The sequence below is a fragment of the Megascapheus bottae genome, chromosome 31, assembly GCF_031878675.1.
Source record: "Megascapheus bottae isolate mThoBot1 chromosome 31, mThoBot2.hap1, whole genome shotgun sequence".
NCBI lineage: Eukaryota > Metazoa > Chordata > Mammalia > Rodentia > Geomyidae > Megascapheus > Megascapheus bottae.
The window spans coordinates 2,155,304-2,276,098 of record NC_143539.1 but is presented as its reverse complement, the minus strand read 5'-3'; the positions used below and the strand labels follow the sequence as shown (position 1 = coordinate 2,276,098).

Here is a 120,795-nt window from a genome sequence, read left to right as displayed (position 1 = left end):
TTCCTTTCTGATGGCTTTGTGTGTTGGCTATGTGGATATTTTATAACTATGTCCCTTTTATAGATGAGGGAAACTGAGGCACACACTGGCTTCCCTGGCCTTTGGTTGAAGAGGGCCACAGGCATGGTCTGGGGTGGGGGCTTCTGGCTCTGGGAGGAAAGGAATCAGGGAGAGGAGGGACACGAGTGGCGGCGGCTGAGAGATGGGGGTGTCATTCTTCCCCAGAATGGCCTGCTTTTGTCTGTTATTCTGTGAATCCCCCATCTCTCTCCCTCTCTTCCTCTCCTGCTTCCTCCCTCCCTCTGTCTCCACTCCCTCTCTCTCCCCCGACACCCCCTCTCACTTATTTTTTTGGTGGTACTAAGATTGGATTCGACCTCTGGCCCTGAGTTTTTTCACTTTGCTAGTGCATTGCCACAGCTCCACTTGCAGCTTTTTGGTGGTTCATTGGAAATGAGAGTCTCATAGAATTTCCTGCCCAGGCTGGCTTCGAACCTGGCTCTCCCGATCTCAGCCTCTGATCTCAACTTCCTGAGTAGCTAAGATGACAGACCAACTTCTATCTTTTAGATTGGGCGCTAGGCCCCAGGGGTGATCCATATCTTTTTCTCTGTACAGTGTATTTCCAGAATCTCTCCACATGCTCACGTGAAACTCCCTTGAACTTTGGAGGGAGAGACATACATTTTGCTCCCTACTGTTTCCCTGAGTGACTCTCCTTATCGATGGAGTCCTGCAATAAACACGTACTGAGTGTCACCAATCTGCTGCACTGTTTATGGCAGGTTTTGCAGCCTTAGCAACACCTCCACAGGCAGAGGAGGTACAGGAGGGACCCGGGAGCACAAAGGGCAGACCCTGCACCTGTGCCTCCTGGCCAGGGGGGAGCCCAGTGTGCCCCGAAAGGGTGGGGCTGCACTCAGAACAGCTGGGTAGTAAATACTTGACGGGATTAGTTTCTTTTTCTTCCTAAGAAGGAGAGCTGTATTGTCGTGGGTGGAGTTCAGCCACGTCTATTAAAATCACTGTGGTGTTGATGTTCTTTGGTCTAGCATGCCTACGGGCCATAAGGAAGTGGAAGGAGGAGTGCCATTTACGAGGGTTTAAGGCTGAGAAAAACAAGAGTTCCACCAAGTGGAGAGGTGTCAAAGGAACTACTGACAGTGGCCACGGAATATTATGCAGGCAAGAAGAGGATCATGGTGGATTTAATGTAGGGGGATTAAAAAAAAAAACCCTCTCCAAGTCACACTATTTGTTAAGTATGAAGAGCAAGTTGGAATTTTCTGTGTTGAATACCATCCGGTTTCTCTATAGCCACCAAGTCCTGAAGTATATCTATCTCTATATGTCTAGACATAGTATGTGGTGGGCTTGAACTCAAAGCCTCCTGTGCTCGTATAGCTTTTGCATTCAAGGCTAATGCTCTACCAGTTGAGCTATGCCTCTAGGTCCTCCCCCCTTTTTTGTTGGTTGTGGGGCTTGAACTCTGGGCCTAGGCACTATCCCTTAGCTCTTCAGCTCTTCAGCTAATGCTCTACTACTGAAATACACCTGGACCCCGATTTCTTTACCTGCCAGAGGAGCCTGTCTTATGTGTTCCCAGTGAATCCCCAGGTATAAAATATTTAAAACAGAGCCGGTACATAAAGTCTCCCAATAAAGGGTGGCTATAATTAGCACTCTCTTGCAAAGATAATAAATTCTTAATACCAAATGAAAAACCTAACCAAAATATTATCCAGGTTGCTGACATGAGATGGATAAAGTGGGTTTTTCCCCGTTTCTGCTGAATTTAAACCTGACTTTGTTTTGTTTATGCTTCTTAGAGATCAGATCTCACTAAGTAGCCCAGGCTGGCTTTGAATTTGCAACCCGCCCGCCTCTGACTTCAGGGGGCTGCAATTACAGGTGTATACCACTTTGCCTGGTTAAAACTCTTTTCATTAAAATATAAACCAATCAAGATGGCCATATTGGTTCTCTTCAGAGGAGCAGGGCTGAAATCAGAAGTGTTGGTGAGAGATCTGGTCTAGTATTAAAGCTCAGCTGGAGAAGTAGCCAGGGCTACAGGTATGAGCCACCAGTGCCTGCTTATTCATATGTTTACAGAAACTTTTGCCCACTCCTCGGTCTAGAAGACGAAGCATGCTGTAGGTACACAATAACCAAACATCCGGAGTCTTCCACTTATCTGTGGCCCTTGGCAGGGCTGCCAGCTTGCACTTGTCTCTAAGCCAGCCCAAGTCACGTGCACCAGAGCAGCAGCCCCAGGGCCAAAAATAAAATCTTGGAGCCATTCATGTCTTTGCCACAGAGAGAATGCCCTGGCAGTATTACAGACAGGACCACAGAGACTGGGCTCCCTCAACATCTAGACTTCCTTCCTCCTCCCTTCCAACCAGACAGGAAAACTGCTCCACAAATTTTGTCAAGTCACCCAGAAATAGTCCCCCATGGTGGGGAGCCAGACTCTGTGGGTTCCAATCCAGGCCCTGCCACTTTGGGAATGTGCAAACATGGGTCGTTGTGCCTCACTCCACCTGCCTGTAAAATGAGTAGGCCATAGGATTTGACACTGAGTTACTAGATGAGAGTGAGAAATAGGGATTTAACACATGTGAGAGGGGTAGAACTGTGTCAATGCTCAATAACTATGCACATTTATTCAAGTATATAGCATAGAGGCTGGAAATGTGACTTAGTGGTTGACTGCTTGCCTAGCATGCATGAAGCCCTGGGTTTGATTCCTCAGTATCACATAAACAAAAAAAAGCCAGAAGTGGCACTATGGCTCAAGTGGTAGAGTGCTGGCCTTGGGCAAAAAGCAGCTCACGTGCCCAGGCCCAGTTCAAGCCCCGCGACCGATAATAACAATAATAATAATCACGCCCTCAGCTTCTCCATAGTCGACGGAATAAATGACGACTTCAGTCAGGCAGCTTGGGCAGGTGGTGGAAGTGATGACATCACTGGTTGTCAGGCAGATTTAGCAGGGACTGGGCCGATGACGTCACCAGTTCCCCGGGCAGGTTCTGGCTAGGCTCTAGGTGCCTGGATGAAATTCTGTGGGCCGGGATTGAATGCGGGGCCTCCCGCAGGGGCTCCGTCCCCAGATCCACCCAACCCGGACCTCAGGCTTCAGTTGTCTTTAGAGGAGGGTCTAGTGTTTATATTGGAAGTGGGGGGTGGGGAGCCTCTTAACTCTCTGCCTCCCCTCGTGGCTGGGATGACAGGCGTGTGTGCTGCTTCTACATCCAGCCTTCTTCCGTGAAGATGGGGTCTTGGCAGACTTTCCCCAAGGCCAGCTTCAAACCACGAGCCCCCCTCTATCTCAGCCACCCGAGTGCAGACTGCAGGCGTGAGCTACCTGGTCTGTAGGTTGTCTTAATGGCCACAGATAATAGCCCTGCTATCAAGGACTACCGTTTTCTCTTCTGGCCCCCGGGCCGGGGCAGCCTTCGTTCCCACTCCCTTGGGATGTCCTTCTGTCCCTTCCCCGCAAGCCCAGGGTCCGAGTTCAGATCTGGACGCTTCCACGTCCTCCGTCTGTCATTCCTCAGCTCCGTGGCGCCCGCCGCCCGGGATGATCCCAGGCCCCGGGCGCTGGGGCGAGGGCCGAAGCTCTGCCCGGCCTGGCGTCGGTCCATGCTCCCAGTGAGCCGGCACCGCCGCCCACCCCTCCCCGAGATCGGGCTGCTTCTCCTTGCGCGTCTCCTGCCCTCCAGCTCCCGGGGGAAACAGGCATTCCGGTCTCGGCCCCCCCGCACCCCGCGCCGGCCGGCACAAAGGCCCCCATTCATGCCCGGCGTACAAAGCCGCCCATTCACCCCGGGCCCTGAGTCCTCTGGACCCCCGCCGGTCCCCGCGCCTCCCCATTGGTCACGCTTGCTGTCCATTAGAACTCAGGCCCCACCCACAAGCGCACCGCCCGCCGCGGCTCCCCCGGGACGGCTCCTTTTCCCACGGCTGGCACCCTTCGGCTAACTTCTGATTGGCCTCGTCCACTTGCCGCGTCTCTTGATTGGCTCTCGCTTGCCCTCCCCGTGGGGCGGGGCTCCGGCTTGCCGCAGCGGGCGCTGATTGGCTTCGGGCTGTGTTCGGGGGGCGGGGCTGTCCCGGTGGGCCCGCCCCTCGTTCTCCTCAGGCCGCAGCCTCCGGACGGCCCCGGTAACCGGTGAGTGCGCGGGGGTGTGGGGGGGGGCGCCGGCAGCCCGCCGGGGCGGGGGGCGGCCGACGGGGCTCGACCCAGGGTGGTGGAGCCGGGGAACTGCCGTCCGGGCCTTGGCGGCCACCGGGAAGGACAGTGACGCGGACGCTCACCTTGGGGCCCGGCGGGACGGCGGGGGGGAGAGGGCTCGGCGCCCCGCACCCGCGTTCCCACTGCGGGCCCGAGTTCCCACAGTGCGGGGCCGGGTCGGGGCCTCGCCCCCGGGACTGTTCCGCACACGGGGAAACTGAGGCTGCCTTTGGGCCCCGGTAGGGTGCATTACCTGAGTCATTGCCCCGGCCCCCGGCCCGGGCCACACGGGGTCCGGGTTCTCGGGGCGTGACCCCGGCGGGGCGGGCAGAGGGAGGGGCGACCGCGCCCACCGGGCCCCGGCGCCGCGCAGGCGGTGACCGAAGTCCCGGTGGGCTCTCTCGGAACCCGGTTTTCGGAGAGGGCAGCGCAGAGGTGGGGCCGCAGGGCCGGGCGGGGGGAGTGGCATCTTGGCGTCGAGTGCTGGGATTTGAACTCGGAGCCTTTACGATTCGGAGCGCATTTCGTGGGCTGCCCGTCGCGGGGTGGGACACAGCGGCCCCCTCCCGCGGAGGGGAGGGGGCGACCGTCCTGCAATTCACGGAGGGCAGCTTTCAGTGAGGCCGAGGGCCGAGGACGGCGGTTCAAACCCGGGAAAGTCCGTGAGACGCTTACCCGCCTGCCACCAGGGGAGCCGTGGCTCAAGTGGCAGAGCTCGGGGACAGCTCCCAGGCCCCCTAAGTTCAGGTCCCCAGGACCGGTACCCAAAAACCACAGCAACAGAACTACCGCGCACGCGGTGGCAGAAGTCCAGGCTAACAACACGCTGGGGCCCTTGTGGATTGCGTGACTTTACTTTCAGGGTGGGGGAAACTGAGGCACAGCGGGACTAAATGACGAGGCGCTGGGCCGGGCTTCTTTTCTCCAACGTGTTTTATTAATGGCACGCGCCGCAGTTCTCAGCCAGGAAAACCGAGGCCCTGAAAGCCGGAGCGGGATGCAAATCCCGGGCGTCCTGGGGCCTCTGGGTCGGGGCCTTGACCTTTGCCCCTCGGAGGGGGCCGGGGCCCCAGGCTCCTCCCTCCGCAGCCCCGCCCCGGCCCCGCCCCGGCCCCACAGGTGCGGCTGACGTCAGCGCCCCGCCCCGCCCCGCCCCGCTGGACCGCAGAGGTGGCTGCAGCTGGGCGCTTGGAAGAGGACAGGGATCCCCGCGCCCCCTCCCTGAGTCCCGCTCCGGCCGGCGCCCCCAGGTAGTCCCCAGGGCCCGGGCCGGGAGGGAGGACAGCCGCCACAGCAACGTGGTCCTGGGGAGTGGGGCTTGGGCCGTGGGGTTCCTGGATAGGGGGTCAGCGTGGCCGCCCCGGCAGCCTATGTCGGCCTGAGCTCGGAGCTGCGGCTGCGCTCTTGAATCAGGGGCTGGGGTCCACGTTTCTGGGTCTGAGGATTAGAGTCTGGACCCCAGGGTTTGAAGGAGAGCTGGGACCTGGACCCTTGTGTCTAATGGAAGAGGCTCTAAAGGGGGATCGAAAGGGGGAGGCGAAGGCCTGAACCCCTACGTCTGAGAGAGGAGGGCTGAGGCCTGGTGCCTGAGGAGGGAAGCTGGGCTCTGGAACCCCAGGGTGTGAGGTGGGAGGCTGGGATCTGGACCCCTGTGTCTGAGGGAGGAGGCTGCGGTCTGGATCCCTGCGTGTGAGGGAAGAGGGCTGCGGCCTGGGTTTGACGGAAGAGTCTAGGCAAGATGCCTGGGTGTCAGCAGAAAGCCCAGGTCAGACAGTGGGTGCCAGCAGCACCAACCCCTGCCCATGGGCGGATCCCTGGCTCCTTTTCCCTTTCACCTGGGCATCGCGCCCTTCCCAGGGCAGTGCTCTCACCTGCCTGGGGACAGTAATGAGCTTGGCACCACCTTCGGGCTAGGGTGGGGAAGCAGCGCTGAGGGCTCTGGTTTGGGCCACCCAGAACCACATACATGCTCTCCAAAAGGGCAGGGTTGCAGGGAGAGGAGGGGCCTTGCCTGGACCCCTGGATCTGAAGGAGGAGGCTGGGATCTGGGGGAAGAGGCTGGAGGGGGGGAGCAACTGCAGGGTTGGGTGATTGCAAAAATTTCTAAATGCTTCCTGGTCAAAGGCCACAGGGCTGGGGAGGAAGTGGGGGGTGGGGGTAAAGTCCTGGGGATGGGGCTCCTTCTGGGTGTATCTAGGTCACATGAGGCCAGAGTACCAGAGTGGAGGGCTGTGGCTGCAGGGAGATGGGTGCTGGGAGATGGGGGTGCAAAGGACACTGCTGGTCCACTATGAGTGGCCTGAGTGACCAGGTTGGGGTCTGATGGGAAAGCTGTGTGTTTGGGGTATGTCAGAGGGGGGGATGACAGGTGATCTTGGCACAGCCCGCAGCTCTGGGTGGGTGGGGCGTGTTCATGAGTTCTGTCTGGTGGTGGGGCAGGTGTGGGGACACTGAGGCTGTGCAGATCAGGGCTGGGTCTCTGAAGGAGAGAAGCCCCATGCAGGAACTTTCCCTGTGCCCTGGTGGCCTGGGAATTGCTAGGTTCTGTGTCTGTGGTCCCTGGAGGGTGAGGTGTGGCCCACATTGCCAGCTCAGAGCTCTCTTCAGTGATCTCAGATAAGAGGCACAGCCCCCTCTGGAGCTCCTTGGAGTTCCAAGCAAAGTGTGTCCTTTGTACCTCACCTGCCACCTCCTCCTCACCATCCTAGATCTGTAAGGTTCCCAGCGCCAGGTGCGGAGGCACATTCCTGTTTCCTGCCTCAGGGCCTTTGCACAGGGTGTCTGGAGCACTTTCCTTCTGGCACCCCCATGGCTTGCTCTCCCACTCCAGCAGGTTATGTAAAAGTGCTCCCTTCCTGGGCACCCCAATAAAACCTTAGCAACCCCAAATCCTGAAGTCTTAACATTCCCCTTCCTTGCTGTATTGATTTTATTGGCATTTCTCACCACATAGTCTGCAGTTTACTTCTTTATCTTTTTATCTGTCTCCCAGGGTTAGGACATACTCTCTAATAGAAATAGAACACAAGTCAAATGTGTATTTAAGTTTTTCTAGAAGCCACCTTAAGAAAAATCAACAAAACATTTGAATGATTTTCACAGTATGTTTTCATTGACTCTGAACATAAAAAAAAAAAGATTAACAAGCCGGCTGTCTCACACCGGTGACCCCAGCTACTCAGGAGGCTGTGATCTGAGGATTGAGGTTCAAAGCCAGTGGAGTAGAAAAGTCCAAGAGACGTTTTTGTTGTTGTTGGTTTGTCATGGGGCTTGAACGCAGTTCCGAACCGAGGACCTGGGCTGTGGGCTTTCTTTTGCTCCAGGCCAGCTCTCTACCACTTCGAGTCACGGGTTTATCTTGCCCAGGCTGGATTGCAATTGCCATCCTCACTTCTCAGCCTCCTGAGTGGCTAGGATTATACACATGAGCTACCAGTGCCTGACCGAAGTGACTCCCCCCCCCCCCAGTTGCAAGGCTAGACAGATCCACCCTTCTATCCTCAAGTCTTCAAGTAGCTAGGATTACAGGTGTAAATCGCTGTATTCTGGATTGGGCTAAGACCCTCGCTAACTTTGCCCAGGCTGGTTTGGAATTCTGTATCCTCCCCTCATGTCCTGAGGAGCTGGGGTTCTACACCAGGGAGTGGAAGGATGATTAATGGATTCATGCGGGGATGGGTGGATAGATGGAGGGTGGATGGGCAGGTGGATGCGTGGATAGATGGATGGGGGGATGGTGAGTGTGTGGTGAATGTATGATGGGTGATGCGTCCATAGGTAAGCGATGGATGGGTGCCTGGGTAGATGGGTGGCGGATGGTGGATGCTGGGTGGGTGGTTTTCTTGTTGTTTTTGTCCATCCTGGGACTTGAACTCAGCGCCTGGGCACCGTCCCTGAGCTCTTCCGCTCAAGACTATTTTGAGCCGTAGCGCCACTTCCAGTTTTCTGGGGTTCGTTGGAGAGATGAGGCTTTGACCCGCCATCCTCGGACTCGGCCTCCTGAGTCGGGGATGACAGGCCGGGCAGATGGCGGCTTTCCAGTGGGTGATGGATGGGAAGAGTGGCCGAGGGGCCTCTGAGCGCCACTTGGGAGGTCAGGGCGGGAGGCAGGGCGACAGGATGGGGGCTCCCCTCCCCTGACCCCCTTCCTTCTCCCGCAGACCATGGCAGCAGTGACCCTGTCGGTGCCCGGGCGGAAGGCGCCCCCCAGGCCAGGCCCGGTGCCCGAGGCGGCCGAGCCTTTCCTGTTCGCCCCGCGCCCCGGGGGCTCGGGGACCGGCCCGGGGGCGGCGGGGGGCGGCCCGCCGGTGGAGTGGACGGCGCGGCGCTTGGTGTGGGTGCCCTCGGAGCTGCACGGGTTCGAGGCGGCCGCGCTGCGCGACGAGGGCGAGGAGGAGGCCGAGGTGGAGCTGGCGGAGAGCGGCCGGCGGCTGCGGCTGCCCCGGGACCAGATCCAGCGCATGAACCCGCCCAAGTTCAGCAAGGCGGAGGACATGGCGGAGCTGACCTGCCTCAACGAGGCCTCCGTGCTGCACAACCTCCGCGAGCGCTACTACTCGGGCCTGATCTACGTGAGTCTCCCCGCCCGCCGCCCCGCGCCCCGCGCCCCCGGCCACGTCCTGATGGGTGCCGCAGCACCCACGTGTGAACGGCCCGGGCCACGGGCAGCCCTCGCTCACGGGAACCCATGGGCATGGAGAATGACATCTCATGACCCTTGGGCAGCGTGGAACCCGTTGTGACCTTCATTTTATGTGAAGGCCCAGAAGGGGGCAACAATAGAGCTGACATCCCCGGATGTTGGGGTTTTTTGGGGGGCCCATTTTGGGCTTGAACTCAGTGACTTATAAGTCACTGCCACTCTCCAGACTGTTGCTTGTTTGCTGGTTCACTGGAGATGGAGTCTTGTGGGTTTTCCTATCTGGGCTGGCTTTGAACCTGGGATCCTTCAAATCTCAGCCTCCTCAGTGGATGACAGGTGTGAGACCCTGGCCCCTCACTGTAATTAGAAAACATTGAGGACTGGGGTTCTGACTCAAGTGGTGGCACACCTACCCAGGTAGCACAGACCCTGAGTTCATACACTGAACAAAAAAAGTGTTTGGTGTCCACGAGACAGATCATGAAATAGTCGCCTGGGATAAGGCCGCCACTGAGAGCTGGCATAGTCAGATAGTCAGGTAAAGAAAGGTAAAATGGGAATAGCCAGGAAGGGTGGTATACGCCTGTAATCCCAGCACTTGAGAGGCCAGAAGAGCAAGAATTGCAGGCCAACCCGACCAAAAAAGTATATTTAAAAAAGAAGAAGAAAAGGAAGAGAAAAGTAAAATGGGGTCGATGATTGTGGGATCGATTGAGATGGTCTGTTCACCTCTGCACTCATCCCCTGCTGTCTGAACAGTATAAATCATTATTACCAAGAGATGGGGGTGACAGGGGCTCTCAGACTAGGCTGCGTCATCCGGGGATTCCAGACGATTCCAACACCTTACCTCAGAAACCAAGCCCTGGGGCGGGGGTTAGGGGTGGGAAGGGAGTGATGTAAGTTTTTTTACTTTAAAAAGTTAAAAAAAAAAAGTGTGGCTTTTATGGGCAAGACGCAGGCGTAGAGAGACCGGCCAGGAATGCCAGCCTTAACGCGGAGATGAGCAAAAGTGGCTGGCAAATATTTACTGAGCACTCGAGATGTGCTGGGCACAGTCTGAGAGCTGCTGGCTGCTCCATGCACCTGGAGGCTGGAGTCTGCTGGGGCCCTGACGTCGGGGAATGTTGAGTAGCTGGCCTGAGCCAGGCCCAAGCGGCCAGTCGGGTGTCGGAGTGTCTGTCCAGCTCCGACATTGCCCTGCCTTACCCAGCTCACTTAGCCCAGGTATCAGTTTGGGGTCCCTCGGCTTATGGTATCAGGAGTGGGATTTGAACTCAGGGCTTTCTGGTCCTGGATTCTGTTCACTCCCTTTCCAGGCTGTAGTGGCTACAGGGAAGGTGACTCTTGCCCAAGCCCTGTCCCTGGCCAGGAAAGACCAGAGTGGGACTCTCATCCCAACACTGGGCCACCTTTTAGGGTTGGTGGTGGTGGTTATTGTGGGGCTTCAACTCATGGCCTGGGCATTGTCCCTAGCTCAAAGCTAGCGCCCTACCCCTTGAGCCACAGCGCCACTTCTGGGGGTTTTGGTGCTTAATTGGAGATAGAGTCGCACAGACTTTCATCCTGGGCCGGCTCTGAACTTCAGTCCTCAGATCTCAGCCCCCTGAGTAGCTAGGATTACAGGCCTGAGCCACTAGCACGTGGCACCCTTTGGATTCTTAATAAACGTTTTGAATTTGTGTGGCTGCCTGGCAGGGTGTCCCTGTCATGTGTTCTGCAGGTGGAAAACTGTAGGGCTGGGAGGTTGGCATCACCACAGCCATCAGCTGCTAGAACGGCTGACACTTTCAGCATGTGCTATGTTTTGGGACCCTGGCCACTTCGTGTTTGTTGATTGACTGACTGCGGGCAGTGTGGGTAGAGCTGCCAGCTTGAGGAAACTCAGCATCAGCACCCCCATCCCTCTGCATCCCAAATTGCTGAGGACTTCTGACTATGGGGGGTCCCTCCCAGCTCCTGGCACCCCCAAGCCCTTTGCGGGAGATGGCCAAGAAAAACTCCAGATCCTAGAGCTGGAAACTGAGGCTTCAGGAAAGCAGAGCCTTTCAGCCTAAGCCCGCACAGTTGGTGAACGCCCTGTGTGGCCTCCATGCTGGGCTGGCGTGGCTTCGGTCCCGGTGGCCCACATTTCAGTGCTAGGGCCCCATCTTGGCTTGCCAGCTTTCTACCCTTTCTCTTCCTTAATCCTCCGAGCCTTTGTAATGATGGGGACTCGGCCCCCGCCTGAGCCTGGGGGGGGCATCTTCACAGCCCCCAGGGATGGGCAGCCCTTCCAGATCATTCTCCTGTGGTTACCCCAGCAACTCCGTTGTCCTCAACCTTCTCCGTGCCTTGCCCCCCTCTCTTGGCTGGCTCAAGTTTCAGCCCTGGGAATCGGGTGTGGCTGGCCTGGGGGCGCCTGCAGAGGGGGCGGCCATCCAGCCAGGAGTGGGGGCCTGGGCGCCAGCAGCCATGAGATACCCTGGCAGGGAATGCAGTCTGGGCACCCCACCCTCCCATGGAGAGCCGCAGACCGGCACCCAGAAAACCGGTCCTTCAGCTCCTGGCAGCCCCATGCCACCTGTTAGAAGCCAAAGCTGAAGCTGGGCTCCTGGAGCCCAGTGGAGCCACGCCCTGCAGGGGGAGAGGCTGGCCAGCCTGGAGTTGCCTGCCTTCCCTCCCTCCCTCCCTCCCTCCCTCCCTCTCTCTGAGCCTTGTGTTTGCTAGCCAGTGCCACCATTTGAGCCACACCCCCAGCCCTTCTTGTCCCCCCCCCATACAGGGCCGCCCCGTGTGCATGGACTGTCCTAAACTGAGATCCTCCTTCCTGCGTCTCCCAATTCCCCACATCCCAGGCCCGCCTCCTCATGCGCAGTTTATGTGCCCAGATGGAGTCTCACTAATTTTTTGCCCGCCTTGGCCTTGCCGTGACCCTCCTCACCTCTGCCTCCCTAGTGGCTGGGCTCTAGGCAGGGCTCACTGCACCTGGCTTGTCTGGAGTACACAGCAGCCCACCACCAATTAGCTAATTAGTTAACTAAGCAGATGGCTTGCTGGCTTCATAATGAATGGTTAAATACTTAACTAGCTGAGCCAAGAAGCACCTAACTTTTTGCCTTTTTGGCTAATATACCCACCCAACTCCTGCTAGCTTCTTCATTGCTAGGTGACTGCCTCCCTTGTGTGTGTGTGTGTGTGTGTGTGTGTGTGTGTGTGTGTGTGTGTGACTCTTTTTCTTTTTCTTTTTTCTTTTTTTTGCCAGTCCTGGGCTTGAGCTCAGGGCCTGAGCACTGCCCTTGGGTTTTCTCAAGGCTAGAGCTCTACCACTTGAGCCTCAGCACCACTTCCGGCTTTTTTCTGTGTATGTGGTACCGAGGAATCGAACCCGGGTCTTCGTGCATGCTAGGCAAGCACTCTACCACTAGCCAAACTCCGGGCCCCTCTTTTTCTTTTTTTTAAACTTGGTTGTGGAGCTCAGGGCCTGGGCGCTGAGCCGGAGGTTTTTGTGTTGTTTTGTTTTTTATACATTTATTTATATTTACTTGAGCTTTTTTTATTCATGGCTAGTGCTCTACCACTTGAGCCACAGCACCACTTCTGGTTTTTCAGTGGTTAATTGGAGATTAGAGTCTGCTGGGCTTTCCTGTCCAGGCTGGCTTTGAATCATGATCCTCAGAGCTCAGTCTCCTGAGTAGCTAGGGCTACAGGGTAAGTGAGCAGTGCCCAGTGTGCAACTAGTTCTTAATGGTGACGGAGTTGTGAATCTAATGCTCATAGGTGTGTGGTTCGTTGGAGATGAGAGTCTCACGGACTTGCCTGCCTAGGCTGGCACTGAGCCGTGATCCTCTGCTCTCAGCCTCCTGAGTAGCTGGGATGACAGCTTGAGCCAGAATGCCCCCGACTCTTCCTGACAGACAGTTAAATGCCCACGCCATGGTGTGGACCCCGTGCAGCGTGGACCCCATGCCGAACGTGGTCCCCACGGGGCGGAGACCCACTCCCCTGCCCTGTCGTTGGCGCAGACGTACTCCGGCCTGTTCTGCGTGGTCATTAACCCCTACAAGCAGCTCCCCATCTACACCGAGGCCATCGTGGAGATGTACCGCGGCAAGAAGCGCCACGAGGTCCCGCCCCACGTGTACGCTGTCACCGAGGGCGCCTACCGGAGCATGCTCCAAGGTGAGCGGGGACTTCAGGCCCGGGGCTCCCGTCCCTGCGCTCATGGCTTTTCTCCAGGGCAGATGACAGCCCAAGGCGGTGGCTCAGGCTGTGCCCTGCACGAGGGCCTCTCAGGAGCTGCCCCGCACCTCGCCAGTGTGCCCCCAGACCTGGCAAAGTCGCACAAGTAGAGGTGGCATCCCTGTAATCCCAGCCCCTGAGAGACTGAGCCAGGGGTCTTCCATGTGAGGCCAGCCTGAGCTCTACCGTGAGTCTGTCTCCCAAGAGCCGAGAAGAGTTGTTTAAGACCAAAAAACAAATAAAGGGCTGCAAGTTTGGCCTAGTGGTAGAGGGCTTGCCTAGCATGCACAAAGACTGGGGTTTCATTCTGTGCTACCACATACATAGAAAAAAGCTGGAAGTGGTGCTGTGGCTCAAGTGGTAGAGCTCTAGCCTTGAGAAAGCCCAAGGACAGTGCTCAGGCCCTGAGCTCAAGCCCAGGACTAGCAAAAACAAAATAAAATAAAATAAAATAAAAAGTTATGCAGCTAGACACCGGTGGTCATGTCTGTAATCCTAGTTACTCAGGAGGCTGAGATCTGAGGCTCAAAGTTTGCAGCTAGCCAGGCAGGAAAGTCCATGAGACTCTCAGTGCCAATAAACTTCTCAAAAGAAAATTAAAAAAATCTGAAAGTAGCACCGCTGTGGCTCAAGTAGGTAGAGCACCAGCCAAAAAAAAGCTCAGGGACAGGACCAGCCCAGAGGTCAAGCCCCAGAACTACCCCCCCAAAACGTTATGCACTTAACAACTATAATATTTGGAGGTTAGCTGGGGTGTTGTATTGGAATCTGGAAGTGTCATTAGCAAAATGGCCCTAGAAAGATGTCAGGGGATGCCCCAGGTGACACGGCTCCCCTCTGTCCCCCACAGATCGCGAGGACCAGTCCATCCTCTGCACGTGAGTAAATCTCGGAAGGCTTCCTGGAGGCGGAGGCTGGGCGCTGCTCTGGAATGGGAGGGCAGGGGCTTACCTGGTGTCCTGTTTCCCCATAGCGGGGAGTCTGGGGCTGGCAAGACAGAGAACACCAAGAAGGTCATCCAGTACTTGGCCCATGTGGCATCCTCACCCAAGGGGAGGAAGGAGCCAGGCGTCCCCGTAAGTCACCCAGCCCTGGGGCACGGGGCCCTGCCACCAGCAGCACCCCTTCTCCTGGGGCTCCCCCCTCATAACTGCTGCCCAGGCACAGGTTGGGGGGACCAGTGGGATGGGAACGCAGTCCTGCCCTCGTCCTGCCACCCCTCACGGTGTCCGTCCACGTTCCATGTGCCGTGTCCTGCTCCGTGTCCTGGTCCATGTTCGTGTCCTGACCTCCTCAGACCTCTGTGAGCACCATGTCTTATGTGAGTAGCAGGGAGTCATGTCCAGTCACCCACCTGTACGCCCAACAGGGCGGCTGCTGCTGGTGGTCCTACTGTGTGCACGCAGCCCCAGGGATGTGCTGCCTTCGCGTGTGGTCTTACTATGTGCACAACCACACCGGGGATGAGCTGTCATCGAGTGTGTTCCTACTATGTGCACACAGCTAGCACTGCCCTACTCTCTGTAGCAGCCCTACTGTGTGCGCACAGGGGTGGGCTGCTGTTTGGCCCTACTACGTGCACGCAGCCCAAGGACGGCCCCACTATGTGTGCGTGCCCAGGCCCTCTTTAGTCCTAGTATGCACGCAGTCCTTGGCCGCCCTGCGCTGTGCTCTAGGGAGGGCCTACTGTGCTCGCCGGGCCCAGGCCGGGACCCTCCCCGCGCCTGCGCAGTCACCCTCTCCCGGCGCAGCTGCTGCTTGAGTCCCGTGGTTTCCGTCTGGCAGGCCTTTCCCCCACGGCCCCCCACGGCCCCCCACGGCCCCCCACGGCCCCCCACGCCCGCAGTGCCCGCCCCGACTTCCCGCCCCTGTGCCCGCAGGGGGAGCTGGAGCGGCAGCTGCTTCAGGCCAACCCCGTCCTGGAGGCCTTCGGCAACGCCAAGACGGTGAAGAACGACAACTCCTCCCGCTTCGTGAGTGCCGGGTCTGCCGCTGGGGCTCGCCGGGCGTGGGGGGCGTGCGGGGGAGCACTGCGGGGGAGCACGGAGGCCCCGACCCCCGGCCTGTGGGGGAGCACTGCCGGGGGAGCACGGAGGCCCCGACCCCCGGGCCTGCGGGGGGAGCACTGCGGGGGAGCATGGAGGCCCCGACCCCCGGCCTGTGGGGGAGCACTGCGGGGGGAGCATGGAGGCCCCGACCCCCGGCCTGTGGGGGAGCACTGCGGGGGAGCACGGAGGCCCCGACCCCCGGCCTGCGGGGGGAGCACTGCGGGGGGAGCACGGAGGCCCGACCCCCGGCCTGCGGGGGGAGCACTGCGGGGGGAGCACGGAGGCCCCGACCCCCGGGCCTGCGCGGGGAGCACTGCGGGGGGAGCACGGAGGCCGCTGAGGTTGGAGTCGGGCCGTGGGGTGAGTGCCGTGTGGTCTGGGGCTCTGGGGCTCCCTAAACCCTGGCTGCTGTCTTTCAGGGCAAATTCATCCGCATCAACTTCGACGTTGCTGGGTACATCGTGGGCGCCAACATCGAGACCTGTATCCACCCCCGCCCGTAAGGGGCACCAGAAATAGCCCCCTCCCCACGGTCCGTGCCAGGCTTCTAGACGGTTCCGAGATGCGGACGCAGTCTGTCCCTGTATGGCCTCCCTCCTCCCTCCTCTGCCTCCCGCCCAGCCTGGCGTGAGCGGGGGAAACTGAGTCCCAAGCGGCATGCCCAGGGCCGCACATCTGAGCCTTGGCTGAGGCCCGGCCTCACGGGGTGGCGGGGGAGGCCCAGCCGTGCCCGGAGAGGGGGGCTCTGCGGCCTCCGCTTGGCTCCTTGACCCGTCCCCAAGACCTTCTGGAAAAGTCCCGGGCCATCCGCCAGGCCAAGGACGAGTGCAGCTTCCACATCTTCTACCAGCTGCTGGGGGGCGCCAGCGAGCAGCTCAAAGGTCAGCTTGGACCCCGCGGGCTGGGGGCAGCCGTGGCTTGCACGGCAGTTTGTGGCTGTCACTGGCGCTGCCTCTGCCTCCAGCCCCTCCTGTCCTGCCAGGCTCCGTGTCTTCCGTGGCTGCCGCTCCCGCGCCGGGTCTCCCGCCTCCTCTCCCTCGTGGCCTCTGCTCCCCCCGTGGGGGCCATAGGGTGACCCCGCTCTGCTGTGCCTCGGCTGCCTCGTGTTCTCTGACAGTCCTACTGTGTGCTGCCTCTCAGCTCTGCCCTTTGCTTCTGCCTCGACCCAAGCCCTGGTTCCTGCGGTGACTCTGGTGCCGTCCCTCCCATGCTCCTGGCTTCCATTTGTCCAACCTCCCCCCCCTTCCTGTCCAGTTCCCCAGGCCACGCTGCCCTCCCCCCCCCCCCCCCGCGCTGGCCTTTGACCTTGACCCCTTGTCCTCTACCCCAGCCGATCTCCTGCTGGAACCCTGCTCCCAGTACCGCTTCCTCACCAATGGACCCTCGTCCTCTCCTGGCCAGGAGCGGGAGCTCTTCCAGGAGACCCTGGCATCGTTGAGAGTGTTAGGCTTCACCCCCGAGGAGATCACCTGTGAGTGAACCCCACCTGCCGGGGCAGGCATGAGGGACCCCGCATCTTCCACACTCAAGAATGTATTGAGCAACTACTGTATACAGGCTCAGGGGCCATGGGCAGACAAGCAGTTGTGTGGTCGGGGGTGATGAGAGCTGAGAATCTAGAGGAGGGGAGCAGGAGGAGAGATGGAGCATCTGGGTGGTTGGGGCAGGACAGCAGGAACAGCATGTGCAAAGGTCCTGAGGCAGGAAACACTGGTCTTGTTGAAAAGAGTTCAGTCTGAATGGGTGGGGGCTGCAGGAGCCAGGTCGAAGGATGACCCAGGTCCACACTGGGCATTGCTGAGCACCCCAGGCTGGGGGGGGCAAACTGAATCATGGTTGCTACTTATTTGGCAGTACTGGGGTTTGAACCCAGTACTTGGCACCTGCTAGGCAACTGATCTACCACTTGAGTCCCTCTCCCAGCGCTTTTCGCTCTGGTTGATGTAGAATCTTCCCTTCCAATCACTACTCCACCCGGGCTGGCGGAAGCCGTGGTGCTGGCCTGCGTCACAACTTTATCATTATTCTTACTATTATTATTATTATTATTATTATTATTTGCCAGTCCTGGGCTTGAGCTCAGGGTCTGAGCACTATACTTGGGCTTTCTCAAGGCTACAGCTCTGCCACTTGAGCCACAGCACCACTTCTGGGCTTTTTCTATGTATGTGGTACCAAGGAATCGAACGTGGGTCTTCGTGCATGCTAGGCAAGCACTCTACCACTAGGCCACACTCCTGGCCCCATCATCATTATTATTATTTGTTGTTTATGTGGTACTAAAGAATCAAACCCAAGGTCTCATGCTTCCAAGGCAAAGCACTCCACCACTGTGCCACATTCCCAGCCATGAGCCATGACTTTAAAAGAAGGTTCCGCTTTAAATTTTATTTATTTATTTATTTATTTTTGCCAGTCCTGGGATTTGAACTCGAGGCCTGGCCACTGTCTCTGAGATTCTTTTTGCTAAGGCTAGTGCTCTACCACTAAGCCACATTCTCAGCCCATTTTGGATTTCTGTTTGCTCTATTGACACAAGGTATCAGCATCTGAAATCCTCTTCCCAGCCTGGACCCTGGGTCTCTCAATGTAGCCCCAGTTGGCCTGAAACTCATGAGTGCTGGGCTTACAGGCATGAGCTACTCTGCCTGGCTCTGTGGTTTGGATGGACTAGCACTTTTTGAACCAGGTCCTCCCAAGGCACCCCCTCAGGAGTCGGCAGGGTGAGCTGGGCCCGCCTTGCAGCTGATTCTCCTCTGGTCCCTGGCATAGGAGGACCGGAGCAATTGCTGGCTTCAAGGCTGCAGTGGAGTCCTGGGCTGAAGTGCCCCTTGGCTAGGTAGCAGGTGGCAGAGGCCAGGCCTCTGTGCTGTGCCTGTGTTATTGACACAGGATCTGGGGAGGGTTCCCCCCCCCTTCCTGGCCAGGTTTCCCAACCCTGCTTGTGTAATTCCTCAGCCTGCCTGTCTCCACAGCCCAGCAACGGGCAAACAAATTCAGATCATGCTGTGGCCCTGTGTGGCCTTGTGGGGCCTGCCAGCCTGGGTCCCCTCTAGCCCCACAGACACACTGCAGCTGGTCTTTGCAGCTCTTGGAGGTGGAGGCAGAATCATAAGTTCAAGGCCAACCTGAGTCCATCTCTTGACTTGGCTGGGATTGTAGGCATGCAGTACATGTACCACCATGGTACTAGCTTACATTTGCGCGCGCGCGTGTGTGTGTGTGTGTGTGTGTGTGTGTGTGTGTGTGTGTGTGTGTGTGTGTGTGTGTGTTGGTCCTAAGGCTTGAACTCAGGGCATGGAAACTGTCCTTGAATGTTTTCGCTGGAGCATGGAGCTCTACCACTTGAGCCACAGCTGCACTTCTGGCTTATATTGCGGGTTAATTATAAGATAAGAATCTCACAACTTTCCTTCCCCAGGCCTGGCTCTGAACCGTGAGCCTCCAGTCTCAGCCTCCTGAGCAGTTAGGATGACAGGCCGTAAGCCACTGGCTCTTGGCTTTTAATTTGCTGTAAATGTCTGTGTGGCTAGGACCAGCTGTGGACAGAGCAGGTCGAAAGAGCCGTGATTGTGCCCTTGTCTCAGGGGAGAACCCTGAGTCCTGGCAACAGGCTTTGTCCTTTCCATGGGCCTGGCTATCCCCCCAGCATGGCAAGCCCGGAGCTCAGCCTTGTCCCTGCCTGGCCCAGCCCCCCACCACAGCCCTCCTACCAGCAGGTCCCCGGGGCAGTACTGTCTCCCCAGGTCACCCCCGCCTTGGACACTGGAATGTGGCAGGGATGTGCCCAACCCTTCACACGCTGGCCCAGAGAGTCTGACTCCAGGACTTGGGCCCTGAGTCTGAGAAGTGGTTCTGCCTCCCGGAAACCTCTCAGCATTCCTGGGGTTCTTGTGTGTCCCCAGCTCTGAGAGGTCACAACCAGAGACCAAGCTGCCCAGCTAGGGAAACCAAGGCCCAGGTGGCCACCCAGGGGTGCCAAGGTGATGCAGCCAACCCCACCGGTCACCCAACACTGCCTGGTGCTTTTGATAACCATGCCAGGCATTCCTTAGGGCAATTCTCTGTGTAAATCAACTTGGTGGGCACAGGGCAAAACTGAGACAGAACGGGGCTGCAGCTGTCGTGTGGGTGAGCAGACCAGCAGGGGACCCATCCCTGCCCCCGCACCCCTAATCTCGGAAGAGTCAAAACTAGCTGTGAGCCGAGTGTGATGGGCATGTCTCACCCACGTCATTTTTTGTTGTACTTAGGGCTCTGTGCTTTTCAGGCAGGCCACGCCCCCAGACACGCCCTCTAAGCCACGCCCTAAACCACGCCCACAAACATGCCAACCACCCAAATCAGATCCATCTAGACCACGCCCACAGGGGTGTGCCTATCAGAAAGCCACGCCCACAGGCCGAGAGCCACGCCCATCCAGGTTGCTCCGCCTCTTGAGTAGCTGGGACTGCAGGCTTGGGCCACTGCACTTGACAGAAATTTTTTAAAGTGACACACAGATTCTTTCTCAGTCTAGGATTCCACATGTCTCCTCTCCCTGTCAGGCCTAACTTACCGTTCCTGACCTTGACGCCTTTGGAGATGACAGCATGTTTGTTTTATCTTCATCTGGGTGTGTTTCCACTAGGTCAGATTCCAGCCTGGGTGTTTTGGCAGGAGAGAGGCTGGAGGCACGTGCGCATGCACACACTTTCTAAGGCACCTCTGTGTGGTGTCTGGCACACTGGAAAGCACACAGCCTGGGGTCAATCCCAGCATGAATACTCCTGGGGTCCTTTCCCTCCCCCGCCTCCAAGTGCAATCCCGACTGGAGTCAGGTGGCCTCGGGACTTTCTCTCCAGGTGTCTACCTCGGGCCTATGTCTGTGCTTCCCCTCCCTGCTCGGGGTCCTTCCAGAGATGTTCACTTCGTCAGCATCCAGCAAGCCCTGCCTGTGGTTTGCCCGTTTCCTTTTTTCTTTCTTTTTTCTTTCTTTTTTATTTGTGGGTCATGGGGCTTGAACTCTGCCTAGGTGCTGTCCCTGAGTTCTTCAGCTCAATGCTACTACCCTACCTCTGGGCTTGGGTGCTGTCCCTGAGATCTTGAGCTCAAGGCTCTGCCTGCCCTACCCCTGAGCCAAGCCTCACTTCCCATTTTCTAGAGGTTAATTGGAGATGAGAGTCTCAGGTCCTTTTGTGCCCAGGCTGGCTTTGAACTTTGATCCTCAGATCTCAGCCTCCTGAATAGCTAGGATTATAGACAGGAGCCACTGCTCCCAGCTTGCCCATTTTCTATATATGTATATACATATATATATATTTGTTTTATATTTTAGTGGTGTTAGGATTTGAACCCAGATCCTTGGAGTTTCTAGGCAGATGTCCACCACTGGAGCCAGGCCTCTGACCCTTTTTGCTCTTTAGTTACCTTTCAGATACAGTCTTATTTTTTGTCCAGGCTGGGTTGGAGCTGAAATCTGCCTTTCTCTGCCTCTGAAGTAGCTGGGATTTCAGATACATCCCACTATGACCAGTTCAGTTGCTGAGATGAGGTCTTACTTTTTCCCTGGCTGGTTTCGAGGCTCAATCCCTGAGATCGCTACCTTCCCAGCAGTTGGGATTAAAAACATGCCCCACCACACCCTGCTTGCTTTGATGTTGAAGGTCTAACTCAGCTGGGCTCACAGCTCTGCCATTCATGAGTAGGTCATCTTGAGCACATTGGGTCTGTGCCTCAGTTTACCTGTAAAATTGAGAGTGTAGGCAGGCCCACCTGTGGGGATGTTAGGGAGTTTTGTGCAGTTGGTTAAGAATAAGCCAGGGTCTCTCCCTGGTGAACCAGTGGGAAGCATTGTGGACTTATAGTCCATGAGGGCATTGACCTGTAGCATTGCCAGGAAAGCAAGGGATAGCAAGCAGGTGGCACCACGGTGGGGGGGATTGGGCCTGACACCCCCACACCTGATGTGAGTTCTGAACAAAATCACCTTAAAAAAAACAAACACAGAGCACAGCTGCAAACAGTCTCAGAAAATGACAAACCAAGCCAGGCGCGGTGGCTCACGCCTGTGCTCGTAGTTACTCAGGAGGCTGAGATTTGTGGATTGCCATTCAAAGCCAGCCCAGGCATCCATGAGACTCTTATCTCCAATGAACCAGCAGAAAACTGGAAGTGGTGCTGCAGCTCAAGGGGTAGGGCGGTAGCCTGGAGCTGAAGACCTTGGGGACAGTGCCCAGGCCCAGAGTTCAAGCCCCACAACTGACAAGAAAGAAAATGATAAGTCATTACGTGTCCAGTGGACCACATAGTGCTGGGATTTGAACTCAGGGCCTTGCTCTTGCCAGGCATTCTACCACTTGAGCTGTGCCACCCTCCCAGCTCTTTTCACTTCTGTTATTTTTGTGTTTATGTGTGTGTCAGAGCCTCAGACCCCAATTCTCCCACCTACGCCTTCTGGGTAGCTGGGGTTACAGCCGTGACCACCACACCTGGCTTGTTAGTTGAGATGGGGGCTCACCATCGGAGCCTATGTCATCTCCGCAGTTCTGGGTACGCGACCCACTGACACGCACCTTCTGGAACTTGGCCAGGAGCAAGGAATGGAGACTATGCTCTTTATTTACAGCCTGGCATTCGCAAATTCACTTACTGCCTAGATTCTTTGATGGTCTACACCAAATGCCTTCCTGGGCGTTTGCCCAGTAGCCTGGCCACGCCCACCTGGTTCAGCCCCAGGGTTCAAATATTGAACCAGTGTTCAGGTACTCAAGCTTTTGCCTTGTTCCCGTGTGGATGGCGCCCTCTGGTGTTTGTGAAGAGTATGACCCTGTGGTGGCACCACGGGTGGGAAGTCTGGGTGGGGCCAGGCAGCTCCTGGTACAAGCATACGGTGCCCTGGACTTTGCCAGGAATTGTTTTTTATTTTGGGGATGAGCGCTGAGTTGTAGCACACTCCTGTAACCCCAGCACTGGGGAGGGTGAGGCAGAAAGATCTTGGGTTCCAGGCCTGTCTGAGTTACACAGCAAGAGTCAAACAAACAAACCAGGAGGGGACTCTGGCCTAGTGGTGGAGTGCTTGCATAGCATGCGAGAAGAACCGGGTTCGATTCCTCGGTACCACATACATAGAAAAGAGCCAGACGTGGTGCTGAGGCTCAAGTGGTAGAGCTCTAGCCTTGAGAAAGTCCAAGGACAGTGCTCAGGCCCTGAGCTCAAGCCCAGGACTGGCAAAAAACAAAACAAACAAACAAGCAAAAACCCACAAGGACTCTAGCCATGCTCAGTGGCCCCCACCCAGGAGACTGAGATGAGGAGGATCACAGTTCAGACCAGCATAGGCAAACATTCCCAAGCCCCCGGTCTCAACCAATAGGGTGGCACATGCCTGGCACCCCAGCTTTGGTAGGAAGCGTAAAAAGAAACCTCAGTTCGTGCACGCATGGGCTTAACAAGCAGACCCTATCTCAAAACGAACCAGAGCAAAGGAAAGAGTTGGAGGCATGGCCCAAGTGGTGGAGCCCCTGCCCGGCAAATGCACGGCTTGAGCTCAGGTCTCAGGACCAGGATAACAACATTCGGAATGCCCTGACCCCTTGTCCTTTAGAGCCCAGGGGGAGCCGGGCTGAGCTGAGGGGCGGGCAGGCGAGGGGCCTTGGGCGCCCGTGACCGCCTGCCGCGCCCCCCACAGCCATGCTGCGCACCGTGTCCGCCGTCCTCCAGTTCGGGAACGTGGTCCTGAAGAGAGAGCGCAACACGGACCAGGCCACCATGCCGGACAACACAGGTACCGGGGTCCCTGCACCCCACCTTCTCCCACTCGGAATCTCCCAGGCTCACCCACAGCGTGGGAGAGTCGGAGGAACTGGGGCTCCCGGGGCCCCCCCGGCGTTTGGCCGTCCCCGGCGCCGCTCAGGGTGGAAACGCCTGCGTTCCGGGCAGTCCTGGGACTCGAACTCAGGGCCTGGGAGCCGTCCCGAGCCTTCTCACCCAAGGCTGGCGCTCTACCCCCGGGCCTCAGCTTCCTGGCTGGGCTGGCTTCAGACCACGGCCTTGGCCGCAGCCTCCCGGGGAGCTGAGGTTTTCCAGTCCCGGGGCGCAGCGGTTGCTTCGTTCCCGGCTCTTTGGTGGCGGGTTTTCGTCGGGTTCCCAGGAGGACACGCACACTTGTGGGGCTGAGGGCCCCGGCCCTGGGAAAGGCAGCCCCCCACGCCGTACAGCCCACTCGGGGCGCTGATTGCACCTTGCTGCCCTCCCCTCAGCCGCACAGAAGCTCTGCCGCCTCCTGGGTCTCGGGGTGACCGACTTCTCCCGCGCCCTGCTCACGCCCCGCATCAAAGTGGGCCGGGATTTCGTGCAGAAGGCTCAGACCAAGGAGCAGGTAGGCTGGGCTGGCAGAGCGCAGGCGCCGCGCAGGGAGCACCACAGCCTTCCTGGGTGCCAGCTCCTCCGTGTCCCGGTCTTTGGGCCGGGAATAGAAGTATGAATCAAAACAAAGGCCGGGCGCGGTGGCTCACGCCTGTCACCCTAGCTACTCGGGAGGCTGAGATCAGAGAATCAAGCTTCAAAGCCAGCCTGGGCACAAAAGGACCTGAGACTCTTATCTCCAATGAACCCCTAGAAAATGGGAAGTGGGGCTTGGCTCAAAGGTAGGGTTGTAGCCTTGAGCTGAAGAGCTCAGGGACAATGCCCAGGCTCAGAGGTAGGCCCAGGCTGAGTTCAAGCCCCATGACCCCCACAAAACAAAACAAAACAAAAAATCCAAAGGCCAGACTTTCTTGGGGCTGAAGGTAACCTGGAGCGCAGGTTCTGGAAGAAGGTAAATTTCAAGGCAGAGGAAATAGCAGGTACAAAGGTCCTGGGGCTGGAGCAAGCTTGATGACCAGAGGCCATTTGGAAAGTCAGGGAGGCCAGAGAGTGAAGGAGGGTCCGTGCTGTCAGGGACAAGTCAGATCATGCAAGGTCTGTAGGTCCACAGGAAGGAGGTGAATTGTATCCTGGATGCATCCAGAGGCCAGGATCTAGGTCTGTCTGTCTGTCTGTCTGTCTGTCTATCTATCTATCTATCCATCTATCTATTTTTTGGTCAGTCATGGGGCTTGAGGCTTGAACTCTGGGCCTGGGCACTGTCCCTGAGCTCTTCAGCTCAAAGCTGCTACCCTTCCCTTGAGCCACAGCACCACATTTATATGTTTAATTGATGAGAGTCTCACGGTCTTTAGTGCCTGGGCTGGCTTTGAACCCAGATCCTCAGATCTCAGCCTCCTGAGTGGCTAGGATGGCAGGCGTGAGCCACCGCCCTGGTGTACGTAAAGACTCCTTTGGCTGTTGCAAGCATAACTAGCTCCACTGAAACCGGACAGGTGGCCTATGGCTGGGAACCCAGGCTTAGTCCGGCAGCAGTGGTGGCCCAGGTCGCAGGGGTGAAAGGAAGGCCCAGCCTCGGGCTAGCGAGTTCTCAGAGCCCAGCCTTTGGGCCCGGGTGTCTGCTGGCCGCGGACCAAGCACTGAGGTCCAGGGGGAAACAAAAGACATTACGGAAAAGTAAGGAGTCAGCCTGAGTCATCTCCCCCACTTCAGAGATGAGGAAACAGGCCCAGGTTTATCTGTGGACCTGAGGGTGACAGAGCCGAGACTGAGCCCGCTGTGGGCCGTCAGTCATGGCCGGCTGCTGAGGCAGCTTGGCCTTCGTACTTAACAAGGTCAGAGGGCCCCCAGGGGTCTGGAGACTCCCCAGAGGCCAGGCCGCCTGCCCACGCCCCGGGTCTCCCCGCAGGCGGACTTCGCGCTCGAGGCCCTGGCCAAAGCCACCTACGAGCGCCTCTTCCGCTGGCTGGTGCTGCGGCTCAACCGCGCGCTGGACCGCAGCCCCCGCCAGGGCGCCTCCTTCCTGGGCATCCTGGACATCGCCGGCTTCGAGATCTTCCAGGTCTGTCCCGCGGTCCGCCCTGCGTCGTCCGCCCCGCAGTCCTCCCCGCGGTCCTCCCACTCACGCCCTCCCTGGCCCACAGCTGAACTCCTTCGAGCAGCTGTGCATCAACTACACGAACGAGAAGCTGCAGCAGCTGTTCAACCACACCATGTTCGTGCTGGAGCAGGAGGAGTACCAGCGCGAGGGCATCGCCTGGACCTTCCTGGACTTCGGCCTGGACCTGCAGCCCTGCATCGACCTCATCGAGCGCCCGGTAAGCCCGGCCAGGCTCCGCCCACCTGGGGCCGACCCCGCCCACTACATGAGCCCGGCCCCGCCCACCCACCACGAAGCCCCTCCCCCTCCCAAGGGATCCACCTACCACAAAAACCCCGCCCACCACAACAGCCACGCCCATCAAGGGTCTGTCTACAAGAACCAGGCCCTGCCCACCGCCTGGCCCCGCCCCCCAAGAGCCCACCCACCAAGACCCTGGCTGGCACAAGAGCCCCACTCCATCCCACCTGCCATCTTACACCGCCCACCAAGAACCCGCCTACGAAAGCCCCGCCCCCTCCCGCAGCCAGGCCCTGTCCACAGCAAGGCCCTGCCCCCTGCCCCTAAGCAGTACCTAGATGCTCCGCCCATATGTCACATCTCCACTCAGTACCCTGGCCCCACACACCCATCCTGCCGGGTTCTACCCAGCTGCCAGGCCCCACCCACCCACACAGGCCCCGCCCACACAGCCCGCCCAAGTCCTGCCTACCTTCCTGCCCAGCAGAGCCCAGGCCCTGCCTCGCCCCTGTCTCACCCTGAGCCCCCTCGCCTCTCCCATCAGTGTCGATCCACCTCCTCCCTGGTGCCAATGTGCCTTCTCCCATCCACCAATTCCAATGTGCCCCCTTCCTTGCTTGCTCAAGGCCCAGTGCCCAGTTCAGTGGGGAGTCAGGGCCCTTTTCCCAGCCCTGGTCACTAGCATCCATCAGGACCCCGAATGGGGCCCAGAGCAGGCTCATGGAGTTGGATGTCACTCAGAAAAGCTCTTAGCGTCCTGAGCGTCCAGTTCCAGGGTGTGATTGTCCTTTCCACCGGTGTTCAGGCCAACCCGCCTGGGCTCCTAGCCCTGCTGGATGAAGAGTGCTGGTTCCCTAAGGCCACAGACAAGTCATTCGTGGAGAAGGTGGCCCAGGAGCAGGGAGGACACCCCAAGTTCCAGCGCCCGCGGCATCTGCGGGACCAGGCAGACTTTAGTGTCCTGCACTATGCTGGCAAGGTAGGGGGCTGGCGCCAGCCTGGGTGTGGCAGGAGTGATGTCCAGGGTTGGCTGTGGTGTGGGGAGGGAGTGTGTGGGGAGCAGAGCCTGCACAGCCAGTCACCACAGGCAGGAGCTTGGAGCCCTAGGTACAGGGGCTCCCTGCGGAAGCCGCGGAGCTGTTCTGAGGGATGCGTAGGAGTTCACGAGAGAACTCCACAGCCTTTCACTCCTTCAGCACATGTGAAGAATAGAAAACAACATAGGCTTTTTGTGTGGCCAGGAGACAGGTGTACTCGGTGCTGGAGTCATTCTTTGCTGTGCCCGGGCCTGCCTGGTGGTAGAAGGGTCTGGAGAGGCCCAGGGCAGCTGGAAGGGCCAGGCGCAGTTCCCCGTGTGGACACAAGGTGGTGTCAGCGCTCTGCTCCATGCCGAGCTCCTGCTCGGAGAAGCTGGGTGGGGGACAAATCACAAATGACACCAACCTCTGACACTCCCCCCCCTCCTTTCAGGTGGACTACAAGGCCAACGAGTGGCTGATGAAGAATATGGACCCCCTGAATGACAGCGTTGCCGCCCTGCTTCACCAGAGCACAGACCGGCTCACGGCTGAGATCTGGAAAGATGGTGAGGGCCCCCTCTCGGGGAGCCAGGGAGGGAACCCCAGGCCTGGCTCAGGCCCAGAACACCCAGCCTCACAAACAGTACTTCCAGTTAGCCATGGTAGATGGACAGGTGGCAGGATTGGTGCCCCAGAATCTTTTGAATCAGACACCAGCCAAGGATGGCTGCTAGAAGCCGTGGGGACTCACCAGTTTCTAGCATTATGATTATAATGATTTTCTTTTAAAAGAAATACTCGCCAAAGCAATCAGACCAGGAAAGTAAATAAATATGGTGTCCATGTAGGGTAGCTGCAGGATATCCCAGATCACACCACATTATCTGCCTGTGATGGATTGCAGGAGCAATTTCCTTACTTGTTTTGGTGCTGAAGGTGGATGAAGAATCCTGCAGGGGAGGTGGAGTATTTTGATTCGACACCTTCCTAGATACACATAAGCATCCAGGGGTCATTCCTCTTCCTCCATTTACACTGTGATGGGGCGGAGTGCATTATTAGACATTTTTATAGGCACCCAAAGATAATGAAATGATTCCACTGGTGAGGAATTAGCTACAAGGTTGGCCCTGAGGCACTGCGCCTTGCAGGCTTTGCTCTTCGGCACAGAACCTGGCAAGCCTGCAGGGAGGACTGGAACACCAGGCTGAAGTGCTGGGCACTGTTCCTGCCACAGCAGGGGAAGAATGTGGCCACCCACATGCTGCTGGCAGGCAGAGGCAGGAACGCCAGATGCCCCATGGCAGGGCCCTGACCTTTTCCTGGCTTTGTCTGAAGCCCCAATCTGCAAAGGGAGCATTTGCAAAATGGTCTTTTGAACAGAGTCAGCAGCATGCTTTCCCCGATCTCATGTCCTCACCATTTGTGGGCTTGTTTTCATCGTTTCTGAAACTGAAAATAGTGTCACTGGAGACACACCAGCCTTGGCAATTAGACAAGGAAAAAAATCAAATAAGCAAGATGATTTCTTTCCAAAATGAAGGCACAGAGCTAATGACTGGGATACCTTGAGCTCATGAGCAGAAGACAGCAAGGGAAAATTTGTTTTTTGTCAGTCACATCATGTATACCAGAAAATGAAACAGTAGGGTGCAAAGAATATAAAATTAATCGTTGAGTTTCCTGGTAGCCAGGGCAAAAAGGGATAGGTAATGAAGCAGAGCCAGCTTCAGTATTCAGGGAGGATGTTTTCACCTTCTGTGCTGAATCTGTTCTTGCCGTCCATAAAATGTGAACAGGAGTCGGAAAGCTCCTGGCTTAACTTCCAAGTTCCTGCTGCCTGCTACGCTCTGTACTGCAAATAACCCTCTCCTCTTTTTCTTTCTGTCACCTTCTTTCCCTCCTCTCTTCATGCATCTCTCCTCTGCCATCTCCCCTGCATCTCCCCCACCTCTCCTCTGCCCTTCTCCCCCAGAACATGGGGGCCTCCAGCAGTTTGCTTCCCTGGGTTCCTTCCCGCCTTCGTCCCCAGGATCTCCATGGAGATGCAGTTCTGCCCTGTCTCCACCAGGGGGTGGGTGTGCCCATCCACGGTGAGGCCGTCCCAACAAGGGGCTCTGTGTGTGTGTGTGTGTGTGTGTGTGTGCGCGCGCATGTGCACCTGTGGTCCAAACCCGGGCCTGATGCCTGCCCCATACCCCTGTCTGTGCAGAGGTCTCTCTTCTTCCTTGCCTCTTCTCTGGGTCCTCCATGTTTCCAGACAGAATCTTCCAGTAAAGTTTTTCTTTGAACTAAATCCAAAAGTACAAATGACCTGTCTTAAGTGATGCAGTGCTAGCTTGCCAGGTTGGAAGGCTCTGGGCTCCATCCCCAGTACTGCAGAAGAATAAAAAAAATACAAAGTGAGGGCTGGGAGTTTGGCCTAGTGGTAGAGTGCTTGCCTCGTGTGCACGAAGCCCTGAGTTTGATTCCTCAGTATTACATACTCAGAAAAAGCCAGAAGTGGTGCTGAGGCTCAAGTGGTAGAGCTCTAGCCTTGAGAAAAATCCAAGGACGGTGCTCAGGCCCTGAGCTCAAGGCCAGGAGTGACAAAAAAAAAAAAAAAGATACAACTCCTCCCTCCTGTTAAGGAGCTGGAGTCACCACAGTCAGTGAGCCACACCCCCGGGAGTCTCCTTGTGTTCCTTACCAATGTGACAGTCACTGAAGGCTTTGTGGTAGGGGGAGGAAAAGGCGCATCTGAATCCTGACCGCGTCCCGGTGGTCCAGCTGGCTACCCACAGGGGGGCGGTTTTGCAGAACACCACAATCCATCCAGCTCTGGGTTCCCTGGAAATCAGATCTTGGTGGAAAATGGCTGAGTCGAGGGCTCTTTGCTCTCCTGGGAGATGTCTTGGGGGCCATGGGTGGTGTGTCCAGAGCGGATGTGGACGGGGTCTTGGGATAAGCACGTCTGCAGTGGGCTGTGCTGCAGGAGGTGGGTGTGTTCAGAGTGGGCGTGGCTGTGACTTCTGATGGTGGGCGTGCCTATAGTCGGGTGGTGGGCGGGGCCGTGGGGAGCGGGCGTGGCCGGCGGTGTAGGGGAGGGGGCGCGTCCACAGTGCCCATGGCGGGGCTGGTGGGCAGGTGCGTCCACGTTAGGTGTGATCGGTTTGTGGGTGGGGCCTGGTGGGCTCATCAAAGGCTGCGGTGGCCCTTGAGCGTCGCTCCCCTCCACTTTCCTCCTCTAAGAAACTGCGTTGGGGCAGACATGGGAGGATCTTGTACAAATTTGAGGCCAACCCAGGCAAAGTTAGGGCAACCTTCTCTCGGGGACAACATAATACAGAAAAGCGCTGGGGATGCGCTTGGAGGCTGCTCCTCCTGACCTTGGCTGGCCCAGTCCCCTCACGCCTCTCTCTCTTTGCGTCTCCCCCCACCCAGTGGAGGGCATCGTGGGCCTGGAGCAGGTGAGCAGCCTGGGGGACGGCCCCCCCGGTGGCCGGCCCCGCCGAGGGATGTTCAGAACCGTGGGGCAGCTCTACAAGGAGTCCCTGAGCCGACTCATGGCCACGCTGAGTAACACCAACCCCAGCTTCGTCCGCTGCATCGTCCCCAACCATGAGAAGAGGGTGAGTGGTCGAGCCCCTGGGTGGCAAGATGGGGATGGAGGGGCCGCCAGACCCACAGCAGACCCCAGGACCCTGGCCTGGCTCTGGCATTGAGCAGCTGCTTCCATTCCCAGGCTTGGTGCCATCTTGGGAAAACAGCTCTGTTCACATGACCCAAGTTTACTGAGACCTTCCCACATTCCAAGTCCAGGACTTGGGAGTACAACAGGGGGAAGAGCAGGGGGGAGGGGGAGGACCTGTGCCCAGGGAGCTTAGATACTCAGCTAACCACCTAGGACTCATGTACAGGTGAATTTATAGGAACAGTACTTGATACATCGAGTTTGATCTAGTCAGGGAAATCCAAGAAGACTCCAGGAGAAGGTGACATCTGTATTGGTATTCCAAGCTTGTGCAAAGGCCCTGTGTGGTAGGTCGGAGCATGGGAGGCAAGCATTTGGAGATGGTCATGGAATGGAGGGGGTGGTTATTTCCAGGAAGGTTTTCTTATTGGGAGTGTTAGAGAATGGGACCTACAGAAAAGGGCAGGGTGAGAATTTAGACACCCATGCGCAGCCTAAATGTTGTTTTCCTGAGTGTTGGAGCTGTGGTGACTGTCTGGGTCCCTCATTCTCAGGGGTGCACAGCTAAGGTGCCCGTCGTCTTTGCATCCCAGAAGTGGGGTCAGGGTTGAACTGCAGGGGTTTTTCTTTCCGCTAGACTTCTGCCATGGGTGTCTCGCTTTCAGCGGCCCAAAAGACTCCTTGGCTCTGCTTGTTCACAGACTCACAGCGCCCAGAGCATGGGCCTTTCTGCCTGGCTCTTTTCCAGGCTCGTAGTAGGTGTGTGGTCAGCTGTAGGCTGGACCGGCCAGGTGCTGAGCACACACAGTGCCGCGGTGCCCCTGGGGGCCGCCGCTGACCACGCGTGTCCCCTGCAGGCCGGGAAGCTGGAGCCACGGCTGGTGCTGGACCAGCTGCGCTGCAACGGCGTGCTGGAGGGGATCCGCATCTGCCGCCAGGGCTTCCCCAACCGCATCCTCTTCCAGGAGTTCCGGCAGCGGTGAGCGGGAGGGGAAGGGCGGACCTGGGTTCAAGCCTCCCCCCACCCTGTGCGGCCTTAGAGCTGGGGGCACAGGGAGAAGGTGCTTGCTAAGCCTTGCGTTGCTCCACTGCAAGGCAGGAAACCCCTCCCCTCTCTCCACTCCCCCAGGGCACCTGAGCACGCTGCTGAGGCAGTTTTAGAGGGGCAGAGCCCTCAAACCACGAAGTGGAACTCACCTAAATTTTCTGCAATGTGCAAATTAAAAAGGAAACATTAGCAGGCCTGGTGGTGCACGCCTGTAACCCCAGCTCCTCGGGAAGGGGAGGCAGGAGGGTCAGGAGTTCTGGGCCATCCTGCGCCACAGAGCAGGACGCTGTGGGAAATCCAGATGCTGGTGGCTGGCACTTGGTGTCCCAGCTCCGTAGGACACTGAGATCTGAGGCTCTCAGTTCAAATCCAACCTGGACAGAAATGTTTGTGAGCCTCTTCTCACCAGCAAGAAATCAGAAGTGGAGCTGTGGCTCAAGTGGTAGGGCGCCAGCACTGAATGACATTGCTCAGGGACTGCGTCCGGGCCCCAGTTCAAGCCCCAGGCTCTGCACTGCGAACACACACCCCTAGCAGCGGGATATTCTGCATCTCCGGTTCCCTGCAAAGCTTTGGGCATCCGTGGGTACCACGGCTCACGTAACCCTCTGCCCCCTGCCCTCGCAGGTACGAGATCCTCACGCCCAACGCCATCCCCAAGGGCTTCATGGATGGAAAGCAGGCCTGCGAGAAAATGGTGAGTGGGGATGGGCCTGGGCTGCGCATGCGCAGGAGCCACAACCAGGAGCCAGGGCCTGGGGTGCGCATGCGCAGGAGTCCTAGTGATGGGGGAAGGATGGAGGGGAAAAGGAGAGAGGGAGGGAGAAAAAAGAGAGGGAGGGGGAAAGAGGTGGACTTTCCTTCTGGCCACCCCCCTATCACCATCACCTCTGACCACCTCTCCCCTACTCACCACCCCTCCCCCAAACACAGATCCAGGCCTTGGAGCTGGACCCCAACCTCTACCGCGTGGGACAGAGCAAAATCTTCTTCCGGGCAGGGGTCCTGGCTCAGCTGGAAGAGGAACGGGACCTGAAGGTCACAGACATCATCGTGTCGTTCCAGGCAGCTGCCCGAGGCTACCTGGCTCGCAGGTGTGGGGGGGGGTGCACTGGCTCGGGGGAGAGAGGTTGACCAGATGGCTCCCGGCCTACGCGATGGTAGAGGGAGCTGCAGTGTGAGCAGGGGCACAAAGGGAAGGTACTGTAGGCAGGAGAGCGGCAACTTGTGCTGGGAGACCCGGGCGGCTGACACATCCCAGGATGCAAAAAGACTGTCGCCTTCAAAATGGCTGCAGAGGTTGGCGTGGTGCGGTCCCCCTGTAGTACCAGCTACTCAGGAGGTGCAGCCAGGAGGATTTTAGGCCAGTCCAGGCCGGGCCCTGGGCTCCATCCCAGCCCCAAATCAAAGAAGTTGCCCGCTGTGCCAGGGCCCGGAGGGTGACAGACCCCGCTCGGTCCCCAGGGCCTTCCAGAGGCGCCAGCAGCAGCAGAGCGCGCTGCGGGTGATGCAGCGGAACTGCGCCGCCTACCTCAAGCTCAGGAACTGGCAGTGGTGGCGGCTCTTCATCAAGGTGAGGCCAGGGTGGGGCCCAAGCAGCGGCGGCTCCGGGACTCCGTCCACGAGGACCTGGGCCTCCCTATTATTGTGTTTAAGATGGAGCCAATAGACACAACCTTCCTTACCCAGTGTTCTTCAGCTAGAAAGTGGCACACACACGGCCTGGGAAACAGACACCGCCCGGCCTCCACGGTCAGTGTGGGGGTGCAGGCCGGGAATCCCTGCACCCAGGAGCCGCAAGGGACTTCGGGAGCCAGGGCTGAGTCCGGGCTCACAGGAGGATGTGTGTGACACTGAAGGGACAGGAGGTGGAGCAGCCAGGTGACAGGACTTGGGCAGACAGCCCCGCCCCCCACCCACCACACCCGCTTCCCCTAGGTGAAGCCCCTGCTGCAGGTGACGCGGCAGGACGAGGTGCTGCAGGCCCGCGCCCAGGAGCTGCAGAAAGTGCAGGAGCTGCAGCAGCAGAGCGCCCGCGAAGTGGGCGAGCTCCAGAGCCGCCTGACGCAGGTGAGGGGCGGGCGGTGGGTGGGGCCCATGCGGGAGCTGCCAGCCTGGCCCCTGCCAGAGGGGCGTGGTCGGGATGACTGTGGGCGTGGTCTAGGTGTGAAGGGCGTGGTCGGGGCTAGGTGGGATGGGATGGGGGCGTGGTCGCTGAAACCAAGTGAGTGGGCGTGGCTGGTGCAGGGCAGGGCTTCCGACTGAGCCCAGTCCAGCCCTGGGGTTAATTGTGAACGCAGTTGAGCTGCACAGCCAAGTTGCCCAGGCTGCTGCACTGTGCAATTTGGGGACCACCGCAGAGTAGGGTCCAGCTGGCTAGGGTTGTGTTCTGCAAGTGGTAGATTTCCAACTGTTCCCAGTATTTTATCATCTTGAAATGCCGGGGTGCCTAGTATGGTGGGTGCACCTGGGAGGTAGAGGCAGGAGGATCCTGCATTAGAAGCTAGGATGATGATGTTGATGATGATGTTGATGATGATGATGATGTCATCAAAGCAAACCCTGTTTTGAGTATTTTCCTGTTGATTTTTTTCCCCGAATTATTTGGATTAGGTTCTGGGCATCAGAGTACAGTAAATAACAAAGGAGAAAGACCCTCAGGGGTTTCTCCAGAGCAAGGGCTGAAACTGGAGAACCTGGGGGCTAGAGAAGGCTGGGCAGGGAGGAGGAGGCGGCTGGGAGAGCCAGGCTTGTAAGGATGAATAGAAAGGACTGCTCCGGTGATTTTCTGAGCTATGGGAGCCCAGGGCAGGCCCAGCCCGAGCACTGTGACCCCCTCCTCACTCCAGGCTCCCAGGAGTGAGGCCTCTCAGGGCCAAGAAAATTAGGGAACAAGGGAAGCCCTGGAGTGAGAGGGGGCACCCTGGCAGTGCCCACTGACGGGACCTCACCCCGCAGTTGGAAGAGGAGCGTGCCCGCCTGGCCGAGCAGCTGCGCGCTGAGGCAGAGCTGTGTGCAGAGGCCGAGGAAACAAGGGGCCGGCTGGCCGCACGAAAGCAGGAGCTGGAGCTGGTGGTGACAGAGCTGGAGGCCCGGGTGGGTGAGGAGGAGGAGTGCAGCCGCCAACTGCAAGCCGAGAAGAAGAGGATGCAGCAACACATTCAGGTCTGTGTGTCCCATCAGAGGGCCCAGGCGCAGGCCCCCCCCAAGCGCAGGCCCCGCCCACCAGCCCCTTCTCCCTCTGCTTCTACCACTTGTGTTCCTGGGACATGAATTCACAGAAAACTCAGATCAGAGGGGCTGAAGCCACAAGGAAATACAAGTGCTCATATATTGGTTCACATATTGGAGTCTCTCTAGAATGTGAAGCTTCAGGTACTGCTGGACTCAGGCATTCCAGTTGTCTGCCCCTGTACTGCTGTTTGCAGGCACATTTCGTTCCCCTATGACTAATGCCTACCCTGGGCATGGTGGCCCATGCCTGTAATCCCAGCTCCTCAGAAGGCAGAGGTAGGAAGATCTCAAGTTTGAAGCTAGCCTGAGCAAAGTTATGTCTAGAAAATAAAATAATGCTTCAGACCCTCAGTTCTACCCTCAGTACACTGGGGGAGGAGGGCACAGAATGTCCCTTGGAGATGGCTGCGGGGTGACCTCTGGCTGCTGGAGAGGCTGTGAGGTGACTTCCTGGTTAATAAGGAACCAATACTTGCATGTCAGCCAGAGCCACACCAGGCCCTGGGGTCAGGCAGATAAAGTGGCAGAGGCATAGCATACAGGAGACTGTTTGGCCCGGCCACTGGAGACCCCTGTGTGTACCCAGCAGGCAGCTTAATTGCCTGGTGCCTGGCATAGCTGTGGGCATCATCTGTAGATTCATTATATTATTTCTGTCCCTGCTTATTATTTCTAATCTTTGCCCCGTACACTGCACCCCAAATCTGAAGTTTCTGCAGACAGCAATTTTTATCTAGTGCACTCAATAAAAATAAATAAGTATTTGGTGAGCCAGTGCATGACTGGAAACCAGGAAGATCCGGTCCAACCGTGCCTAGTGGGGTGAACTTTCCTGGAGTCACAAGATAGGGGTGACTTTCTCCCCACTGCAGGAGCTGGAGACCCACCTGGAGGCTGAGGAGGGGGCGCGGCAAAAGCTGCAGCTGGAGAAGGTGACCACGGAGGCAAAGATGAAGAAGTTTGAGGAGGACTTGCTGGCCCTGGAGGACCAGAACGCCAAGCTGAGCAAGGTGGGGGCTGAGAGCTGAGTGAGGTGGGCGTGTCCTCAACAGGAAGCCACACCCACTTGCCGAGGGCGGGGTTGCAAGGGACAAGAGCCACATCAGTGCCAGGTGTGGTGGCACCTAGACTTTGATTCTAACTCCTTGGGAGGCAGAAGGAGGAGGATCTGAGCGTGAGGCCCATCAAGGCAAAATCAGCAAGGCCCTGTCTCCACAAGGAAATACAGCTCCGTGCGGCAGGGGGAGCCTGAGGTCCCAGCTAGTCAGACACTAGAGACAGGGAGGATCTAGGTTGGAAGCCCGCCTGGCAAAATAGTGAGACTCAGTCTCAGTTAATAAACTGGGACATGGTAGTGTGTGCCTGCCACTGTAGCTATACAGGAGGCTCACGGTCTGTGGCCAGCCCCAAGCAAAAGCAAATGCCAGGCATCTCCCGAGCCTGTTTGCTGTGTGCTGGTTGAGTGTGAGGTGTAGGATCCACAGATGACAGCTCTCAGATGCAGGTGGGTGGGGTGGTGGTGCCTGGGCCTTGTGCCCCTGGCTAGGGAGAACAGGGGGCTCCTGACCAGCTTGCCCCCTCCCCAGGAGCGGCGTCTGCTGGAAGAACGCCTGGCTGAGTCCTCGTCCCAGGCGGCCGAGGAAGAGGAGAAGATCAAGAGCCTGAATAAGCTTCGGCTCAAGTACGAGGCCACCATCACCGACATGGAAGGTGCGTGCCGCCTTGTGGGGGCTGTGGGGACCTTGCTAGCTCTGGGGAGGGAGCACTTAGGGGTTTTCGCCTGCCGGATGGCATGGGAGCCTGAGTCAGAGGGGGGAGGAAGAGGACGAGGAGGAGGAAGGGGAGGGAAGCAGGCAAAGGGCTGACAGTGCCCGCCCGGCCCTTGCCCACAGACCGGCTGCGCAAGGAGGAGAAGGGGAGGCAGGAGCTGGAGAAGCTGAAGCGGCGGCTGGACGGGGAGAGCTCAGAGCTGCAGGAGCAGATGTTGGAGCAGCAGCAGCGGGCGGAGGAGCTGCGCACGCAGCTGGGCCGAAAGGAGGAGGAGCTGCAGATGGCCATGCTCAGGTGCGGCCCTCCTGCCCCTCGCTCACCAGACCTGCCACCCGAGGCGCCGGCCTGCGGATCAGGCTGTGGGCCTTATGTCCTCTGCCAGGCACAGCAGGAAAAGGGAAGCCCATGTGGCCTAGAACCCACGGCCCTGTGTGCAGCCAGTCACCCTTGAGTCCAGCCTAGCGGGAGCCTGGGCCTCCCCTTCCAGGCGTCCCCCAGTGTCTCCTGGCTGAACTTCCTCTTCTGTAAAGTGGGGGCACTTACAGGAAGCGAGGGGTTCATGAGAGAAAGCCCTCACCCAGGACTGGATCAGGGTCTGGCCCCCGGCTAAGCGCTGGCTGTGTTCATCAGGACTATTTATTTCCCCCGTTCTTTTGTCCTTAGTTTATCAGGTAAGATCTCAAGCTTGTCTTCTAGCTAGCGTCAGACCTCGATCCTCCCACCTCCACGTCCCAAGCAGCGGGATTACAGGAGGCGCCACCACACCCAACCACCATCCCAGACGAGGAAGCTCCCTCCATCCTTTCCAGTCCCAGGAGAACCATCCTTGCCCACCCTCTGCCGCCATGCCATTGCCATGGCCCTTGTCGCCCCCTGCAGGGTGGAGGAGGAGGGTGGAGCCCGGGCCCAACTGCTCAAGTCCCTCCGGGAGGCGCAGGCTGGCCTGGCAGAGGCCCAGGAAGACCTGGAGACCGAGAGAGCAGCAAGGGCCAAGGCCGAGAAGCAGCGCCGAGACCTGAGCGAGGAGCTGGAGGCGCTGCGGGGCGAGCTAGAGGACACGCTGGACTCCACCAACGCACAGCAGGAGCTGCGGTGAGGCCCGGCCTGGGCAGGGACTGGGGGGCCCCACACCCCAGCTCCAGGACTGGCCTGAAAGGAGCTGAGGTCAGCGATGAGTCCACTCTGTGGCCAACCTAGGGGTCCTGAAGGTTTGGACGGAAAATCCCAGTCCAGAATAGTGAGAATTTTAATGGCGTGATACAGGGCATTTGTAGATAATAAGCCAAGACCTTGAAGTGGAGTCTATGGGAAAAGATCCAGTAGGGTTTTGAGTGACAAGTAGGAGTTCACACTGAACACTGTCGCGGCCCCCACCCCGATGTCCCACGTGCAGTGCAGTCTTGAGAGAGAACAAGTCCCCTTTCCTCCAGTCTGCAGTCGTGTACCCATCTTCTTTTCCCTATTAAGCTCCAAGAGGGAGCAGGAGGTGACAGAGCTGAAGAAGGCTCTGGAAGAGGAAGCACGCGTTCACGAAGTGGCCGTCCAGGATCTGCGGCAGCGGCACGGCCAGGCGCTGGGAGAGCTGGCAGAGCAGCTGGAGCAAGCCCGGAGGGTGGGTGGGCATGGATGAGGAGAGGGGGACTGGGGGGGGCAGGACCCTTGGCCAGCTCCAGGCCCTCCTCACCTTCGACAGCAGCGTTGAGTTTGTGATATGGGCCCAGATGTGCTGGGGTCCCACAGGGAAGGGGGGGCTTCTCCCTCTGGGGAGAGAGGCCTGTGGCGAAAGCGTACTGAGCTGCTGGAAGACAGGACCTGACCCTTGGCTCACCTCCCTGCCATAACAGGGCAAAGGTGCATGGGAGAAAACCCGCCTGGCCCTGGAGGCAGAGGTGTCCGAGCTACGGACAGAACTGAGCAGCCTGCAGACCTCACGGCAGGAGAGTGAGCAGAAGAGGCGCCGCCTGGAGTCCCAGCTGCAGGAGGTTCAGGGCCGTGCAGGCGATGGGGAGCGCGCCCGGGTCGAGGCCTCTGAGAAGCTGCAGCGGGCCCAGGTGAGTGGTGTGCCGGGGTTGGGGGGGGTTGTGGGGAGGCCATGCTGTGTGACCTTGGATAAGATGCTTACCCTCTCTGGACTTCTGGGGATTCAGTCCAACCCCGTGGCCCCTTCCAGCCCCTATGAGTTAATAATTTGCTGAATGGCTCTTCTGTGCTAATGTTCCCTTTGTTTGGTGACCTCTGCATCATTTGAGCCCCAACACCAACCTTTTCTTTTCTCTTTCCTTTTTGTTTTCCCCCATCCTGGGGCTTGAACTCAGGGCCTGAGCACTGTTCTTGGGTTTTCTCAAGGCTAGAGCTCTACCACTTGAGCCATAGCACCACTTCCAGCTTTTTCTATGTGTGTGGGATGGAGGAATCGAACCCAGGTCTTGGTGTATGGCAGGCAAGCCCTCTACCACTAGCCCGAACTTCCGGCCCTGCCTTTCTTTTTCTCTTTTTTTCTTTTTTTTTCTTTTTGTTTTTTTGCCAGTCCTGGGCTTGAGCTCAGGGCCTGAGCACTGTCCTTGGACTTTCTCAAGGCTAGAGCTCTACCACTTGAGCCTCAGCACCACTTCCAGCTTTTTTCTATATATGTGGTACCAAGGAATCGAACCCGGGTCTTCGTGCATGCCAGGCAAGCACTTTAACCACTGGGCCAAACTTTCTTTTTCAAGAGAAGGTTTTACTAACTGCTCAGTCTGTCCTCAAACTCACAGTACTTTCAACTCCTCCCAGGTAGCCGTGATTATTGATGTGCATTACCACACTCGGCGCTCTCTCTGTCTCTGTCTCTGTCTCTCTCTGAGCAAGCACCACTCAGTCTGATGCTTGCTAGGCAGGTGCTCTACCTCTTTAGCCACAGCACCATTTCCCACGTTTTCTGAATAGTTCCTTGGAGGTAAGAGGCCCACGGGACAGTGCTCGCCGCGTGCCGCCATCTCTGTAATTCCACGTGGGGTGGATCCTGTGCAGTGCGTGGTCAGAGCCGCCCCACGTCTGGGCAGCCTCCGTCCCCGTCCATGCCTGGGTGTGGCCGGGATCTGAGACACGGGGACCCCAGGTGGGACCCTCCATTTCATCCTCATCCCACCTCCGCAGGCTGAGCTGGAGAACGTGTCCGGCGCGCTCAGCGAGGCGGAGTCCAAGGCCATCCGACTGGCCAAGGAGCTGAGCAGCACCGAGGCCCAGCTGCACGATTCCCAGGTGACCTCGCCTGGCCCCTCCCTAGAAAGCCACGCCCCCACGGGACAGACCACGCCCCTCGGCCAATGCCCCATCTGGCAAACCCAAAACCACGCCCCTCCATGTCAAAGCTCCACCCACTGCTGTGTTCAAGCAGGTCCCATTCCCCAAGCCCCACCCTCCCGGCCCTGGCTCCACCCCTGCAATGCTACCTGCCCCGCCCACCATGCCCGCCCACCCCCTCTCTGGTCCGCTCCACCAGCCTGACCTTCCCTCCCCTCTACCCACAGGAGCTGCTGCAGGAGGAGACCAGGGCTAAACTGGCCTTGGGGTCCCGCGTGCGAGCCATGGAGGCCGAGGCGGCCGGGCTGCGGGAGCAGCTGGAAGAAGAGGCAGCGGCCCGGGAGCGGGCGGGCCGGGAGCTGCAGAGCGCCCAGGCCCAGGTGGGCAGCGAATGTACCTTCACAGAGGCGTGGCCCCTGAGGGGCCCCACGCAGGGCAGCACACCGCCTGGGGCCCCTCAGGGACGCTCCTGCCCACCCACTGTGGCACGCCCATCCTCCTGGTTGAGGCGGGCTGCTCTCCCTGCCCCGCAGTCCTCCCCAGCCCACCCCACGCACCTTGGCGGCCCATCCTCAGAGCTGACCAGGCCGTCCATGCTCACAACCCTCCCACAGCCCCTGCCTGCGGTCACCCCTCAAAGGGGAGCTCCAAAGCCAGGCGTAATGTTGCACACCGGTAATCCCACCAGTTCAAGCCCAGCCTGGGCTACATCGCAGAATCTAGTCTCCAAAAACAATTACCTAGCCCCCAGATACAAAGTGGAACTCCACTGGAGTAAGATTAGGGGTGAGTTAGGTCCCCAGCACTGCCCAGCATGGAGCCCAATGTATGGTGGACTGGCCTTCAACTAGCCAACTCCTAGGCATGCATCAGAGCCCATACCCAAATGCCTCCTCCCCGGGAGCTCTTCTGAATATTCGGAAGAGGCACTGAAACCATGTACAGATTCGCTCTACTATAGACTCCATTTCCTTGGCTCAGTGTCTCCTTTAGGCTGGGGGTGACTCTTCATGGAAGGACCCCTGTCTGAGTCATGGATGGGTCTGACGGTGATTTGAGTCTTGTGGGGGAAGTCGCCCATCCCTGTCCACTCTGAGCTGGGAAGCCCTGGGGCCCTGGGAGAGGGGGCCCTGCTGGCTCGCACCTGGATCACCTTCCCCTGACTTTTCTTCCTCTCCCCAGCTCTCAGAGTGGCGGAAACGCCAGGAAGAGGAGGCCGGGGCACTGGAGGCTGGGGAGGAGGCCAGGCGCCGGGCCGCCAGGGAGGCAGAGACCCTGGCTCAGCGCCTGACAGAGAAGACGGAGGCTGTGGAGCGCCTGGAGCGGGGCCGGCGCCGGCTGCAGCAGGAGCTGGACGACGCCACCATGGATCTGGAGCAGCAGCGGCAGCTCGTGAGCTCCCTGGAGAAGAAACAGCGCAAGTTTGACCAGGTGTGTGCCTCAGTTTACCCAGCTTGGAGCTGGCTCAGCCGATCTATCCCCTACCCCTACCACCATCCTACGAGGAGTCACTGGTGGAGAAGGCTGACTGCTCTTCCCCTGGGCCCTGGAAAGTAGGCCACCCCGTGTGCCCTGAATTGCACCTCCCTGTCACTTTGGAGGTGTCCTCCTTTGGATGGCTGCAGCCCCCCAGGGTGCCAGGAGCAGTGGAGGAAATAGCACATCTCCCTGCACCCTGACTAACCTGCTAGGTACCTCAGGGACACTCGCCTTCCCCATCCCAGCCTCACTTTACCCATCGGGGAAGCGGGTATGATGCTGAGTAATGGGCCAGCCAGCCCTGAGGACGAGCTTCCCATCGCCAAGAATCAGCAGGGTGTGTGAGTCAGCTCCCGCCTACGCTAGGCAGTGCCCCAGGGGATTGGTATACACAGGGGAGGGGAACAGGGTGTGTGCTGCACACCTGTAATCCCCGCTTCTCGCTTCTCGGGAAAGTGGAGGCAGGATTGTGACTCTGAAGCCAGGCTGAGCGGAGTATTCACAAGGTCCTGTCTCAGTCCCTGGGGGTGATGGTGGACATTTGTCCTCTGGGCTATGGAGGGAGGGGGAAGCCTATAAATAGGTGGATCGCTGTCCAGCTGGTGTGGCCAAAAGCTAAGCTCTACCTACTGGGAAAAAAGGAAGGGGATCGTGTGGTCAAGTGATAGGGTGTCTGTTTGACAAGAATAAGGCCCTGAGTTCAAATCCCAGTACCAATACATTGTGTGTGTGTGTGTGTGTGTGTACACTGAAGTGGAAGGAAGCTCTCTCAGCTGGGTAAGTGGACCAAAGGATCAGTTGGTTCCATCCGTCCAGAACCAATCTGGTTTGGGATGACACTGGAGCTGTACACGCCTGCCCGGGCCCTGTCTCTGTCCTGCCTCTCCTCAGTCTTGTGTCTGGGTTTCTGTCTCCTCCTTCCCTGCTTCCTGACACACACCTCATCTGCTCCTCACTTCTCTTCCAGCTACTGGCGGAAGAGAAGGCAGCGGTGCTGCGGGCAGTGGAGGACCGTGAGCGGGTGGAGGCCGAGGGCCGGGAGCGCGAGGCCCGGGCTCTGTCTCTGGCTCGGGCCCTGGAGGAGGAGCAGGAAGCCAGGGAGGACCTGGAGCGCCAGAATCGGGCTCTGCGGGCCGAGCTGGAGGCACTGCTGGGAAGCAAGGACGACGTGGGCAAGAACGTGAGCAGCTGGCACACTCAGGATGCCATGGCGGGAGGGGGCGTGTGCGCACGCGCGCACACACACACACACACACACACACACACACACACACACACACACACGCATGTATCCCACAGGTCGTGGGTCATCCACAAGCCCAGAGCCAGCTCAGATTGCACTCACTCTAATCCGTGTCCACACATGATTCCCACGAATGCTGCCACGGGGAAGTGAGCGCACACGGGGACTCAAGAAACTCCAAGGAAGGAAGCCACCATGCGCTGGACTCAGCCCTGATGCAGCGCATGCTCAGACTGGACTTGCCAACTTTAGACCATGAATTTATGGTTGCAAAGCTGGTATCTAGCCGGCGCAGTGGCGCACACCTGCAGTCCTAGCTATTCAGGAAGTTGAGATGTGGAAATCATGGCTCCAAGCCAGCCTGGGCAAGAGTCACCGTGAGACGCTGCTCTCCAATTAACCTTTTTTTTTGGCCAGAGTGTAGCTGTGGTGCAGAACACCAACCTTAAGTGAAGAGCTAAGGGCTAATGCCCAGGCCCTGGGTTCAAGACCCGATATGGGCACAAAATAATAATAATAAAAGAAAGACCCTCTCTGTGTCCCTGAGATCAGAATACTTCACTTCTATGATTTCTGGAGAGGTGGCTCAGGTAGCAAAGGGGAAAAAAAAAGTCATCTTGGATTTTCTGAAAGTTTTTTCTTAATTATACATTGCCCTGTACGATGCAGACTTTTGTGATTTTTTTTTGTCGGTCATGGGGCTTGAACTCGGGGCCTGGACAGTCTCTGAGCAGTCCAGCTCAAGGCTACCACTCTACCCTGGAGTCACAGTGCCACTTCCCATTTTCTAGTGATTAATCGGGGAGAAGAGTTTCATGGACTTTTAGTGCCCGGGCTGGCTTTGAACCCTGATCCTCAGATCTCAGCTAGGATTACCAGTGTGAGCCACTGCCCCCAGCTCTCATAAAATGTTTTAGGGTGACTTAGAATAAGACACGCTTCAGGCTAGGCACACACACTTGCTGTCTCCGCATCCTTCACTGGACCCCTGCCCCTTCCCTTGGGTACTCAGGTGCCACCCCTCCACCCCTGCTCACTGTTCCTGCCCCTCCCCGCCAGGTGCACGAGCTGGAGCGCACGTGCAGGGTCGCAGAGCAGGCGGCCAGTGAGCTGCGCACGCAGGTGACAGAGCTGGAGGATGAGCTGACGGCTGCCGAGGACGCCAAGCTGCGCCTGGAGGTGACCGTGCAGGCCTTGAGAGCCCAGCACGAGCGTGACCTGCAGGGCCGGGACGAGGCCAGCGAGGAGCGGCGAAGACACCTGGCCAAGCAGGTACAGTCGGGAGGCCAGCTGCACAGGTACCAAGGGACACAGGTGGCAATGGGTCCTACACCCGTCCCCCCACGGACAGCCATGCTCCTGGCGTAGAGCCATCTTCCTCACAGCCCGCTCTCCAGCCACAGAGCTCGTCCTGGGTTTGCCCGGCCCCTGCACACCTCAGGAAGACAGTCCCCACACACTGCCACCCCTGCTCCTCCCTCAGCCACGCCCCCTGCACCTGGCACCCTGAAGCGCGAGGGTGCACGCCCTCAGGCAGGTAGAGGCCGGAGGATAGAGAACTTGAGGCCAGCTCTGGCAAATTTAAACAAGACTGTCTGGAACATAAAATAAGCTGGGTGCCCAGGGCTCAGGCTTATAATCCAGCTACCCGGGAAGCTGAAGGCTGCAGCACCTCCATTCAGGAAGCAGCCCGGCAGGAAACTCCAGGATAACCAGCAAAGAGCAGGGCTGGAGGCATGATTCAAGTGGTAGGGCAGATCCTGAATTAAACCTGGTATCAGCAAATAGGCAAATCCATAAAATCCAAAGAGCCGGGGATGTGAAAGGTTAGGACTTATCTGGGTTCCGTCCCCAACACAGCAAAAGTAAAGCTGTCTGCCTTGTGTCAGCAGCACCTGCACCCCCAGTCTCTCCTATTTTCACACTGGCACCCCAGACCAACCTCTGTCCCACTGTCACTGGTACCAGATAGATCCCTCTGGGGCCTGGGGGTTGGGATGCAGGACCTCGGGAGGGCAGGGAGACGAGGTGACCAGGTACCCAAAGCCAGGGGTCTCAGGGTGTGCTTGTCTCTGCTGGACCCCTTGGCCTAGACCCAGCTGGATTACTGGGAGCTGGAGTTGCATGCCAGCGGGCTGCGGTGAGGTGGGAGGCCCGGAAGGAGGCTCCAGGAACGGAGGGTGTGGGGTGTGGAGGAGGTGAGAGGCAGGGGCTTGCGGTGGGCACCGGGGGGTCTGACCCCCATCCTGTGACCTGATCCTCCTGCAGCTGCGGGATGTGGAGGTGGAGCGGGATGAGGAACGGAAGCAGCGGGCCCTGGCCGTGGCCGCTCGCAAGAAGCTGGAGGCTGAGCTGGAGGAGCTGAAGGCGCAGACCGTGACTGCGGGGCAGGGCAAGGAGGAAGCGGTCAAGCAGCTGCGAAAGATACAGGCGAGGAAGGGGCTCCGTGGGGAGGGGGCTCCGTGGGGGGAGGGGTTCTGTGGGGAGGGGGCTCCGTGGGGGAAGGGGCTCCGTGGGGAGGGGGTTCCGTGGGGGGAGGGGCTCTGTGGGGAGGGGCTCCGTGGGGGGAGGGGCTCTGTGGGGAGGGGGCTTCGTGGGGGGGAGGGGTTCTGTGGGGAGGGGGCTCCGTGGGGGGGAGGGGTTCTGTGGGGAGGGGGCTTCGTGGGGGGGAGGGGTTCTGTGGGGAGGGGGCTCCGTGGGGGGAGGGGCTCCGTGGGGAGGGACCGCATCTCTCCACTCAGAGCTGCTCTGAGGCCTCCTCCACTTATCAGATTTAGCCAGCACCTTGGTCAGCTCCAGATCCCAACTCAGCCCTGGGTTCTCTTGCACTTTCCATCTGCTTGTTTCAATGTTGCAGTCTGAAGTCCTGGCACATGACATTTGTCATCAGGGGTCAGTGGGGTGGGGTGGGGGGGCCAGGCTGTCCCAGGAGAGACCGGGCCTTGGCTCTCAACACCACAGGCCTCCTGACATAAGAAGGAATCCCAGGCCGGGGCACCAGGCAGGGTGCAGGCTGGTAGAGTTTTATTCAGCAAGTGAGCGGAAATCAAAGACACTGCTGGGCTGCTGGCCGAGGCCCAGTGAGTGTGGCCTTTTGTGGGCGTGGTCACAGGCTGGGCGTGGCCTCCGGGGGGCATGGCCTCCAGTGGAGCTTAGCAAGCCTGAGTCGGAGTTCAAACCCCAGTGCCACTTGGTTCTCCGCAGGCCCAGATGAAGGAGCTGTGGCGGGAGGTGGAGGAGTCCCGCAGCTCCAGGGAGGAGATCTTTGCCCAGAACAGGGAAAGTGATAAGCGCCTCAAGGGGCTGGAAGCGGAAGTGCTGCGCCTGCAGGAGGTGAGGCCGGGGGCTGGCCCTGCGGTCCTGGGTGGGAGGTGAGGCCGGGGGGCTGGCCCTGCGGTCCTGGGTGGGAGGTGGGCGGAGCTGGCCCTGCGGTCCTGGGTGGGAGGTGGGCGGAGCTGGCCCTGCGGTCCTGGGTGGGAGGTGGGCGGAGCTGGCCCTGCGGTCCTGGGTGGGAGGTGAGGCTGGGGGGCTGGCCCTGCGGTCCTGGGTGGGAGGTGGGCGGAGCTGGCCCTGCGGTCCTGGGTGGGAGGTGGGCAGACCAAACCTAACAGGAAAGCTGAGAAACTTGAGAGTGAGGGGCAGGTTGGAGTGCAGCCAGTATGCAGCCCACTGCTGACCATGGCTGACCACTGACCCTGTCACCGCAGGAACTGGCGGCCTCGGACCGTGCCAGGCGACAGGCCCAGCAGGACCGGGATGAGATGGCAGATGAGGTGGCCAATGGCAACCTCAGCAAGTGAGTGGCCACCAGGACAGCAGCTAGGCACCTACCCTGCCCTCCCCCTCCCCACTCCCCTCCCCTCCCCCCTCCTCCTTCTCTTCTTTTTTTGTGGGTCATGGGGCTTGAACTAGGCCTGGACGCTGTCCCTGAGCTCTTCAGCTCAAGGCTATTGCCCTGCCCTTGAGCCAGGCCCCACTTTCCATTTTCTAGAGGTTCAGTGGAGATGAATCTCAGGTCCTTTTGTGCCGGGGCTGGTTTGAACCTTGATCCTCAGATCTCAGCCTCCTGAGTAGCTGGGATTCCAGGCGTGAGCCACCGCTCCTGCTTCACCCCGCCCCTTTTGCTCTGTCTAGGGCAGCCATTCTGGAGGAAAAGCGTCAGCTCGAGGGGCGCCTGGGGCAGATGGAGGAAGAGCTGGAGGAGGAGCAGAGCAACGCCGAGCTCCTGGGTGACCGCTACCGCAAGCTGCTCCTGCAGGTACCCAAGGCCACCGAGGCCGCCACCCCTGCCACCACCTCCCCACACAACATGATGATCCCTGGAATAGCCGCCTTCACAGTCAGAGACAAAAGCTACCGCATGTGATCATCTTGTGAGCTTATTAAAATAGCAGTCACACTGTAAAAGGGTAAAACCCACGCCTGGTGCATTGTCCAGTGACGTCAGACCCCAAGCCAATGTCACCTGTCTTCTGGTCCTGTGATCCACGTGCTGACTCCCAGCCTACTTGCTGCTGGGGTCCTGGCTTTGCCACCTTCTTCCTTCCAAGTCTGTCCGTCCCGCCCGCTCCAGGTGGAGTCCCTCACCACAGAGCTGTCTGCCGAGCGCAGCTTCTCAGCCAAAGCAGAGAGCGGGCGACAGCAGCTGGAGCGGCAGATCCAGGAGCTCCGGGGACGCCTAGGGGAGGAGGATGCCGGGGCCCGGGCCCGCCAAAAGATGGTGATCGCTGCCCTCGAGTCCAAGCTGGCCCAAGCGGAGGAGCAGCTAGAACAGGAGAGCAGGTTGGTGGAGGAGTGCGAGCTCTGGGCTGCATGTAGCTGTAGTCTCACTGACATTACCAGCTATGTAAGAATGAATGTAGCAGTTAGCCAGAGCTGTGTAACAAACAGTACCCTATGCTTCAGTGACTTAAAGCAACAGCTACTTATTACTGCTGTTGAGGTTGGGCTGACTGGTAGGCTCTCTTGAGCTGGGCTCAGGAACAGGTAAATGACAACTTCTTCCAGAACAACTAAGCTAACTCGTGGCTCTCATCCCCAGCACGCTAGCTCGGGAGTGGTTGTGTGGCAAACTCAAGGTCCAACAAATGAGGGAATGAGGGAAAGCTTTCTTGAAGCCTAGAAAGAATTACTTGTGCCCTAGCCTGTTTGAACTGAGCAAGTTATATGAGGAGCCAGGAAAAGCCATCACCCCTTATAGGAGCCAAATGTACAAGCACACGGGAGCATGTGAGATTTCAGACATTTTTTTCCCACTTTCAATTTGGAGCCACACAACCTAAAGAGGTTAAGGCTCTGAGACAGTTATTTCCTCATGGCTTCAAAATGGCTGCACTTGCATCAAGCATCACATCCCCATTCAGAGCCAGGAAGTAGCACACTATAGAGCTGAGTCTTCAACTTCAGTCAGTGTGGTAATTCAGCGCATTCCCATGGCATGTGCAATGGAGAGGCACTGTAATACAGCGAACAGTATATCCATCTCTAAACCTACCTGTCTCTCCCCTATTCTGGGTACTAATCAGTCATCATAGTTACCATAGCAGGAGCAGTTCTCATTTGCTGAGGACTTGCAGTGTCAGAGGCTGGGTTACCAAGGCATATGGCAATGGTATCTCATGGGTAGGAGAAGGGCATTATTTTGTGCCTGTGTTCTATATAGGAAGACCGAATACACATTTATTCCAAAGGTCATATCCTAGGAGGAGCAGGGGATGTAGAGCCCCCGTGCCAGTGTCTGACAGCCAAGGGATGGAGAATGGGGCACAGGCTGGGGATCGTACTCGCAGACACCCCCCTGAGACAACCCTCCCCCCGTCCTCCATAGAGAGCGGATCCTCTCGGGCAAGCTGGTCCGTCGGGCCGAGAAGCGGCTAAAGGAGGTGGTTCTCCAGGTGGAGGAGGAGAGGAGGACAGCCGACCAGCTCCGGGACCAGGTAAGCTGCCATGGCCACTGGCCGGAGACGTACAGCAGCCGTCGCAGGAAGCAGCAAGAGGGGCCCCGCGCAGGAGAAAGAAGTGAAAATTGGGGAGCACATACTATGTGTTTAGCAGGGCCGTGGTGGAGGTGGAAGGTCTGTGCAGCTCACATCCCTGTACCCTTAAAAGCTCAGCTTTGCTTTGTTAACTATTCGATCCCAAAATATGGAGCTCTCGACCTGGGCCTTAGCATGAAGCCGTGAAGGAGACAGAGGTCCTGACACGTCCAGCTCAGAGTGCCGGAAAGGATTCAGCAAACCTTCAGGGCTGCAAGTGTGGCCTCTTGGTAGAGTGTTAGCCTAGCAGGTGTGAAGTTCGATTCCTCAGTACTGCATAACAGAAAAAGCTAGCACTGTGGCACTGTGACTCAAGTGGTAGAGCCTTGAGCAAAAAGAGGCCCGGGGACAGTGCACAGGCCCTGAGTTCAAGCCCCAGGGTTGGCAAACAAGCAAAGACCACATAAGCAAAGACAAGTCTAGATCACGCATATAAAGAGTGAAGAATGAGAGCAGGGAAAGAGGACTGGAGCACAAGTGGAGGGTGCTCTCTAGATCGAGGGTGGGCAAGTGCAAAGGCCCTGGGGAGTCAAAATGAGTGTGATCGTTTCAGGGCTTTTCAAAAGCAAACCTGTGTGGCTGGAGTTATTAAATAGTGGGGTGGGGCGTGATGGGAGTCCAGGTAGCTCCTGTGTTCCCTGGAGAGGGATGGAAGGGTCTGGAAGGGAATCTTGCTGAGGCTGATTTGGCCAGAGGGCTTACGAGGTAAGCAAGAGTCTTCGAGTGCCAAGCTGAGGACTGGGATCTTACCCCTATGGCGCTGGGGTACAGGGGGAGAGAGCAGCTCGATGAGGGGGGCCCTCCCAGACCACAGGCAGGAGAGGAGGCAGAGGGACTGGAGGCAGCTGCCAAGAGCGGCAGAGACCACAGGGCCCAGCGTGAGGGGCGCAGGGAGGGGAGGGGACGCCCCCGCCCCCCGCATGTGAACCGCGCCTCCTGCCCGCCAAGCTGGAGAAGGGGAACCTCCGGCTGAAGCAGCTGAAGCGGCAGCTGGAGGAGGCGGAGGAGGAGGCCTCGCGGGCCCAGGCCGGCCGCCGGCGGCTGCAGCGGGAGCTGGAGGACGTCACCGAGTCCGCCGAGTCCATGAACCGCGAGGTGACCACGCTCAGGAACCGGCTCCGGTGCGTGCGCGCGCGCCCACGGCGGCGGGGGCCGGGAGGGGGGCGGGGCTCGGGGGGGCCGGCTCCCGGGCCTCCTCCACCTGCGCGCACCCCACAACTCCTCTCCGCCCATCCGCTCCCCCTGCAGGCGAGGCCCGCTCACCTTCACCACCCGCACCGTGCGGCAGGTCTTCCGCCTGGAGGAGGGCGTGGCTTCCGACGAGGAGGCGGAGGGGGCGGAGCCGGGCCAGGAGGCCCCGCCCCCGGCGCCGGAGGCCCCGCCCCCAGCCCCGGCCCAGTGACCCGCGCCGCCCCAGCGCCCGCCCCTCGCAGCCCCTCCGCCCAGCACGGTGCAGGTGGCCCCCCGCACCTCTTGGCCTTGGTAGGCCCACCTCCAGGCTCCCCACCCCCGACCCACCCGGCCGGCTGAGGGAAGTGGTGTGGGTGGCCCGGGCTCAGCCCTTTGACCTTTCTCAGCTACCCGGGACCCCCTCGAGGGTCCCCGGCTCTTCAGAAGCCCTCTCGCCCCTCTCAGGTGGTCTTGGGGTCGCAGGCCGGGTGTCTCCTGCTCCCAGCCTGGTGGAGGCGCACAGCAGAAATAAACTGCTCTTTCCGAAGAGAGGAGGCTGTGACCCTTCCTGCAGGGGGCGAGAGGCGTGGCCTCAGCGGGCGGGGCGGACGGATTCCAGCGGGGACACTCCACGAGAGAGGGCGCTGGTGCTCACCGCAGTCCCAGCTACTCAGGAAGCTGACAGAGGACAGGCGGTTCGAAGCCAGCCCTGGAAGGAAGGAACGTCCATAGGCTTTTCTTCTCCCCGCCCTGGGACTTGAACTCAGGACCTGGGCCCCGTCCCTGAGCTTTCTTTGTTCAAGGCCGGCGCTCTACCCTTCCAGCCACGACTCCACCTCTGCCGCTGTGGAGGTTTATTGGAGATTTAATGGAGATAAGCGTCTCGCAGACTTGTCTCCCTGGGTTGATTCGAGTCTTGGTCCCCCGGTCTCACTCTCCTGAGTGGCTGGGGTGACAGGCACGAGCCCGGCTCCAGCCTTGAGCAAAACAAAGCCAGGTGGGAAGCAAGGCCCGGAGCTCAGGCCTGACCCCCGGCGCGCACGCACCCCAGAGGGACACACGCACTTGTACTGGCTCGCAGCGGCCTTCAGCACCCGGGACAGCTCCAGCCAGCCGCGGGGCGGGTCTGGAGTGAAGGCCCCGGGTCTCTTGGGGGACGTGGGTAGAGCAGACCGCAGGCTGCGGGTGGATCATCCCCAGGGCACCGCTCCCCCCTCCAGTCGCTGTCACCCCTGCCTCGGCCCTGGGAGAGTTTCCGTTCGAGGAAATGGAGGCAGACAGACACTGGCCCTGCACAGAGCGGCCTCGCGATCAGGGGCCCCGTGGAACCCCAGGCGGACCCCCGGCTCTGCAGACACGCGAGGGAGGCGATTCTTAAATGAAAAGGAAACGTTTATTTGGACGGGGCGAGGAGGGGTGGGAGGGCGGAGGCATGACACTTTTTCTCTGGGGGGTGACATGCGGCGGCAGCGTCTGCAGTCGGCGGTTCATGCACCCTGGGGAGGCGTGGGGGAGGCGCGGGGGGGCCTGCCGACCCCTCCCTCCCGGCCCTACGGGTGGGCTCCGAAGACCCGCCGTTAGCACCAGAGTTGGACGATTTGGAGACCTCCCCTCCCCACACTGACTCCGGACCCCGCCCCCGTCCCTGAGAGCGCCCCGCCCCCTCCCCCGCGGGCCAGGCCCGCCCGCCCGCCCCCGTCGAGTGCGGAGGGTCTTATTGCTGTGTGTGTGTGTGTGTGTGTGTGTGTGTGTTGGGGAGGGGGAGCCGCTGAGCTCAGGAAGACCCCCTGCCAATCTCTCCTCCCCCGTCGCCCCGCTCCCTGCCCCGTGTCCGTGCGCTCCCGGAGCGCAGGAGGGGCGCGGCATGCGTGGGGGGGGGCGCGGCATGCAGCGCATGCGTGCAGTTGCAGGCACCCTGGCGGCCGGGGAGAAAAGGGGGAGCCGGGACTTGGAAGGAGTCCCTTTAGCTCGTTCTCCCTCCCCGCATCCCACACGGTGTTGACTTGGGGGACAAGAGAATGACTGGGGTCCGTTGTTTCTGTGTGTGTGTTTAAAGCTGAACTAAAGAGCTGGGTACGTGGCGGACTGGCGAGCGGGGGAGGCGGGGAGAAGTCAGCCCCTCTGGAGAAGACGACCCCCCCGCCCCCCGCGGCTTCCGGGAGGGCGGGAGGGGGAGGGGCCGTGTAAAGAAGGGGAACCCTTTGGCAATGTAAGCTCGTCCCCCCACCCCTGGTGTCGAGAGCCCCTAGCCCTTTGCCCCGGCCCTCCGGGTCCCCCACCCCGCACCCCCGCTCACCAGGGTCTCGGGTCCCAGGGAAGGATGGGGCGGGACTCAAAATGCCCCTTGCATAGGAATCGTTGCCTGGAGGACCGCGCCCTCCCGCGGGGGGCCGGGAGGGGAGGCTGCTCACCGGGGTGGGGCCGTGCGGACCGGGCCGGGAGGTAGCGCGCCCGGGGGAGCGGGCCGGGGCGGGAGAGGGGCGAGGGGCGCCGGGCGGGCCCCGCGGAGGGCGGGGGGCGTCCCGGAAACGTCACGAGTGGGGAGGAACGGGAGCATCCCAAAGGCTGAAACTGAGCTGAGAGCTGGGTCGCGTCTGGAGGTGTGCGGGGCCGGGGTGCGGCCCCGGGGAGGGGGCCCTGGGGAGGGCGGGGTGCGGGTGCCAGGGTCGTCTCGGGAGCTCTGGGCCTGGAGTCCTGGGAACGGCGGGAGGGGCAGGGGCGGGGCGGGGGAGGGCCCGGCTGGAGGACGGGGCGGGGCGGCCCCCCTCGCCCCCCTCCGCCCCCCGCCCCGCCCTGGAACTCGCAGGCATGCAGCCCCGGCGGCTTATTGCTGAGGAGGAGCGGGGGTCCAGGGGTGGGGGACATGCGGAGTGGGGGGCCCCAAGATGGAATCGGCTTATTTACAGGAGGTGATGGGGTGCCCTATGGCTGGTGGAGACCTGAGAAGGCGTCTGGGGGGAGGGAGGCGTGGGGGGCGACGCCCCGCTCCCTCCGGGGGCCAGGCGGGGCGCGAGGCCGGCGTCGCCGGCGGCGGCGTCTGAGTCCTGACTTCAGGCTGTTTCTAGGAGAAGCCGAGCCGCCGCCCGCCTCCTCCCGCCGCCCCGCCCGCCCCGCCCGCCCCGCCCCGGGAGCTACAGGATGGAGGGCAGGGGCGGGGGCGCGCGGCGCGCGGCGCGCGGGGAGCCGGGCGGCGTGGCCAGCGGCGCCAGGCGCAGGGACACCCCGCTCAGGCCCGCGATACTGCTCAGGCTGCGGGATTTCTCGTAACCTGGGGGGGGGGGCAGAGACCCCAACCGGGGGGGGGCGGGGCGGGAGGGAGGGCGGGAGGGCCCGGGGGGGGGCGGGAGGGAGGGCGGGAGGGCCCGGGGGGGGGGGAGGACGGGGAGACAGCGAGAGAGAGCAGAGAACGGGAGTCAGTCCTCCAGAGGGGTGCGGACGCGGGGAGGGCGCTCCGAGGAGGGGCGCCCGCCCCCCGCCCGCCCCCACCCAGGTCCCCCGTCCGAGGCCAGAGGGGGGCAGCGAGGCGGGATGGCGGGCGGGGGGCGGGCGGGGCGGGATGCATGTGGGGAGCAGCCGGTGGAGGGGGGTGCGGGCTGGGGACCTAGAAAGGGGCCCGGGGCCCCGGCTCGGGGTCACCGCGCGGGTTCCCCAGTGTCGGGGGCCGTCTGGAAGTGGGGTGCTGCCTGGAGGAGGGAAGCCCGGGGTCTGGTGACACCCCACCCAGCCGAGCCCAGTTGCTAACCTGGGGGGAAGGGACAGGGGGGACCCGAGGGTCTCGCGAGGTCTCAGGCGGTGACAAGAGCTGGGGACAGAAATACAGAGAGTCACGGCGGGGGAGGGGGGCGGAGGGGGGACCCCCAACACAGCCTCACTGTTGGGGGGACGGAGAAACGCCGGGGCCTCTTCTTCCTCTCTGGTGTTTTCCGGGGGGGTCGGGAGAGCAGTGAAATGGGGGCGGCCAGAGACGTCAAATATGGAAGGAGCTTCCGGGGTGGCTGGGGCGGGTGGGGGGAGTCGAGGGGGAGTCGAGGGAGAACCAGGAAGGAAGGGGGCAGGTCTGGGGAAGGAGGGTCGTGGGGAAGAAGTGGGGCAAGGAGGGGGGACTGGGAGGACTCAGTCAGCCCTTCAGCTCCAGCCATGATTTGAGTTCAATGAATGGATTTTGGCATTATAGGCAAGAGAAGCAAGGGCCTCCCCCAAACCCATCCCCAGACCCACCTCTCCTCCCCAGCCTTCCCCACTCACCCCCCCTCCATTCCAACCCGGGCCCCTCCGAACCTGGGGTGGGGGAGAAAGGTTGGTAAAGGTTGGGAGCAAGCAGGGAGAAGGGGGGTGGTGAAAATGAAGATGGAGGATGATGGGAGAGGACGGGCGCTGGAACAGAACCCTGGCTGGCACTGGGAGCAGGAGCCTGGCTCTCATTCCTGTCAAGCCCTCGCTGAACCTGAACATGGCGGGAGGGGGTTGTCATGCCATCCCCAGAGGCAGCCCACGTTTCCCTATGGCGTCACCATGGCTTGATGCGTCTTTGCCTTCCTAAGGCGTAGTGCCCAGGTGTTGGTTAAATGAGGGGGGGGCAGAAGTGAGTGAGGTGGCTTCCGTCATGTTGACGACATGCCTGAGGCCAGGCCAGTGGGTTCTGCCTGTAATCCTAGCTATTAGGAGGCGGCAGAGATTCTGAGAGATTCGTGGTTTGAGGCCAGCTTGGGTTCACCCTTCAGATCTTCGGTCACGTTTTCAAAAAGACCCTTAGATGAAATGACCAAAATATAGTGATTGTTTTTTGTTTCCTGTTTATTTCCTGCTCCCTCCAAACAGGAGCTGGCAGACCTGTCCAGCAAAGGGCCAGATAAGAGAGCTATAGAGGCCAGATGGCCTGGGGTTCCCATTATTCTCTTCTGCTATTGTGGTGTGACAGTGGCTGTGTCCCGAGAAAACTTTATTCATAAGAACAGCTGGCTGCTCTAAACTATGAAGACAGAATCTTGCTCTGACCCCTCAAGAATCATTACTGGGCTGGGAGATGGTGGCTCACACCTGTAATCCTAGCTACTCAGGAGGCTAAGATTTGAGGATCCCAGTTCAAAGCCAGCCTGGGCAGGAATGTCTGTGGAACTCCTATCTCTAATTAACCACCAGAAAACCAGAAGTGGCGGATGGCTCAAAGTGACAGAGCACTAGCCTTGAGCTGAAGAGCTCAGGAACAGCACCCAGGCCCAGAGTTCAAGCCCCATGACTGAAAAAAACAAAAATCATTACTGGGGCTGTCCCCAGTGATTCACAAGACGAAACTGTGAAAACCAAAGCAAAAACAGGGCCGGGCATACGACTCAACTGGTAGAGCACTTGCCTGGCAGTCAGGAGAGCCTGGGGTCTGTGCCCAGCATGGCAACGCAAGCCAAGTGGTTTCTTTCTTTCCTTTTCTTTTTGTTTTTGGTCAGGGGTGAGGCTTGAACTCTGGGCCTGAACGCTGCCTCTAAGCTCTTCAGCTCAAGGCTAGGGATCGACCACTGGAGCCACAGAGCCACTTCCGGTTTCCTGGTGGCTAATTGGAGAGAAGCATCTCACAGACTTTTGTGCCTGGGCTGGCTCTGAACTGCGATCCTCAGATCTCAGCCTCCTGAGTAGCTAGGATCCCAGGCTACGCCAAATATTCCTTACTTACTAAGTGAACGGTGAGCTGCGGAGTGAACTTCCCAGGGCCGGCCAGGCGTGCAGTGTGGATTCCAGAATGTGTGATCCTAGCAGCGTTAAGTGGTGGGCTCGACACGTCATGCCCTCACCTCCAGCCTCCAGCCTCCTCCTCCTCATGCCTGACTTCTCACTCCGCCCCCTCCAGCCTCATCCTGTCCTCCTGATCTCACCTCCACCCCAGCCTGCCCAGCAGGTCCCTGCTCAGTCCTGGAGCTGCCCCATCTCTCTGGGCTGCTGCACAGGGTCACAGGCCTCCGGAGGGCCCCAAGTCTGGGCCTGCCTCACGCCTCCCCTCCCCAGGCCTCATGGCTGCGCATCTGCCCCACTGCCAGGGAAAAGGGCAGTGGGTGACTGGGCTCACCCCGTCCTGTCCCTGGGTTGTGTCAAGGGCACCCTCTTTTCCTAATCGGTTCACAGATGTAGATGGGACGGGGGGGGGGGGGGGGGAGGTGTTGAGGATGGGAGTCAGTCACCAGGGACGGTGGTCCTGGGGGTGGGTGGGGTGCAGAGGTCGGGGTGCACTGGGTGGTGGGGGCGGGGTTAGTCCTGGGTGGGCAGGTGGGGTGAGTATCCACAGTGGGGGGTTTTAGTCGGTGGGGGGCTGCATGGTCTCACGGGTTAGTCAGGAGGCAGGGAGAGTCAGGGGAGCATGGGGGGGCTACTTACCCCGGGGAGGGGTTGGTCCACTAGGGGGCTATCCAGGCCGCAGCGTTGGCGTTGAGGTCGGGTAGGAAGCTCGGGGGGGCTGGCTTATGCCAGTCTGGGGGGGGCAGTGGGGGAGCACCAGTGGCTAGGGGTGGGGAAGAGGCCGAGGGTGGGTTGGGTGGGGGAAATGGAGATGAAATAAAGACAGGTGAAGGGTCAGTGGTGGGGTGGGAAGTGGAGGAGGTGTGGGCTGAGGGAAGGGGAGCCCGGCACCCCCACCCCCGTCCTCTCCTTCCTCCCCTGGGCAGGGGAGAGAGGGAGGGTCCCACAGGACCCCCGGAGGCCCCCTCACCTTTCCGGATGGAGCCATCAGGCGACGGGGCGTAGTCTGTGAGGAGGAAGCAGGCCCGGTCTCGGCTGTATCGGCCCCGGCTCCCGGGCGTGATGGGGCTCTTGTCCTCCGGGGACATGGCTGGCTGGTCGATGGCCGGACAGTCCTCGTGGGCCAGTGCGGCTGCCGCAGGATCCCCATTGGGACGGGGGTCTGCAGCCCCCAAGGTCAGACACAGACACAAGGGAGACAGGGAGGGAGGCAAAGTCACAGAGGGAAGGTGGTGAGGGCAAGCTGCACGCGGGGGCATGCCTGCAATCCCAGACACTGGAGTCGCAGAGGACAGCCTGGGCAGTCAGCAGAGCCTGATCTCAAGAAGGAAGGAAGGAGGCTGAGGTCTGAGGATCGGGGTTCACAGCCAGGCCTGGCACTAAAGTCCCTGAGACTCTCATCTCCAATGAACCACCAGGAAACCAGAAGTGGCGCTGTGGCTCCAGGCGTAGGGCGGTAGCCTTGAGCTGAAGAGCTCAGGGACAACTCTCAGGCCCTGAGTTCAAGACCCATGACCGACAAAAAAAAAATCCTAAGGTATGGCCTTGGCAAGCGAAGGGCAGAAGGGTGTAAGTGGGGAAGCTTGTTGATTCTGGGAGGGGAGAATCGTTGAGGTCTGGCACTTGGGCTGGGGGCAGCGTGAGCAGAGTGGGCAGTGGTGTAAGGGGACTGGAGGATGGCTGTGCTGGATGCTGGGTGGGTGACAGGTGGAAGTGAAGCTGGCATGACCAGGGAAAGGGGTTGGTGCTTTGGGTGTGACAGGTTGGCAGTGGTATTCAGGGACAGGTTGGGGGGGCCGATGAGGAGGTGCTGGGGGAGGGAGGGGCACACAGGGGTCCCCCAGGCTCTGACTTGAGCTATTTTTTGCTGGTGTGAAACTGGATCAGTGGCCAAGGGAGTGAGATGGAGGCTGGCTGGCCCAGCTCCCTTGCTTGACCTACTTAAGGCCTGGGGGTGGGGCCCGTGTCCCCCCAACACACCCAAATTACCACCCCAGAACCACAGACCACCCCAGGCCCACACTGGTCTCTCTGGCCTCATCTCCTTTCAGCACCATCAGTTTTCGTCCCATTGGGCCTACAGAACCCACCACGCATGCGTCTAGACTGCCCCTGCTGTGACTCTTCTGTCCCCAGGGCCTCTGGCTCTTATCACGCGTCCTCCTGGCTGGCTGCACTACTGTTAGAGCAGAACCCTCGCCCTCTGACCACAGTCCTTCTGCTCTTAGTGACTTCCTGCTGCCCCCCCCCCCCCGGCACTCAGCACAGTGCCAGGCTCTGCCCTGGCTGCCAGCCTCTATCTCTGGCTGCCTGGCCCCATGTGAGCTCCTCTCGGCAAACACTACCTCTGCCTCAGTAGCCCCTGGGAACAACAGGGCTCTGAGTCTCCCCCAAACCGCCCCCCCTCGTCACTCGAAACCCAGGTCTCAGCAGAGACCTCGTTGGCTTTTGGCTGTCACCACACTGGTTGTCATTTCCCCCCCCCGTCTCTGACCACCCTGGTCTTCCTGACCTCACCAAACTGCTCCCGCTTCCCCCTCCCCACCCTCCCCTCCACCAGTTCCCCCCCCCACCGCCCTTTCCTGCTCCCAGCCTCACCTGCCCTGTTGATTTCGATCACCTCCTCCTGAGCCAGGGGGCAGGGTTCCCCGGGGGCTGGCAGTGGAGGCAGCCCGATCATGCCCAGGCCCCCTGCTCCCCCCCTGAGAAGCCCGGGGTGTGTGGGGGGCCCTGGCGGGTAGGCCCCGGCCACAGGGACCCCCACGGAGGGCGGGGTGATGGGGGGTGGGGGGCTGAGGCCGCCGCTGCCGTGGTGGGGGGGCGGCGGGGGCGGCGGGGGCGGGTCGGGCTTGCAGTAGTTGGGCGAGCCGGGCTGCGGCGGGCGCGGGATGTGTTTGTTCTTTTTCTTGGGCAGCTTCTGCTTGGCCATGGCCAGCGAGTAGTACATGCCGAAGTTGTTGACGATGACCGGCACGGGCATCGCAATGGTCAGCACCCCGGCCAGCGCGCACAGCGCCCCGACCAGCATCCCGGACCACGTCTTGGGGTACATGTCCCCGTAGCCCAGGGTCGTCATGGTGACCACAGCCCACCAGAAGCCGATGGGGATGTTCTTGAAGTAGGTGTGGTTGGAGCCCAGGATGTCGTCCGGGTCGGCGCCGATGCGCTCGGCGTAGTAGATCATGGTGGCGAAGATGAGGACGCCCAGGGCCAGGAAGATGATGAGCAGCAGGAACTCGTTGGTGCTGGCGCGGAGCGTGTGGCCCAGCACCCGCAGCCCCACGAAGTGCCGCGTGAGCTTGAAGATGCGCAGGATGCGCACGAAGCGCACGACGCGCAGGAAGCCCAGCACGTCCTTGGCGGCCTTGGAGCTGAGGCCCGACAGGCCGACCTCCAGGTAGAAGGGCAGGATGGCCACGCAGTCGATGATGTTCAGGCTGCTCTTGAGGAACTCCACCTTGTCCGGGCAGAAGGTGATCCGCATGAGGAACTCGAAGGTGAACCAGACCACGCACACGCCCTCCACGTACGTGAGGAAGGGCTCCGTCTCCACCTCCACGTTGGTGACGTTCTCGGGCGGCGCCCCGGGGATCGGCGACGCCTGGGTCACCGTCTTGTTGCTAATGTGGATGAAACCCTCGTGGGTCTCCAGGCAGAAGGTGGTGATGGAGATGAGGATGAAGAACAGCGAGGCTAGGGCCACGTACTGCACACGGGGTGGAGAGCGAGAAGTGACCCAGGCATCCCGTCCAGCGGCAGCCAAGACCCGTCCCAGGCCCCTGTCCCTACACAACCCCGACTCACAGAAAGAGGCCGCGGGGCAGGGGCTGCGTCTCCCCGGATGCCGCCCCCCCCCAGCAGAATGGCAAGTCTGGTCGGTACTGTCCTATGCCACCCTCCCCAGGGTTCTGTCTTTGTGCTCCCAAGCCGGATGGAGGGCAGATTAACACACACCCCCCCGGAAAAGTGGCTCAGCTTGGCCCTAGGGAAAGGGAAAGGGGACGGAGCAGCTGGACAGGCAAAACCACGAGTTAGTGAAGGGGCCGGGCTTGTACTTGGCTTCCAGCGTGCCGAAGTTGGGCAAAGAGTTCAAACTCTCTAAACCTCAACTTGTCTATCTATGTATCACAAGTGTGACCGGCTGCCAGAGACTCATGCCTATAACCCTAACTACTCAGGAGGCTGAGACCTGGAGGGTGGCAGGTTGAAGCCAACTGAGAGCAGAAGAGTCTGAAAAGACCCCATTTCCAATAATCTAGCAAAATGCCAGATTAGAGGCAGGACTCCAGTGGGACAGCACCAGCTTTGACTAAACACAAATACATTAAACAGCCAAACGAGTTCATAGGCAGCCCCAAGTGTGGCACGCGCGTGCCCACACAGGCTCACACACAAACATCATTGTGAAGATTAACTTGTGTTACGTTGTCAAGCCCTGGGCTGGCCTGGGGCCCGCGAGCTACTGGAGGCATCATGGGTGAGCAGAGGTGGGCAGAGGTTAAAGACCTCCCTGTCCACAAGGAGGGGAGCAAGCTGCAGGGGGCCTGGGCCACAGGACAGGGCAGGGTCAGGCTGTGGCGGTGAGGAGACACCGGGGGTCTCAGGGCTGAACTCTTGGGGGGGGGTAGATGGAGAATCAGCTACAGGGGTTGAGGGGGACAGAGTCCAGGCCCGGGAGGAGGAAGGCCAGGGGTGAAGGCCGTGGAGCACAGCTAGGTGGAGGGGAGGAGGGACGGCTGGGGGAGGGAGGGTGGGTGTGGAAAGACTCGGGGAGGGGGCCCGGCTTTTGGTCCCGGGTGCGGGCCTGGACGTCGGGGTGAGCGGGATGGGGTCCGGCGGGGGCCCCTGTCCTCCCGCCCTCCGGCCTCCGCAGTGCCGCCCGCGCCCCGCCCCCTCCTCCGCGCGCCGGCTGCGGCACCGCAGTGGGGACGGGCCGGGGGCGGGGCGCGGGCAGCACCGTGGACAGCGCCGCCGCAGTGCGCAGCCGCAGTAGCCGCGCGCCGTCTCCGCCGGGCCGCCGGGCCGCGCGCAGCCGCAGAGGCCGCGCGCCGCCTTAACTCCTTCCCTCCCAGCGCTCCGGGAGGACGGTGGGCACCCGCCGCGGGGCGCGCCCCTCCCCGGAAAGCGTGAGGCGAGAGGGGCCGGGGGCCTGGACCTCCAGCCTGCGCTGCTCAGAGCCCCCAGACCTCAAGCCACCCCGCGGGGAGGCTGGCAAGTGCTTGGCACACTCAAGAAATAAAAGCGCCCATTGTGCATTACCTGAAGGACCCCCTAGCTGTCCCGAACCCCCAGCCTGACCGACACACAGGTCTCCATCTTCCTCCTCCCCCTCACCCCCCCCCCCCGCAATGGGGTCATGGCAGGGAGGGTGCCCCAGGCCATGCCCCCTTCTTCCCCCCCACCCCGAGCCTGGGAGGGCATCCAGGGCCACGTCCCTTCCGCACCTCTTCCTCCCCACCTCCCCCAATCACCCCCAAATCTCGCTAACTCAGCTCTTCCCAGGGACCGGCCCCCCCTCGCTCCCTCCCCTGGCGCGGACGCAGCACTGCGGCTCCGCGTCCTTCCCGGCCCAGGACGCGGCACAGTGGGGGGAGGGGGCCCAACCGGCTCCTTAGGGTGTTTGGGCCCTCAGGAGACTTCAAGGGGACCCCCAAGATCGCGCTTAGCCCCCCTTTTCGGTCCTCTCTTCGCCTCTTCCTACTCACCCTCACTCTGGGGGTTGACAAGGGAGAAGTTAGGGGGAAAAAGATTTAGGAGAGAAGGGGTAACATACTTAGCTTGGGAAGTTTCTGAGGCCTCGGGAACTTTTACAGGGAGATGGAGACACTGGGGGGGGGGGGCAGAAGGGCTGGAGAATGTGGACTTTTGAAGGGTGTAGGCCTGGGGAAGACATGGGACTCGGCAGGGTGGCTCTTTCCCCCTAGTGGAGGTGGGGTCAGAGGATGGCTGTTCTGGACTTTGGGGACTGGGGGACCTTGAGGCCTGGGGGAGGGGACATGGGGCAGATGGAAAGATACTCAGAAAGGGCAGACAGGATGGAAGCTATTTTAAGATGTTTTTGAGCTGGTGACTTGGTCGGGAGGCAGAAGGGGGTCCCAAGGTTTCAGGTGACATAAAGTTTGGGAGGAGGGTACAAGTCACTTGACAAGACTTGGAAAAGAGACCTGGAGTTGTGGAAGGGGGAGAGGCTCCAGACTACGGCGGGTGTGCAGTAGAATAGATGGCAGCAGGCAGGGAGCTTCCTCTGGGCGAGGACCATGTGTTCTGCAGGACATGCTGGGTTCTGGGGGAAGTGAGGGGGGGTTGCCCCACGAGGAGTGTGAAGAACTGGAAAGGGGGTGGACACAGAGCGGTCGGTAGGGAACTTCCAGGAGAGAAGGTGTCCCAAGACTCCGGGTGGCAGTGTGGGGGAGGGGAAGTGTGCTGGCTAGAGCCACTGGCTTTGGGGTTCACACAGGCCCAGGATGGGGGGGAGGGGAAGGTCTTCTGGGACTTTCCAGAGCAGAAGACAAGATCAAAATCAGTCAGACTTGGAGAGATAGGTCTGTGGAAGTCGGGGTTCAGGGAAACCAGGGGGAGGCATTCGGAAAACCTGGGAAAAATGAAGATAGGATCTCAGAGCATGGGGGGGGGCAGTGTTCGTAGGGCTAAGGGCACTGTGAGGGGTCCGGAAGGGAGGTCTTCGTCGGGACGGGAGTGGAGGGGGTTAAAAAAACCTGAGGGGTGGGAGCTGCGTTGTAAGGCGGGACAGGGTTTTTGAGAAGCCTGGAAGACTCCAGGAAGTTTCCAGGGTCTGGGGTGTCCTGGACCAGGCGGATGGGGCTTGGAAGGCGGGTTGGAGAGACATCTCCGGAGAACCGGGGAGAGAGGGTGAGTAGGGGAGGTGAGAGGGATGAGCGTGGGGAGGTGAGAGTTCGGGGGCCCCCAAAGGGCTGGGGAAGGGGACCCCGAGATTGCGCTCACCCTGGCCGCCCGCGATGAGTAGGGGTCCTCGAAGAGCGCCCACACTCGGGGCTGCCAGCGGCGCCACCACGTGCCGCCCGCGCCGCCCGCGCCCCCCGGCGGGCCCCCGGCGCCGCCGCCCGCGTCCTGGAAGCAGAGGCGCTTGAGCTCGCCGCCCGCGCCGTCCAGGCCGCCGCCGCCCGCGCCCGCCTCGTCGTCCAGGCCCGCGTCGCCCGCGCCCGCCGCGCCCCCGGCGTTGGCGGAGCCCGAGGAGTCGGGCGCCTCGAAGGAGTCGAGCGCCTCCTCGGCGTCGCGGTGCTGCCGGTAGGTCATCCAGCAGCAGGCCTCCACGTCGGTCTCGTCGATGCCCCAGAAGCCCAGCTCCTCCTCGAAGAGCGGCCCGCACACGTCGGCCGGGCAGTGCAGCTTGCCGGTGCGGTAGTAGTTGAGCACGTAGGCGAAGACGCCCGGGTGGCGGTCGAAGAAGAACTCGTCGGCGCCGGGGTCGTAGTCGAAGCGCGCCGCCGCCTCGGGCTCGGTCAGGCCGGCCAGCCGCGTCCCCGGCAGGGTGCGCAGCGTCGACCGGTACGTCTCATGGCGCACGCCGCCCACGTTGATCACGATCTTGCCGCTGTCGCCGCCGCCGCCGCCGTGCCGCCCCATGGCCGCCACCGGCAGCCCGGGGCATGGCTCGGCGCGCCGGCCCCCGGGCCCGCGGGGTGGCGGAGGGCCCGCCGGGGACGCGGCGGGGCCGGGCTGCTCTGGCGACTGCTGTGGCGGCTCCTGCTGCTGTGGCGGCGGCGGCGGCGGGAACAGCGGCGGCGGCGGCGGGGACTCGGGCGGCTGCGGCGGAGGCGCCGGCTGCTGTTTGCCGGCCCCCTGGCGCCCGCGGAACGAGGAGACGCAGACTGAGCTCAGCATTGGCCGGGGGGCGGGGCCCGGAGGGGCGGGGCCCGGAGGGGGCGTGGTCAGAGGACGGGCAGGCCTGATTGGGTGGGAGGAGACGACGAATGGAGGGGGTGGACCAGCAGGGGAGACAAAGACAGGCACGATTGGATGGGAGGAGGGGCTTGCATGTAGAAGGCGGGGCCTCTGTAGGGAGGATCTGAGCTGATTTGTCGGAGGTGGGTGGGCGGGGCTTAAGCCAGGAGATGAGGGGCTGGAATTGGGCGGGGTCACAAAGAAGCTTCTTGATTGGTTCTTAGAGAGAGACCAGAACGGAGGGGCGGGGCTCCCAAGGAACGCTGAGTTTTGCCTGGCTCAGCGATTCCAGCAGGACGGAGAAAGCGGGGTGAGATGTGAGAGACCTGATAGAGCCGGAAAAAGAGGGAGCCTGACTGGCCGGGGAGGGCCGGTTAACGGAAGAAGCCAACCTTCCTGGGCTGAGAAGGTGCAGCAGGAAACAAAACCGATCAATGACGGGGACCTAAAGTCCCAGCCGGCAGGACTCCGTGCGGAAGGGCTGGCGGAGGGGACGGAGCAGGTGGAGGGGCAGGATCCGGGTTAACACTGGCTGGATGGCTGGGCGGGGGCGGTGAGGAAGAGGGACTGGGCCAGGGCGGGAAGTGGAGATGGGTTCCTTGCCGGGAAGGGGCAGGGGGAAGGGATGAGTCCTGGAAGCTCTGCAAGGAGAAGAAATCCCCTGTGCTGGGTGGAAGAGTAAGGACCTGGAACAGAAGGAAGGTTGGCACCTGACCTAGGACCTGCGGACTCCTACAATAGACGGAGGGAATGGAGCAACGCCCAGACGAGGGGGATTGCAGGCTGGAGGAGCCAGGCAGGGGTAAATACTGGTGAGGGGTGAGCGGGGGGGGGCACTGGCAGGCAGAGATCCCGGAACACCCACCGTCTGGAATGGAGAGTGGGGCGGGGTTAATTGTCCAGGAGGCCCGGGGAGGGGCGGACCCACCAAAGGGGACCGCCTCCGAGCTCGCAGGCCCCGCCTCCAGGGGTGGACCTGGGCGCGGGGAAACTGCGCAGGCGTCAGGCTGAGCAGGGCCCGCGGCCGCGGCCCGGGCTGCGGTGGGGGCGGCGCCTGTGGGAGCGAAGGGGGCGGGTGAGGGGGCTGCGGGCTCCCTCCCGCCCCGCCCCGCCCCGCCCCACCTGGTCTGCCGCCCCCCTCTGCAGGTGCGGCGGCCGCTTTCCGTGGCTCTGCCCACCCCGTACCCGCTCCGGTTTCTGCGTCTCCCCCCCGTTTTGTCCCGTCTCCTTGGTCCCCCCTCTTTGAGTTTCTGGCTCGGCTCCTTCTCCCTCTGGGTGTCTCAATCTGCCGCTGTCCTTCAGGTCCTGGACCCGCTTCCCTCCCCGCAGCCATGGCTCTACGCGCCTCCCCCAGTCCCTTTCTCCTAGTCTCTGCCCCACTGGAAGCGGTTTGCCTCTGTGTACCCGGGTCTTTCCTCCTCTCTCCAGAGATCTCTGTTCCCCGCTCCGTGGGTCCGTCTGTCTTTTTCTCGTCTCTGTTTCCCTTTTCATAGGTATTTCTGCGCACTCGCTTTCTCCTTTTCTTATTCTTTCCATATCTGTCCTCTCTTGGACTTCTCTCCCCGTGTCCCATGCCTCTAAGCATTTTCCCCCCTGAGGTTCCCCTCTCCTGAGTCTCTGTCCCCCCCATCCTGGCAGGACTGGAGGCTGCGTCACTGCAGAGAGCTGCAGAAGTGAGGTCTATCCTTCAGGCCCAGGAGGTAGCTCCCTCACCGCCCAGATCCTGGGCTCTTCCACTGTCCCCAAAAGTAGACCCAATCCCCAGGCAGCCCCCAAGTCTCTGCTAGGACCCACCAATGCAGAGAAGAGAATTTGACACTTTCTGCCTCTCTCAACCCCAAATTCTGGTGTTCCCCCTCCCCGAAAGAAGTAATGAATCCTGAGGTGAGAACAGGAGGCTGAGTAAGGCTCTAGGGCCAATGGACTGGGGTGGACTGAAGCCGGAAACAAGTAGGGGCTGAGTAAGGACCTAGGTCTTCTTCCCCACCCCCTGCCCCTACTTTCTGCTTTTGACAGCAGCCAAGCCCAGGATCCAGTTACCAAATCAGCATTTTTGGCAGAGGTCAGAAGGTGTGGGAGAAGGTGGGGGCTGGTGTAGAGAGGGAGCTGGAAAGGGGTGAGCCTGGGTGAGACACGGATTGAGGCCTGGAGAGACAAAGAAGCATCAGGCACGGGGTAAAGGATGGTGCTGACGCCTCGCCCTGAGGACTGTGGATACCATCGCCTGGACAGGGTATGTGGCAAGAGGGTTTGCGAGCCTGTATCTTCCATCTATCCATTCAAAAACAAGGAAGTTTGGGGGAGAAGCTGGCGATCAGAATACAGGACACCCAAGCTATACTCAGGTACCCGGGCGTGGGGAGGGGGGAACAGACTCCTTATTTGACAAGACACTGGGAGAAGAGTCCAAATGCCTGCCCACTTCTTCAGCTCCTTCCCTTCCCCAATGCATCCTTCCCCCCGACACTCAGACACTAAATTCCTGAGAGCTCCAAACACCGGCACCCACAGTCCTCTACACTCCTCTCCTTTCCTCCTTTCCCAGTGCCCCGGGAGGGGAGGGGAGGACAAGGGCTAGCCTTCCTCCACCCCATGCCCACCAGTTCTAAGCCAAAAAGGGAGTTTCATTACGAAAATATGGGGACTCTGCCTAAGATGCTTGGTCCTCTCCCTGGGACCACCTCCAATATCTTGGCCCCCAGAGCTCAGAATATAGGGGGATCTTTCAAATGTAGTCTTTGAGTCCCAGCCCCCCCAAACTAGGATTTGGGATGCCTTACCACCCACGGTCCTGAGCCTCAGCTCCCTCCCCCATACTCACTCCAGGTCCAGGCGAGGCAGGGATGGGGGGATTCCAGTCTTGCGATGGGGGGAGGGGTGACCCAGCCTTGGCAGCTCTAGGCTGCAAGAGATTGCGGAGGGGTGAGTGACATCATCGCCGGAGGAAGGGCAGCATCGCTCCCCCCAACCCGGGGGGGGGGTTCAAGCTCCGCCTTGATGGAGGACCCAAGGGTCCTAAAATCCCACGGGGAGAGCAGAGAGAGTCCACAAAAATGGAAACCATTTTCTTAGCACAAGGTTCGGGAATCTTTTACCGCTTCCAGGAAAGTCCCCCCCCCCCCACACACACACTGCCACCTGTCGCTGTTGTCGCGACCTGTCGCCTCCAACGCTTGTTTTGGCTGCACCCGCCCCCGCTGGAACGGGAACATAGTGTGGACTACACTACCCGTGATGCTCCGCGGTGCGGGCACCTTTAACTAGGGGCTGGGAAGGCCAGGGGCTTCATGGGATTAGTAGTAAGAACCCTTCCCCAGCGCGAGCCTTTCAGAATAGAGCGGGGGTGATGCCCTTCCCCCTCTCTTCTTCAGCTCTCGGATCTGGATACTAATTTTTCTCTCCAAGAAACACGAGCTTACAAGATGCAATCCAGGAGGTTCGTTCAATGAAAATAGTAGCTATTTACTGAGCAGCTGCAACCCGGCGCGCATGCGCTTAGCCTGGGCGCTCGCCGGAGAAACTACGCGTGCGCATTCCCGCCTCCGCGCTGCGCCAGGCGAGGCCGCGCCAGCCGAGGCCGCGCGCGCGCCAGGCCCACGCGGGCTGCCGCCTTCGCGTCCCCGCGGTCGAAGACGGCCAGGTAGGTCCCCAGGAAGACGTCGCCGAGGATCCAGAAGGGACCTGCAGGCGGAGGCACGTCCAAGGCCTGGAAGCCAGACAAGCAGAGGCGGAAGCCACCCTGAGAAATCTGCAAGGTGATGAGACAAGGCTGCTCAGCGACGCTGGTGCCACAGCGGAGAGGCTTCCAGGCCGGGCGTGGTGGATCCCGCCCGGAGCCCCGCACCGGAGGCGTGGAGAGGTGGAAACCAGCCCGGGCTCTGGAACAGGACCTGCCTCCTCTCCCTCCGCCCCAAAAGTGTCTGCTCCCCAGCGCTAGCCCGGCCTTGGGGAGGTTCCCTCCCAGCTGCAGCCTCCAAGCCCGGGCGTCAAGGAAGCCACCTACCTGGATGACATAGTCCTGGGCCGTGAGGTTAAACCAGGTGCTACCAAGGAGGAAGGAGACTGGGGGGAGCTTTGGGACCCTGGAGCAGTGAATGAGGTACTAGGGGAGAAGAGGAAGCCGTGAAGGAGGGAGGTTCCTGCTCTGTTCCAGCTCCTCTGGGGCTCCTCAAAGCCCTAGGGGAATATCTGAGACTTTTCTCTTAAGCAGCTCTCATTTAGTCTTCAGTAATAAATTCAAACCCTGCTTGCCATCTATTGAAACCACATTCTTTTCCTAAGGAACTTTTAACAAAAATGTTTATTTTGGGGGCTGGGACTTGGCCTGGTGGTAGAGTGCTTGCCTGGAATGCACAAAGACCGGGGTTCTATACCTCGGTACCACATACATAGAAAAATCCGGAAGTGGTGCTGCTGTAGCTCAAGTGGTAGAGTACTAGCCTTGAACAAAAAGCTCAGGCACACTGCCCAGGCCCTGAATTCAAGCCCCAGGACTTCTGGCTTTTTCTGTGTATGTGGTACTGAGGAATTGAACCCAGGCCTTCATGCAAACTGGGCAAGCATTCAACCACAAAATCACACTCCCAGCCCTTACTATTAGTGTGTATGTGTGTGTGAGTGCCAGCCTGGGGTTGAACTCAAGTCCTTGTGCTTTTTTCCAAGCAGCCTAGTTGCTCACACCTGTAATCCTAGCTACTGAGGAGGCTCAGGATCAAGGTTCAAAGCCAGCCTGGGCATAAAAGGACCTGAGACTCTTATCTCCAATTAACCTCTAGAAAACGGGAAGTGGGGCTTGGGCCCAGGGGTAGGTAGCCTTGGGCTGAAGAGCTCAGAGACAGTGCCCAGGCCAAGTTCAAGCCCCACGACTGACCAAAAGAAAAAAAAAAAAGAAAACAACAAAAGCACAAGGATTTTGTTTTTGTTTTTGTCAGTCCTGGGGCTTGAACTCTGGGCCTGGGTGCTGTCCCTGAGCTCTTCAGCTCAAGGCTACTGCCCTACCCCTTGAGCCACAGTGCCACTTCTGGTTTTCTGGTGGTTAATTGGAGATAAGAGTCTCTTGGACTTTAGTGCCTGGGCTGGCTTTGAACCTCCATCCTCAGATCTCAGCCTCCTGAGTAGCTAGGATGACAGGCGTGAGTCACTGCGCCTAGCTAACTTTGTGCTCCTGCTTAGCTGTTTTGCTCAAGTCTGGAGCTCTACCATATCTTCTCTTCTGGCTCTTAGCTGGTTCATTGAAGAAGCCCTCCCTGGGCTGGCTTCAGATCATGAACCTCAGATCTCAGCCTCCTAAATAACTAGAATTACTGGAACCTGCATTTTTTTCCCCCAGTACTAGGGTTTGAACTCAGGGCCTGAGCACTGTCCCTGAAATTTCTCATAGCTAGCAGTCTACCATTGGAGCCACAGCACCATTTCCAGCTTTTTTGTGTATGTCTGTGGTACTGAGGAATCAGACTCAGGGCTTTGTGCATGCTAGGCAAGCACTCTACCATTAGGCCACTCTTCCAGCCGCTGGCACCTGCATTCTTAACCAACCCTCTCCCATGAGCTCTCCTGAGTCACTCAGCACCAATCCTTGTTTCCCATTGCTTTCTTCAAGCCCCAACACTCACAGATCCTCCTCCCATCAGACACCCACCAGCTATTTGCTGTCTATCCTCAAACCCCTACATCCTATCCCGAGTCTGCCATCAACTTCTCGCAGCCCATGCCCACCACAGCTGCTCCTAACCTGCCCTGCCAAGAGAGGAAATCCCCCAATGGCTGCATGCAGCGCGTAGATCTCCTCACTGGGTCCCGTGATGAGGGACGTTCCTGTGTCCAGGATGGCAGCACAGCCCTGGGCACACAAAGTCAGCCCTGTGCCCACTTTCAGACTGTGAGGAAGAGGGGCACGCGTGGGTTAGAGGCAGGGTCCCAGAACTCCAGCTTCCCAGCTCCACAGTAATAGGCAGAGGTGCTCACCGCTGCATGCGGATCTGCCAGTAGGTGGGGCTTGTGATAGGCATGAAGATGAGGGGTGGAATGTAGTGATCAGGGTCTGAGCCCCCCAGGACCAGCTCTCCTCCATCTGCCCCTTCGGGGTCCCTGAAAGGACAGGATACTTCGGATGGTGCCAGCATTTCTCTGGTCCATCCCAAGAGGGCCCAGGGATTGGACGTCATGCCTACTGGTTTTTCTGGGCCTTAGGTGGGTAGTGGGGTAGTTCTGGGCCCAGATGAACCTGGAAGGAAGAATGGAAGGAAGAGAAATCGATCTCCCCACTTCCTCATCCTTTTCTTCTTTGTGCTGGACCTAGGGCTTGAATCCAGGGTCTGGGCGCTGTCTCTTAGCTTTTGCACTGAAGGCTGCCGTTCTGCCACTTGAGCCACAGCAGCACTTCCAGCTTCTTCTGAGTAGCTTATTGTAGATAAGAGTCTCTTGGCTGGAAGGGGGCTGTGGCTCAAGGGCTAGGGCGGTAGCCTTGATCTGAAGAGCTCAGAGACAGTGCCCAGGCCCAGAGTACAAGTCCCATGACCGACAAAAAAAAGAAAAGAAAATGAAAAAGTCTCTTGATTTTCCTGCCTGGGCTCACTTCAGAGATGATTCTCGGATTCCTGAATAGCTAGGATTACAGGTGTGAGCCACCTGAGCCCCGCTCAAGGTTTCTAAGGGGAGGACTGGACCGCATGTTTTCCTGTCTGACTTTGAATGGTGGCAGCTTCGTTGTCAGGCAGCCCTCGGGACCTCCTAAGGAGATCAGGGGTATTTGTCTTGGGTAAGTGGATTCTGGACTGGATGTGGACAGGTTTCCTGACTGGAGGTGAGACCCCCTGTAGGGGGTCCCGTGAGGGAGCCCCTCCCCAGTACCTGTGGAGGTAAAAGGAGAAGACCGGCCTTTTCAGCAGCCCTTGCTCCACCAGAGCGTCCAGCGGGGGTTGAACGCCTCCCACCGCCAGACTGGGGAAACCGAGGCCCAGTATCCCATCAAAGTGGCCGAAAGTGAAGATGATGCTGGGTTGCCACAGAGCCTCTCCGAAAGTCACCGATGCGCCTGCGATCCCCCCAATCTAGGGGAGGACAAGAGGGGGACCCGCAATGACTGCTGGGAGAACGATACCCACATTTTCCTGAGAAGCCCCGAAATAAATCGAGAAAGACAGGTCTGGACGTGGAGGCAACCAAGCCTCACCGCCGAGGAAAATTCCGGGCCGCGGGCGAAGCCCCGCCCCCACCACGGAAGCCCGCCTTCTTGTTGGCCCCGCCCCGGAAGCTCCACCCACGCCAGCGGTGCCCACTCGGCTGGCTCCGCCCACCGTCCTGAATCCCCGCCCCTTTGCCGGAAGCCCCGCCCCCTGTGCTTCCGACCCAGGAGGTCGCCCTGGGTCGGAGCTGCAGGCACGCACGGTCAGCTTGTCCTCGCTCAGGATCCCGTCCAGCCTGCCCGTCCCGTACTGAATGGCAAACTTGGTCCCATTGGGCCGGAAGGAGCTGGAGGCTCTGGCATCAAATCGGCGATGGAACCCTAAATCAGATCCGGTGGGTGTCGCGGGGACTGGAGGCTCCCCAGGCCTCCAGCCCTCCGACCGCGCCTGGCCAGCCCCCCACCGTGCCCCCGTCGGCCTCGCGCCCCCGGCTCACAGCAGGGCAGACTGAGGAAGGAGCAGGTCCTGGACGGGACCCAGAGGTTGGAGGAGCCGGTGTCGAAGACCACAGAGAAGTTTTGTGGGGGCGTCCCCAGCCCGATCTCCCCGAAGTACTGGGCCTGTGGCACAAGGGGATGCGGAGTGAAGGGCAAGTTTGGCCCGGGATGGGGAGGCTGCGGGGCTGTGGCTCACGTTCATGTAGTTGGAGAGAGGCACAAAGGTGGGCTTGTCACCAGGGTTCCGGCCCCCCAGCCCCAGGGCCGCTGCTGCCCCGCCCCAGGCTCTCGGTGGGCTCAGAGTTCTGGGTCCAGGGGGGACTCGGCGAAGAGGGACCCTGGAAGGAAAGAGCAAGCTGAGGGTGAGGACCAGCGTTCCGAAGAGGGCCCCCAGCAGGATGAGATGGCAGGGCAGACATCTGTGCCCTGCCCTTCCCCGCGGCTGCCCTAGCCAGGAAGGCCGCTGAACCACCTTCCATTTTATGCCGAAGGCAGCAAACCCCAGGATTTCGAGGAGCAACCCCCCATACCAAATCCCTCCCCCTAAGCCATTCCCAAGAAACCTGCGTGCTTCCCAGCCCAGTCCTGGCAATAGCTCCAGGTTGCAGAACCTTCTAAGCTCTGCCCCTCATGGTGGAGCTCCTTTCCCCCCACCCCACCCCGAGAAGCAGTAAGATTGTCAAGGGGCTGTTCCCCACTTGACACCCGGAGACACAGCATAAAGATTCTGAAGTCATAGGATCTCTGGGAGCCAGGAAAATGCGTTGATAACTCAGAGAGGAAGGAAGCTTTTACAAGAGAAAAATGACAACGAGTGAAACATGAAGGTTTTGAGCATCTCTACACCCTACACACATACACACCTACCTATAAATAAAACACACACACACAAAACTAAGACATAATTACAAGTTTATATGTCAAAGTGTCAGTATTCCTAATAAGTAGTCTTCAAACACGAACAAGATAAGTTCATGAAGATTATATAATATATATTCATATTATGTCTGTGAAAAAAAAATCTGGTGTGGCTCAGGTGGTAGAATAATGAATACAAAAGCTAAGGGACAGGGTTAGAAATGTGGCTTAGTATTAGAGTGCTTTCCTTGCATGCACAAAGCCCTGGGCTTGCTTCCTCAGTACCACATTCGCAGAAAAAGCCCAAAGTGATGCTGTGGCTCAAGTGGTAGAGTGCTAGACTTGAGCAAAAGAAACTCAGGGACGATGCCCAGGCCCTGAGTTCAAGACCCAGAACAATAAATAAAACCACCTGAGCCTGAAGCTGAGTCTGGGTACACACCCAGTCTTCTTGTGAAGACTCAGGCGGCTCCACATTGGTGATAAACTAGGATAAGGGTCCCCTCAGGAGCAGGCAGGCCACAAGGGAATGCAAATGAAGGGGCAGGCTGGCCAAGACTCTTGAGCTGAGTGTTTGCCAACTCTGGTCCAGAGAGAGCTGTGCAAACTCAGACCTCTAAGCTTCCTGGTGGGCAGGGGTGGAACGGGGCCAGCTCAGGTGGCTGACAGGTGCTCTGGGTCCTGGGAGAACATTCTGAGACTCGCTGTTCTTTGAAATGTTGTGGAAATGGCCGCAGTGGGTTGGGTTCAAAAGGCAGATTAGCAAACGGCTTGTGCCAGGAGATTTTTATTCCTGCCCTGTGGATTCGATTGGTGCCCTTCCCTACTCTGGGTTACAAGTTTACCAGTAAGGTCCGCTCCCCCCTTCCATTCAAGAGCTGGAAAATGAGGAAGAGGAGGGGAGAGACTGGGAGGGCAAAGCCACAGTAGTGGTTATTGGGATTGAACCCAGCATGGTAGGCAGTTGCTTTACCAGCTGATCCATGTCCCTAGTTCTTTTGACTGTCTTCTTCTTGTTGTTGTTGGGCTTGAACTCAGGGCCTGAGGACTGACCCTGAGCTTTTCTGCTCAAGGTTAGTACAAGTTTGAGCCACAGCTCTATTTCCGGCTTTCTGGTGGTTAATTGGAGGTAAGAGTCCCACAAACTTCCTGCCCTGGCTGGTTTCAAACTGTGATCCTCATATCTTAGCCTCCTGAGTAGCTGGGATTTCAAGCAGGAGCTATGGTGAGAGCTGTTTACTGTCATTTTAAAGAATAGGATCTGGGGTGTTGGCCGGCAAAAGCGTTGGCAGTTAAGATGGGATTTAGGTAACGTTTGCTCTGAGCTTGCCTCCTCTCCAAAATTTACCCTGCCAACCCCCAGAGTAGATAGGATGGCAAATGTGAGCCACTGTGACCACTTAACTTCCTTAAAAAAAAAATGACAGGCTCTTTTTCTTTTTCCCCCAGTCCTGGGGCTTGAACTCAGGCCATGGGCACTGTCTTTAAGCTTTCTCGAGGCTAGTGCTCTACCACTTGAGCCACAGCACCACTTTCAGCTTTTCCTGTGTATGTGGTGCCAACAAATCAAACCCAGGGCTTCGTGCATGCTAGGTAAGCACTCTATCACTAGGCCAAACTCCCAACCCTTGAGACAGGTTCTTGCTTCCTTTGCCCTAGCTAGGCTTGAACTCAAGATCTTGCCAGTTCAAAGTTGTCTATAATCCAGTGGCCAGGATTACAGGTAGGTGCCATCATGCCCAGACCTCTGTGGGAAAGCTTGGCCTTAGCTATTTTGGAGGGAGGGGGGACCATACCGGATCATCGAGGCCTGTGTGGGATCCAAGTTCAGTAGCAGCAGCAGCAGTGGCGGCAGCACCGATGCTGACATCTCTGGGGGTCTGAGAGTGACTTCTGCTTAATGGCTTCCCTTCTTTACCCCTCGATGAGGCTCTGTTCTCTTTGCACCTCACCAGTGGGTTTCAGAGGTGACTGGAACCTCTGAGAGAATGGTGTTTGCAGATTTGTGCTTAGGACTTTTAATGGATAGCCAGGATCCATAAGCCCATTTCCTGGCTGGTCACTTCACTTTCCTCTTAATTTAGGGGCAGGGGTGGGACCTCCTCAAACAACCTCCCCCCCTTCTTTGAGCCTCTACTGAAGGAGCCTCTCCCAATTTTACTTTGAAGTTTCACTTCAGTTTTCTGAGACTCATTAACCACAAGTGTTTTCTTGGGCCTTTTCAAAGGGAGAGGTTGGCCAGGTGAGGTGGTACCAGACTGCCATGTGAACTACTTGGGAGGCAGAGCAAGGGGGGGGGGGATCACTGTTTGAGGCCAGGCTGGGGAAAAGTCACCAAGAGAACCCATCTAGAAAACAAAGATCAGAAAAACAAACAAACCAAACCCAACCTACCCAGAAAGCAAAAGGATCATGCAGGTGGCTTAGGGGTAGATTCTTTCCCTAGCAAGTTGGGAGGACTTGAGTTCAACCACAAGACCAAAAGAAAGAAAGAAAAAGAGGAAGGAAAGCAGGCAGGCAGGCTGGGGTTTGTGAAAATATGGAGGGGAAAGGAAATACTACTGTAGACACCTGGCCTCACATGCTGGCCTGTCTGCCTGTCTCAGGGTCCTGAGATTTCCTGTTGTTGCTTGATGGTTTTGCTTTCTGTGTTTTCTGTTGTTTTTAGACAAGGTCTTGCTATGAAGCCCAGCCAGGTCTTGACGTGTGTGTGTGTGTGTGTGTGTGTGTGTGTGAGCTCGGCTGGCTCGTGGAGTCTCACAGGCTTTTCTGCCCAGGCTGGCTTTGAACTGGGACCCTCAGATCTCAGCCTCCGGCGTAGCTAGGATGACAGTTGTGAGCCACGGTGCCTGGCTTCCAGTGTCTTTTTGTTACAGTTGTCTTCTGTCACATATAGATATAGATAGACACATCATAGTAAAAGCACAAATCCTTTTTCCCCTGTGAGTTTAAAGCAGTTTAAATTTAGAAAACCCAAACAACACTTTTTTTTTTCTTTCCCAAAGCATATATCGTAGTCAAAGCCCTTCTGTCCAGCGTGATCAGGGGTGGATCTAAAGGGTTCTGGGCTTTGTCAGCCCTCCTCCCTCTCCTCAGCTATGCCTAAAGACATTCGGGAGCCCCGCAGAGCCCCCGGGACTCGGGATCGCCCCCCCATCCGTCACTCGGTGCCCGCCCCACAGCCCGAACCCTGAATGGGCCCCGCAGGTGAATCCTGCGCGCACCGCCCGAGATGGACGCCAGGGGGCGGCGTGGGCCGGGCACCGCCGGGGCGATCGCGCAGCCGGGTGCGGGGAGCACGCAGCGCCCCACGTGCTGCTTCCCGGCTTCCGCCGGGTCCTGGTCTGCGGGTGCGTTCAGACCCGACGGGTCTCCACGGCAATGCATCTGAGTGGCTCCAGGAGCCTCAGCGCGCGTTAGATCGAAAAAACAGTAACAAAATTAATAAAAAAAGGTTTTCCCTTTAATTTTTCCGGCTGACATCAGAACTCAAGCTCCGTACCTGACATTCCGTGGTTGGCGCTCTACCCACTCAGCCAAGCCTCCCTAACCCCTACGTGTACTTTTCATTAAAACGGAGAGGGAGCCTTTTTTTTTCCTGTTGGTTGGTCGTGGGGCTTGAACTCTGGGCCTGGGCGCTGTCCCTGGGCTCTTCGCTCAAGGCCACCGCCCTACCCCTGAGCCACAGCGCCACGCTGGTTTTCTGGGGGTGAATAGGCGGTAAGAGGCTCAGGACTTCCGTGCCCGGGCTGGCTTTGAACCGCGATCCGCAGAGCCCAGGCTCCTGAGTAGCCCGGATGACAGGCGTGAGCCACCACGCCTGGCTGGCGAGCGGGGCTCCTGTCCACAGGTCACCTGCATCCCAGGGGCGCCGCCCCTACCCACCCCACCCCCGCCGGGATCTGAACTCGGGTCTTGAACTCCTGACCACGCTCCACACAGACCCCTTTTGAAGACGTTATTCTTGCCGCATTCCCATTGGCGGGAGCGCAGTCACGTGACCAGGCCTAGCCGCACCGTCCTCTGGGAAATGTAGTCTATTGGCGCATCCAAGGACTCGGCATGGTTTTTGGTGATCGCTCAGCTTGGTGGCGCACACCTGCAATCCTAGCACTCAGGAAAACGGAAGCTGGAGGATCAAGAGTTCCAGGCCAGCCTGGGCTACCGGGCTCATAAAGTTGTGCTCACTTTTGGGAAAAAATAAAACGCACGCATGCGGTGACTACGTGGTGGTGCATTTGTCTAATCTGAGAGGGATCCGGTAGGTCCAGTTTAACCAACCGACCAATAAAGAGCATGCGCATACACAAACACCTGGGGGGCTTGGGACAAATTTTCGTCTATCTGCGCCAATATTCTGACAGCACGCTCAAGGCTCCAGATTCAATCCCTGGGGCAGAAAAAAAAATCGTGCCTCATATTTGCAATTTAACAAGGTTGAAACCTCAAAGCAACATGCGAAGGCAGAAAACGACCCCACGCGGAAATCAGCTTCCAAAAGCCGGGAGGAGAGCGGCCAGTGCCCAGGCTTTTCTGGAGTAAATCCTTGGCCGCGAGCCCAGGGGAGCCCCGGGACGGCCGACGAGGACGGGACCTCCGCCGCTCCACGGCTCACACCCGGCCACAAACCCCGCCGACGCCGCGCCGCCCCAGCGCGGCCCGCCGGCCCCACTTCCGGCGGCCCCACGACTTCCGGGAGGGCCGGCCAGCGCCGCGGCGGGCCGGACGTCCGTCACGCCGCACGGCCCGCCCCTTCCGGAACTGACGCTCGGCGGGGTTGCCGGAAGAAGTGGCGAAGTTACTTTTCCTTCTTTTTTTTTTTTTCTCTTTTGCCCGGCTGAGGTTCGAACCCAGGACTTGGCGCACTCTAGGCAAGCCCTCTGCCTGCGAGCCACACCCCAAGTCCCCCGAAGTGACTTGTGGCGGGACGTACGGAGGAGAAGCCGAGCCCCGGGACCGAGGCAAGTGCACCGACGGGGAGGGACCGGGAGGGCCGGGCGGGCCCGCCGCGCCCCCGCGCTCAGCCTTCCTCTCCTCCCTCCCTCCCGCCTGTAGCTCCCGTCTCCCCTGGCTATTTCCGGGGCATCAGGAGCAGGAGACCCCGCGAAAGACCGCCCGCGAGACCCCGGCGCGCAGCCATGAGCCCCGCCTCCCGCTGGTGTTCGGAGAGGGGCGGCACCTGGAGCGAGGTGGGGGCGGGGCCTGGGGAGGGGAGGGGCCTGAGGAGGGGGCGGGGCCTGAGGAGGGGAGGGGGGGCCTGCAAGGAAGGAGATGTCAGAATTTGGATTGAGGGGTGCAAGTGCTGGGCAGGCCTGTAGTGGGAGGGCTGAGGCGGATCCTGGGAGGAATGGGCTGGATCTGGGGAGAAAATGGGAGGAGCACACGGAAGGAGGAGAGATCAGAAAGGTGGAGGGGCTGCTTCAGTAGATGGGAGACTAGGCAGGGAGAGTGGGAAACTTGGTGCGGGGGAGGGCTGGGCGATGGCATGATTAAAAGAATAGGGCTACTACTTGGCGAAGGTGGGCAGATGGGGCTTGAGGGGCAGGGCCTGGGGTAGGACAGCTGACCTGGAGCAGAAGAGGGAGGGCATGGTTGAAATGGTTTGGAGCGGGTCCCTGTTGGCCCGGGAGTGGGGTAAGTTGAAGAAAAGGGAAGGGAGTTTGGCTTAGTGGTAGAGTGCTTGCCTAGCATGCATGAAGACCCAGGTTCCATTCATAGGTATCACATACATAGAAAAAAAGCTGGAAATGGTGCTGTGGCTCAAGTGGTAGAGCTCTAGCCTTGAGAAAACCCAAGGACAGTGCTCAGGACCTGAGTTCAAGCCCCAGGACTGGCAAGAAAAAAAAAAGTTGAAGAAAAATGTTTAGAAGCATTAAAGAACAGTTCAGGTCCCTGTCAGGACCTGCACGAGCCTGACCTGGCACCCACTAGTGTCTCGATCTCACTGAATTCTGCAGACTGCTCCGTGACCCTACCATGTCCTCCCCCACCACGAGCTCCCTGGACACGCCCCTGCCTGGTGAGCTACCCTTTCCCCCAGCTGGCCCGCAGCACCTCCCAGTGACAAGATCAACTCAGTGTTGTCTCCTGTTTCCTCTTTGTCACAGGAAATGGCCCCCCTCAGCCCAGCACCTCCTCCTCTTCACCTGCTATAAAGCAGGAGGGTACTGAGCCATGGCCAGAGGGTCCAGACCCTGATGTCCCAGGCACTGATGGGGCTGGCTCTGCCTGCAGTGTGGGTGACACAGAGCCCAAGGACAGGGGTATGAGAACCAGTGTGGGGCTCCAGAAAGGGCTCTGGGAAGGGAGATGGAGGGGCTGTATTTTGGCTTTCCTTCATTTCTCCTTGATGCTGACTGGTTTGATTCATTCTCTGGGGTCTCCTAATCGGCACGGCCATCTCCCTTCTCCTACCCTCTGTCTTCTGCCTCTTGCCTTGGGCGCTGTCCTTGGTGTCTCTGCGGCCCTGTCTCAGGGCTTTGTGCACCTATTGCAGTCATCATAGAGCCAGAGGAGGAGCCCGAGCGCAAGCGGAAGAAGGGCCCAGCCCCGAAGATGCTGGGCCATGAGCTGTGCCGTGTGTGTGGGGACAAGGCCTCCGGCTTCCACTACAGTGTACTCAGTTGCGAAGGTTGTAAGGGCTTCTTCCGACGTAGTGTGGTCCACGGCGGAGCTGGACGCTACGCCTGCCGGGGCAGCGGCACCTGCCAGATGGACGCCTTCATGCGGCGCAAGTGCCAGTTGTGCCGACTGCGCAAGTGCAAGGAGGCTGGGATGCGGGAGCAGTGTGAGTGACCTGTGGAAAGTCTGTGTCTGGTTTGGGGCGGGGGCTTGATCAGCAGGGTTGGCGAGTGACTGAAGCAGGGACACAGATGACCCAGATCACTGCGACCACCGTCCCCCACAGGCGTCCTCTCTGAAGAACAGATACGGAAGAAGAAGATCCAGAAACAGCAGCAGCAACAGCAGCCGCCACCAGTGGAGCCATCAGGCAGCAGCTGCCCAACCTCTGGGCCTGGGGCCTCGCCTGGCGGGTCGGAGGCGGGTAGCCAGGGCTCTGGGGAAGGCGAGGGCATCCAGTTAACAGCCGCACAGGAACTAATGATCCAGCAGTTGGTGGCTGCCCAGCTGCAGTGCAACAAACGCTCCTTCTCGGATCAGCCCAAAGTCACGGTACTGTCCTTGCCACAGCCTCCAGGGGTGCTGCCTTGACTCTTGAGAGGGCGCTCTGTTCCAGGGGGTGGGAGGGGCGAGTCCCCGGAGTCACCCGGGTCTCCCGTGTCTCAGCCCTGGCCCCTAGGTGCGGACCCTCAGTCCCGAGACGCCCGCCAACAGCGCTTTGCCCACTTCACGGAGCTGGCCATCATCTCAGTCCAGGAAATTGTAGACTTCGCCAAGCAGGTGCCCGGCTTCCTGCAGCTGGGCCGTGAGGACCAGATCGCTCTCCTGAAGGCATCTACCATCGAGGTAACCGCTGGGCTGCCCTCCCCCAAATGGACAAGGCACTACAGAGGTGGCTTGGGGCAGAGCCTGGCTCCCCCAAGGGAGCTCAGACCTTCCCCTGTGGGTACAGCATGCCACAGGGAACAAGCAGATCCTGACAGGACAGGATGAGCCTCCTGTAAGCCAGAGAAAGAAGGGGAAAAGAGGCTGAGGCAGAGAATAATTGGGCTGGAAGTGAGAGAGAATGTGCCCAGAGGCTTTTGAGAGGCGGTGACACTTGAGCTCAGTCTCAGAGTGTCAGCTGTGCTCATAGCGTTGTTCTAAGTGCCAGAATATGACAGTGGGCTAAACAGAACCACCTGGGAGGGGGAGAGGGCGGGGGATGGTGCCGAGCTGAGGGAAGCCTGGCCACTAAGGGGCCGCCCTGGCCCTCTTCAGATCATGCTGCTGGAGACGGCCCGGCGCTATAACCACGAGACCGAGTGCATCACCTTCCTGAAGGACTTCACCTACAGCAAGGACGACTTCCACCGCGCAGGTCCGTGGCTGCCGGGGCCTCTGCGTTGCAGCCCGTGGCCTGCTTGCTGCACAAGGGCTGTACCAGCAAGGGAGCTCTGCCACACTAGAGCCTCTGGGGGGAATTAGTGGCACCCCCACTCTGTCTCTGGGAGGCAGGCTGTCCGATGCCCCACTGGGAAGCTGTGTCCCTGCCTCGGCACAGGGCCATCCAGGCGGAGAGCAGTGCAGTTGGCCCCGGGAGTGGGTGGCATGGCTCAGCGTGTGGTGTGTTCACAGGCCTCCTACTCATCCTTGGGGGGTTTCTTTCTTTTCTTTTTTCTTTTTGTTCCTTTTTTTTTTTTTTTTCGCCAATCCTGGGGCTTGCACTCAGGGCTGGGCACTGTCCCTGAGCTTCTTTTGCTCAAGGCTAGCACTCTACCACTTGAGCCACAGCACCACTTCTGGCCTTTTCTGTGTGTGTGGTACTGAGGAAATGAACCCAGGGCTTTGTGCATACTAGGCAGGTACTCTGCCACTAAGCCACCTCCCCAGCCAGCCTTGGGGATTTCTCATTAAGAAAAAGCCCTCCTCACCCTCACCCCTCCCAGGTGTGAAATGTGACTTGATGAGTTAGCCCCAGGATCCCCTCCCCCAGGCACCTCCCCAGAATCTCCCCGGTCTCATCTGGGATTTACTGATGTTTCACATCTGTCCTCCAAAGCCCTGCAGACTGCCTTAGCAGTCTCTACCCCAGGGCCAGCCACACAGTAGGGGCTTAATTCTTTTTGATGGATGAGTGAGCTGGTCTCAGAAGTGAGCCTGGGCTTTGCCTTCAGAGCAGTGGGGTCTGCCAGGGCCAGGCATATTCTGGCCTAGGCTCTGCCTATGCTCTTCCTTCCAGATGGGGCAGGAGCCAGGAGGGTGGGTGGGGAATGTGACACACACCCCCTAGCCCTCATTCCATCCCATCGGCAGGGTTGTGGCTTGCTTGTTGCATGCCACAGGTGACAGGAGAGACAGGATTCCTGTCATCTCAGCGGGGATGGCCCTCCGGAGGCTGCAGGGGGAGGGCCAGGCTGAGCACAGCCTCTCTCCCACAGGCCTGCAGGTGGAGTTCATCAACCCCATATTCGAGTTCTCTCGGGCCATGCGTCGCCTGGGCCTGGACGATGCTGAGTACGCTCTGCTTATCGCCATCAACATCTTCTCAGCCGACCGGCCCAACGTGCAGGAGCCGCGCCGTGTGGAGGAGCTCCAACAGCCCTACGTGGAGGCGCTGCTGTCCTACACACGCATCAAGCGGCCACAGGTGGGGCCCCTGGTGAGCAGACCCAGGGTGGGGCCGTGCTGGGCCAGGGGGGGCCATCCTGCAGCCTGGCCAGCAGCTGCCTCCATCCTCCCGCCCGCAGGACCAGCTCCGCTTCCCACGCATGCTGATGAAGCTCGTGAGCCTGCGCACGCTCAGCTCTGTCCACTCCGAGCAAGTCTTTGCCCTGCGGCTACAGGACAAGAAGCTACCGCCTCTGCTCTCTGAGATCTGGGACGTCCATGAGTAAGGGGCCGGCCACCCCGGCCCCCACCTCACCTGCCTGCCCTCCTCTCTCCTGGGGTGGAAGGGCCCCAGCCGGGCCTCAGCCTTCAGTATGCATCCCACATTGGGTCCCAACCCTCCAAGTCTTCCAGGAGGGGTGATGGGTCACAGGTCCCGACCTCTGACCTTTCCTAGCTGCCCTCCCCGCCAGCTTACACCTCAAGCCCACCATACAGTGCACCTTGAGCAGAGGGAGGGAGGCTCCTGGCACTCCAAAGCCCAGGAGACAACAGCCCCCTTCACTCTGTTCCTTTTATTTAATAAAAACTAAAAACAAGCGTACACAATGGCCCTGGTGGGCCTGGGTGACGAGAGTCCCATCTGATTGCGGTGGCCAGTGGCTCCTGGGCTCTAGACTCGTGGTGACAGACTCCCCAGTGCAGGTGATGGGCACTGGCTTCGCAGGTGCCCAGATGGGTGCCTGGCAGGGTGAATCAGAACCACTCCAGAGGGATAAATAGGATCTAGGATGAGGGGCCCTGAGGCCTCTTTGGGGTCTGGTTGTGCATTTATTTGGGGATCAGAGGAGACATTGATGCAGCAGGAAGGGGTGGAGTGTAGAGTTCAACAAGGTTTGGCCACTGGAGACCTGGGTGACAGCACACAGCACCCCCAGGTGGCCAGCAGGCAGGGGGAGGGGACTCTGATGGGGGCAGCTCCTGGAGTGAGGGAAGGGGACGCTTCAAGGAGGATGCCCCGGGCCGGCTGGCTTCCAAGCCGAGGGACTGCAGGCCTGGGTGATGAGTCTGCAGTGGCGCCCCTGGGCTGGTTGGAGAAGCATGAGGGAGAGGCTGGACTCCAGAAGACACGTTAGTCACAAAGGACCACCTTATTCCGAGTGTGCCCTGGCCACAGGCGCCCCGCCCCACAGGTTGGTTCACATCGGGGAAACAGGCTGAGGACCTCGGGCAGGCCGCATGCAGAGCAGGGCGTGCCCGAGTATTCCCGGGAGCGGCTTGGACCGGAGCGGAGGAGAGCGCGCAGGCGATTCCGAGGGCGGACGCGGAGTCCGGGCGGAAGCTGGAGGGAGGGCCTGGAGGGGAGGGCCGGGCAGACGCGTCGGCGGGGCGTGGCTTCGGGCCATGTGCGTCATGGGGGGCGGGACTAAGGATAATTTGGCGAGGGGCGTGGCCTGCCTCCTGACGGGGCGTGGCCACGGGGTGGGCGTGGTCTCCTGTTTTCCCGGCGCGCGTTCCGCGGCTCTGGGCCTGCGCAGGCCGGTGTCAGAGGTCAAGGCGGCGTACGCTGTGGCGGGAAACGCAGTTTGAAGCAGGTGAGGAAGGAAGGAGGGGTAGTCGGGGATTGTGGAGCTGGGGCGCAGTTCCGAGAGGTCGTTCGGGGCTTGGGGTCACAGGGGACGGGGTGGCGGAAGAGACGCTGTTGGCGGGGTGGGGCGTGCTTGGCCGAGGCACGGGCGGGTGGTCTGCGCGGGAAATGCCGGCGTGTGTGGATGGAGGTGGACCTCCGCGAGGGGGGTGGGGGGCAGTGTGGGGCCGGGGCCGGCGCTGGGGGCCGGGAGCGGCGCTGAGGGCCGGGGGCCGGGGCTGGGGCCGGGAGCGGCGCTGAGGGCCGGGGGCCGGGGCTGGGGCCGGGAGCGGCGCTGAGGGCCGGGGGCCGGGGCTGGGGCCGGGAGCGGCGCTGAGGGCCGGGGGCCGGGGGCCGAGGACTGGCGCTCGGGGCTGGGGGGCCGGGGGTCGGGGCTGGGGGCTGGTTGGATCGCGTGTCTTCTACTTTTTACCAGCAGAGTCAGGCCGCCACGGTGGTCTGGACCGGGTGGAGGCCGTCGCTTCTGTAGCTGGAAGTCCAGCATCAAGCTCTCCGGAGCACGAGTAGTCTGGAAGGAAAAAGCCGGGCAGAAGGGCCGCTGGCAAGTGTAAAGGCCCTGAGGTAGGAAGGAGGGAGCTGGGCGGAGCACACCTGCAGGCGAAGGAGACCTTTGGGGCTCGGATCCTGCCGAGCCCGGGGAGCATGAGCTGATGCCCTAGTTGGGCTGCAGAGTGGAGATCGGGTTGTAGCTGCATTCAGAGCCCAGGAAGTCTGCCTCCTGTTGTTTTGGTTTTGGTGTACTGGCACCAGAGCTTGAACCTTGCACCCTCACTCTTTTTCCTCTGACAACTCTCCACAACTTGAACTACACCTCTGCTTTTGGCATTTTCCCATTCACTGGACATGAGTCTTGGACTTCCTGGGGCTTCCTGTGGTTCTCAGATCTTAGGCCCCTGAGAAGCTAGGATTACAAGTGTGAACCACTGTGCCTGGTGAATTTTGGTATTTTGTATCCCCGGACCTTGCTGGGATCCTGCACCACACCTCATTATGGCAGCTTTTTCTTTTTCACTTGTTACAGTGACAGCTTTGTAGACTGCACAGTGGTTGCTAGGTTTTTGTTTGGATTTGTTTCTGTGACTAAATTGGTTTTTGTTTTGTTTTGTTTTGCCAGTCCTGGGGCTTGCACTCAGAGCCTGAGCACTATTATTGAGCTTTCTCAAGGCTAGTGCTCTACCACTTGAACCACAGCACCACTTCCGGCTTTTTCTGTGTATGTAGTTCCAAGGAATCCAACCTGGGTTTTCGTGTATGCTGGGCAAGCACTCTACCATTAGGCCAAACTCCTGGCCCCTAGAATTGGGTTCATATTTAATACAAAATGTGGACATTGTAAGCACACCAACATGCTTGTGGCTTTACCTCCTGAGCAGTTCCTCTGCCAGGCCCTTCCACATCCACACACAGGACTCCTCCTTCCTTTATAACGTTCCTTACTACTCCTTCAGGGACTACAGAGAAAAGCTTAGAGCACAGCCACATGCAGAGTAGAGGCAGGCATGCCAGACTTTTTCGGCTTTCGTTTGCTGGTGTGCCTGGCAAAAGCAGCTTTTTTTCCTTGTTCAGTTGTGCGGCTTGAACTCAAGGCCTGGGCACTGTCCCTGAGCCTCTCTGTGCTTAAGGCTAGCACTCGACCACTTGAGGCACAGCACCACTTCTGTTTTTTGGGCGATGGTTAATTGTGGTAAGAGTCTCATGGGGACTTTTCTTCAAATTGAGACCCTCAGATCTCAGCTTCCTGATAGCTTGGATTATAGGCATAAGCCATAAGCACCCAGCTCCCCCAAAGCAGATTTTAAGCCCCTACTCTAATCCTCCCTGAAAGTAAATTAGTGGAAAAGGACTGAGCGTGTGACTGCTGGGGTAGAACCCTTGCCTCATGCACACAAGGTCCTGGGCTTCAATCCCATACTGGAGGTATGGGAGGAAGCGAGGCATTGGTCCTGGTGGGTACAGGGGCTGTGAGGAAGACAGGAAGGAGTTCTGTGTGATCAGGACTCCCAGCAGGCCCTGACTTGCCCAGCAGGATGGATGGTAAGCGGCGGCAAGGCCCGGGAACCCAGGTGCCCCCCAAAAAGGCGCGAGGGGGCCTTTGGGACACAGATGAGCCCCCGCCATCCCAGTTCGAGGAGGACTTGGCGCTGCTGGAGGAGATGGAGGCTGAGAACAGGCTGCGGGAGCAGGAGGAGGAGCAGCTGCAGCAGACCCTGGAGGGGGCTCTGGATGGTGAGTTCTAGGCTGTGGCGCCTGCAGCCTGCAGCGCTCACCTGTCCCCATGCGGCCTCAGGACTCTTCAGTGATGCTTCTACCCATGCCAGTGCATGTCTTCCTGGGCTCGAAGTTGGAGCGGTTTGAGATAGGGTCTCACTGTGTGGCCCATGTCACTAAAACTCCTGGACTCCAGCAATCCTCTAACTGAGCCTCCTGAGTTGCTGGGCCCCTGCACACCACTGTCCAGCTTTCTGACCCCCTAGTCTGTCCAGAATCTCCTGCCTGACCCAGACCATCCCCTCCACCCTCCTCCTTCCATAAATGGGGTCACTGAGGAGCCATGGGCTATGGGGGAGGGCAGGTGGTCACCTGGGAGAGCCAGAACTCCATGAACCCTGCTCTCTGCCCCACACAGGCCAGTCGTCCTCACCAGCTGTGGATCCCCGCTGGCTGCGCCCCGCCCCGCCCCCCCTGGACTCCGAGACAGAGCCCCTCATCTTCCAGCAGCTGGAAATTGACCATTACGTGGGTGAGTTGGAGTGTGGCAGCGTTGGGGGCCAGCAGGGGGCCGAAAGCAGGAAGCCAGGCTCCCTGCCTCAGCGGTGCCCTGGGCGCGGGCAGTGGTCACTGGGGCAGCCTGCGGGAGCCTAGGACTGCCTGGTGACTCTGTGGCTGGCAGCACTGCCCCCATCTATCCCTGCGCTGGCATTCATAACACTGCACACGAGCTAGCAGCCAGTTTGGCCTTTTCTGGGTTTTTCTTGTTTGCGTTCTGGCAGTGCCAGGTTTGAAATTACTGGTCGTTCTCAGGGCCAGATGCTCTTCACCCAGGCCACACTGTGACTCTTTTGCTTTAGGTACTGTTAGGGTAACACCTGCGCTTGCCCAGGGCCAGCCTCCGACAGTCCTCACTGTCCATGTGTGACTCCATTGTGCCCCACCAGATCTCACTTGGTTTCTGAGATAAGGTCTCCGCATGTGGGGCTTCTTGCTGCTGCCGTGCTGGACTAGTGCACCAGACGGGCAGGCAGCCCCGCGCTGTGGGCTTGGGAGGAGTGGATCTCAAGAGACCCTCGCAGGACCTGAGGGTTCCTTGCGTCACCCTGTGCCCCCCCCACCCCCCGCCAGGCCCAGCCCGGCCCCTGCCAGGGGGACCCCCTGTGTCGCGTGGCTCTGTACCTGTGCTCCGTGCCTTTGGGGTTACCGATGAGGGTGTGTCTGTCTGCTGCCATATCCACGGTTTTGCACCCTACTTCTACACCCCTGCACCCCCTGGTGAGTGACCCTGTCCTGGGCGACCCCCCTCACCCCATCCCTGGCCCCAAAGGGCCTGGCTCTGACTGGCTTTTCTGTCCCAGGTTTTGGTGCCGAGCACCTGAGCGAGCTGCAGCGAGAGCTGAGCACAGCCATCAGCCGGGACCAGCGTGGGGGCGCACAGCTCACCGGGCCCCCTGTGCTGGCCGTGGAGCTGTGCTCCCGGGAGAGTGAGTGTGGGGTCCCCCGGCCCAGGCCCCGCGGGCACGGGGCAGCTTGCCGTGGGGTGCCAGCTTCCTGTGTCCACAGGCATGTTCGGGTACCATGGACACGGCCCCTCCCCGTTCCTGCGGATCACCCTGGCCCTGCCCCGCCTCGTGGCGCCCGCCCGCCGCCTCCTGGAGCAGGGCATCCGCGTGGCGGGCCTGGGCACTCCCAGCTTCGCACCCTACGAGGCCAACGTGGACTTTGAGATTCGGTGTGGCCCCAACCCTCCTCCCAGCCCCTGCCCCCCTTGCCCCTGCCCCCTGCCCATCTCCCCACTGACCTGCTCATCCCTCAGGTTCATGGTGGACACAGACATTGTCGGTTGCAACTGGCTGGAGCTCCCGCCTGGGAAGTACTTTCTACGGCCTGATGAGAAGGTACCGAGCCCCTTGGGAAGGGGGCTGCCCTCCAGGACCCCCACTGTCACTGACACACCCCACCCCCTAGGCCACCCTGTGTCAGTTAGAGGCCGACGTGCTGTGGTCAGACGTCGTGAGCCATCCCCCGGAAGGGCCGTGGCAGCGCCTGGCGCCCCTGCGCGTGCTCAGCTTCGACATCGAGTGTGCCGGCCGCAAAGGTCCGCTCCCCTCCCTTCCCCATTCCCCCCAGCCAGTGGGTGGAGCCAGCCCTGGGGACTGCCAGTGCAAAGGCCCTGCACCCTTCCACCTGCAGGTCTGGCATGAAGGGAGAGGAGAGAAGGGGTGGCGGAGGGGCAGGTCCACAGATGGACTGAGGGAGCTGGATGTGTGTTGTGAGGGAGGGGCAGCAGCCAGGCCCCTGCACTCTTCTGCCTCCCCGACTCTGCAGGCATCTTCCCTGAGCCCGAGCGGGACCCGGTGATCCAGATCTGCTCCCTGGGCCTGCGCTGGGGCGAGTCGGAGCCCTTCCTGCGCCTGGCGCTCACCCTGCAGCCCTGCGCCCCCATCCTGGGTGCCAAGGTGCAGAGCTACGAGCGGGAAGAGGACCTGCTTCAGGTGATTTCCCTTCTGTCCCCAGAGCCCAGCCGGGCTATAGCCACGGGCACTGAGAAGGCTTGGGAGACACTCTGGGAAGAAGGGTGTCTGGGGCAGGAGAGGAGCCAGGTTGACGCTCTGTGCTCTGCCCCCAGGCCTGGGCCGCCTTCGTCCGCACCATGGACCCCGACGTCATCACGGGCTACAACATTCAGAACTTCGACCTCCCCTACCTCATCTCTCGCGCCCAGACCCTCAAGGTGAGGCCCTGCCGTGGCCAGGCTCCCGAGGCCTGTGGCTCTGGGAATCTGAGCCCATGCCCCGACCAGTCCCAACAGCGCTAGGCCCGGCCCTGCCCCGCTCAAAGTCCCCTCATGACCGGAGGGCGTTGCCACTAGACGGGAAGCCCTGGCATCCAGAGGTCTAACCCTTGGCACACAGGGGTTCAGTAAGCCTTTGTGTCCGGTCCTACCTTTACAACTGCCAATAAGAGCTGGGTGAGGTGAATGCCTGTAATCCCAGCACGCAGGAAGCAGGGAGGGTTGATGTGAGCCAGGATAGAGTCCACTGGTCTTCATCCCCTCTGCCGAGCGCCGTGGTCTGCTCCTGGCTCTGGGGTGGTGGTCACAGTGCCCAGGCCAAGGGCAGAACCTGCCCCCTGCGGGCCCCACCCCGGGCCCACACCTGATCATGGGTCCGGTGTCTGTCCTCTGCCTATCGGTCACGCTTTGCCCTCTCCTTCTTTTCATCTTGGCAGCCGTAGGAATTAAACTTGGCCCCCAGCTTGCTGGGCAGTCACTCTACCACTTTGTTTTATTTTTTTATTGAAAAATTTTTGTTGGTGGTGGTGGTCATGGGGTTTGAACTTCAGACGTGGATTCTGTCTCTGAACCCTTTTGTTCAAGGCTGGCACTCTACCACTGGGCGCCACAGTGCCACTTCTGGCTTCCTGGTGGTTAACTGGAAACGGGAGTGTCACAAACCTTCTTGCCTGGGCTGGCTTTGAACTGCGATCCTCAGGTGTCAGCTTCCTGAGTAGCTAGGATTACAGTCATGAGCCAGCAGCGGCCACCTCCACTTTAGTTTTACTTAGATTTTTAGGTAGGTTCTCACACTTTTCCCTTAACCAGCCTGGGACTGTGATCCTCCTGCTTCCACCTCTCAAATGTTTAGGATTTCAAGCATGGGGCACCATACCCGGCCCCGAGTCACCTTCTCATTAAGCATGAGGTGAGACAGAACAAAGTGGCTCTAACTCCCTCAGAGACTGATTTCCAAACAGGCTCTCGTCCTGTGTGGGGGCTTGAACATCTGGAGGGCACATCTGCAGGCCCAACAGGCATCTGCTCTTATTTTACTACTTTTCTGAATCTTTGGCCAATTTGGTAACGAGAAAGCTTCCCAGCTTCCTGGTGTGTGCCAGGCCTGGGTGCCCCACCAGCTTGCAGCTGCCAACCCCCACCTCCCATCCCCTCATCCTCCCGGCCACCCCTTGCCCGTGGCTTCCCGTCCCACTGGGTGCTGCCCTTGTCCCTGGCCTGTGCTCCACTCCCAGCCTAGCTGCCTGGATGCACCACCCAGCAGTCACTGCGCTGGGCCCCTCTCCCTGCCCTCTGCCCTGTGACCTGGCACTGCCCGCATGGCCCAGCCCTGCATCCCCCGCCTCCAGGTGCAGTCCTTCTCCCTGCTGGGCCGTGTGGCTGGCCTCCGCTCCAACATCCGGGACTCCTCGTTCCAGTCGAGGCAGGTGGGGAGGCGGGACAGCAAGGTGGTCAGCATGGTGGGCCGAGTGCAGATGGACATGCTGCAGGTGCGTGGGGGGGAGGGGCCCGGGGGAGGGGCGGACGGGGCCCCGGCCCGGCGCGTGCCTGGCACTGGCGGTCGTCACCCACCCAGGTGCTGCTCCGGGAGTACAAGCTGCGCTCGTACACGCTCAACGCCGTGAGCTTCCACTTCCTGGGCGAGCAGAAGGAGGATGTGCAGCACAGCATCATCACCGACCTGCAGGTGCCGCCCCAGCCCCCGCCTCCACACCCTCCCCCCTTTCCCCTCGACCCCCGCCCCGCCTGACCCTGTGCCCGTGGGTGGCGCCGTCCGTCTGTCCGCAGAACGGAAACGAGCAGACGCGGCGGCGGCTGGCCGTGTACTGCCTGAAGGACGCCTTCCTGCCGCTGCGCCTGCTCGAGAGGCTCATGGTGCTGGTCAATGCCGTGGAGATGGCCCGCGTCACCGGCGTGCCCCTGGGCTACCTGCTCAGCCGCGGCCAGCAGGTCAAGGTGGTGTCCCAGCTGCTGCGGCAGGTGAGTGGCATGGCCGGGGGTGGCGTCCCCGCCCAGAGTGCCCGCGCCGCTCACGGCCTGTGCCCGCAGGCCCGGTGTCAGGGGCTGCTAATGCCTGTGGTGAAGACAGAGGGTGGCGAGGACTACACGGGAGCCACCGTCATCGAACCCCTGAAAGGGTGAGGCCCCGGGATGGGACGGGACCTTGGTGAAGGGGGGACACCCCGGCCCTGACACTGCCTGGCCCCCAGGTACTACGACGTGCCCATCGCCACCCTGGACTTCTCCTCGCTGTACCCGTCCATCATGATGGCCCACAACCTGTGCTACACCACGCTCCTGCGGCCCGGGGCCGCGCAGAAACTCGGGTGCGGTGTCCCACGCCTCTGCTGGGCAGACAGCAGCCCCAGAAAGAGTGAGGTGGCGGGGGGAGGGCGGGGGTCCCGGCCACACTTCCAGCTGCCCACCGCCTCCCCAGCCTGGCTGCAGACCAGTTCATCAGGACACCCACCGGGGACGAGTTCGTGAAAGCGTCCATGCGGAAGGGACTGCTGCCCCAGATCCTCGAGAACCTGCTCAGCGCCCGCAAGAGGTGGGTGCTGCCCCCGCCCCGCAGCACCCGCAGAGCCTGTGGGCCAGGCCCTCCACCCTACATGGCACCCCGGCCAGTGCCCTTGAAGCCTGAGCAGTCTTCACCTCCCCTCTCCCCACACCTAGGGCCAAGGCTGAGTTGGCTCAGGAGACCGACCCACTGCGGCGCCAGGTCCTGGACGGGCGGCAGCTGGCACTGAAAGTGAGTGCCAATTCTGTGTATGGCTTCACCGGCGCCCAGGTGGGCAAGTTGCCGTGCCTGGAGATCTCACAGGTGAGTCCTGCCTGTCGCCTGGGCCAGGGAGGCCTGAGCGCTCGGCGGGTTTCTTCCATGTCTTACCCCACTTGTGCTGTGGCTTGGGTTTTGCTCTACACGCAGGGGGCACAAGGGTGACCACACATCCATGTGCTGGCATGGCTCCCTCCGAATGGGGACACGCATGGCGGGTTCATGCACGGCTGCTGGGAGTGCTCAGGAGGCAGGCGTGGGGTGAGGACTGGGCGGGACGGGCAGTGGAAGTCTCGGATTGGCCGTGGAGGCGTGTTCCGCTGCGTGAGCCGTGAGGCCCTGCCGCCACAAAAGGCAGCGGGTTTGGGTCAGCCAAAGGCTGGAGGCCAGCTCACGGCCCCGAGTTCAGACCCAGCCAAGACGCAACGCACATGGCAAGGGACGGCTGGGCTTGGGACCCTGGGGGTTGTCATCTGTGGGGCCTCAGTCCTCTGTGACTGTCCCGCAGGCAGCCCCAGTGACCTGAATGACCGTGCGTTGGGTCTCCTGCCCCACCCTGGCCAGGCTGAGGGCACAGCTGTCGTCAGCTGTCTCCCTGGGGAGAGGGTATCCCTGCCTGCCCTTTAGCATGGGAAGACACCTGTCCGCCCTTCTCTGTCTCTCTCTGTCTCATGGCCTTTTCCTATTTCTGTCTCGAGCAAGTGGAGGGAAAGGGGCGGATAATAAAGTACTGAATCACTCAAGGAACAGACAGGAAAGAAAAGAGGAGGAGTGGAGGTGGAGGGCACGCCACATGGATGTGACACTCGTGTTCGCATACCACACGTGGGTGTCGTGGGCGCTTATACTGAGTATAAGTGGACTCAGTACTCTAGCTACGTGGCAAAGGTGAGCTGACCGGCCCTGGGACTAAGCAGGAGAGCCGCTCCTGCCCTGCCCGGGGCCTGGGTGCTCCACGCCCACCCCAGCCTTGGGCTCCTTTCCTGGGATGAGGGGAGCGAGGCTAGCAGATGTGTGTGCAGGAGTCCAGCCGTTACACACACACACACACACACACACACGTATATATATATATACCGGTCCCCAGCCCTGACAGCGGTGCCCCCCCTGCCCCACAGAGCGTCACCGGTTTCGGGCGGCAGATGATTGAGAAAACCAAGCAGCTGGTGGAGTCCAAGTACACCACGGAAAATGGCTACAGTGCCAACGCCAAGGTCACGTCCCCATCCTTAGCAGGCCCGTGTCCCCCTCACCTGCTCCACTCCACTGTGGGGTACCCGCCTGGGTGGGGGAGGGACTCACTGGCCACACATGTCTCTCCAGGTGGTGTATGGCGACACAGACTCGGTCATGTGCCGATTCGGTGTGTCTTCCGTGGCCGAGGCCATGGCCCTGGGGCGCGAGGCTGCAGACTGGGTGTCTGGTCACTTCCCTTCCCCCATCCGACTGGAGTTCGAGAAGGTTTGTCCCTGAGCCCCGGGCTGTGAGCTGGGCACCTGGCCAATTTGGGGTCATCTGGTTCTTGGGTTCCCTCAAGGCTTGAGGCTATGTCATGTGGGATCTTCTGGTGTGCAGGGCCTGTCAGTGTTGGGGTGCTCTGGGGACCCCCTTCAGCATTGGGAGCTGGGTTTGTGACCGTCTCCTCTGGGATTTGAAAGACAGGGACAGAAATGGCCGTGTAGAGACCTGTCACGATGCCCCTGGCTTGAACCAGACATGGGTATATTTGGGCCTTGGCCTTCTTTATGGGGCCCCCCAGGACTGTCCTGGGGTCTGTTTTGCTGGGTTCCGGGGTTCTCTCCTACACCTGAGGAGCAGTTTTTGCCTCACCCATTTCTGAGGGGCTTCTCTGGACCGAGGGGTGACCCACAGCTTCAGGGGGCCCCCAACTGAAACCCCTCGCAGGTCTATTTCCCCTACCTGCTCATCAGCAAGAAGCGCTACGCAGGCCTGCTCTTTTCCTCCCGCCCTGACACCCACGACCGCATGGACTGCAAGGGCCTGGAGGCCGTGCGCAGGGACAACTGCCCCCTGGTGGCCAACCTCGTCACCGCCTCCCTGCGCCGCCTGCTTGTGGACCGGTGTGTGTCCCCCCCAGGCCCAGCCCCTCCCTCACGCCCAGGGGTCCGGGCCCCAGCTCCCATCGCCCCCTGGGACACAGGTGTGTGCGGCTCCTTGGTCAGGGCAGTGGTGATGTGGGTCCCGCAGCTGTGAGTTCAGGCCTTGCCACTTGGCAGTGTCGTCCCCACCCACCCCACCCCCAGCTCAGCCCCCAGCCTGGCCTGGCTCTGGACGGCTCTGCTGTGACTTCCTAGAGACCCCGAGGGCGCCGTGGCCCATGCCAAAGACGTCATCTCAGACCTGCTGTGCAACCGCATCGACATCTCGCAGCTGGTCATCACCAAGGAGCTGACCCGCGCCACGGCCGACTACACGGGGAAGCAGGCACACGTGGAGCTGGCTGAGAGGTGCGGGGGTGGGGCCCTGCCCACAGCCCTGGCAGCTGTGCCCACGCCGGCCTGTGCCCATGCCCGCTCTCCTGCAGGATGAGGAAGCGAGACCCTGGGAGCGCGCCCAGCCTGGGCGACCGGGTCCCCTACGTCATCATCGGAGCAGCCAAGGGCGTGGCGGCCTACATGAAGTCTGAGGTCAGCGCGCCCCCCCCCCCCCCCCGCGCTGCCGCTGCCCTCCCCTCCCTGCCTCTCGTGACCTCTGACCCCTGCAGGACCCCCTGTTCGTGCTGGAGCACAGCCTGCCCATTGACACGCAGTACTATCTGGAGCAGCAGCTGGCCAAGCCGCTCATGCGAATCTTCGAGCCCATCCTGGGCGAGGGCCGGGCCGAAGCTGTGCTGCTGCGTGCGTGGGGTCCCTGGGGGCTAGGGATGCAGGGGCCCCGAGGAGGATGGGGACACGGAGGGGAGGAGCCGCCCCTCACACCCCGCCCTTCTGCAGGGGGCGACCACACGCGCTGCAAGACGGTGCTCACGGGCAAGGTGGGCGGCCTCCTGGCCTTCGCCACGCGGCGGGTTTGCTGCATCGGCTGCCGCACGGTGCTCAGCCACCAGGGTGAGACCCTCGCCCGGGCGCCCTCGCCCACCCCGGGGCTCCCCAGGGGAGTTTTCCACGCACACACTCGCACTCTTGTTCTCCAGCCTGCGGGGACTTTTAGAGGCTGGGCTGGGCTGGGCAGGGAAGGGCAGGGGTGGGAGGCTTGGCCCGGCTTGGCCCCAGCACCCCCATATCACCATCCCCCAGGAGCTGTGTGCAAGTTCTGCCAGCCCCGAGAGTCAGAGCTGTATCAGAAGGAGGTAAGGGGCGCCGGTAGGACTTGGGGGCGCAGGGTGGGGGTGGGGCCGAGCTCTGCTCAGCTCGGCTGTCCCCAGGTGTCCCACCTGAACGCCCTGGAGGAGCGCTTCTCCCGCCTCTGGACGCAGTGCCAGCGCTGCCAGGGCAGCCTGCACGAGGACGTCATCTGTACCAGGTGCGCCCCGCCCTCATGGCCCCCCAGGACCCCGGCTGCAGTGGGGAAGGGTGGGCCCCAGGCCTGCAGGAAGTGACCCCCCCTCACCACAAACCCAGGGTGGGGCCGGCTTTCCCCAGGGAACGAGTGGGCGGGGCGGGTTCCCACGCCAGGTGACAGGTGATATACAGCCACCCGGATCCTGGGGTGCCTGCTGTTATCTCCCCCCACCCCCGACAAACAGCCCCCTCCTCTCAGGGTGGGCAGCTGGCAGGGGCCAAAGTCCTGGGAACCGCCTGGCCCTGCCCGGTGCCCAGAGCCTGGCCTGACCGCCATCACCCCCACAGCCGGGACTGCCCCATCTTCTACATGCGCAAGAAGGTGCGCAAGGACCTGGAGGAGCAGGAGCGGCTGCTGCGCCGCTTTGGGCCGCCCGGACCCGAGGCCTGGTGACCCTGGGCCCAGGGCCAGAGGAATAAAGCTCGCACCTCTTGCTATGGACTGTGTCTCGGTCTCTGGGTGGGGGGGAGTGACATGGAACCGAACCTCTAGACTCCACTTCCTCCTGTGGGTCTGGCATGCCTCAGTTTCCCCACTGCCTCTCTGGGGGCAGTGGCCACCCATATACCAGGTGCTCACTTTTTTTTTTTCCAAGCCCTGGGGCAGCCCCAGGCCCTGGGTCCCCGCTCTATGCTGTCCCCAGGGGACCCCCAGCCTGCCACATCCCACCCCCGCATTAGTGGCCTCAGCTGGGGATCCCCAGTGCCCTGGCCAGACTCCATGGCCCCCCCAGGTCTGCATGGCAGCCTCCCATACCTACCACGCGTGCCCCAGCCCACTGCCTGTGCAGGCATCAGTCAGCTTCGGTCCCCACCCACCAATACCCTGCCCGGTGCCCCAGCCAGCCCCCACTGCCCCCCAGTCATCTCGATCAGCCCCCCACTGCTCCCAGTCATCTCGATCATCCCCACTACCCCCCATCCATCTCGTTCTGCCCCCCAGTCATCTCAGCCAGCCCCCCACTGCCCCCACCAGACCCCACCCCCTGCAGCCTGGCAAGCACTTCCTGAAGTTTATGCCCTGGGTTCACAGCACCCAAACTCTGGCCCACATCCAGCTCCCTCCCGCACTCCTCAGGGTCAGCCCCCTACCCCACCTCCATACATGGGGATCCCCAAATCCTGATGGCCCCCAGGCCTGCCCTCCCTGCCGCGGGACAAGGGGTTGTGCAATCCCGACCCCTCCCCTCGGGGATTTTTGAGGAGGTCCACACATTTGCCCCTCCCCTGGGGCTGGGCCAGGGCATATATAGGGGTGCTGCTGTGGGTGCAGCACAGGCAGCCAGCATCCCTCACCGCCATGCTTGCCCTGGAGGCTACACAGTAAGTGGGGGCCCCTGTACCACCCTGTACCCCGGCCCCCACCCTGCACTCCCCTTCTGCTCTGCCCACTGCTGCTTCTGCCCATGCAATCACAGGTGGCACCCCAGGGCTCCAGATCCCTGCAGTCAGGCTCTGAGGACCTCCTGTCCTGTCACTGTCATGGGGCCTATCACCTCAGCTTTCTGGCCATGGCTCTGCCCTGCCCTGTGGTGGCCACAGGAAGCACCTCTCCTCCCTGTACCCAGCACCCCAGCCTTCTATCCCTGCCACACTCCTCTCCTGCCTCTTCCTCTGACCCCAGGGGGCAGCCAGGCCCCTCCTCTCTCCCCTGCAGCCTGCGGGGGGCGGGGGGGGGGCGCTGCAGGTCCCTGGGGGACTTTCTCCCCCGCACTTTCCCTTGCAGCATGGGTGTCTATGCAAATCCTGGGCTGGGGGACATTTGCCTGGCTCCGCCCTCGGCTTCCTGCCCTCACCGGGGAGGGGGCTGGTGTCAGGGGCCCAGCATAGTGCCGGGCTACGCGGTCACAGCTGTGGCCTCTGCCCCCAGGTGTCCCACCATGGCCCTGCGTCTCTCCCCCACCAGGCTCGACCCGCCACACTTCAGCTGCCTGGTGAGTCGGGGCCCCCTGGGATCGGAAGGGGTGGGGGCCCCACAGACTCCACTGTGACTTTTCTTAGGGAAATCGCTTGCTCTCTGCCTCAGTTTCCCTTCCCCAGATCCCCTCCCCCTGGCCACAGGCCTGTTTCTGATATCTTCCTCTCATCCCTTTCGAAGCTTCCCCAAGTGTATCGGTCACTCTCTTTTTTCATTCCTCCTTTTCCATTTTGTGTTTAAATGTTTTTGTATATCTGAGATCTGAACACAGGGCTTCCCAACTGCGAGGCAGGCACACTGCTGCTGAGCCACACACCTCTAGAGACAAGGTCTCCGATTTATGCCTAGGCTAGACTCCAATCCTATTGACATTTCCCACATAGCTGGGACAACAGGCGTGTACCACTCTGCCCAGCTTTTCTTGGTTAAAGTAGGATCTCAGGAAGAAGAAGAAAAAGAAAAAAAAGAGTCACACAAACTTTTGTCCAAACTGACCTTGAACCAGGAACCTCCCGGCTTCTGCCTCCCAGGTAGCTAGGATTTCAGGCAAGGAGCCCCCACCATGCCTGGCTAAATGTTTCTGTTCTGTAACATTTCAGATCAACACCCTTGAACCGCAACCTGTTCCAAGAAATAAGACTTCCTTGTTTGTGGCTGGCAGAAACCCACTTTGAATTTTGTTGGGTTTCTTGTCCCTTTTTTTTTTCTTTTTCTTTTTGGAGACAGTCTAACTGTATAGCCCAGGCTGGCCTGGCGTTTCTAATCCTGCTCTGCCTTTCCAGTGCCGAGATTACAGGCCTGCACTACTATACTTGCATTTGTTGATTTTCAGAAGTTGAAATTTGACTCGTGCACACATTTGTGCAGCCTCTACCAGATCAAGATCTAGAACATTCCATGGTGTTTCTTCCCAAACAATTCCACTGGCAGTAGTTTACACCATCAACCCATTGGTCTGCTTTTGCACTGTTTGTGAAGTCCCACAGTAGATCCTTGACTGGTGGGTGTGAGGCGGGACACTGCCCTTTTCCCTTACTGCATAGATCTCCACGCCCTGCCCCCAGCCATGTGTTCATTGATCTTCCTCCTGGTTTGAGATGAGCTCTCCTTGGCCTGGGCTACTCTGTGGATGTCCAAAGAAAGAGTCAGGGGCTGGACTAGAGGCAAGGGGCCTTCAGCTTGGGTTTCCACCCATCTTCCCTGGCTGAAGTCACATGCAATTTTGGGAATCTGGAACACAAATGGAGGTGGATAAAAAGGGCACTGAGGGCCCCCCCAAACCCACTTACCTCCTCCTATCCCTTGCCTTCCCAGCCCAGCTAGGGGCGGCTGAGGTTATTGGCCAACCATGGCAGGCACAGCTGTATGTGTCTTTCCATGCCTGTGTGAGTCTGGGCCTCCCATGGTCCTGTGGGGCTCTCTCTCTCCACTCTCCCTCCCTCCCTCCTTGGTTTCTTTCTTCCTGTGTGTGTGTGTGTCATTCAGTCTCATCTTGAACACGATCCTGGATCCTCCCGTTCCAGAGTGCTGGGATCACAGGCGTGCAGCACCCACCACGCCCATCTCGTGTCTCTCTGTGTGTGCCTGCTTTCCCCCTTGCCTAGCCCTTGGAGGGGCCATAATGTGGGTGGGGTCCCCAGAGCCTGGCGTGACTTTCTCCCTCCCTGTCCCGGCAGTACCCAGACAGCATCTTCTATGACTTGGACAACTGCAAACACGCCAGCTACCCCGATGCAGAAGGGGTTCCTGGTGAGTGACCCTGCCTCCCCCGGCCCGGGCACAACCCCGTTCCACAGATGGGGAATGGAGGCCCAGGGGAGGTGTGAGCCACCCAGAAGAGTGGAAGGGGATGCAGGGCCTCTAGACCTCCTCCCCCTTCTTTTCCCACCTCTGATCCCCATGCAAATCCTGGGGTGAGAGATTTGCACAGTCACAATGGCTCCTGTGTACAGGGTGCTTGGAGCGGGGGCCTGGCTCAGACATCCCAGCTTCTCACTCTACCCTTCTCTCAGACCCTGCGTGGGGCTGGACTGAGGCCCCGGCCGCCCCGGCCCCCACCTATGAAGCCTTCGACCCCGCAGTGGCTACCTTCGGCCACTCACAGTCCGTCCAGCTCTGCTACGGACCCTCTGCCTACAGCCCAGTGGGGGGCCTCGACCCTGTTGCCAACCTGGAGGCCCCAGGGCCCGGCCTCCCGGCCTACCCCACAGAGGACTTTACCAGCCAGGTGAGAGAGTGGGAGAACAAAGCCCACACGTGCCCCTGGCTCACACCCACAACCCTCGCTACTCAGGAGGGAGCCCTCTGGAGAACCACAGCTGAGGCCAGCTGAGCAGGGAAGTTTGGGAGACTCTACTCAACAGAAAATTCTGGCCATGGTGAATGCCTGATATCCTACTTACAGTGGAAAACACGGAGAGAAGGCTCAGTCTAGCCTAGGGAAAAATAACCAGAGCAAAAAGGCCTGGGGGCATGGCTCAAGTGGTAGAGTACCTGCTTAGCAGGTACAAAGCCCTGAGTTCTAATCATATCATCATCGTCATCATAATAATTATAATAATGCTTACCAGCTGAGGGAGCCAGCAAACCTATGCACACAGTAACCCCTCCTGTTCTGTCACTGCCCTGTGAATGTCAACCAGACATTACTCCAGGAGCTCATGGAGGCACGGATGGCTCTCTGCATGCCTTTATCCTGGGTGACTCCAGGCCGCCAAGCGTGCATCCCTATTGTGAGCAGAGTGAAGGCAGAGCTGGGCATGGAGGCACACACCTGCAGCCCCAGTCGTTGGGAGATAGAAGTGGGAGGCTCAGGAATATGAAGCCAGCTGGGCTTCAAAAAAAAAAAACCAAAATGGTGACTCCGGCCTGTAATCCTAACTGCTCCGGAGGCTGAGACCTGAGGAGTTGAGGAGCGCAGCTTGACGCCATCCAGAGCAGGAACGCTCCAGAGAATCTCATTCCCAATGAGCCACCAAAAAGCTGGAAGCAGAGCTGTGACTCAAGTGGTAGAACGCCAGCCTTGAGGAAAACAACTCAGACACAGCGGCCAGGCCCTGAGTTCAAGCTCCAGAACCAGTGCAAAAAAAAAAAATAATAAGAATAAAAAAAATGGAGACTAGATTCAGGAGGGCATGGGGGTGGGGGAGGGAGAGGGAGATGGAGCAAGAGCAGGGGTCCCAGAAGTTCAGCTGTCCCTGGCCTTCTGCAGAGCCCTGGCCCCCTCACCTACACCCCGTACCTCAGCCCCGTGCTGTCCGAGGAGGAAGACCTGCTACTCCACAGCCCTGCCTTGGAGGTGTCAGACAGCGAGTCCGATGAGGCCCTCATGGCTGGCCCCGAGGGGAGAGGATCGGAGGCAGGTGTGTGGGGACTGGGAGATGGTGGGGACCCCAGCTTGGAGTGGGGGAGCAGGATCTGCCAGTGCCTGGGGATGCCCTCTGCTGACTTGCACCAATGTCCCAGCCTCTCTTGGGCCTTGCTTTCCAGTGGCCAGGACAGTGTATATACATGGCAATGGGGGGACAAGCTGTCTGTGGGGGTAGCCATGGTGTGTGCAGAGCGGCCACTCGGCGTGTGCACACACACACAGCAGTCCCAAAAGGAACCCTACATGTCCACCTCAACTCTTGCTTCTAAGCCAGGAAGCGTGGGGCCCACCTGTAGTCCCAGCTTTTCAGGAGGCAGAGGGTGAGAGGCATGCAGGTCACAAGGCAGGATGAGTGAGACCCTGTCTCTAAAACCAAGTGAAAAAACCAAAGGACTAGGGATGCGACTCCAGGGGTGGCTTGTCTGTGCACGAGTCCCTGGTTTCAAATCCCCATTCTGCCCATCTTTCTGGTGGCCATGTGTCTGGCATATAAACTTTTGGCCGTTTTTCTGCGTTAGTCCTGTGTTTTCCATGTGCATGTGTCATGGTAGCCAGCATCCCTTCCTCTCCTGGGGGGCCACACAGACCCTTATTATTCTCTGTGTGTGTGTGCTGGGCCTGGGGTTTGAACCTGGGGCCTGGATGCCGCCCCTGAGCTTGCTTTCTTCCCTTGGCTGGACTGGCCTTGAACCTGGATCCTCAGATCTCAGTCTCTCGAGCACCTGGGGCATGCACTGGAGAGGGGTGCAGGGTACTCACCAGGGTCCCCCCAATCTCACTCTAGGGGCACGCAAGAAGGTCCGGCTGTACCAATTCCTGCTGGGTCTGCTGACCCGAGGCGACATGCGTGAGTGCGTGTGGTGGGTGGAGCCGGGCGCAGGCGTCTTCCAGTTCTCATCCAAGCACAAGGAGCTGCTGGCACGACGCTGGGGGCAGCAGAAGGGCAACCGAAAGCGCATGACTTACCAGAAGCTGGCGCGCGCGCTGCGCAACTACGCCAAGACCGGCGAGATCCGCAAGGTCAAGCGCAAGCTCACCTACCAGTTTGACAGCGCACTGCTGCCACCCCCACGCCGGGCCTGAACCCACCCGAGCCTGCAGAGGGGGGACCTGGGAGGGGACTCTGCCAGGACCCCTCTGGAAATGCCTGAGGACCTGTGGACCCCCAAATCTGGGGGCTTCCACCCCAGAGCCTTGCCCCAGGCCTGGCTGAGGCCCCTTCCCACAGGATTGGGTCACAGGCCTTACAGACCACTATGAGGGGTGTTTCCAGAATCCCAAAGGCTTTGGGGGGATCTCCCTGGTGATGTTTGAGGTCCCCCAGCGGAGACCAGGCCCCTGCAACACTGCTTGGGTGTGTGAGAGCCTCCATCTCAGTACACCACAGAGGCTGCCATGGGAGGGAGGTGAGATTCCAGGCAGTCTGGCTATGCTTGGGCCTTTGGGGAGCCCTGAGGCCCCAGCTCTTTCCATCTGTGACTTGTCACACCTGCCCTCCCCCCGCCCAACCACCATTTGTCATTTGTAAGATCCTCATTCCGCTTGGCGTTTACCCAAATCTGGATGTCCCAGTGGCATCTAGGGCCCTCTCTGCTCCCCTTGTGTCCTGTCTGAAGTGACCCCATCAGGCCTGGGTTCTGTGGATCTCAGCCTGGGGTCCCCTTGTCCAGTCTGGGATATGTCAGTTATGACCCCCCTGTGTCCTCCTTAAAAGCCAGCACGAAGCCCCACACTCTCAGGGCAAAGCTGGCCATTCCAGGGAGCCCCGCATAATGATGCCCCAGGGAGCCCCGCACACTCAGCTGATTTCTGGGTGCCCGTGCTTCCCCCCCACAATGCTATTTCCAACTGGAGGTAAAGCTGGCCCATCCTTTCTCTACCACCTGGGCAAAGTCAGGCCCCAGAAGTTTTTGTTTTGCTTTGTTTTTCCTTCACTGAAGTTTTGTGTGAGTGGAAGACAAATAATTATGATCAGCCAACTTAAACTAGGGAGGTTTTGCTTACTGCCAATTTCTGGCTGGGCCTGGTGACAGAGGCCCCAGGCGTCTGAGCAGGGATGCCACCCCCCCCCCCCAGTTCTTCCCCTGACTGCTCCCACTCCAGCTGCCTGCTCAGCTCCCACCATTTCTGTTTCAACCCCAGTGTCAGTCCAGCCAGAGCTGAAGCCAGTTGAGCCTGGAGGCCTCAGAGATCCAGAACTGGGGCCCCAGGGAGCTGGGCTCAGCTGGGGATAACGAAGGCCTTCAAAAACCATGGATCCCTGAAGGGGCCCCAGAGGAAGGAACGTCATGGACCCAGAACCAGAACGGGGACAGGCCCACATGAGGGCACAGAGTGGCAGGTGGCACAGCTCCAGACTGGGGCTTGCCCTCAAGAGACGGGGAAAAGGGGAGGCGTGCAAAATGTCTTTCCCCCAAACATGCCGCCTACAGAATCTGTTGACTTTGTCCTAAATGTGAAATAAAGAAAATAAACCAAGGTATCCCCGCAGCCCTTTCTCAGGACTTCAGCCCTTGACTGGGCTTGGCTGACTCTGAGCCCCATGATGTCACAGCGAGGGGGCAATGACACCCCAAGGTCTGAGGCAATGCCAGACACCCCTGGTGCCTGTGCCCAAATGGGTCTAGAGATGCAAGAATAGGGGTTTGATTCATGTTTTGCGTCTTCCTGGCCTTATTCCCCACCCTGGTCTGTATTTTCATCCTTTTCCCTGTTCCAGTTCTTGGTGACCCTGGGCTGCAGGTTCCGGGGTCCCAGCGTCTTCTGGGCGCTGTGGAGTTCTGCCTGGCAACTCGTGACGTCATCCTCACTCCTGATTGGCTTATGAAAGTTTCCACTTTGGGGGTGTCGGAGGGGGAAGAAAAGAGGAACATATGATCACTCACCCTGGGCCCCTCACACAGGCGTCCCCGCCTGGACCCCGGTTCTTCGCACCCCTCCATTGACTCTCCCCTCATCCTCCCGGGCCACACCGTACCTGGCCGCGGGCCACGCCCACACGAAGCCGCGCCCACCCAGGCCCCGCCCCCAGCCCTGCCCAGCGCTCGGAGCCTCTGATGGGCCTGCTGGGAAGGGCGCCTGGGCCCAGGTCCGTCCGGGCAGCTGTCCAGGGCCTTCCCGGCCTCCCCCCGCCCCGCCTCCCCGCCGTGCCCCCTCCAGGGACTGGAGGCACAGCCTGGCGCCGTCTCCGGGCAGGGCAGGCCTTGGGGTCTGTCCACCCCGGGGGTCGCTGGGCCCCCCGGGTCCCATTGTCCCCTCTGGGGTTCGGATTTGCCCCCGTCCCCCGAGGCCGGCCGTCCTGCCTACGCCGGGAAACCGGACCCTCCCTCTGGGCTCGGGTTCCCGAAAATTCCTGACTTGCAGATACTAAGAATGGCTTTCCAGACCTGTCTTTCCCTGCCCCCTTTCCCAAAGTCTGGACGGCAGCCCAGGCCCAGCGGGGACATCCCCCACCCCAGACCCTGTCCCGCTCCCCCGACACAGGCATCTGGGGCTCAGGGGGCTGTGCCCTGTCATACCCACGTGTCCAGGCCCAGCCTGTCCCCCGGGGCCTGGCATGGTGGCAGGTGTCCTCCTCCAGCTGATATTTCTCACCCTTTAGAGCATGCAAGAGGAATGTGGGGCGCCCCCCACCCGGTCCTCCCAGAGACTCCTGGGAGCTCTGGGCTCCTTATAGGGCTCCCCTAGGCAGCCCCCATCCTCCCCAGGGCCTGGCAAGCGGAGACTGCAGCTGAGCTCCAAGGAGCTGAAGAAGGTCTGCAGGCAGACATGCCCGAGGCCAAACCAGGTGGCTTTCTAAGGGGGTGGGGGGCTCTTTTCTGAGTGGGGGTTTGGCCTCCTCTCTCTGGGTTTGAACCAACAGGGTGCTTCACCTCACTATGACTAGGGGTTCCTCTCTCGTGGGATGGGGGAGGCGCATCCTTCTGCCAGTGCTGAGAGCTTTTCTTACGGATCACAGTTCAAAGCCAGCCCAGGCAGGGACATCCATGAGATTCAAGTGGTAGAACACCAGCCTTACTTGAGCAAAAGAGCTCAGGGACAGTGTCCAGGCCCAACCTCGGTACCGGCGTAATAAGGAGAGGGGGCTCCTATATCTTTGTAGGATGGAGGGTCCCCTTCTGTCTGTATGGTGGAGACTCTCTCTCCCTCTCCCCCCCCCCTCTCTCTCTCCAACTCAGGGCCTGGACACTGTCCTTGGACACTTTTTTTTTTCTGCTCAAGGCTAGTGCTCTGTCACTTGAGCCACTGCACCATTTCTGGCTTTTCCTGTGTATGTGGTACCAAGGAATCGAACCCAGGGCTTCGTGCCTGCTAGGCGAGCACTCTACCACTAGGCTATACTCCCGGCCCCATGGTGGGGCTTTTTCTCATCAGGGAGCTGAGGGTCCTCTGCGGTGTACATGGGGACCTTCTGATCTTCAGTTGGGGTTTCCCCCCTTTTTATTTTGGCCATTCCTGAGGCTTGAACTCGGGGCCTAGGCTCTGTCCCTGAGCTCTGTTGCTCAAGGCTAGCGCTCTACCACTTTGAGCCACAGCATCACTTCTTTTTCCTCTGAGTAGTTTATTGGAGATGAGATTCTCATGGACTTTCCTATCTGTGCTGGCCTCAATCCGGGATCCTCAGATCTCAGCCTTCTGAATAGCTAGGATTACAGGACTGAGCTATCCGCTCCTGGCTGCAGGATTGATTTTTGTTGTTTTTTTAATGGGGATGCCATTTTGTGTGGCAGGGCTTTGGGATGGGACTAGGGGACAGTGCCTTAGAGGCTGGGGCTTGGGCAGCTTCGTTGCCTGGAGATTGGAGGCATCCCGTGTAGGATATGGGGGTGTCCGTGTGTATAGGGTGTCCCCCAGCCTGCCTGGGGACAGGAAAATCCTCCATATGAGAACTCCTTTTTGTGACAATTGGGGCTCCTCTGGTGCCAGAGATGGGACCCAGAGCAGCCAGCCACCTGCTAGTCAAGTGCCCTGGCCTGGGCCGCCGTCCTGGGCTTGGCCCATTGTGGCTTGGCTGTCCTCCTGTGGAGTGTGGGGTGGGAACACTTCTTTCTCTGCAGAGGGACTTTTGCTTCCTTTGAGGAAGTGTGCACAGAAGACCCAAACCTGGTGGGGAGAGGGGAGTCCCCACTTTGTGGGGCGTGGGGTCCTCTGGTGTTGGGCCAACCAGGCTGGGGTGGGGGGAGATGATTTCCTTGCAATGTGACCCCCTGGGCTGGGGGCCAGGGCCACAGGGCAGACTGCTGTGGTCAGCACAGTGTCCAGTTTCCAGGCCAGCGGAAAAGCTAATTATACCCCAGGGCCCAAAGGTCAGCACTGCGGCCTGGGAGCTGGGATGTGGCCAGTGGAGGAGAGAAAACTGATTGGGGATTAGATCAAGTTACATCCAGATTTGGGGTCTGGACTCCCGGGCCTGAGGGAGGAGGCTGGGCCTGGACCCCTGGGTCTGAGGGAGGAGGCTGGGCCTGGACCCCTGGGTCTGGGGGAGGAGGCTGGGCCTGGACCCCTGGGTCTGGGGGAGGAGGCTGGGCCTGGACCCTGGGTCTGGGGGAGGAGCCTGGGCCTGGACCCCTGGGTCTGAGGGAGGAGGCTGGGCCTGGACCCTGGGTCTGAGGGAGGAGGCTGGGCCTGGATCCTGGCTCTGGGGGAGGAGGCTGGGCCTGAACCCCTGGGTCTGAGGGAGGAGGCTGGGCCTGGACCCCTGGGTCTGGGGAAGGGGGCTGGGTCTGGACCCCGGGTCTGGGGGAGGAGGCTGGGCCTGAACCCTGGGTCTGTGGGAGGAGGCTGGGCCTGGACCCCTGGGTCTGGGGGAGGGGGCTGGGTCTGGACCCTGGGTCTGGGGGAGGAGGCTGGGCCTGAACCCCGGGTCCATGGGAGGAGGCTGGGCCTGGACCCCTGGGTCTGGGGGAGGGGGCTGGGCCTGGACCCTGGGTTTGGGGGAGGAGGCTGAGGTTGGGACCCCTGCATGTGACGAGTCTGAAGTTCAACTGACACCACCTTCTACACCACAGCTGCCAAAAAGGCCCCTAAGGGCAAAGATGCTGCCAAGGAAGCCCCCCCTAAGGAGGCTCCTGCAGAGCCCCCCAAAGGTGAGATGTCCAGCCTGGCCCCTTTCCTGGCCCGCCGCCCTATGCACAGGTCCAGTCCCCCCTCCCTCCATGCTCAGGTTGCCTCTCGCTCCCCTGAGCCCCAGCCCTGGCTGGGCTCATGGGCGCCCCAGGGTGGAGCCACCCAGGCATGGCTTCTGCTTCCATCAACCAAGTCCTGTCCAGCCAGCACCTCAGCTCACCAGGCCTCTCCCACCCTCCCCTATGGCACACTCCAGACCATGCTGGACCACAGAGGGGGAAACTGAGTCTCCCTAGCCACGTCACGCAGTGGTATTTGGTTTCTGAGCCCAGGCTGGCTCACTGGCTCTCAGCCCCATCCCCAGGCTGGCCCTCTGCCCTCCAGACGCCCCAACACCCGATCTCATCTCCTGAGCAGAAGCCGCGCCTGAGGACCAGTCCCCCACGGCCGAGGACCAGTCCCCCACGGCCGAGGCGCCCACGGGCATCTTCCTGAAGAAGCCTGACTCGGCGTCCGTGGAGACGGGTGAGGGCAGGGGCTGGGCCCCTGGGTCCGAGGGAGGAGGCTGGGCTCCCTGGTCTGCGGAGTTCTGGTTCCTGAGCCACCCCTGTCCCCAGGGAAGGATGTGGTGATTCTGGCCAAGGTGAACGGCAAGGAGCTCCCGGGCAAGCCCACCATTAAGTGGTTCAAGGGGAAGTGGCAGGAGCTGAGCAGCAAAAGCGGAGCTCGCTTCTCCTTCAAGGAATCCCACGACTCAGCCAGCAATGTGAGCCACGGCGGAGGGGCCGGGCAGGGGGGACCCAGGATGGGGGGTCAGGCGCAGGGAGGGGGTGAGGGTTCTCGGGGTGTGAGTGGGGCCCACGCTCGGCGTCACTGGTGCCGCCCCCAGGTGTACACGGTGGAGCTCAGGATTGGGAAAGCGGTTCTGGCGGACCGCGGGGACTACCGCCTGGAGGTCAAAGCCAAGGACGCGTGCGACAGCTGCAGCTTCAACATCGACGTGGAGGGTGTGCTGGTGGGGTGGGGCGGGGGGAGGGCGTCCCGGCAGGGGGACGGGGATGCACCGGTGGGGAGGGGTGGGCACGCCAGTGCAGGTGTGGAGGTGGCGTGGGCACAGGTCCTTGGGGAAGGGGCCCTAGACTTGAGGTTCAGGGGACACAAAATCGGGGCAATGGTCTACCTGCTGGCCTAGTGCAGGAAGAGGTCCAGAGTGAAAAGATCTTGGGGTGCACTTGTGAAAACTTTAGGAATCCAGGTTTGAGAAAGAAAGCAGCATACAGAGGTGGGGCCCCGCGTGGCGGTGCTCGTCGCTCATCCCAGCCACTTTCTCCGTGGCAATCGGAGGATCTCAAGCTTTGGCAACGTCAGCGAGACACTAAAAAAAAACAAAGTCCCAGGCCCGGCTGGGTCTCAGGGGTGTCCCCAGCCAGCACAGACCCCGGAGCCCCACCCCCGAGTAGATACTGTCACAATGGGGAGGGAGGGGGTTCAGGTGTGGAGAACACAAGCGTAGTGCGGTGGGCGGGCCGTGGCCCTGGGTTGTAGGGCCCGGGTAGGGTAGGTCCTGTAGATTCTGGGCATCTGTAGCCCAAGCTGTGTGTGTGGGGAGGGATTTGAACATGGAAGACACAGAGGGTAGGAAGCTCAGGGCCTGGGGACCGACAGGCAGGCGAGGTGAAGGGTAATGGGGTAATGGTGGTCAGGGGATGACAAGGAGAGTGGGTCCTGGCCCCCCCACCCCGCGCTAAATCACCCTCTCCCCTGCCTCTCCCAGCACCCCGCCAGGACGCCTCGGGTCAGAGCCTCGAAAGCTTCAAGCGCTCGTGAGTGACCTGGGGAGCCGCCCTCTGGGAGATGAGGATCTCGGGAAATGGAGGGGCCAGGGAGGCGGAGAGTGTGATCCCGTGTGGATGAGGGTGCAGTTCACACCCCCCCTTTAATGGCTGCAGGGGTGGTGAAAAATCAGAAGACGCAGGGGAGCTGGACTTCAGCGGGCTCTTGAAAAAGAGGTGAGCCTTGAGTGGCCCCCAAAAGGGAGCGGGGGCCCAGAGACAGGGGTGAGAGAGAACTCCACTGGTCTGGTACCCCTTAAGTCATCCCAGGATCCTCTGCTGGCCCTCCAGCAACCCAGCCAGCCACTGGTCCAGACACCCATCCACGAGCAATCAGCCATTTTCCTCCCAATGTACCAACCTCATGCCCTGTCCTGTTTATTCAAGCTCCAGTTCATGCACATGTCTACCCAGCTGCCCACCTGTCCACCCACTTACCCACCCTGCTACACACCCATCCGCCTTCCGAGCCATGGCCTCGGGGGTCAAGCAGTGTCCAGCAGAGAAGAGGACCCGGGGTGGAAAGGGGGAGTCGGAGGAGGTCTGGAGGCCTGGGGAGGAGTCACAGCAAGCGGGAGCCTCACCTCCTTCCTCTTGGGCCCCTCAGGGAGGTGGTGGAGGAGGAGAAGAAGAAAAAGAAAGATGACGATGACTTGGGGATCCCCCCTGAGATCTGGGAGCTCCTGAAGGGAGCGAAGAAGAAGAGCGAGTACGAGAAGATTGCTTTCCAGTACGGCATCACTGACCTCCGGGGCATGCTCAAGCGCCTCAAGAAGGCCAAGGTCGAGGTCAAAAAGAGCGCAGGTCAGCACAGGCCCTGGGGTTTAGGGTGCCCCAGTGCCTGTTGGTGCCCGGCTCAGCCCCCTGCCCTGAGCTGGACACCCCTCCTCCTCCTCCTCCTCCTCCTCCTCCTCCTCCTCCTCCTCCTCACTGCTGGACCTCCTTTCCCTCTCCAGCCTTTACCATGAAGCTCGATCCCGCCTACCAGGTGGACAGGGGTAACAAGATCAAGTTGGTTGTGGAGATCAGTGATCCTGATCTTCCCCTCAAGTGGTACAAGAACGGCCAGGAGATCAAGCCAAGCAGCAAGTACGAGCGGAGGTTGGGGGGTCACCACCTGGAAGGCTCAGAGAGAACACCCCGAAGTCAGGGGAGCCGGGCTTGGCCCTTTATGCTTTCTTTTTATCGAGTAGTCTTTTCCAGCAGTCTAGTAGATTTGGGGGGGTGCGGGGCATCCTGGGCCATCCTCCAATCTCCATCTTTCTACTATGCTGCCCCTGTAGCTGGGATTACAGGGCCGAGCTACCATGCCCACTAACCCAGGATGGGCTTAATTTTTTCTCTCTCCATGGCTGTATATTCTATAGTGGTTACATGTGTGTGTGTGTGTGTGTGTGTGGAGGGAGGTATTGGTGTTATCTCTGTCCCGGCTGGGAGTCCAGGGGCTGCGTGGGGGGGGGCATGCCTGTGACCCTGGCTGTGGAGAGGTCTAGGCAGGAAAGCCTCCAGCCTAGGCCATCTTGGACGAAGTTAATGAGACCTTGTCTCAAGCAAAATACAAACCAAAGGACTATGGTTTGTGAGGCAAAGCAACCACCTAGCAGGCGAGAGGCCCTGAGCTCAAACTCCAGGAGAGAGGGGAGTGGGAAGGGAAGGAGGCAGACACAGACAGACACAGACAGAGAAGTTGGGCCCTCTACCCCCTCCCGGGCTGCTGGCTGGGGAGAAGGTGGGTGGCTCTGCCCTGGCCCAGGCTGGGCTCTGAGTGGCACTGAGCGGGCCGTGCCCCGCCCCGCCCCAGGTACGTGTTTGAGAACGTGGGCAGGAAGCGGATCCTCACCATCAACAAGTGCACGCTGGCCGATGATGCTGCATACGAGGCGGCCGTGAAGGAAGAGAAGTGCTTCACCGAGCTCTTCGTCAAAGGTGAGCCCTGGCTCCTGCCAGAGCACGGCCCCCACAGGGCGGGGGCTCCTCTGTGCTGAGCCCTGGCCCCTGCCCCACGCAGAGCCTCCGGTCCTGATTGTCACACCCTTGGAGGACCAGCAGGTGTTTGTGGGTGACCGCGTGGAGATGGCGGTGGAGGTATCAGAAGAGGGAGCCCAGGTCATGTGGTGAGTGCTGCTCCATCCCAACCTTCTTTATGGCTGGCCGACCCTTCTGACCCGGACCTCCCTGGAGATCCAGCCATCGACATATCGCCCCTATCCCGTCACCATCCATCTACCACCCACCACCCATCATCAATAATCCATCCATCATGCATCCACCATCCACCATCCACATCCACCATCCACATCCACCATCCACCATCCACCATCCACCATCCACCATCCACATCCACCATCCACCATCCACATCCACCATCCACATCCACCATCCACCATCCACCATCCACATCCACCATCCACCATCCACATCCACATCCACCATCCACATCCACCATCCACATCCACCATCCACCATCCACCATCCACATCCACCATCCACCATCCACATCCACCATCCACCATCCACCATCCACATCCACCATCCACCATCCACATCCACCATCCACATCCACCATCCACCATCCACATCCACCATCCACATCCACATCCACCATCCACCATCCACCATCCACATCCACATCCACCATCCACATCCACCATCCACATCCACATCCACATCCACATCCACATCCACATCCACCATCCACATCCACCATCCACATCCACCATCCACATCCACCATCCACCATTCACATCCACCATCCACATCCACCATCCACCATCCACCATCCACATCCACCATCCATCAACCACCATCCACCATCCACATCCACCATCCACCATCCACATCCACCATCCATCAACCACCATCCACCATCCACATCCACCATCCACATCCACCATCCACCATCCACATCCACCATCCACATCCACCATCCACATCCACCATCCACCATCCACATCCACCATCCACCATCCACCATCCACATCCACCATCCACATCCACCATCCACATCCACCATCCACCATCCACATCCACCATCCATCAACCACCATCCACCATCCACATCCACCATCCACATCCACATCCACCATCCACCATCCACATCCACCATCCACATCCACCATCCACATCCACCATCCACCATCCACATCCACCATCCACATCCACCATCCACATCCACCATCCACCATCCACATCCACCATCCACCATCCACCATCCACATCCACCATCCACCATCCACATCCACCATCCATCAACCACCATCCACCATCCACATCCATCATCCATCAACCACCATCCACCATCCACATCCACCATCCACCATTCACATCCACCATCCACCTTCCACCATCCACATCCACCATCCACATCAACCATCCACCATCCACATCCACCATCCACATCCACCATCCATCAACCACCATCCACCATCCACATCCACCATCCACATCCACCATCCACCATCCACCATCCACATCCACCATCCACATCCACCATCCACCATCCACATCCACCATCCACCATCCACATCCACATCCACCATCCACCATCCACCATCCACATCCACCATCCACATCCACCATCCACCATCCACATCCACCATCCACATCCACCATCCATCAACCACCATCCACCATTCCACATCCACCATCCACATCCACCATACCACATCCACCATCCATCAACCACATCCACCATCCACAATCCACATCCACCATCCACCATCCACATCCACCATCCACCATCCACCATCCACCATCCACATCCACATCCACCATCCACCATCCACCATCCACCATCCACATCCACCCATCCACATCCACCATCCATCATCCACCATCCACATCCACCATCCACCATCCACCATCCACATCCACCATCCACCATCCATCATCCACCATGCCACATCCACCATCCCCATCCACCATCCACCATCCACATCCACATCCACCATCCACCATCCATCATCCACCATCCACATCCACCATCCACATCCACCATCCACCATCCACCATCCACATCCACCATCCACCATCCACATCCACCATCCACCATCCACATCCACCATCCACCATCCACCATCCACATCCACCATCCACCATCCACATCCACCCATCCACATCCACCATCCACCATCCACATCCACCATCCACCATCCACATCCACATCCACCATCCACCATCCACCATCCACATCCACCATCCACATCACCATCCACCATCCACATCCACCATCCACATCCACCATCCATCAACCACCATCCACCATCCACATCCACCATCCACATCCACCATCCACCATCCACCATCCACCATCCACATCCACCATCCACATCCACCATCCACCATCCACATCCACCATCCACCATCCACATCCACCATCCACCATCCACCATCCACATCCACCATCCACCATCCACCATCCACCATCCACATCCACCATCCACCATCCACCATCCACATCCGCCATCCACATCCACCATCCACCATCCACCATCCACCATCCACATCCACCATCCACATCCACCATCCACCATCCACATCCACCATCCACATCCACCATCCATCAACCACCATCCACCATCCACATCCACCATCCACCATCCACATACCACCATCCACATCCATCATCCATCAAGCCACCATCCACCATCCACATCCACATCCACCATCACCATCCACATCCACCATCCATCAACCGCCATCCACCATCCACATCCACCATCCACCATCCACATCCACCATCCACATCCACCATCCACATCCACCATCCACCATCCACATCCACCATCCACCATCCACATCCACCATCCACATCCATCATCCATCAACCACCATCCACCATCCACATCCACCATCCACCATCCACCATCCACATCCACCATCCATCAACCGCCATCCACCATCCACATCCACCATCCACCATCCACATCCACCATCCACCATCCACCATCCACCATCCACATCCACCATCCTCCATCCATCCACATCCACCATCCATCACCACCATCCACCATCCACATCCACCATCCACATCCACCATCCACCATCCACATCCACCATACCACATCCACCATCCACATCCACCATCCACCATCCACATCCACCATCCACCATCCACCATCCACATCCACCATCCACATCCACCATCCACATCCACCATCCACCATCCACCATCCACCATCCATCAACCACCATCCACCATCCACATCCACCATCCACATCCACATCCACCATCCACCATCCAACATCCACCATCCACATCCACCATCCACATCCACCATCCACCATCCACATCCACCATCCACATCCACCATCCACATCCACCATCCACCATCCACATCCACCATCCACCATCCACCATCCACATCCACCATCCACCATCCACATCCACCATCCATCAACCACCATCCACCATCCACATCCATCATCCATCAACCACCATCCACCATCCACATCCACCATCCACCATTCACATCCACCATCCACCTTCCACCATCCACATCCACCATCCACATCAACCATCCACCATCCACATCCACCATCCACATCCACCATCCATCAACCACCATCCACCATCCACATCCACCATCCACATCCACCATCCACCATCCACCATCCACATCCACCATCCACATCCACCATCCACCATCCACATCCACCATCCACCATCCACATCCACATCCACCATCCACCATCCACCATCCACATCCACCATCCACATCCACCATCCACCAATCCACATCCACCATCCACATCCACCATCCATCAACCACGCATCCACCATCCACATCCACCATCCACATCCACCATCCACATCCACCATCCATCAACCACATCCACCATCACAATCCACCATCCACCATCCACCATCCACATCCACCATCCACCATCCACCATCCACCATCCACATCCACATCCACCATCCACCATCCACCATCCACCATCCACATCCACCATCCACATCCACCATCCATCAATCCACCATCCACAATCCACCATCCACCATCCAACCATCCACATCCACCATCCACCATCCATCATCCACCATCCACATCCACCATCCCCATCCACCATCCACCATCCACATCCACATCCACCATCCACCATCCATCATCCACCATCCACATCCACCATCCACATCCACCATCCACCATCCACCATCCACATCCACCATCCACCATCCACATCCACCATCCACCATCCACATCCACCATCCACCATCCACCATCCACATCCACCATCCACCATCCACATCCACCATCCACATCCACCATCCACCATCCACATCCACCATCCACCATCCACATCCACATCCACCATCCACCATCCACCATCCACATCCACCATCCACATCCACCATCCACCATCCACATCCACCATCCACATCCACCATCCATCAACCACCATCCACCATCCACATCCACCATCCACATCCACCATCCACCATCCACCATCCACCATCCACATCCACCATCCACATCCACCATCCACCATCCACATCCACCATCCACCATCCACATCCACCATCCACCATCCACCATCCACATCCACCATCCACCATCCACCATCCACCATCCACATCCACCATCCACCATCCACCATCCACATCCGCCATCCACACCACCATCCACCATCCACCATCCACCATCCACATCCACCATCCACATCCACCTCCACCATCCACATCCAACCATCCATATCCACCATCCATCAACCACCATTCCACCATCCACATCCACCATCCACCATCCACATCCACCATCCACATCCATCATCCATCAACCACCATCCACCATCCACATCCACCATCCACCATCCACCATCCACATCCACCATCCATCAACCGCCATCCACCATCCACATCCACCATCCACCATCCACATCCACCATCCACATCCACCATCCACATCCACCATCCACCATCCACATCCACCATCCACCATCCACATCCACCATCCACATCCATCATCCATCAACCACCATCCACCATCCACATCCACCATCCACCATCCACCATCCACATCCACCATCCATCAACCGCCATCCACCATCCACATCCACCATCCACCATCCCACATCCACCATCCACCATCCACCATCCACCATCCACATCCACCATCCACATCCACCATCCACCATCCACCATCCACCATCCACCATCACCATCCACAACCACCATCCACCATCCACATCCATCATCCATCAACCACCATCCACCATCCACATCCACCATCCACCATCCACCATCCACATCCACCATCCATCAACCACCATCCACCATCCACATCCACCATCCACCATCCACATCCACCATCCACCATCCACATCCACCATCCACCATCCACCATCCACTAACCACCATCCACCATCCACCATCCACCATCAACATCCACCATCCACCATCCACCATCCACCATCCACATCCACCATCCACATCCACCATCCACCATCCACCATCCACATCCACCATCCACCATCCACCATCCACCATCCACATCCACCATCCACATCCACCATCCACATCCACCATCCACCATCCAATCCACCATCCACCATCCACATCCACCATCCACCATCCACATCCACCATCCACATCCACCATCCACATCCACCATCCACCATCCACCATCCACCATCCACATCCACCATCCACCATCCACATCCACCATCCACATCCACCATCCACCATCCACCATCCACATCCACCATCCACCATCCACATCCACCATCCACATCCACCATCCATCCACCATCCACCATCCACCATCCACATCCACCATCCACATCCACCATCCACCATCCACCATCCACCATCCACATCCACCATCCACCATCCACATCCACCATCCACATCCACCATCCACCATCCACCATCCACCATCCACATCCACACATTCCACCATCCACCATCCACATCCACCATCCACCATCCACATCCACCATCCACATCCACCATCCACATCCACCATCCACCATCCACCATCCACCATCCACATCCCACCATCCACCATCCACATCCACCATCCACATCCACCATCCACCATCCACCATCCACCATCCACCATCCACATCCACATCACACCATCCACCATCCACCATCCACATCCACATCCACCATCCACCATCCACCATCCACCATCCACATCCACATCCACCATCCACCATCCACATCCACATCCACCATCCACCATCCACATCCACCATCCACCATCCACATCCACCATCCACATCCACCATCCACATCCACCATCCACCATCCACATCCCACCATCCACCATCCACCATTCACCATCCACATCCACCATCCACCATCCACCATCCACCATGCACATCCACCATCCACCATCCACATCCACATCCACCATCCACCATCCACCATCCACCATCCACCATCCACCATCCACATCCACCATCCATCAACCACCATCCACCATCCACATCCACCATCCACCATCCACATCCACCATCCACATCCACCATCCACCATCCACATCCACCATCCACCATCCACCATCCATCATCCACATCCACCATCCACCATCCACCATCCACCATCCACCATCCACATCCACCATCCATTATCCACCATCCACCATCCACCATCCATCAACCACCATCCACCATCCACCATCCACCATCCACATCCACCATCCACCATCCACCATCCACATCCACCATCCACATCCACCATCCATCAACCACCATCCACCATCCACATCCACCATCCACCATCCACATCCACCATCCATATCCACCATCCACCATCCACATCCACCATCCACCATCCACCATCCACCATCTATCAACCACCATCCACCATCCACATCCACCATCCATCATCCACCATCCACCATCCACCATCCACATCCACCATCAACCCATCCATCCCACCATCCACCATCCACCATCCACCATCCACCATCCACCATCCACCATCCACCATCCATCAACCACCATCCACCATCCACCATCCACATCCACCATCCACCATCCACCATCCCACCATCCACATCCAACATCCACCATCCACCATCCACATCCACCATCACCATCCACATCCACCATCCACATCCACCATCCACCATCCACATCCACCATCCACCATCCACCATCCACATCCACCATCCACCATCCACTATCCACCATCCACATCCACCATCCATCAACCACCATCCACCATCCACATCCACCATCCACCATCCACATCCACCATCCATATCCACCATCCACCATCCACATCCACCATCCACCATCCACCATCCACCATCCATCAACCACCATCCCCACCATCCACATCCACCATCCATCATCCACCATCCACCATCCACAATCCACCATCCACATCCACCATCCACCATCCACATCCACCATCCACCATCCACCATCCACCATCCATCAACCACCATCCACCATCCACATCCACCATCCACCACCATCCACCATCCACCATCCACATCCACCATCCACCATCCACCATCCACCAACCACCATCCACCATCCACCATCCACATCCACCATCCACATCCACCATCCACCATCCACATCCACCATCCACCATCCACCATCCATCAACCACCATCCACCATCCACATCCACCATCCATCATCCACGATCCACCATCCACCACCACCACCATCCACCATCCACCATCCATCAACCACCATCCACCATCCACATCCACCATCCACCATCCACATCCACCATCCACCATCCACATGCACCATCCACCATCCACCATCCACCATCCACTATCCATCAACCACCATCCACCATCCACATCCACCATCCATCATCCACCATCCACCATCCACCATCCATCAACCACCATCCACCATCCACCATCCACCATCCACCATCCACATCCACCATCCACCATCCACCATCCACCATCCACCATCCACATCCACCATCCATCATCCACCGTCCACCGTCCACATCCACATCCACCATCCACCATCCACATCCACCATCCACATCCACCATCCACCATCCACCATCCACATCCACCATCCACATCCACATCCACCATCCACCATCCACATCCACCATCCATCATCCACCATCCACCATCCACATCCACCATCCATCATCCACCATCCACATCCACATCCACCATCCACCATCCATCATCCACCATCCACCATCCACATCCACCATCCACCATCCACATCCACCATCCATCAATAACCATCCACCATCCACATCCACCATCCACCATCCACATCCACCATCCACCATCCACCATCCACCATCCACCATCCACCATCCACCATCCACCATCCACCATCCACCATCCACCATCCACATCCACCATCCACCATCCACCATCCACCATCCACCATCCACATCCACCATCCATCATCCACCATCCACCATCCACATCCACATCCACCATCCACCATCCACATCCACCATCCACATCCACCATCCACCGTCCACATCCACCGTCCACCATCCACATCCACCATCCACATCCACCATCCACCATCCACCATCCACATCCACCATCCACATCCACCATCCACATCCACATCCACCATCCACCATCCACATCCACCATCCATCATCCACCATCCACCATCCACATCCACCATCCATCATCCACCATCCACATCCACATCCACCATCCACCATCCATCATCCACCATCCACCATCCACATCCACCATCCACCATCCACATCCACCATCCATCAATAACCATCCACCATCCACATCCACCATCCACCATCCACATCCACCATCCACCATCCACCATCCACCATCCACCATCCACATCCACCATCCATCATCCACCATCCACCATCCACCATCCATCAACCACCATCCACCATCCACCATCCACATCCACATCCATCATCCACCATCCATCAACCACCATCCACATCCACCATCCACATCCACCATCCACATCCACCATCCACCATCCAACATCCACCATCCACATCCACCATCCACCATCCACATCCACCATCCACCATCCACCATCCACCATCCACATCCACCATCCACCACCCACCATCCACCATCCACATCCACATCCACCATCCACCATCCACCATCCACCATCCACATCCACCATCCACATCCACCATCCATCATCCACCATCCACAATCCACCATCCACCATCCACCATCCACATCCACCATCCACCATCCACCATCCACCATCACATCCACATCCACCATCCACCATCCACCATCCACATCCACATCCACCATCCATCATCCACCATCCCCATCCACCATCCACCATCCACATCCACATCCACCATCCACCATCCATCATCCACCATCCACATCCACCATCCAACATCCACCATCCACCATCCACATCCACATCCACCATCCATCATCCACCATCCCATCCACCATCCACCATCCACATCCACATCCACCATCCACCATCCATCATCCACCATCCACATCCACCATCCACATCCACCATCCACCATCCACCATCCACATCCACCATCCACCATCCACATCCACCATCCACCATCCACATCCACCATCCACCATCCACCATCCACATCCACCATCCACCATCCACATCCACCATCCACATCCACCATCCACCATCCACATCCACCATCCACCATCCACATCCACCATCCACATCCACCACCACCATCCACCATCCACATCCACCATCCACATCCACCCATCCACATCCACATCCACCATCCACCATCCACCATCCACCATCCACATCCACCATCCAACATCCACCATCCACCATCCACATCCACCATCCATCATCCACCATCCACATCCACATCCACCATCCACCATCCACCATCCATCAACCACCATCCACCATCCACCATCCACATCCACATCCATCATCCACCATCCATCAACCACCATCCACATCCACCATCCACATCCACCATCCACATCCACCATCCACCATCCACCATCCACCATCCACATCCACATCCATCATCCACCATCCATCAACCACCATCCACATCCACCATCCACATCCACCATCCACATCCACCATCCACCATCCATCAACCACCATCCACATCCACCATCCACATCCACCATCCACCATCCACATCCACATCCACCATCCATCATCCACCATCCACCATCCACCATCCATCAACCACCATCCACCATCCACCATCCACGTCCACATCCACCATCCACCATCCACATCCATCATCCACCATCCATCAACCACCATCCACATCCACCACCCACATCCACATCCACCATCCACCATCCACCATCCACCATCCACCATCCACCATCCACATCCACCATCCATCATCCACCATCCCCATCCACCATCCACATCCACATCCACCATCCACCATCCCACCATCCACCATCCACATCCACCATCCACATCCACATCCACCATCCACCATCCATCAACCACCATCCACATCTACCATCCACCATCCACCATCCAGCATCCACATCCACCATCCACCATACACATCCACCATCCATCATCTACCATCCACAACCATCATCCACCATCCACCATCCACCATCCATCAACCACCATACCACCATCCACATCCACCATCCACATCCACCATCCACATCCACCATCCATCAACCACCATCCACCATCCACATCCACCATCCACCATCCACATCCACCATCCACATCCATCATCCATCAACCACCATCCACCATCCACATCCACCATCCACCATCCACCATCCACATCCACCATCCATCAACCGCCATCCACCATCCACATCCACCATCCACCATCCACATCCACCATCCACATCCACCATCCACCATCCACATCCACCATCCACCATCCACATCCACCATCCACATCCATCATCCATCAACCACCATCCACCATCCACATCCACCATCCACCATCCACCATCCACATCCACCATCCATCAACCGCCATCCACCATCCACATCCACCATCCACCATCCACATCCACCATCCCACCATCCACCATCCACATCCACCATCCACCATCCACATCCACCATCCACATCCACCATCCACCATCCACCATCCACCATCCACCCATCCATCAACCACCATCCACCATCCACATCCATCATCCATCAACCACCATCCACCATCCACATCCACCATCCACCATCCACCATCCACATCCACCATCCATCAACCACCATCCACCATCCACATCCACCATCCACCATCCACATCCACATCCACCATCCACATCCACCATCCACCATCCACCATCCACTAACCACCATCCACCATCCACCATCCACCATCAACATCCACCATCCACCATCCACCATCCACCATCCACATCCACCATCCACATCCACCATCCACCATCCACCATCCACATCCACCATCCACCATCCACCATCCACCATCCACATCCACCATCCACATCCACCATCCACATCCACCATCCACCATCCACCATCCACCATCCACATCCACCATCCACCATCCACATCCACCATCCACATCCACCATCCACCATCCACCATCCACATCCACCATCCACCATCCACATCCACCATCCACATCCACCATCCACCATCCACCATCCACATCCACCATCCACCATCCACATCCACCATCCACATCCACCATCCACCATCCACATCCACCATCCACATCCACCATCCACATCCACCATCCACACATCCACCATCCACCATCCACATCCACCATCCACCATCCACATCCACCATCCACATCACCATCCACCATCCACCATCCACCATCCACATCCACATCCACCATCCACCATCCACATCCACCATCCACCATCCACATCCACCATCCACATCCACCATCCACATCCACCATCCACCATCCACCATCCACCATCCACATCCACCATCCACCATCCACATCCACCATCCACATCCACCATCCACCATCCACCATCCACCATCCACCATCCACATCCACATCCACCATCCACCATCCACCATCCACATCCACATCCACCATCCACCATCCACCATCCACCATCCACATCCACATCCACCATCCAACCATCCACATCCACATCCACCATCCACCATCCACAATCCACCATCCAA

At 59.4% G+C, this 120,795-nt stretch overlaps 6 protein-coding genes and 1 long non-coding RNA gene across 15 annotated transcripts in view; 5 read left to right on the top strand and 2 right to left on the bottom strand.

The window, feature by feature from the left end:
- The first annotated feature begins 5,366 nt into the window (after positions 1-5,366).
- On the top strand, positions 5,367-49,837 carry Myh14 (myosin heavy chain 14). Its single transcript, XM_090322130.1, has 43 exons — positions 5,367-5,490; positions 8,401-8,811; positions 12,887-13,043; positions 13,954-13,981; positions 14,077-14,179; positions 14,401-14,424; positions 14,984-15,076; positions 15,571-15,634; positions 15,934-16,032; positions 16,482-16,622; positions 22,821-22,916; positions 23,392-23,510; positions 24,906-25,058; positions 25,141-25,314; positions 26,143-26,316; positions 26,808-26,922; positions 28,332-28,430; positions 29,780-29,967; positions 30,887-31,008; positions 31,705-31,774; positions 32,011-32,171; positions 32,542-32,650; positions 33,016-33,147; positions 34,036-34,242; positions 35,184-35,321; positions 35,898-36,021; positions 36,204-36,375; positions 36,961-37,173; positions 37,549-37,693; positions 37,926-38,132; positions 39,217-39,321; positions 39,591-39,743; positions 40,546-40,794; positions 41,810-42,022; positions 43,145-43,357; positions 44,354-44,515; positions 45,290-45,418; positions 45,793-45,881; positions 46,220-46,343; positions 46,659-46,867; positions 47,913-48,021; positions 49,069-49,241; positions 49,369-49,837. The coding sequence occupies exons 2-43, from the start codon at positions 8,404-8,406 to the stop codon at positions 49,520-49,522; spliced, it is 6,117 nt and encodes a 2,038-aa protein (XP_090178256.1). The 5' UTR covers positions 5,367-5,490; positions 8,401-8,403; the 3' UTR covers positions 49,523-49,837.
- An 824-nt stretch (positions 49,838-50,661) lies between these two features.
- Kcnc3 (potassium voltage-gated channel subfamily C member 3) lies at positions 50,662-63,848 on the bottom strand. Of its 6 annotated transcripts, XR_016533414.1 has the most exons (6): positions 61,975-63,848; positions 57,610-58,717; positions 55,982-56,173; positions 55,651-55,774; positions 53,033-53,092; positions 52,538-52,558 (listed from the first exon to the last, which is right to left on the bottom strand). XR_016533414.1 is itself a non-coding variant. In XM_090322556.1 (5 exons), exons 1-4 carry the CDS (start codon positions 62,872-62,874, stop codon positions 55,671-55,673), a joined length of 2,304 nt encoding a protein of 767 aa, XP_090178682.1. In that variant the 5' UTR covers positions 62,875-63,848; the 3' UTR covers positions 52,477-52,558; positions 55,651-55,670. The 6 variants fall into 6 exon arrangements, 5 of the variants coding, with proteins under 5 accessions (XP_090178679.1, XP_090178682.1, XP_090178683.1 ...); XM_090322556.1 differs by lacking the exon at positions 53,033-53,092 and having other exon boundaries at positions 52,477-52,558; XM_090322557.1 differs by lacking the exon at positions 55,651-55,774 and having other exon boundaries at positions 52,477-52,558; positions 61,975-63,847.
- Positions 63,849-64,159: 311 nt separating this feature from the next.
- Positions 64,160-67,191, top strand: LOC150043504 (uncharacterized). The gene is made up of 2 exons (XR_016533416.1): positions 64,160-65,167; positions 66,306-67,191. It is a non-coding gene; the product is annotated as an uncharacterized LOC150043504 (long non-coding RNA).
- Napsa (napsin A aspartic peptidase) lies at positions 66,376-73,450 on the bottom strand. 3 transcript variants are annotated; one of them, XM_090322559.1, is made up of 9 exons: positions 73,210-73,450; positions 70,752-70,893; positions 70,555-70,678; positions 70,320-70,438; positions 69,784-69,983; positions 68,899-69,021; positions 68,666-68,810; positions 66,938-67,036; positions 66,376-66,682 (listed from the first exon to the last, which is right to left on the bottom strand). In XM_090322559.1, the coding sequence occupies exons 1-9, from the start codon at positions 73,281-73,283 to the stop codon at positions 66,455-66,457; spliced, it is 1,254 nt and encodes a 417-aa protein (XP_090178685.1). In that variant the 5' UTR covers positions 73,284-73,450; the 3' UTR covers positions 66,376-66,454. The 3 variants fall into 3 exon arrangements, with proteins under 3 accessions (XP_090178685.1, XP_090178686.1, XP_090178684.1); XM_090322560.1 differs by having other exon boundaries at positions 66,376-66,640; XM_090322558.1 differs by having other exon boundaries at positions 66,376-67,036.
- A 2,701-nt stretch (positions 73,451-76,151) lies between these two features.
- Nr1h2 (nuclear receptor subfamily 1 group H member 2) lies at positions 76,152-81,226 on the top strand. The gene is made up of 10 exons (XM_090322084.1): positions 76,152-76,374; positions 76,469-76,602; positions 77,371-77,432; positions 77,521-77,676; positions 77,910-78,200; positions 78,321-78,586; positions 78,701-78,880; positions 79,295-79,394; positions 80,455-80,663; positions 80,764-81,226. Exons 3-10 carry the CDS (start codon positions 77,390-77,392, stop codon positions 80,908-80,910), a joined length of 1,392 nt encoding a protein of 463 aa, XP_090178210.1. The 5' UTR covers positions 76,152-76,374; positions 76,469-76,602; positions 77,371-77,389; the 3' UTR covers positions 80,911-81,226.
- A 4,657-nt stretch (positions 81,227-85,883) lies between these two features.
- Positions 85,884-100,014, top strand: Pold1 (DNA polymerase delta 1, catalytic subunit). 2 transcript variants are annotated; one of them, XM_090323005.1, is made up of 27 exons: positions 85,884-85,966; positions 86,046-86,214; positions 86,299-86,380; positions 86,451-86,580; positions 86,811-86,977; positions 87,112-87,216; positions 88,626-88,766; positions 88,853-88,963; positions 89,065-89,256; positions 89,326-89,414; positions 89,487-89,603; positions 89,714-89,827; positions 89,953-90,100; positions 91,174-91,269; positions 91,379-91,516; positions 91,961-92,136; positions 92,371-92,523; positions 92,601-92,703; positions 92,781-92,913; positions 93,010-93,123; positions 93,313-93,365; positions 93,441-93,538; positions 95,483-95,510; positions 97,171-97,243; positions 97,507-97,721; positions 98,706-98,856; positions 99,649-100,014. In XM_090323005.1, exons 2-27 carry the CDS (start codon positions 86,048-86,050, stop codon positions 99,945-99,947), a joined length of 3,393 nt encoding a protein of 1,130 aa, XP_090179131.1. In that variant the 5' UTR covers positions 85,884-85,966; positions 86,046-86,047; the 3' UTR covers positions 99,948-100,014. The 2 variants fall into 2 exon arrangements, with proteins under 2 accessions (XP_090179131.1, XP_090179130.1); XM_090323004.1 differs by lacking the exons at positions 85,884-85,966; positions 86,046-86,214; positions 86,299-86,380; ... (10 more) ...; positions 98,706-98,856; positions 99,649-100,014 and adding an exon at positions 93,865-94,004 and having other exon boundaries at positions 89,474-89,603.
- Positions 100,015-101,428: 1,414 nt separating this feature from the next.
- The window catches only part of Mybpc2 (myosin binding protein C2), a 37,855-nt gene continuing 18,488 nt past the window's right edge, over positions 101,429-120,795 (top strand). The window contains exons 1-15 of the mRNA XM_090321972.1: positions 101,429-101,441; positions 101,584-101,658; positions 101,768-101,952; positions 102,348-102,430; positions 102,572-102,651; positions 104,873-104,950; positions 105,348-105,455; positions 105,548-105,696; positions 105,820-105,937; positions 106,705-106,753; positions 106,880-106,939; positions 107,370-107,566; positions 107,719-107,851; positions 108,564-108,688; positions 108,771-108,876. Of these exons, the coding sequence (XP_090178098.1) occupies positions 101,429-101,441; positions 101,584-101,658; positions 101,768-101,952; positions 102,348-102,430; positions 102,572-102,651; positions 104,873-104,950; positions 105,348-105,455; positions 105,548-105,696; positions 105,820-105,937; positions 106,705-106,753; positions 106,880-106,939; positions 107,370-107,566; positions 107,719-107,851; positions 108,564-108,688; positions 108,771-108,876 (1,559 nt within the window). The remainder of the gene's footprint in view (positions 101,442-101,583; positions 101,659-101,767; positions 101,953-102,347; positions 102,431-102,571; positions 102,652-104,872; positions 104,951-105,347; positions 105,456-105,547; positions 105,697-105,819; positions 105,938-106,704; positions 106,754-106,879; positions 106,940-107,369; positions 107,567-107,718; positions 107,852-108,563; positions 108,689-108,770; positions 108,877-120,795) is intronic.

Coding starts and splice junctions, on each gene's coding strand:
- Nr1h2 (XM_090322084.1), top strand. CDS start 77,390: ATGTCCTCCCCCACCACGAGCTCCCTGGACACGCCCCTGCCTG. Junction 78,587..78,700: donor CGGATCAGCCCAAAGTCACG/GTACTGTCCTTG, acceptor CCCGTGTCTCAG/CCCTGGCCCCTAGGTGCGGA. Junction 79,395..80,454: donor GGACGACTTCCACCGCGCAG/GTCCGTGGCTGC, acceptor TCTCTCCCACAG/GCCTGCAGGTGGAGTTCATC.
- Napsa (XM_090322558.1), bottom strand. CDS start 73,283: ATGTCAGCATCGGTGCTGCCGCCACTGCTGCTGCTGCTACTGAACTTG. Junction 68,811..68,898: donor TGGCAGATCCGCATGCAGCG/GTGAGCACCTCT, acceptor TCTTCCTCACAG/TCTGAAAGTGGGCACAGGGC. Junction 67,037..68,665: donor TTCCTCTCTTGGCAGGGCAG/GTTAGGAGCAGC, acceptor CTTCTCCCCTAG/TACCTCATTCACTGCTCCAG.
- Kcnc3 (XM_090322553.1), bottom strand. CDS start 62,874: ATGCTGAGCTCAGTCTGCGTCTCCTCGTTCCGCGGGCGCCAGGGGGCC. Junction 58,718..61,974: donor ACTCATCGCGGGCGGCCAGG/GTGAGCGCAATC, acceptor CCCCGTGTGCAG/TACGTGGCCCTAGCCTCGCT. Junction 52,559..55,981: donor TGATGGCTCCATCCGGAAAG/GTGAGGGGGCCT, acceptor CCCCCCCCCCAG/GTTACGAGAAATCCCGCAGC.
- Pold1 (XM_090323005.1), top strand. CDS start 86,048: ATGTTCGGGTACCATGGACACGGCCCCTCCCCGTTCCTGCGGATCACC. Junction 90,101..91,173: donor CGTGCCTGGAGATCTCACAG/GTGAGTCCTGCC, acceptor CCTGCCCCACAG/AGCGTCACCGGTTTCGGGCG. Junction 93,539..95,482: donor GAGGACGTCATCTGTACCAG/GTGCGCCCCGCC, acceptor CTCCCCCACCAG/GCTCGACCCGCCACACTTCA.
- Myh14 (XM_090322130.1), top strand. CDS start 8,404: ATGGCAGCAGTGACCCTGTCGGTGCCCGGGCGGAAGGCGCCCCCCAGG. Junction 38,133..39,216: donor AGAAGCTGCAGCGGGCCCAG/GTGAGTGGTGTG, acceptor CCACCTCCGCAG/GCTGAGCTGGAGAACGTGTC. Junction 45,419..45,792: donor AAGTGCTGCGCCTGCAGGAG/GTGAGGCCGGGG, acceptor CTGTCACCGCAG/GAACTGGCGGCCTCGGACCG.